Source organism: Pristis pectinata, chromosome 6 (genome assembly GCF_009764475.1).
Source record: "Pristis pectinata isolate sPriPec2 chromosome 6, sPriPec2.1.pri, whole genome shotgun sequence".
Classification (NCBI taxonomy): Eukaryota; Metazoa; Chordata; class Chondrichthyes; order Rhinopristiformes; family Pristidae; genus Pristis; species Pristis pectinata.
Window position 1 is genome coordinate 87193153 of NC_067410.1, and position 144179 is coordinate 87337331.

The 144179-nt window shown below is 38.4% G+C and overlaps 1 protein-coding gene across 5 annotated transcripts; it reads left to right on the forward strand.

The window, feature by feature from the left end:
* Positions 1–19692: 19692 nt before the first annotated feature.
* opa1 (OPA1 mitochondrial dynamin like GTPase) lies at positions 19693–101675 on the forward strand. Of its 5 annotated transcripts, none has more exons than XM_052018215.1 (31): positions 19694–19819; positions 22867–23184; positions 23656–23752; positions 24787–24891; positions 26463–26516; positions 28521–28597; positions 29869–29979; positions 32006–32059; positions 34525–34629; positions 36604–36690; positions 38175–38288; positions 40025–40105; positions 41878–41952; positions 42485–42556; positions 43202–43301; positions 44338–44468; positions 45261–45333; positions 45558–45630; positions 50181–50296; positions 52897–52961; positions 53041–53117; positions 57783–57948; positions 59692–59844; positions 61755–61863; positions 64525–64604; positions 68561–68701; positions 69926–70042; positions 73338–73431; positions 77674–77784; positions 99214–99291; positions 100897–101675. In XM_052018215.1, exons 2-30 carry the CDS (start codon positions 22909–22911, stop codon positions 99276–99278), a joined length of 2979 nt encoding a protein of 992 aa, XP_051874175.1. In that variant the 5' UTR covers positions 19694–19819; positions 22867–22908; the 3' UTR covers positions 99279–99291; positions 100897–101675. The 5 variants fall into 5 exon arrangements, with proteins under 5 accessions (XP_051874178.1, XP_051874175.1, XP_051874176.1 ...); XM_052018216.1 differs by having other exon boundaries at positions 99214–99277; XM_052018218.1 differs by lacking the exon at positions 29869–29979 and having other exon boundaries at positions 19693–19819; positions 99214–99277.
* The last annotated feature ends 42504 nt before the right edge of the window (positions 101676–144179 follow it).

The following is a 144179-nucleotide window of genomic DNA, read 5'->3' on the forward strand; positions in this document are numbered from 1 at the left end:
AACTAATGTTATATCTCATCAAGTAGACAAGTGCAACAAAATATATCTTACATACATGCACATGAGTTTTCTACCAACGTTGCAATACCATTGCTGCATCACAAGGCTAGTGCAGCCATCAGTGATCAGGAATTAAATGAAAAAAAGTCACTGAAGGGTTATTTGCCAAGTTATTTGCTGTGGTGAGTAGTACAAGTACAGGAGTGGGAAGTCTCGTTGCTGTGGTAAGTACTGCGAGAGCTAGAGCAAGAGTGGGAAGCAGTTTGAAAAGGTAGGCCCATTGTTGTTGTTCTTGTTGCTGTGGTGAGTTGATGGGCCTGTTGATTAGCTAATCAGCCAATAAAAAGAAGTTAGGGTCAAGCGGAGCAGCCATTGCTGGAGTGGACATTGTTAGAGTGGGGAGCTGAGGCTTTGGCTAAAGAGGCTTTGGCATGAAGATGCAGAGTGGGTGATTGGAGGCTTCTGGTAGGTTCTCTTTCTTTTGCTGTTATTTGTAATTTTCTTTGTATAGAACAGTGGGAATGGCAGTCAGGGCAGTAGTATGCTCCTCCTGTAGGATGTCAGAAATCAGGGAGACCTCCAGTGTCCCTGATGAATTCACCTGCAGGAAGTGCATCCAGCTGCAGCTCCTGACAGATCGTGTTAGGGAGCTGGAACTGCAGCTGGATGAACTCCGGATCATTCAAGAAGCAGAGGAGATGATAGATAGGAGTTACCAGGAGACAGTTACATTTAGATTCCGGGATCTAAATAGTTGGGTGACCGTTATGGGAGGGAAAAGGAATAGACAGTCAGTACAGGATACCACGGTGACCGCTTCCCTTGATAACAAGTATATAGTTTTGGATGCTGTTGGGGGGATGAGTCACTGGTGGAGGTCCTGAAGAGTGAGTACTGGGAGTCAGGAAGGAAGCTAAAAAGCAGGACCTCAAGGGTAGTAACCTCTGGATTGCTGCCTGTGCCACGTGCCAGGGAGGGAAAGAATAGGAAGATACAGCAGATTAATGAGTGGCTAAAGAGTTGGTGCAGGGGGCAGGGGTTCAGATTTGTGGATCATTGGGATCTCTTCTGGGGTAGGTATGACCTGTACAAAAGGGACGGGTTACACCTGAACTGGAGAGGGACCAATGTCCTTGGGGGCAGGTTTGCTCGAGCTGTTGGGGAGGGTTTAAACTAACTTGGCAGGGGGATGTGAACCAGAGTGTTAGATTAGAGGATGGATCAGTTGGTGTAGAAGTAGATGCAATGTGTACAGAGAAAGTGAGGAAGGATATGCAGGGGACGGGGCATAAATGCAATCAGTTAGGTGGGTTGAAATGTGTTTACCTTAATGCGAGAAGTGTTAAGAATAAAGGTGATGAACTTAGAGCACGGATCAGTACGTGGAATTACGATGCTGTGGCCATTACAGACACTTGGCTGTCGCAAGGGCAGGACTGGCTGCTTGAGCTTCCAAGGTTTAGATGTTTCAAAGAGGATAGGGAAAGGGTTAGAAGGGGAGGGGGGTGGCATTGCTAATCAGAGATAATATCACAGCTGTAGGAAGGGAGGACATCATAGAAGGATCGTGTATTCAGTCAGTGTGGGTGGAAGTCAGAAAAAGGAAGGGAGCAATCACTCTATTGGGAGTATTCTATAGGCCCCCAAATAACCATTGGGACACTCAGGGGCAGAGAAGTAGGCAGGTTTTGGAAAGGTGCAAAAATAATGGGGTTGTTGTCATGAGTGACTTCAACTTCCCGAATATTAATTGGCACGTCCTTAGTGCAAAAGGTTAGATGGGACAGAATTAGTTAGGGGTGCACAGGAAAGATTCCTGACACAATGTGTAGACGGGCCGACTAGAGAATAGGCCATGCTGGATCTGGTATTAGGCAATGAACCTGGTCAGGTGAAAGACCTCTCGTTGGCAAACATTTCGGGAATAGTGACCACAACTCCCTGACCTTTAACATAACCATGGACAAAGATAGGAGCAGACATTATGGGAAAGTATTTAATTGGGGGAGGGCTAATTACGATGGTATTAGGCAAAAACTTGGGAGCGTAAACTGAGAACAGATGTTCTCTGGTAAATGCACTGTAGAAATGTGGAGGTTGTTTAGGGACCACTTGCATGGGGTTTTAGATAGGTTTATGCCGCTGAGACAAAGAAAGGATGGTAGGGTGAAGAGAGGTGGTTAACAAGAGAGGTAGAAGGTTTAGTCAAGAGGAAGAAAGAAGTATATTTAAGGTTTAGGAAGCAAAAATCAGACAGGGCTCTTATGAGTTATGAGGTAGCCAGGAAGGAACTTAAGAAGGGATTTAGGAGAGCTAGAAGGGAACATGGGAAGGCCTTGGCAAGTAGGGTGAAGGAAAACCCTAAGGCATTCTACACATATGTGAGGAACATGAGGATGACTAGGGAGAAGGTAGGACCGCTCAGGGGTAAAGGGGGAAAATGTGTTTGGAGGTGAAGGAGGTAGGGGAGGTCCTAAATGAATATTTTGCTTCAGTGTTCATGAGTGAGAGGGACTTAGAAGAATGTGAGGTTAGCATAGAACAGGCAAATGTGTTGGAGCATGTCGAGGTTGAGAAGGAAGCAGTGTTGGAGCTACAAAAAGGCATTAGGATAGATAAGTCCCCGGGGTCGGATGGGATATACCCCAGGTTTCTATGAGAAGCAAGGGAAGAGATTGCTGGAGCATTAATGATGATCTTTGAGTCCTCCCTGGCCACAGGAGTGATACTGAAAGATTGGAGGATGGCAAACACTCCATTATTCAAGAAAGGTAAGAGGGATAATCCCGGGAATTATAGACCAATGAGTCTTACATCAGTGGTGGGCAAATTATTGGAGAGGATTCTTCAGGACAGGATTTATGAGCATTTGGAGAAGCATAGTCTTATTAGGGATAGTCAACATGGCTTTGTGAAGGGCAGGTCATGCCTCACGAGCTTAACAGAGTTTTCTGAGGAAGTGATAAGACAAACTGATGAAGGTAGTGTGGTGGATGTGGTATATAGGGATTTTAGCAAGGCATTTGACAAGGTTCCCTATGGTAGGCTCATTCAGAAAGTCATGAGGTATGGGATCCATGGAAAATTGGCTGTGTGGATATGCAGTTGGCTTGCCCACAGAAGGCAGAGGGTGATGTTCTGCAGTGGTCTGTTCTGGGACCCCTGCTCTTTGTGATTTTTATAAACGACTTGGATGAGAAAGTGGAAGGATGGGTTGGTAAGTTTGCAGATGACACGAAGGTTGGTGATGTAGTAGAGAGTGAAGAAGGTTGTCGTAGGTTGCAGCGGGATTTAGACAGGATGCAGAGCTGGGCAGAGAAGTGGCAGATGGAGTTCAATCCAGAGATGTGTGAAGTGATACACTTTGGAAGAACGAACTTGAAGGTAGAGTACATGGTTAATGACAGGATTCTTAGCAGTGCAGTAGTACAGAGAGATCTTGGGGTCCAAGTACATAGATCCCTCAAAGTTGCCTCACAAGTGGATAGGGCAATTAAGAAGGCAGATGGTGTGCTGGCCTTCAGTAGCCAGGGGATTGAATTCAAGAGCTGAGAGGTAATGTCACAGCTATACAAGACTCTGGTTAGACCACACTTTTAATACTGTGTTCAGTTCTGGTCACCACATTATAGGAAGGATGTGGAAGCTTTGGAGAGGGTGCAGGGGAGACTTACAAGGATGCTACCTGGGTTTGAGAGCACATCTTATGAGGAGAGGTTGAGCGAGTTAGGGCTTTTCTCTTTGGAGTGACGGAGGATGAGAGGAGACTTGATAGACGTATATAAGATTATAAGAGGCGTAGACAGAGTGGATAGCCAGCATCTTTTCCCCAGGGTGGCAATAGCCATACTAGAGGTCACCCAATTAAGATGTGTGGAGGAAAGTTCAGGGGAGACGTCAGAGGTATGTTTTTTACACAGAGAGTGGTGGGTGCCTGGAATGCACTGCCGGGGGTGGTGGTAGGGGCCAATACGATAAGGTCACTTAAGAGACTATTAGATAGGCACATGGATGAAAGAAAAATAGAGGGTTATGGGAGGTAAAGTAGAGAGGGGGATAGATTGAATGGGGATAAGGTTTATGCAGGTCGGCACAACCTTGTGGGCTGAAGGGCCTGTACTGTGCTGTACTGTTCTATGTTCAATGTTGTTTGAAGGACATGGTGATTCTACAATTTCTTATTTATAGTTGTGCATATGACAGTATTTACTCCTCTTGGGGAAATTATATTAAAGTAAAAAGGACTAGCATGATATAGGTCCTCTCAGAGACATTATAAACTTCTTCACTGACACAAATTGAATGGCAATGGCTTGTCCTGGTAGACAAAATCAGTGTTCATTCTATGTATAGTAACACACCGTAAATCCATCCTAGTGATGTTTATTTATGGAAAAACCTGCCTAAAATGGAGGGAAAATAAGGTTTTGCTCTTTGGATGATCTGTTCACTTGAAGTTTAAGGGATCTAACTGAAATTGCTTAAATATTGATCTCAAATGGTGTACGCAAATATTGTGAAAGTCCTTCCTTCACACAATTTCAAATATTTCAGCAATTAGATAATTAAATTAAACTGATAAGCATACAGCTTAATAGTAAATACAGCTTGTGTGATACTTAACAGTTGAAAGGATTTTCATACATTATGATATAAACATAGCTGTGTTTTCATTACCAAATGTGATTAGATTATTATTCAGATTTATATTAAACATTAGTAGGTGCAGTGAAGACACTAAACTTTTTGGAAAGTAAGGAACATACTGATTTAGAAAGGCATAAAATTGCAGCCCACATGATCTGAACCCACACAAATTATTACACCATAGATCCTGTCAGACTAACTATACCTTACACTGGTTTAAAGCTCATCAACACTTATGGGAATGCATGAATCTATCATTTCCCATCCATTTCTATGATCAATTTATTCATGAGCTCACTGCCTTAAAAATTCAATGGTGTCTAGGGCATGAGGCATAGAATCCTTACACACTTTGTTTGCATATTGCATCAATACTAAGCATGCAATTAAAGATTGTAGCTACCTGTAGGAGTGGGGCTGGCTGTGGGATATGATGGGAAGGGAGAGCTCAGGTTGAAGACTGGGAATGGTGATAGAAACTGTGGATTAAAGCCGGGGTCAGTATTTGGGAATATGGTTAGGACCTGAAGGAGTGATCAGGCTGTGGTTTAGGATCTGGTGGAGTGATCAGGGCCATGATTCAGGGCCTAAGGAAATCAATCAGGTAGTAGTCTGGATGGGAAATAATCAGTCTTGGTTCAGAGTCTGATGAAACGATTGAGCTTGTGGTATGGAGCTTTGGAAGTGAGCTATAATTCAGAGTCTGGAGGAAAGTTCAAGCCCATGGCTCAGGGTGTGAGGGAGTGATCAGGACCAAAGCTCTGAGCCAGTGGCGGGGAAGTTTGTTGAGAATGGTCATGGAATGGGGGGGGTAAACAGATCGATAAGTAGAGGTCATTGGGAGATTGGCTGGTGGGGAGGTCAATAGATAACTGACTGGTGGAGACAATGAGTTGTTTGTTTCTGTCATGGGCAGTTTTGGAAATTTGCCCATAGGATACTAGATAACTAATTGAAGATGTCCTGCCCAAGTCAGGTTCCCAACACAAGGCTGGATCTTGCCAGTGTCAGCCCCCATTATAGCATGCTGCTACAGAGATAGCAGTGTAATTAAATTCTGATTATTCTGAGAGTGTTCAACAGTAGGCATGCTGCAAAACAACATTGAATAATATAGGTCTGACATTGAAAGCGTGTCATCAGTGCAAGTGCAATTTGCGACATTTTAAGAATAGTGCGATTAACTGGAAATTACTGTAATTTTGTTCTACTGCGGAAAAAGTTGAATTTTACTTAGTAGCACTGGAATGCTTTATGCATATACACATCAGATTCTATATTATAAATCTTGAAATATGAGTTCTTAATTAATGTATCCATGCTGAAATACCACAAATTTGTGCACATTTTTTAATTCAGACAGTAATTTTGCTCATCACGCAAATAACCTCTGGAAAAAAACAGGCTCAGAACGGGCTGCACCTGGCTGGCAGAATTCGATCATTATCATTCTTGCTGAAAACCTCAAGGCAACACCCAAATGTCTATAGATGTGTTTTCAGTCTGTTCAGTGGCATTACAGTCTTTTATAATAGAAGACCTTATGTCAAAATTTTAAATAGGTTAAAAACCTAATCAAAAACATGCATCCATGTAGAAGAGATGGGCATTTTATTAAAAACCGTGGCATGAAGTGACTAGTAATTCAAAAGGCTGAACTAAAAGCCTGGAAATATGAGTTTAAAATCCCAAAATTGTTTGTGTATTTTATACTTGTTTTACAGGAAGTAGACCTCATTGTCAAGGCCATCCCCATCTGCCCTGAGAAAGTGCTGGTGAATTAAGAACACGAGAATGAAGGAGCAGGTGTAGGCCCCTCAGCCCTTCAAGCCTGCTCTGCCATTCAGTATGATCATGGCCGATCTACCCCAGGCCTTAACTCTTTCTCTGTTCTAGCCCTCACCACCCTAGCTTTCAAAAATTTATCTACCTCCACTTCAAGTACTTATAATGAGCTAGTCTCCACAACTCTCTTTTACTGCCTTGAACTGTTGTAGTCCTGGTGAAGGTGCCCAGTGTTGTTGGGCAAGTAATATCTGATTTTAGACCCAAAGATGATTACAGAATGGTGACTTATTTCCTGATTGATATGCTGTATGACTTGGAAGAGAATTCATTACAGTTCCTTAAACAAAGCTGATAAGTAGTTAGTGTCAGTAGAGGTGACCCTAAAACTACAGAATTGTCACTAAAAAGCCAAAAGATTTACTAATGGATGCAGGGAATCTGAGAGTTTCAGTTGTATTCCTGACATAAACATCAGGTTAGTGCTTGAAATGCAACACCGCTCCACTGCTCAATAATGTAATTTCAAAGCCTAATTTAAACATTTGAGGGTTGGATTGATATTCTGAAGGATACTACCTATGGTGCAAGGTTTTTATGCACTTTGCAACAATTCAGGAATAGAAAATCAATTACCAAAAGCAATTGGCACTTCTGTTCATGCTGTACACATGTTAAATTCTACTGACGTCCTCATACTTGGGCATGGATTCACAACTGAATACTTCTGATGTTTGTGGAATAATTTGGAGTAATATATTTTTATTGTCTGCATAATCTTTCTTCTCTCTAATTACATTTCATTGTCAGTTGTCTACTTTCACTTCATGAAGGTGACAAATATTCTCATTGTTTCTGGCGGCTAAGCAATATCTTACCCCATGGCTCTTCCTTGTATATAGTCCTAGGCTATTTATATCTGTAAGCTATGTGACTGTTGATAGGTGTCTGGCAATGTACGTCATGGAGGCCAATCCTGCCCATTCCATGAACTACAACATGAACCTTTCAAGAGGCTGCAAAAAACAAACTGCTGGAGGAACTCAGCAGGTCAGGCAGCATCTTTGGAGGGAAATAGACAGTTGACGTTTTGGGTCGAGACCCTTCAACTGGACTGAAAGAGGGGAGACAGCCAGTATAAAGAGATGAGGGGGAAGGGTGGAACGGTACCTGGCAAACAATAGGTGGATCCAGTTGAGGTGGAGCTAATTGCAGATGAATTAAGGAAAGGTGAAAATAGTGACAGAGGCTGGGAGGTGATAGGTGGAGGCAGCAACAGGCTGTTTTATACTAGCCACCTCCCCTCTACTCTCAATCTAGATGAAAGGGCTTGACCCAAAACGTCAACTGTCCATTTCCCTCCACAGATGCTGCCTGACCTGCTGAGTTGCTCCTGCAGTTTGCTTTTTCTTTGCTCCAGATATCAGCATCTGCAGTCTCCATGTTACAACTACTCTTCAAGGTATGCCCACTTTGAAAGTTTCCTCCTCTATATGGCAGGAGTTCTGTGAGACCTTTTTTCACTGCTCCCCTTCTGTGATTTCTACTGCTCTCCTGCTCTGCGACCAGCTTCTCACCCAGACTTGGTACCACAGCCATGTGCCCATCCTTGGTAGTTGTCTTCACCCCCATCCTGTCCCTTAAAGATTTCATGCTCCACCTTCCTTTCCTGTCAGATTCCATCATCTGCGGCTGTCATGTCCCCAGCCTCTGTTACTATTTCCACTCTTCATCTGCCAATCACTCAGCTGGATCCACCCATCCCTTGTTCCACCCCTCTTTATACTGACTATCTTTACACCTCTTTTCACTGACTATCTCCCCTCTACTCTTTCAATCCAGATGAAAGGTCTCAACCTGAAATGTCCATTTCCCTTCACAGATGCTGCCTGAGTTCCTCCAGCAGTTCATTTTTTGATCCAGATTCCAGTATCTGCAGTCTCTTGTGTCTCCTTTCAACAGGCTATCTGCACAGCTGTTGAGAAATGCACCTGTAATCTTTATTCCTCAACAATAGGCATGCTGTGACAACTTCTAGCATTTGCTGCTCTCTGACTCATGTCAACAAACAGTGCGGACCTACTGGACCGAGAACTCCCTGCTCTGCATGGTTTGCTACCACTGAACACAATGAGTCAATTGATTCCGTATTTTTATGGTCATTTGTAATCCTATTCCTTTTTACTTCCTGTGCCTGTCATTTTTATGTCTATGTCCAGCAAGGATAACTATTAACTGATCATGAAAATGATATTTTAGGTGTAAATTCTGCTTGTGCAACACAGCTCAAACTCTGTTTAAGTTTCTTCTGTTCTCTCAAATTTAGAAGGTCAACTTTTTTATTTATCCGTCACCCCAGGTGACGTAAAAAGCTTTTACAGCTTTAGATTCAAGTCCTAAACAAAATATTTCAGTTTCCACAGCAACCTTTAAGAGGATTATATACAGTATGCATATTCACAGCAAGATTTCTCTATCATGGAACAATCTTAACACTTACTAACAGCACATTATCAGTATATATTCCTCAGTATTAAACTCCAAACTTTTTCAAACAAAGCATTCAAAAAAAAGATACCTACCAGTTCACCCTCCTCTCCTGGATTAAGCAAAGCATGGTGACCTTTCTGAATAGCTTCACCCATTAGAAATAACTACAATCTTGTTACATATATCGACTTGCTTTCTGTCTGGCACCAAGAAGACCTCAAATAAGTATTTGCAGAATCTGAATGCATTGGAATTAATTTATTGAAGCAGCTATATTTTGACCACGCCTCCCTCATTAACATGGGCTTCGTTGCGTCTGGCTGGTTCAATTGAATGGGGCTGGCCCTTCACACAGCAAGGTTGTGACAATGCGAAGAATAAAATGTTGACAGAGCCTCAATGGTCCATATATTGCTGTAATAAATAGGGGCACAGGGGCATCAGGTCTCAGGCCCTGACACAACATCAAATTAGTGCTTTAAATGCAGCATTTCTCCACAGTTCACAGTTCACTGTTTCAAATCCAAATGTAATTTAAGGATTAGATGCATATCCTGAGGGGTAGTAAAGCACTGCAATAGTTTATCAGCAGAAGATGAATTACTAAAAGCAATCGACACCTATGTTCATGCTAGGCACACCACGTTAAATTTTGCTGAAGCCTTTCTGTGTATAGCGTGCTTACACATGAAGGTCATTGGGAACACACCTATTAAGTAATTCAGCATGCATCGTATTTGACTAGCAGCTTCAAATATGCATCCAAAATTCAAAAAATGCATTAGGATTTCAATGGATGACCAGGCCTTTAGAGGAGGGTGAAGTCCTGCTACAGCATTAGTTAAAAGGCCCATCCTCTTCTGAGCAATTTTTGGGGATTGTGGAATTCTCATCAAGGGTCCTGAAGTCTTTGATGTTACACAGTGAAGGGAATAGAGTGGAGCTCAGTCAATGCAATCCTCTCTTTTAATGCCCACTTCTGATAATACAATGTCTCTTTGTCTCTCAGGGGTACTTGGTTCTGGCTTTCCATTCTGAACCACCACTACAATCAAAATCTGGCACCAACTGGCATTCCACATCATATTAGCAAGGAAACCTTTCGTCAGCAACTCTACATAAAATTGGCAGGTGTCACTCTACACTATGCCATTCTAATCTTTTCAAGTGTGCAATACTTTCAACTCCATGTATATGGTACGATCAGCTCCAAAAAAAAGTCAGTTAATGAAGGGCCATTTCCAAAGACCTGAAAGGATAACCTACTGTATGCATGAAATACTGTAGGAATTTTCTGTTTTAATTTGTTCTTCAATGAAAATCATGTGTACATGGAGTGAAAATGATGTGCAATTAAATAACTGAAAAATGAGAAATTGAAGTCAGTAGAAACAGAGGCTGAGAGCAACCAGGAGCATAGAGACTGTGGGAAAACTAGGGTAATGGGATGAAAATATTGCTATTTTCATATATTATTTCAAAGTTGGCAGGTCTGATCATGCGAAACAAAATATTTAGATAAAACAGCTTAATTAGCCATCATTAGCTTAATTGGTTCAGCACAACATCGTGGGCTGAAGGGCCTGTTCCCATAAATATATTCATTACTTTATTCAGATAAAGCAACATTAATCATTTGTTGTTGATAGTAACATTAATTCATTTTGTGACACCTAACAGAACCTCTCCCTCTCATCAGTTTTATTTTAATTTCTTTTGCTAAAGAACAATATATTATGATCAGGTCGAGTATAATTGTAGACCTGAAGGCACTTTGAGCATCAAATCTTCATTGGGTTTGAGGAAGGCTCCAAACATTGCTATTGACGTAATATCCTGCTTGTGCTCTTTCAATTTCTGCTTTTGGTATTTTAATCTTGGAATAGTAATAATAACTTTCTAGTTGTTAATGTACTTTAAACAATAATGTGATGCAGGAGTGTAGACAGTGGCTGTCAGGAGACAGTTGACAACAAGGGACAACTGGGTTGAGCATGCATTGGTAGAGTCATGTACTGTGGTGTAAGCATCATGTATTCCCTTTTGTGTGGTCAATAAAAATTGGTATTGGTATTGGTTTATTATTGTCACTTGTACTGAGGTACAGTAAAAAGCTTGTCTTACAAACTGATCATACAGGTCAATTCATTACACAATGCAGTTACATTGAGTTAGTACAAAGTGCATTGATGTAGTACAGGTAAAAAACAATAACAATACAGAGTAAAGTGTCACAGCTACAGAGAAAGTGCAGTGCAATAATGTGCAAGGTCACAACAAGGTAGATCGTGAGGTCATAGTCCATCTCATTGTATAAGGGAACTGTTCAATAGTCTTATCACAGTGGGGTAGAAGCTGTCCTTAAGTCTGGTGGTACATGCCCACAGGCTCCTGTATCTTTCTACCCGATGGAAGAGGAGAGAAGAGAGAATGTCCCAGGTGGGTGGGGTCCTTTAATTATGCTGGCTGCTTCACCAAGACAACGAGAGGTAAAGACAGAGGTCCAAGGAGGGGAGGCTGGTGTCCGTGATGCGCTGGGCTGTGTCCACAACTCTCCGACATCTTGTTGCGGTCTTGGGCAGAGCAGTTGCCATACCAAGCCATGATACATCCAGATAGGATGCTTTCTATGGTGCATCGGTAAAAAGTTTGGTGTAGAGTCAAAGGGAGTCAAAACAAATGTATAGCTGAGTACAGAAGTTTTTTCTATACACCCTCTCTTATGGATAATTACCAACTTAATTCCAATGTTGACTCAGCATTTTGTCAAAATGGGGCAGGTTCTAAGTCCATTGTCACCATTATAATCATTGCTTTTTACCTAGGAAGTGGAAGCAAACAAAAAATATTGTCAACAAAAGTAAAACATATGGATAAATTCTTTGCAACTTTGACATGGGTGAGTTTTGAAACAAAGGCGCGCTGTGGTTGTTTAATCCTTCAGATTGCAGCTATTTACTCTTAAATATAAATTGGTTGTGTCTTTGAAATATTTTGGCTGGCTCCAAAATCCATCCTTTGAAATAAAATTGAGTTGTGCAACAGATTTATAAAGTTTTGGGATCAATCAGAGAGCAAGTGCTTTTATCTGCTTGCAATGCATTGCATCTGTCATGAATCAAAAGTCACACTCATGTGAGGAATGGGGTTTTGGAATGTGGGATTCAAAGAAATACTTGCATTTCAGTCCCAGTGATTGCTTCTGAAAAATTGAACCACCACAGTAAATAGTTGCTTCAAAGCACATGTGCATCAAAGTTCCAAATATCTGTTGAAAATATTTTATTTCCATGGACAAAGTGAGTACAACAAAAAAAGTAAATGATCTTCCTGGAGTCAGTAAAGTACTAATCTTTCTATATAAAGGCAGACTATGACCAAGTTGACCACAATCTTCAAATTGCAGCGTTGTTATAATGGATAGTGGTCCTATTTTATCAAAATCCATAATAAAAGCAGAAAGCACTGTAAATACACAAGAGAGAAGCAGAGATGATAATTATCAAAATCCATAGTTGGCAGAGGTAGCTTCCTTTCTCAATGTGACCCTGGCTAATAAGCCCTGCCTTGTAGTTTTCTAAGTCTTCCTTAGCCACTGAAGGTTGATAAATATGCATCTAGTCTGCCCAAATGCAACAAATACATGATTCTTTGCATTGAATATAAGTAGGCAGCTTTTTTACTACTTTTCATCTATTCAAGCCATGGACTTTTATATTGAATGTATAAATCTTAGTATGAAATGGTGGCATATTCTTGTTTACTTAATATCACTGCAGCAATGTTTGATCTTGCTTGAAATTGTATACACCTTCTAGATATCTGGTAGTCATAAAGTCATACAGCATAAAAACAGGCCCTTCAGCCCATCGTCTCCATGCTGACTACCAAGCACCCAATCTACAGAATCCTATTTACCAGAACTTGGTCCTTAGCCTCCTGTGCCTTGCAGATTCAAGTGCTCATCTGGATACGTCTTATATGCTGTAAGAGTCTCTGCCTCATCTAGCCAATCAGGCAGTGAATTCCAGGTTGTAACCACCCCTGCATGAAAAACTCTTCCTCATTTTTTTTTTAACCCTTATACTAAGATTATGCCCTCTACTTCCTAGATATCTCTTCTAAGGGGAAGTTTCTTATTATTTACCCTATCTATGCTCCTCTTATCAGGTCTTCCCTCAGCCTCCTCATTCCAAGATATAAAAACATAGTCTATCAGTGCCTTCTCACAAATGAAATGCTCTATTCCAGGCAACATCCCGTTGAATCTGCACCTTATCCAGTGCAATCATATTCTTCCTATAGTGTGGTGACCAGAACTGCACAAAATACTACAGCTGTAGCCTTACCAATATTTTACAAAGATGTACCATAACCTCCCTGACTACACTGTACATATTATGTACTGGCTAAGATCGCAAGAGCTTTAACCTCCTTAGTGATGGAGTTAGCTGCTTTCTGTCCATTCCAGTATTGTGCTCCCAAGCAGAACCCTGATGGCCACGTAGTTTTTCTGAACTCTTCAAAGGTTTGCTGGAGGTAAAGGTTTGGAACTCATTTGGAGCTGTTTTCTCCCTAGGAAGCAGTTTCTCAAGTAAAACATCATTTTATACACCTGACATAGCAGTGACCTTGAAAGATATCCCAGCTGTTATGTTGGTAAGTCAGGTTGCAGTCGAACTGCAGGTGGTCAAAAATGGTCTTGTCTGGTATGTCCAGGAAGGAAGGTGGTGCTCTGTACATGCTATTATTGAAATAATTGTAAGTGCATATTTAGTGCCCTAGGTATTTGATAATGGGCAGATGATGTTCCCTTTGCAAGTTGTGTGACTTGACCACCAAAGAAGAGAATTTTAAGTATGAGGCATTGCTGGATCAGGAGCCAAGAAGGTTGGAGCAAGGAGTTTGGTGCAAATTGGTCCAACTCAATATGTAGACAGTGCAACTTTGGATGACCTTGTTTATGTTGGAAGGTGGGAAGCTGTCCAGAAAAGCATTGGAATAGTTGGATAGGGAAGTAGTAAGAACGAGAGTGAAAGTGATCAGCCGATGAGTTCAAGCACAGGCAGAGTTGGGCGATATTGTATAGATGGAAATTGGCAGGTGTGAGTGAGAGAGTAGATCGAGAGATGCAAGCTAAATTGGATGTCGAGATACTGAACAGGTGATTCAGTCAGAGATGAAGATGAAAACAAAGGCTGGAGAACAGTTTCTGAGGGGCTAAAGACACCAATTTCAGATTTCCCAATGATTAGTCGGAGGAAATTTCCACTTATCCACTTTTGGAGGTGAGACAGTTCAAATGTAATGGATCTTATTCCAAACCATAAAAGGGAACAGGAACATTTGGGGAAAAAACAGGTCCTTTCTGCTCACTTTGTTTTATTCATGTCCAAATAAAGCATCAGGAAATATTTAATTGGTGTTTTGTTAATATTAAAATGCATTAAATAATAATCCGTTATCAAGATATATGCTTTATTTGTAACAGCAAAAGTCCGTCCTCACAGTCAATATCCACTGCACTAACCCAAATGTCAAAATGTTAAAAATAGGTGAAAGCTACCTTCTAAAGGTATTATTTGCAAAGGCGGCAAATAAATCCAGGAATAAATGAGGAAGCAAGTAACTTGGTTTTCCAGTCAGCTTCATATTTGGTACGTGGAAACACATCATTATGCACCAAACTAATCTTCTGAAAAATTCACATACAAGTTTCTGTTTTCCTTAAATAGACTGTACAGTCTTCCCCTGTGTTTGGTATGGACTTAGCTTTAGGCCATTATTTATTTAAATGACAAAGCCACAGCTGATGATAACAACCCTAAACAGAAAATTCATACACTCAATAATGCCACAGTGCTGAAAATAGTAATGTACAGTTTGTACAAAGTACTCTTTGTCCCTCTGTTTCTATGTTGAAATGTCTGGAATCAAGCATAGTTGGGTTGAGTGCACAGTAAACATGACTTTAAACAATAAAGAACTATCTGTCTTAAGGTAGATTTAGAACAAAGCTAAATAAAGATCCTTAGGTAAGTTTGATTCCTGGTTTGCACTAAGTTACATGAAATGAACTGGGGGAGTTTGGGAGCAGTAGCAGATTCCCAAACTCCTGCCAAGATACAGTGGGGATAAAAATGATTCAACTACTGCAGTTGCTGTTGTTTGGGATCTGATGGCCATTATAAGGAAGTTATGTTAAGTCACTGGCTGTCTGTATTCACATATGCAGTAATACCCCAGTATTATCAAACATAACTGTAGACAACTGGCAAAATATCTTTATGTGCCTCAAACTAAGTCGATACCTTCAGGAATCCTCTGCCCCAATGAGTATCTTACCTTAATGGGAGTTCCTAAACACTACCCTATAATCAATTATAGGAAAACATAACTCAAGGATTTAGCAAGAGCCTCAGATTGACATTTGAACTGGACTTTAATGTCTCATATATGCTTCCTCAATCCATCCAAAAGTGGACTAGATTGCCAAAGGCAACATACTGCAGATGTTGAAAATCTGGGAATACACAACAGTCAGTCAGCAACTGTGGGGAGAAAAAGAGTAAATGATTTGGATCAATGAGCTGTGTTTGAATGTCAGCTTTATCAGTGAGATACCAGTATAAAGCAGTTATGGATGATCAGCTCAAACTGCTCTGGATGTCCACATTTGCTTCAAGAAGTTTCCATCCAATTTTTCCATTATACTGCTGGTTCTTGATAGGCTTACAAACTATTATTGTAAAATTTTGGGCAATAATCCCAATGCATCCAAATCTTTAGCCTAGGGAAAAACAGTATCCCAGTAGTATTCCACCTTTATTGCAGCATTTTGTTACCCTGGTCCTTGTGCAGTACCTGATTTCCAAAGTCCAAATTTCCTTTTTTTTTTGATGCATTCTGAATTCTTTAAAAACTGTGTGTACCAAAGTCTACCTCTCTCATAGAATCAACAAAATAAAGGCTTTTTAACACAATAGTGAGAGATTATGCAGCCAAACTATCAAACTGATATTTGGGAGAGGCAACCATTAATTATTACATGAATCATACTTTATACAGAATGATCTTTCAAAAAGTGAGAAAACGTTTTTTTCCAAGCATATCTTCCTTCCTTGATATTACTCTGATATAGGCTGTTTCCAAAAGGGACATTGCCAAAATGACAAACAGAAAGTCAATCAATTTCAAAATAATAACAGTAAATGCTAGAAGTATGCAGCTGGTCAGTCGGCATCTGGGGGGAAAAAGCAGGAAAAAGAGGGGGATTTAATTATTTGAAATACCCACTTGAACATGGTTCACCTTTAAGTTGATCTTATCTCAGTTCACCAAACTTCCATTGGTTCTTGGCAGAAGTTGAAATGTCAAACCAGCAGCTGGTTAAAGAGTTTAATGATCCACAATCCCATGAAGGTCCCAGACCCAAGCAACTTTTTATCTTGAAAAATCTAATTTTATAGTTTATGAGCTTCATTTTCCATAAATTCATAAATCTGTGAATGCATTCCTAAAGGATTGTAAAGATCAACTCAGCATTGACTCGAGTGAAATCCTGCTGACCATCTCCGGAAAAAAGTAAAACATCTGGTATATCAGAATCTTCTATGCCTTGTTCAATTTACTTTGATGGTTTTTGTTCTGCCCAACCCTTCACCTCAAGAGCACTATTAATTGGCAACACTTCCAGAATCTGAAATAAAAACAGAAAATTCCAGAAATGTTCTGCTTGTCAGAATCAGAATCAGGTTTATTATCACTGACATATGTCGTGAAATTTATTGTTTTGCAGCAGCAGTACAGTGCAAGACGTAAAAATTACTACTACAAGTTACAAAAATAGAGGAGAAACAAATTAGTTTAAAGTTACAGAGAGGGTGGGGGAGAAATGGATAGGACAAAGGGAATATTTCCAATAGGGTGAGGCGATGGCTGCTATGGGGATAAACTGGGATGTGGAGCAGTTAGCGTAACGCTATCACAGACCAGAGACCCAGGTTCAATTCTGGCCGCTGTCTGTAAGGAGTTTGTACTTTTTCCCCGTGTCTGCATGGGTTTCCTCCGGGGGCTCCGGTTTCCTCCCACATTCCAAAGACGTATGGCCTTAGGAAGTTGTGGGCATGTTATGTTGGCACTGGAAACGTGGCGACACTTGCCAGCTGCCCCCTGGAACACTCTACACAAAAGGGCATTCACTGTGTGTTTTCGATGTACATGTGACTAATAAGATATTTCATCTTATCTTATTTGAGAAATGGGGACAGTAGAGAGAGATAACATGAATAAGGGAATGTAAAAGTATGCTAGTAGAGAGAGGGAGAGAGAAAACTGAGCCAATGTTACAGATGGATGACCTATGGCAGAACTGATCAGTTCTGATACAAACAGAAAGCGAGCTACCCGAGACACAAGAGACTGCATGTGCTGGGAATTTGGAGCAACAAATAATCTGCTGGAGGATCTACCTGATATCTGATTCCCCTGGTGTCCAAACATCTATCGATCGCAACTTGAGCTTTCATGGCCCTCTGACTTAGAGAATTCCACATAGAGAATTCCCTCTGAGCTCCTCAGCTCAGTCCTAAATAATCAGTCTCTTATCTTGAGACTTGACATCTTGTTCCAGATTCCCCAGCCTGAGGAAAACCTCTCAGCATCTACACTGTCAATTTCTGCCAAAAGCCTGCACATCTTAGTGAGATCTCCTTTATGCTTCTAAACGCTAGTAAGTAGAGGCAAATTTTTCTCAATTTCTCTTCATGGGACAAGTACTTCCTTATAGAAATTAGTCAGGTGAATTTATGTTGCTATAACCACAAGCAAGAAAATCCTTTTCCAAGCACAGAGAGGAAAAACTGCACAGTAACAAGATTCATTCCACCAAAAGCCTTGTACAATTTCTGCAAGACTTCCTTATTTCCAAATTCCAACACTTGCACCAAAGCCTATTATTTGCCTTCCTAATTGTTTGTTGTACCCTGCATGTTTACTTATTGCATTTCATGAACAGCACACCAAGATCCCTCTTTAGACTAATATTTACTGATTTCTCCTGATTTAAAACAATAGCTCCTCAAGTCTTCCCACCAAAGAGAATAACCCAATATGTTCCCAATTATCCTCCATCCACTATCCAGCTGCCCATTCATTTAATCTATCAGTATTCCATTGAAGACTCCTTTTCTGTCCTCAGAGTTCATTCTCCCATTTGTCTTTGAACCATCAGCAAACTGTGATCCGTAACTCTTGATCTTTTCATCATTAATAGAAACTGTGAATAGCTGAGTTTCCATTGCAACAGTCTGCCAGCCTGAAGGCCATATACTATACTGTCTTCTGTCCTTTAATGAATCCTCTTTCTGTATATTACCTCCTTCCCCATGAGCTCTGATTATTTGTGACAATTTTTTGTGAGGTACCCTGTCAAATGCCTTTTGAAAGTCCATGCAAATATACCCACCAATTCCCCAGCTAGCTTCATCCTTAAAAGGACTCACATCAGATTATCAAACAATATCCCTTTAATGAAGCCATGTTTGATTTGCCTAATCATGTTATTATTTTCCTAAGCAGTTTATCCTCCAAAATGGATTTCACCCTTTTCTTGGTATGCTAAGTTTGGTTCCTCACAAAAAAATGTTATGGTGGCCAAATACAAGTTTGAAACAGCAAGAAACAAGCAAAAATGGGACCTGTGTAGTTCCCAGTGGAACTGTACACCAATTCAGCATAGCTGCTGGCACTTTGCTCCACAACAGTGAGCTTCATGGCAGGTAACAGCTGTCACAGAGGGAATGCTAAGTAGTCAGCTCAGGTGATAAAATTAAAAGCTGACCTGAACCCAAGGCCTAATAGTTTCCCTAACACCTCACCTGAACCTCAGTTGTACTGCTTTGGATTCTGATCACATTGCCAGGACTCTATTAGAATGGTCTTACAGCAGTTGTGTATTTTTTGCCGCCGCCGAGATTACAAAAACAAATAAAACGAGTATCTTCTATCACATATTGCAACCATGAGTATGGATGAATGGTCTTACCTTAGAGAGATGGGACAAGATTTTAAAAAATAGTGTTCCACATATACGATAAAGCTATACCTGGTTTCAGGTAAGTTATACGTGATATGACCACAGCTAGCAGCATCTGTGCCAAAGATTCATCCTTTACAATTAATTCCAACATTTTGGCAAAGGCTGAAGATAAATGATCTATAGTTCCATCGGGTTATGTATAGGAGGCAACAAAGAACCAGGCCGTGTTAGTGTTTATGCTCCACTTAAACATAAGATTCCCTCTGCCTCACAAACAAAATTGCTGCTCGCAGCTGTAAATGAAATCAAGGTTCTGTTCAAAATCATTAGTCAGTGTCTTAAAGAGAGGACTGGAGAGGGCTCAGGTAGAAGGTATTGCTTCTGAAAATTCTGTTGAATTTCACTAAAATCAATAAATTAAGGCACAGAACTAGTGGCGGGAACAGGAGGGAAACTGAAGTCAAAAATGTTTCTTCTACTGAATTTTCTGGGCGAAATGCAATTACTTATATTTACAGCTATCAACTTCACAAACTTGATAGCCGTTAATATAAGTAATTGCATTTCTAAACATCTCTCTCTCTTGCATTACGCAACTTACACACTCATTTAGAAATAATTCTTTAGCTTTTTGTGGCATGACTGAAAGTCGCACCAAAGTCTTCCTGCTTTGATCAAGGAGCAGGACCCCCCTCCCTCCTCAGTTAGAGATTGCTCTCTGCAGACAGAGCGTTTCAGGTGGGACCAGCTGCTTGGGTCGAGGTTTGCCAGCCGGAGTTTGCACCGTTGCGGAAGCGCCCGCTTGGTCCTTGTGAATGAGGCTCCGGGTGGATTGTCAGCGGCTCGGTGGCCGTGCGGGTAAGAAGCGGCGGGTGAGGGAGTGGCAGGGGCTGAATCTCGATCCTACCCCCGCCCCCCCCCAACACCAAGGGATGGTGCTTTATGTTGAACCATCAAATGGAGAGAGCTGGGCCGATCGGCGGAGGACAGGACCGGCCTGGGCCTTAGTTGGGTCGCTGCCGCCGTCTGCCCCCTTCCCCCCGGCCCAATGTGACCCATCCACGGAAATGTCACCGGCATCGGATGCTGCCGGGACCACGGCTTCTCTCCCCCGCCCCCGCCATTTGTTTCTCCTTGTGCCGCGCCAGGGGCGTCAGCACCGGCCCTGCCCTTGCTTAACGCCCGCGGCTGTCACTGGCTGGCGGCAGGGCCCGGCCGGCTGACTGTCCTTCCAACCTCCTGCCTTTGCCCGCCCCCCCAATAAGACACGAAGCATCTGGGGTCGGCTTGGAATGACCATTAGGACTTAATAGATTTTAGCCACACATGCTCTTGATGTGATGTGCGCCGTGGTTTGGGTGTCAGGGCCACAGTTGGGGACACACAACCATTGGTGATTTAGAGTTCCGTATGCTTACTTCTCTACCCACTCATCCTGTCCATTGATACCTTCATACGGCTTAGAAATTCATTCTGCACCATCAAGTACGCTGCCAAATTTGGTATCATCATTAAGTTCTGAACTGTAGCTTAGTGCTTTTGTCCCAATGCAGGGACGTCAAGAGGCCTCAGTGCTCTGCAGAGCCCCAAAGGAGAGAGCATTTCACTCACAAAAATTCCTATTAACTTTTAATCTTGGCTTTCTGTTGCTGAATAAGTTGAGAAACCATCTTGTTACTCTCCCTTGGATCGAAGAGGTTTTACTTTCTTAATCAAACAGCCATGTGGAATTTTGTCAACTGCATTGCTAAACTCCATGCATTCGATATTGCTCTACCTTCATTGACATTCCTTGTTAATGGTTCATTCTGTACTTGGGTTCAAATTTCTAAATCTAAAGCTGCACTCATTTTGTAAATTATTGGTTATTCAATCATGTTAACTTACTAGAGACCACGTCTGTGCAGCATTGATATTCTACTTTATGATGTAACAGAATTCTGTACTTTGAAGACTTGCATCACAAAGTGTGACCTCTAAATCATCAAGATGGCTGTATTAATTTGGGCAACCAGACTTTAATATCTTTGAATATAAATCCACTGTTCCTTATAGGAACTATAACTGTTTAAAATGCTACAAGAGCACAATTTGCACTTAGGCTGCACTTTCAAGTAAAATTGAAAATGCTGTCATGTGCCCTAGATCTGGTTAAAAACCACCGTTACTGCTCTAGTTACTGGGAAGGTGAGTGTTTAACAGTGGTTTAAGAGTGACTCTCTTATTCATTACTGCATTTCTGCTGATGGAAGGGTTTATGTATTTTTGTCATTAGAGTATGTGAATTTGCTTGTCTTAAATTAATGAAAAAGAAGATGTTATTCTAGTTTATTATTGCACATTTTGAAGAAATGATGACTATAAAAGGGCAACCACTTTTTCTTGCTTTTGCATTCATTTTAGCATGTGGGAAGCATCAGTGTCCTGATAAGAGTTGATATTTGGGAATAGCAGATCAATTACATAAAAATGCAATATTTCAGTAAATTACAGGACATGCAGTTTGGAGCAAACTGTTCAAAATCACCATTTTGCTTTAATATTCATTCAGATAACATGTACAAATTGGTGACTGATTTCTAAATTGTAGACTTCAAAAGAAACTATTGCTGGGAAGTAAGATGACTGCCTTCATTTATTTTGTTCCCAGTTGCTGATTTTAGGGATGTTACAACATCTGCCTTTGCTGGACTTGTACTGTTAAAGTTGTGGCATGGTGAACTGGGCAACTGAGTATACCCGCTCATCTCCCTTTAACAATTTGATTGAAAAATTGAAAAATAAAATGCTGGAGCTGAATAGGAAGTTTGATTTAGGGTGGATGAATTTACTATCAAATAAGTGATAGAAAGGGAAACAGAAATAAAATCACTGGATTGACGAGGGGAAAAAGACAGGAAAAGTTAAAACAAATTTAAATTAACATTCTAGGCAATTTCCAGTGCTTAATAATTGAAGTAATGGCATTTTACACATATGTATTTGTCAACTTTCAATTGGCAGTAATAATTATCTTCAAAAGAGTGTTTACATGTTAAGTGTGAAATTTGTTTCCTATGATGAGTTTGATCACATCTACTATGCAAGTAAAGCAGCTTGCCACCAGTCACTGCTTTGAATTCTGTAATAGTTACCTGGAGGCTTTTTTTAAATTGGTCAGATCAGATAGCAACTATGAGCTATTCACATTTAACTAAGCATGAAGACACTGTTGAATCTGTAGCAGGCACTATTATTTCTTGTTATTTTGACAGCCATTTTTGCCATGTATACAGGTGTTAAATTCTAGTCTCTATGCAACTTCAAATTACATTCCATTACTCCAGCCAACTGATTATCCACATCCATTTAAAAGTACTTTCTGTAAAAAAAAAGGATGTTGCAGAAATCAAAATAGTGTTTTGTTCTTTGTTCCTAATGAAATCCAGGGTATTATTTTAAGGTAAAGTCATCCCTGAGGTCCTTTCTTCCTGCAGGCGATTGTTGTTAGAAAATAATAGAGAAGCAAAAATAAAAGATTTTAAAATTTATCTCTCAATTCAAATTCTTCCTTTAAGATTGGGCTAGGATAATTATTATTTTTTTTCTTTGATTTTCACTCAAAAATAAAATGAATTTGCAATGAAAAGCATTGCTGCGATAAATATTTCAATCCCACTGAGTTGCAGAATGAATCTTTGTGGGTTCTTGTCATAACCTGAGCTTGATATTCTCCTCAAGTGCTTCAGTTTGTTTGGGTTTTTTTTGGAGCATCTTTTTCATTCACTCTCTCTTGCCAATATCCTCTCCTGTCTCTTAGACTCGACCAATTAATCTGGTGAAGTCCTTAATTTTTTCACGTGATAACCTCAACGTAGGACTCAACATATTTACATGGTACTAGTACTTATTTTTCTCTCTTCCAGGCTTTGCTTGCTGGCACGCACTGAAGCAATATTGGTTTTAAAATGAAGTTTCCTGTACGGAAACTGTGCTTACTGTCCAGAGCTGTTCGGCACCTGAATACACCTCAAGTTCATTTGCGCAGGCTACACTGGAACTCTAAAGTTCAGTCATATTCCACTTTTGACAGACTTTCCCTAAAGGGATCAAAGCCATTTCCTTTGAAAATTGGATACTATCCCTATCGAAATTTCATTCTTGCCAGACTAGCAACACGACTACTAAAAATTCGCTACCTTGTGTTGGGATCAGCAGTTGGAGGTGGTTACACGGCAAAGAAGGTGCGTCAGAAGCATTTTAATTTTTGCTTTTTGCATGGTATATTCAGTTAAAATCGAAATGGACTGGTGGGAAGGTTGATGTTTTTAATTCAGTAATCAGGAGGAGATTTTGAGACTAGTGGCTATCACTTAAGAGTTCTGAAGATATGACAGAACATCAAAATTAAAGTAAAATTTCCTCCAACTGTTTGCATGAGGACATATAAGTTCTTTGAATCATTATTGCTATGAAGACTGTTTTTAAAGACGTTAACATTTTGGTCTTAGATCAGGTCTACTTCAGTAATTATAATTTTTGTAAAAGTTGCATTCTGCAAGTTATTTTGAGCATTGTAATTTAATAATCAAGGCTGAAAACACCAATTACAGAGCTCTCAAAAATTTTGAAGCATGAAATAATATAACTGGCTTGTTGGACATAAGTTCTTACAATCCATACCAAATACTTCAAAATTTGTTTGTTTTTCTTAGACATATGATCAATGGAAGGAAATGATGCCAGATCTAACAGAGTACAAGTGGATAATTCCAGACTTTATCTGGAAACTTGATGAAAATATTGATCTTGGTGAGCTGTTTTTGGTTGCAATTTTGAATTCAGAAGTACCAGAACCATGATGTTACTATTCAAAATATTATTAATACAATGGTATAGTAATTCCAATTATTGTATCATAATTACTAATATCACCATTTTTCTTCTTTACCCTTTGTGGATAAAATTACATAATTTGATAGTAACAACAGCACACTACCTAAATATTCCTTATTAAGCAGAAGGCTGACAATAGCTTTGGATTTTTCAGTGTTATTTCTCGTGGTCAATGCAATTACTTTGCCACATTAATATTTTCTGGGTTTTGCTCATGAGAAAATCAAGAGATCCAAGTTTCATATACTGAAAGCATAGAACTTTTTATTCAGTATTGAGGCCTTTGACAGACTACACAAACTAAATCAATTCAGTTAACGTGTTAGAATTTAAAAAGCAAACATTTTATTTTCAGAAGGGTTATGTAAAAACCAAAGTCTTCAGCAAAAATTAAGCACTTATTCAATGTGGTTTTAGAGTGTCACTAAATGGCTGCTTTCCATGGTTGGAAAGAGTAGAATTGGGGATCACAACCTTGGGATAAGGGGTTGGTCATTTAGATTGAAATGAGCAATTTATTCACAGATGAAGAAGCAAAGAAAAACAGTAGCATTTGGCCCTTTGAGTCTGCTCCACTGTTTAGTATAATCATGACAGATCCTCTACCTCAATACCATATTCCTGCTCTCTCACCATAACTCCTTATGCCTCTTGTGTCCTGAAAACTATCTATCTCCTTCTTAAATATATTCACTGACTTGGTCTCCACAGTTTCTAGTAGAGGATTCCTCAGGTTCACTATTTCTGATCAAAGAAATTTCTCTTCATCTTGTTCTTCAATGCTTTACCATGTATCCTGAAACTGAGATCCCTGGTTCTAGACTTCCCAGCCAAGGCTTTAGGGGATGTATGGTCTGTTCCTCTGATTTCTTAATTGATAAATGTACTCATGGAAAAATGAATATAAATTTAAAATATTGACATCAATGTATTTTGAACTTTTTTTTTAGAAAAGATTAGGAAAATCTTTGATGATGTAGAACTTGCCAAGCTGTTACCAGATTTTGATAAAGTTGGAGAAAGTCTGGATCATCTGAAAAGTCTCCTTACGCCAGGTTTGTATATGTATCAGTTGTGAACTGTGAGCTACATGTAGAAATATTGAAAATATTTCAATATTGTGATGTCTAGTCTGGTATTTTTGCATATTACTATAATTTTTTGCCTTGAACCCATTTGTGCAGAGACCTGATGCAAGTCTCCAGGTTGAAACTGCTGACTGATTCCTCCATCATTAACGGGCATTCTTCTGATTATATATTTTCCTCAGATGCAATTCCTTTGGTTCTTTTAAAGGTGTCAACCTAAACACGAGAAGGCACAGTTGACTGGCACTGTCTATATTTCATGGTTTCTCATCTACCATAACTGAATTCCTTTTGCTACTAAAGGCACCAACCATAATACTAAGTCATTGTCTCAATGCTGTCTCTGCAACCTCTTCACTTTCAACCTGAATGTATGCATGCTTTAGTTTCTCATATCATCACTGGAGATGGGTATCCTATTATCAACTGTCTTTTCAAAAGCCTCTGAGATTACATAGTATGATCTTGAATTGTAGGTCCTTAGTGAGCAATGTTCTGTAATTGGGTTTTCTCACAACTTCAATTGCTCTCCATGCTTTGGGCTTTACTGATTCTGACTGCATGTCCCAGCAGTGTGTTTCCATTGCACTTTTGTGCTCTGTTAGTTGTTCTTCAGTCTTAAAGTCTACATGACCAAACTTCCTGTTGGTTAATAATCTGACGGCCATAACAATTAGTTTTCATTAAGAAATTAGTTCGGAAGCCTCTAACCTTTTTCCTTATTTCCTACAAATAAAGAAAAAGGTATGACTCCGGTTCTCACCTTCTGGACTGAGTCACTTTGTCCCACTTCAGTCTCTGTTTTCCTGAGTGTTTGTCAAATGAGCCCTTTTGATTCTGGTTTCCGTTCTTTGAAGTACCTTTTAATGGAATCTTCAGGACTTTTACCTAGTCCTTGCACAACAGGCTGGATCTAATGATATAGTTTGCAATAAAAATTGTGATTAGTTATTGTAACATCATGAAACTGTCTGGTGAATCTATTTCTACATAAGACATCACTAAAACATTCTCCCATTTGTAGTGTGGATCTGCCAAGTTATGTAACAGAAACACTTGTTGTACGAGTATCTTTTAATTCTTGAGCAGTCCCCTGATAGAACTTTGCACTGACCTTAAGCTTTTCCTTAAACCTGCATGAATGTAGATGCACCTGTTTTTGAGTACCCCTAAGTTGCCGTCTGTATTTTCACCTCTTAAACTATACATCATTGTCTAGGATATTTTTTGAAGACTGCTGTTAAAAACAATGCAGATATATTTTTATGAAGAAGTCAGTATTACCACATGGAGAAAAATAGAATTGAGAGAAGAATTTTACAAAAATGACTGGAAAATTTTGTTGCATGCCAATGGCATAAAGTAACTGAAAAGTAGTCTCTAAAATGTAGCAGTTAAGATTTTGATGATTAAGTTGTATTATTATAAAATCTAGGAGTACTACTTTTAAGTGTGTTTTCAATCAAGGTGTGCATTGGGGCAGACAAGTTTAAAATCTTGATTTATGTTTGTGTTTACATTTTGCTGACTTTTTACAGGTGAAAGTTTGTATAATGAAGTCAAAGGAGTCTCTCATCCACTTCTGTTGTTAGGTGTGTAAATCCCTTTTGTTGTCATTTAACCTGTCAACTTACAGTTTACAAAATAACCCTGATACTGTTTGCCTTAATTGCAGTAACATGCATTGAAGGCTATTTTTGTTTTATCAGCCACTAAAATTGATTACTAAATTCCATTTGTTAATACCACACTTGAAAAAGTTTCTCTTTGGGTAATTATAAGTCATAGTTTGACGAGTATCACTTCCCATTAAAAATCAGTTTTGGAGCTTTATACATTGGTTTATGAAATTTAGCCTTTATCTTCTCCATATAGCACCATCAGAAAACAGAGCAGAAAGCAAATCTGTAAAATTCTATTCATTAATTAGGTTTTGTTGCGATTACCAGATTATTTCTGTGTTTCCTTCCTATAAAACATGCATTTTTCAGACAGAAGTGTACACTATAAAACCTTGGCATTAAAATATTTCTAAATTGGCTGAAAGGTTAATGACTTAGTTACCTCCTTTGACTTCAATGAAAATTGAATGGAATGTTTTATTTAACATTAACATCGTGATGTATTTATATTAAGCCCATTTGTGATCTTTTTTCAGTGTAAAAATATTTTCACCTTGTTTTAGTGCAGGCATGTAGGTTTGTTGCAGAAAGATAAATTAGACTGTAAATAGACCAGAGAGAGTTTAACCATGTGAATTTGAGTATTGCCAAGTAATATATTGTCAGGACGGTACCTGTGCACGAACCTTGTCTCAAAACTCTGCAGCAAAGACTCCAAATTATTAGCTCAAAAACAGGTTAATGCATTTTGTTGTGGAAAATTGCCTGCCAATGCCATCCACAGATTCAATGTGGGTAACTGCCCCATTAGCAATTTTTTGCATCAGTAAGTCAACTGAAATGACCATGGACTGTTTGATCAAATGCACATAGCAGTCATTTGATCACAAAAGCTCAATTTGGGTTCCATTGATCTCCAGGCATCACTACAGCCTAGGTCTAGTCATGGACAGAAAAGCTGAATTACAGAGGTGAGGCATCAAGGCAGAATGTGGGATCAAGGGACCCCAGGTAAATTACAATCAAGTGGGAATCGGGGTGAAACTAGCCATTCCTTGTACGTAGAAAAATAATTGTAGTTGCTGAAAGCCAGTTATCCCAGCTTCAGGAAGCATTTTTTTCAGGCCATTGTCCCATGCCCAGACATTTTAAGTTGCTTCATCAATGACCTTCATCACAAGTCCAGGCGTATGGATATTTGCAACGCTTAGTTGTATTTCCAAATCTGTAGCAGTAAGGGGATGTCTGCAAAAAGACGTGGACAATCTTCAGGCTTCAGCTAGTAAATGACAAGTAATATTCGTGCCACTTAAATAACACATCGCACAGGAACTAGTGACTGTTTCCACTAGAGAGTCTAATCATTTTCCTTTGACATTCATTGACATTATCATAACCAAATCCCCCATCAGCAATGTTCAGGAGAACAGCAATGGCCTATAATTTAATTGAATCAGCCATTCGAGTACTGTGGCAGCAAGAGTTAGTCAGCAGCTGGGTATTCTGTGACTCTTGGCCCATCTCCATGTGTCAAGAAGCTTTAACACCTTCTATAAGGTTCAAGTTAGGACTGTAATAGAAGATGTTCCACTTGCCTGGTTGAGTGTAGCTACATCAACATAAAAGGAGTCTGCTTGATTGGTACCCAACTAACTATCTTAAACATTCACATACTCCACCACCAGTGCACAGTGGGCCACAGTGCACACCACCTAGAAGAAGCACAGAAGCCTCTCACTCACACTTCTTCAACATCACCTCCAAAACCACCAAAATGTCAAGGGAAACAAACATATAAGAACACCAAAACTTGGGAATTCCGTCAAAGCCACTAACTTCCCAGATTTGGAAACATTATTGTTTCTCTGGTAATGTTGGGTCTTGCATCACATAAATGAAGTGTATTAAGTATTCAGTATTCTAATAGGTTTATTGGCAACTAAAAATTAGTTCATTCTTTTCTGGCTGTTGCAGATTCTACGGAAAATTCTGCTACTATGAAAGCATCTGATACTCAGGGGTTCGACAGTAATGGGAAGCAGTATAAGAAGGCAAGTTTGGAATAAATTAGTTCATTAAGCTATTTACTTCAATGTAGGTAACTGAAGCTTGTGTTTGGATTATATTAAAAATTGTTGAAATGATTGAAGCATATTGAAATCATCACTGCTCCAAATTGCCAAATTTTTAATTTTATTATAATTGTAAAGGACATGTTGGTGATAAAGCACTTACTCACCCTGAATTGCTTTATCTATTTTGGTGAAGCATTTCTGTGTTAAGAAAATGTGGAGTTTTACTGGACAGAGAGCATCCTTTCACCTACTTAGCACACAGTATGAAGAAATAGTGTAAATTGATTTTACTACTTTTGCTACTTAAAAACCAGCTCACACAACAAAGTCTGTCCTGTTTTCAGAAATAAATTGCTAACTATTTAGATAGTAAATTGAAATGCATACCTCACTGGGATGTGGATACTTGTATACAATAATTGAGGGGTACTTGTGTTAAACCACATTTTCCTGTGAATGTGCTAAATGTGTATCGTCATCTGTTTTTGATGACAAATGATAAAACTAAGCTGAAGTCCACTTCAAAGGCAACAGGATGCTCAGCAATGTCCAAATTCATGCTAGGAAAAGCCTATTAAGAGTATTGGAAATTACTTGGATGGGGAAATTGTAAGAATAATATTGAAAACAGAATGAGTATGGTACTGAGGTGTGAGAAGATTCAGAGCTACAGGAACTGAATGTGCACAGTGAGGGGACACCTCTGGAGACGAAAGCTGTTAAATGTATGGTATGATGTAATGGTTAATTCTTGTTTGGAGGTTTTGTATTTATTTCCAGAATTCTTGATTAATTATGTGTGTTTATTTGAAGGAGAATTTTGTAAGCTGTTTTTAAAGAAAACAATGTAGCTGCTGATTTTTTTTCCTGTTTGTTTGCCACAATTATATTTGTTCTGCAATCATAGTAACATCTGTGCAAGTGATGGTGTTATCCAAGATCACTGGAGTTTTTATTATAGAGATATTATTTAAATTATGCTTGATTTAAGGACTGTAATACTGTGGATGATACAATTTTCAATGACTTATTCTGTTTGAACTCATGTGCCCCTATATTACAAACAGGTTTTGCTGAACTCCTATGCTCCTTACTAATGGGCACCAAATGCAGCAGTCCTCTATTCATTAAGCAGTGCATACTTTCCCAGTCCTTCCATGTGTTCATTTGTCTTTTAAGTTGTGTTTTATGTTTTTTTTATTTTCCTCCCTAATTCCTTCCTTTTACCCATTGAAAACCCATGGCAGGGTGTGCTTGGGGAACTGATTCTAATCCAGCAGCAAATCCAGGAGCATGAAGAAGCAGCACGCAGGGTCGCCGAACAATTAAGCTCTGGCTCCTCCCAACAGAAACGAAAGGTGATAGATTGAACCATCCTTTGAGATAACCCAAACTTGGTTGCTTGGCATTGGTTTTGTTCGAGGGTGTTGTGTATATTTGAATTGCTCATTATATTGCACATAAAAGGAAATACTATTGGAAAATTCATTGAGAAATGGTTACCTGTGATTGACTGCTTATTCAAAGCTGAGACTTTTCTATACAGTGAAAATGAGCTTTGAATATATGCAAACAATTCTAACTCTTTGGACATTCATGGATTGTATGCACGAAATTTATGATCTATATCGCAGATTATCTGTACTCGCTTATTCTTTTCATTTAAACTCCTTTTTGATTGACACTTGTACATGATGTTGAATGTGTGGATGCAGCTCAAGCTCATCCATCAGCTTTGAAATAGCCCAGAAGTTGCAACTGATATCAAAAATGAAGTATTAACGATCTTAATGTTGTAATGCCAAATGTAGAAGCTATTTTCCTTTGGGGCGATGTTGGGAGAGTCAATTATTTACAGCCGTAGTTTAGGTTTGTTTAACTAGCAGCTTGTTGTCCTTTCTATAGGCTGTCTATCTGGTAAATCAGTTGGCGTTCACATATTCTAAAATAAATAGAAGAGAATGCCAATAAGAATAAAAGCTATGGAGTAGGTGAAGAGTGTAGCACGTTAATGTCTACCTTGACCAGCTGACCAAATAGCCTTTTTCTGAGCTGCAGACTATCAGAAATTCTACTACCGTAAAAAAAACAAATACCATTATATAATAGTTACCTTGTGTGTGGATTTATGGATGACTGCATAATTAAGTACTGAAATTTTATCTTGTAATATGGAAATATTGGCTACAACAGTAATGGGTCCCATGATATCATTGTAGTTTTGAGTGATCTTTTAATATTTGTTAGTTTGTGCAGAGTGATGGATCAAGGAGATTAATATATTTTTCTACCTCCTGTAGTTGCAGACTTCTTTAAAAACAGTTTAGAGCTCCTGAAATAACATTACAGTCTTAAGTTGGTTGGTAGGGAGATGAAAATAATTTCTAGTTCTGCATGGCCTTCTTTAAAGGTATATTGTGTTGGTCAGTACTGTATTGCCCACAGACTTATAAAGTCTTACCAAGATTCTGGTCCTCTCCTAATCTACAGCTTTAAAGAGAATTAATGTAAAAGCGCATTTGTTGTGCCAATAATTTATAAACAATTACTATCAATACATTCCCAGCAGACTGTCAATTGTTACTTTTGCACTTCTGACAATTTCAACCTCTTGTATTTTATCATTTCCATTTTTTTGTCATTTTCTAACATTCCGTGTTATATAGGATAATGTGTGTGTTATGTGCTAATACTATTCAAGCTTAATAGTATTTAAGGACACGAGTAGATTTTCAGTTTGCCCCCCGGTGTGAAGATAATGTAGCAAATCAGATTCCTGTTATAAAATCTTCTGTCTTTATTACCATTAAAATCAATCAATTAATATTAGATGGGTCCTGTACCTGACAGCTGATCCATAATGCTAGTTTTATACTCAGATGGCAGCTTGAATATCTAGCTGTTTGTTATTTCCTAACTAATTATATGCTAATAATTAAATATTCAATAAAATTTTCCAATATCTGAATAATTCATTATTGCAAACAAACTTCATTATAACCAACTAGAAGTACATAATATCCTCAACATCTGCCTTGGATCTGAGTGAAATCCAGGGAAGAGTTTTGGTCTGAAAAAATAAATCCCTGATAAGTTGTCAGAGAAGTTTTATTTCTACTGAAGCATTTTACAAAAGAAATAAATGAGTTTGTAATATGAAGTGGTTGTAATAAAGTTTGGCTTTAATTATAATGTCATTTAAGTGAAATTTTAGTAGGTTTGTGATGTGACGTAATGGAATCTGAATCTTGAACGTTACATGAAAGAGTGATGTCACTTGTCAGTTAAAATGTTATTTCCGAGCTGTCAAAATGTTGATGCTTCATTTTACCTGAAAGTAATCTCCTCTTTTTCAGTATTTTATTTCCTTCACTATTTATTCAGGTATCAGACAAGGACAAAGCTGAACAACTGCAAGAAGAGCTTTTACGTACACAGGTCAGGAAAATGGGTGCTTGGTAGATTTCATCTGTGGTGTGGGCTTTTGGATTTCGGACAATGTGTAGTAAACCCAAAAATGTGTATTTTGCCTGATGTGATACAAATGACTTGCCTCCATTTATCAGAAAGCATTGATATTGCAGTGGTGCCACCAACAGGGTATAGTGTCCTAACTTGCCAAGGCATTTTCAACAGCACCTCCCAAATCTGCGGCCTATGTCATCTTGAAAAATGAGGCAGTAGGTGCAAGGGAACACCACCACCAAGTAACAAGTATATTAACTTTGAAATGTATTGCCTTTCGTTCATTATCCTAGAATTCTACTGAATGACACTGCACAAGTGCTTTTATCACAGACTACAGCAGGTAAAGAAGACATTCCACCATTGTCTTCTCAAGGACAATAACACTAATGTCCCCATTAATGAATTAGAACAAAATACTAAAATATGAAGAGCTGTCACTTAAGCTTCGCTGTATACAGTTTTAAATTGAATCCACAGACCTTTAAAAAGAAAGAAAGAATTCCCAGTTCTTTGACAAATACCTTGTCCAGAAGGCAGTTGCTGGTTTGACCATCTATTGCTGTAAGACTATCAGGACTTCAAGCTTCTTTTAAAAATGGTAGCTCATCTTCCCTTGCTCTCTTGAGAATGCATAAGATTAACTGTGATTATCCTGAATGCTGCAGTAACTTCTCACTTTCCCACTTCTCCACAAGTACCTGTGCTGGATCTGGAATGGTGATTTTTTTTTCCCAAATGACTCTGAGTAGTGGCAGGGTCTCGATCTTTATTTAAAAAATGACATGGGTTGGCCAGAACAAGACCTGCACAGAAAACTTCTTTGGGATCCTTTTACAGTTTGTGAAGCCCTGCCCAGCTTTGATAGCTTTCAGAGGTTTTCTCGTTATTGTTTGTAAATATTTCTGACATTTAGAAGCATTTAAAGATCACTAAATAGGTAATACTTTTGCTTTTCAAAATAAGATCAACTAGAACATTGTAATTGTGTTCTGTTTAATGCTTTTAATTATTATTAATTTAATTTTTTAAAATAATGTTTCATTATTTAATTATTTTATTGCTCTAATTATTAAAAATTACCTTATTTTTGCTCACAATTATGCAATACTCATTAAAATGAATGTACTTGTTGGCCGAATTTCGATGCCTAACTTGACAAAAATTCCAAGTGCAAGTGCCCCTCATAAATACTGAGCAACCAGTGTAAGGTTGTGGGATGCCTAGTGGTGGTGTGCAGCCAGGAAATTGCCAGTGAAGCTCCACCAATAAATTTGGGACTTGGGCAAGAGCCCTGAAACTTACCAGACTAACACTCAGAAAAGCCAGCTAGTTAGTGTGGAATTGTTGGCATTTACCAACAAAAATCCAGGCCTCTACTTTAAAAAAAAATTAACATTAGAGGGCAAATAACGTCACAGCACACACAAAATGCTGGAGGAACTCAGCAGGTCAGGCAGGATCTATGGAGGGAAATAAACAGTGATGAAGGGTCTCGACCCAAAACATCAACTGTTTATTTCCCTCCATAGATGCTGCCTGACCTGCTGAGTTCCTCCAGCATTTTGTGTGTGTTGTTCCAGATTCCAGCATCTGCAGAATCTCTTGTGTCTTCAAATAATGCCACAAAGCTTGATGCTGCTGTTTTAGTGATGTGGAAGCTAGGAAGGAGAACTCGGAGAGAATTTTACTATTATTGAGAAAGCCATTTCAATGTACCAGTTTTGTATTTACAATTCTTAAGACTCTCAGGAGCAGTATAACTTGCAGCAGCAGTATATTTCCATGGAGTGTCTAACTGCCTCCCTTGACGTTTACTGGCATTACCTCTGCACTATCAAAATCTTGGGGGTCACCATTGACTATTACCAGTCACATAATCATAGTCTACAGACATTCAGACAAATGGGGCAGCACGGTAGCGTAGCAGTTAGCATGACGCTATTACAGCGCCAGCAATCGGGTTTCGATTCCCGTCGCTGTCTGTAAGGAGTTTGTACATTCTCCCGTGTCTGCGTGTGTTTCCTCCGGGTGCTCCGGTTTCCTCCCACATTCCAAAGACATGGGTAGGTTAATTTGGGTTTGGAATGGGCGGCGCGGACTCGTTGGGCTGGAAGGGCCTGTTACCACGCTGTAAATAAAATTTTTTAAAAAATAGATTAAATTGTACGTGTTTGCTTTTTGTGAATGAGTAGTGAGGCCACTTGTTCTTTGAAGATGGCTATTGCTCATTATTTATCAAAAATGGATTCTCTGTGTGGCTTTGGGACAGCACAGGTATAATTGAAGATTGAAGCATAAACTGTATTGTGCATCTTATGCCATTACTTAGTAACTTGCAATAGTACCGTTTCAAAAAAGTTAATCTGCTTTGAAATGAAACTTGACTTTATAAAGAAAAGCAATTGCTTTTTCTCTTGCTATTTGTTTTTACATAGCTAAAATACCAACGGATCCTTGAACGTCTAGAGAAAGAAAATAAAGAGCTACGGAAACAAGTTCTTCAGAAAGATGATAAAGGCATTCATCATCGAAAAATGAAGGTGAAGATGTTTTTTAGTCTGGGAATAAAGTATTCAGAACATACAGAAACTTTAAGCACTTCCACAAATCTGGGTCTCATATAGTTCAGTGGCTTATGATTAAAATATCTGTAATTTTAATCAGCTGCTATTAGAAATAGGAATATTATATTGAAAGAAAGACTTGTGCTCTGGTAGTTCCTTTCACAACCTCAGGATGTGCCAAAGCATTTTGCAACTAGTTATTTTTGAAGTCGTGTAGGATATGATGCAACCAATTTATAGTTGGAAACTCTCCCTGCTGGGCCTATGCAGATCAGTCACAATGTTTCAGAATTCTCTTTTGCTGTTTGCTATTTTGAATGTTGTTTTCAGATTCCAAGTAAATATAACTAATTTGTTAATGTTTGGGAGAATGACAAACTGTATCTGAAAATCTAGCTGCTGTGAGGGCTACTGTTACATAATGGAAGTTTGCCCTTCCAAGCCTCTAGGTAGGGTTCTAGGGCAGTGTTGGAATTTTTAAGAATTTTTCAGTTTTTCTTTCCCTTGGTTAATAACTTTTCAGATGTTGGGATCTTGAGGAATAAAGGGAAGCTTTGATTCTGCACTAATTTTTATTTTGGAATCCCTCCAGTCAGATATCAATGGGTTTTTGGAGGGTCTGTTTAAAAAGAGTGCGAGAAGATGCACAATGCACTCCGATTGGACAAGAAAACTAATGTGGCAGATATTCCACTGCTCTGACATTGCTGGTTACCTGCACCCTGAGCTATACTGTATCTTCCAGAATGGTACAGGGTGCAGTCTTCCACTGAGACTAGGTCCCAGCACATTGGCATGGCCCAGGGAAGTGCAGTGTCTCCCCCAGTGTTGAGCGCTTGTTATTCTATTACAACAATTTTGACAGCTGGTGAGGCCCTACCCCGGAGTTCATTGGCTATCAAAGCTGCTATTTAAATTCAACATTAGTGAATATCTTTGACATTCATAAATATTCAAAATCATTTGGGACATTTTTTAAAAAATAAATTGACTTTTAAATATCATTTTAATTTTAAAAGACTAAGAGCACATAAAATCAATTTAATACATTTAAACCAACATAATTAAATCAAATAAACTGCTTTACTTGCCTTTCTCCTGAGAGCCATTTTCTCTTATTGATTTCAAAACACTTTTGTACTGGGCCCATGTTAATAGTACAGGTTCAGCAAGTGGAGTTCTCCAGCCTTGGAGCTGGGAAGTCTCCCCTTCAATGGAATTTCTGAGTGCAATTCAATGGTCCTGCAACCAGTGGTCTGCTGAACATAGGCTGTCCTGCAGCCTCTGCTCAGGAACAGCCCAGTTACCAGCTTATTTGCTGGCACATCTATGTGGATTTCAGTTGAAGATTGGCCCCATAGTAGAGTAAAAGAACTAAGGAGCTAAAACCCATTCTCATTTGGTTCTGTCAGAATCCTCACTTTTACCACATCTCAGCCTTAGTTGCTGCTCTTTATGTACCACAATCACAATTTCCATAGTCAATGTCAAAACACATAATCTTTGATACTTCTAGACATCTCAATCAGAAAAATGTTGGTTGGAAGTGACTGCCAGTAGTTCTTGTGACTTGTAACTGATACAGGTGAAGTGTAAAGGCACATCATGCTCAGTAGAAAGGGGAAATAATGCCAGATCTTAAATGTTTCATTTTGGATATTTTACTACTTTTACTAGCAAGTTCAAAGACCTCTAAACCATCTTTCACTAATTAGTTCAATTCTTCTCATCCGTGGTTGTTAGATCAGTAAGCTTTTCTCTAATTAGTCTTAATTCAGATGAAAACATCAGTTTCTTTTAAGGTACTTGCCAATGTTTATTAACTCATTGTTAAAGGGTTAAATGTTTAGGAAGTACTTGGTTCAAAATTATTCAGGTACCTCTGAATTCTGTTACACACTGTGATGTACAATGTTATTATGTACCTCAATAGAAGAATTCTTTTTCTAGAAGTCTTTGATCGATTTGTATTCTGAAGTATTGGATATTCTATCGGACTATGATTCCAACTACAACACCCAGGATCATCTGCCTAGGGTGAGCAGCGAATTGTCATTGTGTTTCATTGTTTGAATAACATTCTAGGACAAGATTAGACATATGAGAGTTGGTGGTACAGCCCATCTAATATTGGCATTGTTTTTCTTTGTTTGAGTAATGTTCTGTGATAACGTTAGACAAATGAACATAGAACATTACAGCACAGTACAGGCCCTTCGGCCCATGATGTTGTGCCGACATTTTGTCCTGCTCTAAGATCTATCTAAGCCTTCCCTCCCACATATCCCAGTTTTTGTATCATTTTATGTGCCTATCTAAGAGTCTCTTAAATGTCCCTAATGTATCTGTCTCCACCACCTCTGCTGGCAGTGCATTCCATGCACCCACCACTCTATGCGTGAAAAAAAACCTACCTCTTACATCCCCCCTATACCTTCCTCCAATCATGCCCCCTCATGTTAGCCATTTTCGGTCTGGGAAAAAGTCTCTGACTGTCCACTCGTCATCTCGTACACCTTTATCAAGTCACTTCTCATCATCCTCCGCTCCAAAGAGAAGAGCCCTAGCTCACTCAACCTATCCTTATACGACATGCTCTCCAATCCAGGCAGCATCCTGGTAAATCTACTCTGCACCCTCTGTAAAGCTTCCACATCCTTCCTATAATGAGGCGACCAGAACTGAGCACAATACTGCAAGTGTGGTCTAACCGGAGTTCTACAGAGCTGCCACATTACCTCATGGCTCTTGAACTCAATAGCCCAACTAATGAAGGCCAACACACCGTTCTTAACAAACCTATCAACCTGCGTGGCAACCTTGAGGGATCTATGGACATGGACCCCAAGATCCCTATGTTCCTCTACACTGCTGAGTCCTGCTATTAACCTTGTCTTTTGCCTTCAAATTAGATCTTCCAAAGTGTATCACTTCACACTTTTCTGGGTTGGACTCCACCTGCCACTCCTCAGCCCAACTCTACATCCTATCAATGTCCTGTTGTAACCTACAGCAACCTTCTATGCTATCCACAACACCACCAACCTTCATGTCATCTGCAAACTTACTAACCCACCTTCCACACCCTCATCTAAGTCATTTATAAAAATTAGAAAGAGCAGGGGGTCCCAGAACAGATCCCTGCAGAACACCACTGGTCACCGACCTCCAGTCAGAATACACTCCATCTACAACCACCCTTTGTCTTCTATAGACGAGCCAATTCTGAATCCGCACAGCCAAGATCCCATGCTTCCTGACTTTCTGAATGAGCCTTCCATGAGGAACCTTATCATACGCCTTACTAAAATCCATGTACACCACATCCACCGCTCTACCTTCATCAATGTGCTTTGTTACGTCCTCAAAGAATTAAATCAGGCTAGTGAGGCATGATCTGCCCCTGAGTTAGTAAATGAGTTAGTAGTATAATCTTTCTGCCACTGATCCATGTTTACATATGATTTTTATGTATACTTATAATGCTTTACTTTTAAATAGCAGAAGTTATTTACTTCTAGGTTGTTGTAGTTGGAGATCAGAGTGCTGGAAAGACCAGTGTGCTGGAAATGATAGCACAAGCTAGAATATTTCCTCGAGGATCTGGTGAAATGATGACTCGTGCACCTGTCAAGGTGAGTTTTCAGGATTTAAGAGAGATCTATACTGTGTGACTGTAAAACACTCAAAACAAAATAAGGAAGTAACCATGGATAAATATTTGTTTTGTGTTGCTTAAAATATTCATTTTAATTTGCATGTTCATTTATGGAGACTTGATTTGAATTACTTGAAATTGACATTGGTGTCACATTATTATTTTGTGTATACTTTTGAGAAAAGTAATATACTCAGAATTTATTAATGATGAATTATTAATTCTGTATACTCTGAGAATTTATTATTCAGAAGCTATGGTTATTTGCAACACCTGTTTGAGTTATAGTACTTTCTATTTTTAATGCACAGTAAATTTTACATTAAATTGACACACCTTTTAATTTATATCAATTCCTACGTCAAAGAGAAGGAATAGTAAGACTGAGAACCTTTTTTTAAAGCAGGAAATTAATTTAAAAAATGTATATATCATTACTTAATTAAGTGAACTCAGATAGTTGCTGAATCCTACAAAACCAAATGGATGAAAATTTGGACCTGTTCAGTGCAGTGTTACCTAATCTCAATCCAAATAGCAGCTCAGATTCTACAGTTAACTACAATGTCTAAGTCAAGCAAAGGGAAAATTGACCAATGTTTGCATCTTGATCATTATCCACAATCTCTGCTAAATATTAGATATTGATTGATGGTGAGGTTGGAGTCAGCTGAGATAGCTTGCCAAGCAATTAGGCCAATTGGTGCATACTTCTCAGTTCACACAGGAAGACTGAGCAGTTGGCATGGTGCCTTTTATGATTAGCACTACATACCACCAAGAAATCTACATCTGTCCCATGACATTACTGAATTTGAATCAAATATAACACTGTTCTCCGCAGACTTGCCAGGTTGTGGTGATGGGAGAATAACTTCACAGATACATTAAAATGATTTAGAGAGTTATTACTAAGAGACTAAATCTGAAACATAAGTTTTTTTTGTTTCTTCCTGAAGAGAGATGAAAAAAAATGTTTCTCTTTTGTGCCACAATTACTTCAATAATTTGGGGGTATTATAGGGTGAAGAAGCTCTTTTACTTTCCAGTGCAGTTTTTGCAAGTTCAAGAAAATTAGAAAAATATCAAACTAATTTCTGTTTTCTAAATATTTCTGGAATAATTCTTTTGTCATAATGATGGTTAATAAATATTCAAATGCAGAACTGTTATTCAGAACTATATGTGAGATAAAAATCTGAGCATTGACTAGTTTACCTGAAAGACCTTTAAAATCTGTGTACACTTAAGTTACGTTATGGTAATATTATTAGTGGAATTCCTGTCATTTACATTACTCAGTTTTTCTGTTTATTTTTTGATTCCTATATAAATGCTTGATTTATATTTAAAAGAAATGTTATATTTTTGTTACAATTAGAACATAAATTGTATTAAAATATCGAATTTCAAAGGTGAAAGTGTTATTTATTAACTGTCTCAAGCTGCATTTGTCAAATGAGCAATCCCATATTTATGGTATCCCAAGCTATTTATTCTGAAGTTGGAGCTAAGTTAATTTTTCACCATCTGCTATATTAATCAAAATAGTTAAAAAATATATTTTGATTATAACACAAGCACAACAATAATAAAGCACAAACAAGAAGGAAGAAATTAAAGCCTGTGTATTTATTTAATCTCTGTTCATGAACTTCTATGGATACTGCCCTTTATTCATGAATTAATTTTTGTGGATTTGATTTGATTCAGGTAACATTGAGTGAAGGACCTCATCATGTGGCTATATTTAAAGACAGCTCACGAGAATTTGACCTGACCAAAGAGGAAGATGTGAGTTCTGATAGGATTTTTTGTACCTGATCAGCATCATTTAGAATCTTAAAAAGGTTTTATAATCTACATTAAAACTTAGTTCTGAAATAGCTGAGCAAAATTATCACACCTATAATACTTCCCACATAGTAAAAATAATCATTTGATTAAATTAATTTTCTTAATGTCATGTAGGCTGGAATTTTTATATTGCTTCAGGGTAAATTAATTTTAATTGGACTTTCTCTGTGTGTTTAGTGAGCATACCAAACAAAATTTCTCAGAGATGTCCTCGTCTAGGCATTACCTGGATTAACTTCACAACCACCAAGTTTCCCAGTAGGTTCATATACAATATGTGTAATATACCTGATTACAGGTTTTGAATACATGGTTTGGAAGTATTCCATTCGTTTCGACAAACCAAAACTTGGAATTTTGGGGTCATAATTGACGAAAGTTGACCGAACAATGGAATTGAATATAAAATGGTCAGATTGCAAGTGCCATCTTGTTTCTCTGTAGCTATGCCTAGAGATAGTAGACATTACTTTAGTGGAAGAAATTATATTTGTGTCTTTTTAAAATGATTATTAATTGTTTTCCAGTTTGATGAATAATAAATGGTGACTGTGTTTATAACCAGTCCCAGTCCAAAGTTTTCACGTGTGTAACAGAAGTATGTAGCGTGGGATAGCTTACTGAAATAACCTACCAGACTCGCACCTGGAGCAATAATAGCTGGAACCATGACTTCTCATTACAGCTTTTATCTTGAGGCAGTGATAGCTGACTATACCATGATACTAAAACATCCATTATCAAGTCAAGAGTAAAGTTTTTTGTGATTATGAATGTGATAAATATCTGCATCCTTCAACATATTGGCCACACTATCCTCCATTACCTCTGCTTCATCCAGGCAGATTGAACTACATTTAATTAGTTCCGTTCTTATCTGTCAAGTCATAATCTGGAATCTTTGAAGGTTCTATCCAAACTACAGGGTCCTTCTGGAATTACCTCCCTGAATATTGTGGCCAATCTACCTCTTTCTGCTCTTTTAACAAGCTCCATAAAACTGGTCCTTTCACTAAACTTTTGATTATTTTGATATCACCTTGTGTGGCTCAGAGTCCCAAAGGTCATTATTAATGTTGCTCATGATGGCCTTGTAGCATTTTGCAGTATTAAATGTTACTTTCAAATGTGTATCATTGTAGTTCTTGTCATCACATGTAACATTGACAGCACTTGACTGTGTCTAAGGCTCTCCCTCTTGATGCCGCTTCATCTTCTATAAACTTCGAGTGGTCTAAAATTCTCATTGTGTCAATCATATGATAACTGACTAGCTTGTCTCTGGTTCTCTAACGTGTTTATTTAAAAGTTTGTGCCATTGTCTTTATTTTTGTCACAGCACTTGATTAACCTCATCTCTCAATATTTCCTCCAATTCTACAAACCCTCTTCTTTAAGCCCCCCTTTATACTCATTCTGATCTAATCCACATCGTCCTCCTTCATCTGACTGTTGCCGATTGCACGAGCTTTCTGAACTGCTTTCTTAGAACTACCTTCCATAAACCCCTTTGTCAATTTATTTCCCCCTTTTTTTGAAATGCAGTTCCGTGATCAAGTTTAGACCATTCATTGTAACATTTAGCTTTTGTGTTAATCATATCTCCCAATGGTGTAGAATAATTTTCTATGTTAAAGGAGCTATACAGGTCTTGCATGCTTCTTAGATATAGCTTCATTGCTGATCTATTTCTGCTTTTATTTATGTAGCTAGCAGCATTGCGCAATGAAATAGAAATAAGAATGAGGAATAGTGTAAAGGAAGGACAAACTGTCAGTCCTGAGGTAAGGTGATACAATGTACGCCAATGCAATTTGTGCACTAGTGTGTTTGAATAATAAAATTAGGTTTGGGAGAATTCAAAGTTTATTTTTCAAAACACTAATTTTTGATGTTTGGATTTTCATGTTTGCTCAAATCGATTTGGAGAAATGACATTATAAAACCGTACATTATTAATAGAGCTTGAAATTTTTTTGTCATAATTAATCTAAATCTTATAGGAGAAAATCTGAATGTGTTTTAAACCCATAAAAGCTATTTTACAAAAATTGAAGCTTTCAAAGTGGAAGAGTGAATTGTACACCAGATTTTATTAAAAATTATTTGGCATCATAAGTGTTCTGTCAGTAATGAACCAAAATGAATTTTTTGTATTGTTTAATCTTTAAATTAAATTTCACATCAATAAATTATATGAGCTTGCCACTTATGGACACTTCTAAGCATCTATTTCTATGGGTTAATTTGATATATATTTAAATGTGTTATTAATTTAAGATTATTGTTTGCATTCATATTTTGTGTAATTCGTAGACCATCTCACTAAGTGTGAAGGGTCCAGGTCTACAGCGAATGGTACTAGTAGATCTTCCTGGCGTTATCAGTGTGAGTATCAGAAAGTATTTTCTTTCTAAAATAAAGGAAATCTGATGCATCTGCAGCTTTTATACTTCATAGGACTAGGGTTATAAGTCAAAAGTCTGATTAATGGAACTGTATTAACAAAATGCTCATTTTAGTCAATGATTCTACTTTAAAACCCGATACAAAGAATTAGCTTTCCCTGTGTGGTAACCTGCTGCTGTGAATGTGTTACTGAGCACAGAACTAAATGGAAGAAACACTGGAGGCTACTCAGAGTGTGATAGATTGGGGGAAATTAGCAATTGAGGTTTTTTAAGGCATTATGCATCCTGGTTTTGAACTTGTATTTTTTAATGGTGCAATTGTTTGGAAATGCTGCCCATAGCCATTGAAGAAGTTGGAAAACAAAGTTTTAGGTGTTTTTTTTGTTGTTGACATTGGTTCTCCATACCATTAACCAATATGCTTCAAGTTCATTTATGGATTATTTATTGCATTGTAAACCTATCATTTGAGTTTACATTTGAAAATGTAATAGTCTGTAAATGGTCTTAATAAGTAGATCTTTTATGTTATGCAAAGCTTGAACCTTTCTTTTACAGGATGGTGGCAGAAATATGTTCTGTTACCTTACTGAACTTTATGGCTTTTTTTCCTATGTTGAAGACGGTGACTTCAGGAATGGCTGCTGACACCAAGGATATCATTTTTAGCATAAGCAAGGCATACATGCAGAACCCTAATGCCATCATCCTTTGTATCCAAGGTAAGGATTCAAATATATTTACCAAAAAACATTGTTGGTGAGGAAATATTCCACTTTCATTTATTCATTTTACAGGATGTGAGGGCAAGGCCACCATTTATTACTCAATTCTAATTGCCATTTAGATGATGTTGGTGAGCCGACACCTTGAACTGCTACAGTCCAACTGTTTACACTTTAGGTGTTTTGTTGCTTTAAGTTCACATAACATATCAAAGTGACTAACCTGATATCCTGTATTAATTTTAATACATGTAATTAATGTTTTGTGTGTAATATCTGATTACATTAGATAATGTAAACTTGTTTTTTTTTCTGTATGACAAACATGATAATACAACAAATATTCTCCGCAAGCAAAAAGCAATGCTTTTTTAATCTGTGTTCTGATCCCATTGGGAGAACTTGGTGCTCTAAATATGCCCAGTGATCCTCTAAATAAATGCATTTGCTTTGCTTTTTCATCCGATCTTTGCTAATCATTTTTTTGCACTTAAATGTGAGCATAGGTTGCATACTCATATCTTTGTGTTGGGCACAAACTCACAGTATTTGAGCCTTCCATAAAGAGTTCTAATTGAATGAAATTGCCAAGTCCAGATTGATGCAATTAAGGTACTTTTTCAAAGCCCTGTGACCTGAAATGTGTGTATTTTTACTTTTGCCATGAAACTAACTTATCCCAACTCCAGCTTGAAATAAGTTGCTAACAAGAATTTAATAATAAGTTCCACAATATTTCTTGTATCTTACATGATGCAAAATATTATACCATATTTATAAATCTACAATCTGAAACTTATTAATTTTAAGACTTAGATCGTAGAAGTAATCAGTATGGGTGATTAATAAACAACTTTATAAGTTTTACTGAGGGATAGTGAAGAGCTCCTTTAATTGATGCAGCTTGATGTTTGCATTGTGACTGCTTGGGAGGAATCAATCTTTAAATATTAAGTGTAAGGTATTTATTTATTACATTATCTTTCAGAAGTTACCTTGGTAATGCTGGATCTTGTACTGTCTTGTCTTTCAGATGGATCTGTAGATGCCGAACGCAGCATTGTAACTGATTTAGTCAGCCAAATGGATCCACAAGGCAGACGGACCATTTTCGTATTGACAAAAGTGGATCTAGCAGAAAAAAACCTAGCTAGTCCCAGTCGAGTAAGAGTCTTTTTATGTTTGATAATGTTAAAAGAATATTTGAAATAAATATGTGTGGTCCCTTCAAAATTGAACTCTTAACTTTAATGTGCAGCAAATAAAGTTGTTATTGTGCACGAATACTATTCATTCGTTGTTTTATGCATTGTGAAATATTTATAGTCATTTTGGTTTTCCCAGCCTTTTTCTATTTTGATTTTACAACAATTGTGATTAATGATTCAATAAAATATATTGGGCAAAACTAACATGCATAAAGTAAGCTTGCTAGAAAGTATGTAAATTCTCATTTGATATAATCTGCTGTGTGCAGTTCCCACTGTAGTATGCTCTCTCACCTCCAAGTAAATTAGCTGTAGTGTCAAGTTGATAATTTCCTTCCCACTTGTTAACCTCACTTATACTGTGGAGGTAGCTAGGTTTCAGATTACATGACCTGTAAATTCCGTATTTCAGGATTATTGTTATGGGTGAATAAAGATGTATTGCAGCTAAAATAAATCTAGGCAGCATTAAAAATCCTCGCAGAATGAAGCATTCTTCAAAAATTAGTTGGTCTTGAACAAGGTAGGTAGGGTAAGCATAGAGCTGAATCTTTTAATAACCCACACTCAAGGCTTGATATACAAATGTAAAACCATCCTGCAAAGTTGCCAATAGCTATCTTAGTGACTGTCGGGAAGCACACAATTTCAGTTGATCATTCATTTATGCTTGTATCTAATATTTCTGCAAAATTGTTATTTTAAAACTAAGCATGATATTTAGTTTCTGTTATTTGTACATCTGCAGATTCAGCAGATTGTGGAAGGCAAGCTGTTCCCAATGAAAGCTTTGGGTTACTTTGCAGTTGTTACTGGCAGAGGTAAGGCTTCATTGCACCTTTTTTTAAAGATCTCAAATTTCACACAATATTAGTTTCAGTGGCAAAGGAATCTTTTGCCAGAAAACTATACTTCTAAAGGCTTTTTGAAATTAGGATCAGTACAAGCATATTTTTGTCAAGGAAAAATATTTTCAAAAATTACTATATTTTCAATGTATTAAAATGCTTGTGTAAACTTTTGTGCTTTTTTTTAAATAAAACAGGCAACACCAATGAAGGTATTGATGCCATAAAGGACTATGAAGGAGAATTTTTTCAGAATTCAAAACTATTGAAGTAAGATTTTCAGTTCTTAACATCTTTCTTGATAATTTTGATTGCCGGAGGGTGAAAGAAAGAATTTGAGAGGCAAGTCATTTGCTGCTTCCAAGAGCATATTCAGAGATGGACACATTCCATTCCATGCACCTCCAAGATAAACCCAGGCCCTCTTTCCAAGTCTGCTTCCATGTTAATGGATGACAAGAGGGTTTCTCCCTACTTGATACACACAATGTGAATCCAGTTAACAGTGAATTATGTGGGTACAGTTAAACTATATTACTTCAGTTTAATAAATTTAATTCTTTTGAAGATTCACAAGAACACAAGAAAATAGGCCCTTAATTCCCTGTTCTTTTAAAAATTTATCTGTCTCCATTTTAAATACTGTGATGTTCAAGCCTTCACAACCCTCTGGTGCAGCCAAATTTAGAGGTCCGCCACCCTCTGTGAAAAGAAATTTCTACACACATCCATTTTACATGACCCATCCTTCATTCAAGACTCTCCCAATGGTGAAAATACCTCAACATCTACCCTGTTGAGCCCCTTCAGCAACTCTTATGGTCATCAGTCATTTTTCTAAATTCCAAGGAATAATCAGAATCAGGTTTATTATCACCGATATATGTCGTGAGATTTGTTGTTTTGTGGCAACAGTACAGTGCAAGACGCAAAATTTACCATAAGTTACAAAAATAAATAACTAGTGCAAAAGAGGAATAATGAGGACCATTCAGAAATCTGATGATGGAGGGGAAGAAGCTGTTCCTAAAATGTTGAGAGTGGGTCTTCAGGCTCCTGTACCAATGGTAGTAATGAGAATAGGGCATGTCTCTGATTCATGGGCTGAAATACATACACATTTGCAGTTTCTCTGCATTTAGATGATAATCCATCTTTTGATTCCTCCTACCAAAGTGCATGACCTCCTTTTCCCACATTTTTTTTATTAACTTGGCAAATGGAGTTTAATTCTACCTTAAGTCAGAGGTTAGTAGTTTTATTTAGAGCATATTGAAAGGTGACCACTTTTAAGGTGGAAAACATATTAAAATTACAGCCAGTTATCTGGAGTCACTGAGAGTTCTATGTGTGCTTGTTTAAAAAAATACTAGAAAAATGGTTAAGAAGACAAAGCCACTGAGACAGATTTTCCAGTGTTCTGCCAAAGATCAGGTGAACCTTATGGAAATCCAGGATCTATGCTTCTGCTTTACTTATTGGGTTCAGCCTGGAGCTCCTTCCCTCACCCACCAGATGCGGATGGCAGATAAGTGTCACCTTCTCCCCACCCTTCCATGTCCAGGAGGCAACATAGCGAGGACTTATCAGGGTGAAGGTCTTGGAAGGCAGATAGCTGAGGCCCACTTCTGGAATTCCCGGATAGTCTTTGTTAGATGGCATGGCTAAGGATGGAAAATCACTTTCTGTCAAAGCTGGAGGTATTTTAACAGTTTTTAACTTTCTCTAGTATTCAAATACATTTTAAAATCAAGATTCCTGTAAATTTAAAAAAAAGTAATACCATTAATTTAAAAAAAACACTCTAGATGATTAAAAGCACTAAAACAAAATGTTTTTTAAATTATAACTTGCCTATACTCTTCTAATTTCCATGTTGGGAATCTCCATTTGAGTAAGTGGAGATTCTTGTCTTCCTGTCTTTAGTTACCTAGAAACAGCTAAACAAGCACTAGCTACAGCCAGCATGATGTGATCTTTTACATTTTTAAATATTAAATAAAGCAGTCAGGATTGTTTTTAAAGAGAGTAGCAGCAAACTATAACTTAGATTATATTAAACTATTGCTAATATGATTATAACTTTATTGTTAACATGAGGACCAAAATCTGATTTGCATTCTAAAATAATCATTTGATTAGTTCCATAAATTCAAGGTTGCTGTTCCACTAAAACTGGAATAGATGTCGTAACATGTTTGATAAAAGTTGTTATCAGACTTTTATTATTGATTTTTATCTTCATTCTCAGCCAATTTAAATGTTATTACTGTTAAACGTACATCTTATAGACTCCGTCTATACCTCTCGTTGCCTTAGTGAAGCAGCCAACATAATCAAAGACCCCACCCACCTGGGTCAGTCTCTCTTTTCTCCTCTCCCATCAGGAGGATACAGGAGCCTGAAGTTCAAGGACAGCTTCTATCCCACTGTGATAAGACTAATTGAATGGTTCCCTTATACCTTGAGATGGACTCTTGACCTCACAATCTACCTCGTTATGACTTTGCACCTTATTGTCTACCTGCACTGCACTTCCCTGTAGCTGTGACACTTTACTCTGTATTCTGTTATTGTTTTTACCCTGTACTACCTCAATGCACTGTGTAATATATTAATCTATATGAACGGTATGCAAGACAAGTTTTTCACTGTACCTCGGTACAAATGACAATAATAAACCAATACCAATCTTGTATACCATTTGATTAACTCTCTGGGGGGTTCAATTTTTTATTGGATGCATCAGAATTGCAGACTTTCAGTCCAATTTCATTGTTCATACTAATGTGCCTTTTTTTTTCCTCATCAAATGATCTTGCATATTTTTTTGTGTGTACATCTGATGTGTATAGAAAGCAGTTCACTCTGACCTTGTTATCCATGAGGGATAGGGATACAGACTTCCTATGGATGACAGAAAAGTGTGGTCATCATTTAAGGCCTTCTCCAATGTATCCAAAAAAACTCCCAGTTCAAAAAAAACATGCCCTATAATATTCTAACAGCATTAATATGCACTAATACACATATTAAAACATTTAAATATTTTTGTGGTTGCAGAGCCTAGAGCCGTAGACATAATAAGTCTTTATTCAATTACTAATGCAGACAAATGGGATTAGTGTAGATGGGCAAAATGTCGATATGGACGTAGTGGGCGAGGGGCCCATTTCTGTGCTGTTCAGCTCCGTGATTCTACTCTCAGTGGCACCAAACACCTTAACTATAAAGTGCCTGGTGGTTCTAGTGCATGACCTGTTTGTGTATTTGTTTCTCTGTGTCGAGGGCTTTTCTCAGCCATCTGCTACATTTCATATCCCTCCATAGTATATTGCCTCGATAAATTTGATAATCAGTTTCCACGCCAGTTTTTTCAAGTGGCTGCCTGTGGTTTTTGTTTATGCAGTGCACTCTGTGATTTCAAAGCCAATCACTACTTGTAAGTATCGATACATTCTCTGGAATTAATTTGAAGGTTGGTTTTTGCTCATATCAGTGGTTCCTACATTAACTATAAAACCTCTGAAAATATGTGAGCTGGTGTCTGGAGCTGACCTTACTACTACATGGGAAAGCAGAGCGACAAATGGTGAGGGCTTGGTGTAATGGAAAACTCTAGTCAAGCAGATTGTCTGCTGTCCAATGTTATGTGAACCCTCTTTCCACAGAGGGACACATTTGTCTGAATTCACACGGGTCCAAATTTGTGGGTTTTTTTTAATGGAGTTTAACTGCTGAAAATTCACTGTGTATCCCAATGGGGCATCGATATGGTTCTTGTTTGACCAGAATCACACTATCCATTAGGCTTGCCAGATTCTTGGACCAGAATGAGAACAATCCCTGTCTTGCAGTAAATGTTGTAACTATCAGCCAAATAAGTTGATCATCAGCAGTGTCCTGGAGTACTGTTTATATGTCTCACTCAAGTACTCATTTAGCAACATTGCTCCATGGTGGGCTTGTTCTGCCAAAATGACCCCACTTACCTCTCTCCAGGAAGATGATCTGCACTTACTATATATTTGCATAAATTAGCCACATGTAAATCCTGGAGTCTGTGTCCACCAAAACTAGAGATACCATTACCGGAAGGACTGTTGCAGTTAAAGAAAATGGCTCAACACTACCTTCTCAAGGCAGATAAGGATGGGCAATAAATGCCAGCCTTGCCAGCGTAACAAACATCATATCAATGAATATGTGAAGAAAAAATGTTGATTTTTGTTGTATAAAATGATATACTCAGAATGGGTCAATGGCTCAGTCAGAGTAGCAATAGTGTCAATTTCCTTTGTGCTTTGATTGTTGGAACTCGTGGCTAATGTTGGTCATGCAATTCCGGTTGCTAGTGTTTTGTGAAAGTAGTAGTGTAAAACTTTCTGTCTTTAGCTTTTTATGTCTTCTGTAACAGATTTCTTGAAGTTGACGTTGTTTCTTTGTAATTTGTTGTTGCTGACCTCGTGTAGAGGGAGAAGTGGTTGACTTGGCTGGGTACTTCTCATAACAGCTGCAGTTTAGTGGTTGGTTAACAGGAGAGCAGGAGTTGCCATGTTTGTTTTCATACCAGTTAGTCCACTTGGTATCTAATTGAACTCAGCCAGCAAACAAAAACGTTAGAACTAAATAGAAATGGTACTCATGATCGCAACAAATTAACCTCTGATATATATAAAACATCGACCAGTAGCAACCAACAGGCTACTCATTGATAATCAATAAAAGCTTATCTAATGTATCATTAAACTTAATTATGATGCCCACTAAAGCTGTATGATGGTATATGAGAACAGCTTTTGATTTCTTTTCCATTATAGGACAGGAATGCTGAAAGCACACCAAGTGACAACTAAGAACCTGAGCCTAGCAGTATCAGATTGTTTCTGGAAAATGGTGCGAGAGTCTGTGGAACAGCAAGCTGATGCATTTAAAGGTAATCATAAATAAGCACTGACTAATGCATTTATCAAATATGACTAGATTACAATTTGAGCTGTTCTGTTTAATAACATTAGAATTAGGCATCTTTGTAGATGAGAAATGCAGGAAAGACTAACTGTTTTAAACTTCTGAGAACACAAGATTGACTATTGAAAGAGAAATTGATGAGCTGCCTTTTTTTTGCATATTTTAGGGAGAAAAATTTGAAAGAGTCAAAAATTACTGTTTCTGGGTTTATGAGACATAGCCTGAATTTTGCAAGAAGTACTTGACAGTTCCCCATGTAACCATTCACAGAGGTTCTAAGTTTTATTCAGATGTTCAGCGTAGCTTTACTGATTGCACTCTGCACTCTGATTGTAGACTCCTTATGGAGTTAAGTGAAGTTGCCCAGAACTGCACAACACCCCATCAGCTAAGTTAGGGAATTGGCTCAAATCGAGCATTGAGATATTGAATGGGCATGCATGAAGATAAACATTAATGTTTGTATATTTTGTTTTAAATTGTTTATTTGATTATTTTGTGCTTTTTTTCTCTTAATATTTTAATTTTTCAACTTTACAAGTTTGGATAGTTAAATGTTTTGGATATCTTCTGGATGGTTTTGCATTGTGGGAGGCCCTGTTAATGTGCCAAAATCTGGCCCAGTGATACCTTTTGCAATATTTTTTAAAACAACTAATGGGCAGTCAGATTTATTCATGACATTTTCCTCCAGTACAAATTATTGAGAATAATGTTTAACTCAAATAGCGAATTTTCAGAATAAGTACTTAAAGGGGGAGTTCTTTTTATTTTTAGTATTGCATAATGTAAACTTTATTTACCAACGTAGATGGACTTCATTGAGTCTCCAGGGATCAAAATCAATGATAGAAATACTAATTAATCATTGTAGGTAAAACAGATGAGTGTTGGGGAATTGCTGCTCCAATAGTATTCCATACAGTATATATTACATACAAGATTACTATATGCATAAAGGCACTCTGCAACTTCATGAATTTTACATGATCAATGTAACAGTGACCAAACAAAAGAGAATTTTTTTTTAAGACAGGAGCTAAAATCCTTTTTTTTTAAAAAAAAGCGAGAGTTTATGTTTTGGAATCAGGAAGGACTGATTTAATATGTGCAAGACTCCACCACCTTGGCGGCCACTGCTGTATTTTGTGAAAAAGCAAGTAGGGTTAGAAACTGAGTAAGGGAATTAAAATTAAAAAAGGTATTAGTTAATGTTGAAGGTGGTGCTTCTGTTAAACTGAAGCTCCAATCCTTTCTGCTGTACAGGCTATGCTGAGGTTTTGCATTCCAGTGAAGGAAATAGAATCCTGGCATAGCCCAGTTGTCATTGTGATTTCAGTTCCATTGCAAATGCAAGAGTGATGGGCACTGGTGAAAACAAAAATGCTGCTGAGGTGGTGGCAAGATGGTGGAAGTTGAATCATGGATGGAGTGGGGCTTGCAGATCTACTATAGATCCCATTTAGGAAAAACTGAACTTTAATGTACGGAGTGCATAATTAAGGCTTGTGGAGGAGGACTGACTATCAGAGCCATGTTATTTTCACCAAGGGTGAGAAATTAATTGAATTTTATTTAAACTATTTTCCTTATTCTAAGGGTTGCATTCTTTTGTTTTTTATAGGACTGAGAATGTCCTTTCTGATACATACATGGCAGAGATAAAAAACTGGATGCAATGGAAATTATACATTTTAAAGGAATATCTATATTGACATAATAAATGTACATGATATGGCAGTGACAACTGAGTGAGGCAGAAGGATAGATAATTTTAATTTAGCTGCTTAAACTTTAAAAATGGTGGAATGTGGGCAAAATTACTGTAGTTCAGACTGATAGAAATATCAGAGGCAAATATCAGTCCTGCTTAATGAAGAACAAGTTAGTAAAATGGATCAGCACCTTTTGACTGTGTAAAGTATATTTGTTGGGCATTGTCAATAGTTTTGGAGTCATAATCAAACTTAAGTCAAATTCAGCAGGGTGCATGAGTATCGGGGCAATTACACACAATGCAGGATGAAAAATGAAACCTTGTTCAATTCAATAACTTTTGATCTAACAGGATCCCAGTGAGAGTTATGTTTCAATGGTCAATACTTTTTGTTGAGATGTTGTTTTGTAGTAACTTCTGTAATACAGTCTGCAAAAGTATACAATCTAACAAGTTCAATTAAGTGGTGGACTGGCTGTCAGTTTAAGATCATGTTGTTTTCAGTTGTGTAAAAATGTTTTTATCAAACAGTTTTGGCAAATAATACTGAGATCAAAATAAAAGTTAGAATGTGGAGTTAAATGTTGAATGGGGAGCATACAAAGCATTTGGTTTAGAAAAGCTCTAGTGGTCTAGACTTGGCCCACAGATTTTTAGAAGTGTATGATTCATTAGTTACATCTTTTGTCAGCAAATTGCATACAAGTCAATGAGGGTTAGCTTTGGTTCATGGGTAAAGAAATTATGTCATGTTTTAGACTGGAACTATTTGTAGAGAGATTCCTTCACTCTCAAGATAATTTCAGCATTTCATGTAATTAACTAAAGTGTATTTTGTTTTATTATAGCTACTCGATTCAACCTTGAGACTGAATGGAAGAACAATTATCCTCAGTTGAGAGAACTAGACAGGGTAACATTCAATTCTTGTTTAATTGTTTTGGTATTTGTAATTTAGTAGTTCTTTCTAATTTTACTTTTTCTTTTATTAGAACGAGCTATATGAAAAAGCCAAAAATGAGATTCTGGATGAAGTGATCAGCTTAAGCCAGGTTACTCCGAAGCATTGGTAATGTTTATTTTACTTTGGAACAATACATTGAATTTTTTTAATTAAAGAACTAGAATCCAATTGAAATATTAATATTTTAAATAAATGTAAATAATTTCAGATTACTGGAATCAGTGTAAAATCTGGGGCTCAGTCTCTAGTTATATCGCTGAATCTGCTGATGGTGAATTGCTTTGGATTGCAGTGTATTCAGCAACAATAAAGCTCAAAGACTCAAGTGCCTAACATTGAATGTTGGGATAGCATAAGCAGCGCATTCCAATAATACTTGAACTTCAGAAGTAAACCTTCACAAGTTCCCATACCTTGCAGATGGAGGTTTTGTAAAATGAGGGAAGAGTCATTCTATTCTCATAAGTACAATTTAATCAAACGTAACCCTCTCCCTGGCGTCTTGCACCTCCTGCACAAGATACCCAAACCCTAATGCACTCCTCATCAACACTGAATGCCAACCCTGAGGTTCCCCCACCCCAAGATAACCCTTACAGCTTTAACAGTCCCTGCCCTCAACTAACCCCTACTCAAACCATCACAAACAAAGAACACACCACAATACCCAAAGTACACAGCCTTAAAAAAAGGAAGTACAAAAAGCAAACTCGCACGCAGAATCTTTAAGGCAAAATATTCTTGAGCCATTAGTGGGGGCATAACATACCCCAGCCTCCTAAACCAGCAGCCCCTGTTCATTAAGCTTGATTGCTCCTTCAACAACATCTTTTTTAAGAATCTGGATATTTACCTGAACCCTTGACTATAACCCAAGTCTGGGATGGATAAAGGCATGTGAAATTGGAATGAGGGAATAGGCCAGGACAAAATAGTAGTTACCAGTGAGGTTAATAGTTTGATGAGAATGACAAACACGAGGGATAATTGCCCTGCGCCTGCAAACTGACACCATAATTTGTGGTGCAGTATGATTTTTTTTCCCTTCGTCTGTAAAATTACCGGGACATCTAAAATTACTATCCTTTACAACTTTCAAACACTGAAAAAAGATGCGAAATGTACTTTCCCCGTGTGTTACCAAAGGGTAATTTGCATCAGCATGTACTTTTTGAGTCACTTTGTCCTTTCGCACATCACAAGACAACTTGGATAAGTCTGTCCCTCCTCTTTCCCTTAACTCTAAATCCATGTTTGCATTTAATATGCTATCTCAATTTTTTTTTTTACTGAAGCAGCTTCAGCAGCATCACATAGGCAGCTCTTATTATAATTTAAGCAAAGCAACTGCAAGTAAATGGGAGAATTTATTTTTCTTAAAATCTTGCTGTAATATTTTGAATCTGCATCTGGAATCTAATTTAACTTGAACAGTTAGTCCAAAATTAGATTCAGATTCCAATTAGTCATATGCACAGGGTGCAATGCACTTCCTTGCTCGTGTAGAACTCAGAGTAAACAGTGTACATGGCAATAATAAAAATAAATACAGCGGCGAGCACAGAACAACAGAATGGTGCAAAGTATAGTAGTGCAAAAAGAAATGTTAAAGTGTCAAATACTAGAGGAGATGTATTTAAGGTGAAGGGGGGAAATTTAAAGGAGATGTGTGGGGCAAGTTTTTTTTACACAGTGTGGTAAGTGCCTGGAATGGGCTGCTGGAGGTAGTGGTGGAAGCAGATATGACAGTGGCGTTTAAGGGGCCGTTAGATATGTGAATATGCAGGGAATGGAGGGATATGGATCATATCCAGGCAGAAGAGATTTAGTTTAATTCAGCATCGTGTTCAGTGCAGACATTGTGGGCTGAAGGGCCTCATCTTGTGCTATACTGTTCTATGACAATAACGGAAGAGCTAGAGTTAAGGGCTATGGCTGTGCGTTAATGATGGCTAGAAACTGTACTGATAATATCTCTTAATTGAATCCAGAATCCCTATTTAAAGGGAAATATTTTTTTCAGATAAACCTTCTTAATCATATACACAGAATGTATGCAATAAATTAGTATGGCAAGTTTGATCTCTAAAGTAAGTGTAGTTTATATAAGTACAGATTACTCTTGAAAATTCAGTATATTTCATACTTGAGTATGAATTATTTGGTAATTTATGAAGGAACATTAAAATGCAACAGAGTGGAAATGTACCATGATAAAGAGATGAATTGTTTTGCCGTGAGCAACCTGGAATAAAGAGTAGATGTTAGACCATGAGAAATGGGAACCTCATGATAATCTACTGTTCCTATTTCTTATGTAACATCTGCTATTCAATAAAATCATGGCTGATGCATCTTTCTTCAAGACCACTTTCCTGTCCTTTCCCCATAATCCTTGATGTTTATTCCCTTATTGATCAAATATCTATCCATCTCTGCTTCAAATATATTTTGTCTCAATTTTGCATGTTCCATTTAATTGTATTTTAATGTAAGATAATGTTTTGGTCCACATTCATTGGACTGTGCCTGAAGTGTTTTTGATAATTACTTATGCAGTACACCAGGAAATGATGACTATGGGGAAAAAAATGTTTTATATTTGTGCTAGCTCAAAAAGCCAAATCTGTGACTAGTCACTCTTCTGAAATACACTACAAATAGATCCTGTACTTGCACCATGTCTGGTTAGTATTCAAGCAGAATACAAAGGTTACAGTTATTTATCCAGTGATTTATTCTCTTATTCTGTGAAAGATTACCACATTTCATTGTTTCTTTGTCATTCTTTCTTATTTGTATTTCCTTCTGTAATTTTTCAATGGTCAGATCAAAGGTTGATATAATTTGATATTTTTTCCTATACTGTTAATTCCAGCATACACGTGGTCAAAAAAAAGTCCATCAACACAGTTAATCTTTACTTCTGTAAATATAGTATAAAATACAATATCATTTAAGAGTTGAAGGGTTAAAGACCAGTTTATTTCCTAATAGTCCTATTGATTAGAGTGAAATATTTTAGTTGGCTAGTAAAGGACTTAAATCTGTTCCCTAAAGGAAGTACTTGGTTGTTCTGGGAATCCATGATAGATTAATAACTCTCAGAAACTGAGAAGGAGATAGATCAAAGTTACTGAATCAATTTGATGATGAATTGTTCAGTGCTTTCTATTGTGTTTGGTATCTTATTAGTATAAGCACTAGGTGGGCATAGTTTCTGAAACTGGTTTGTGTTGGTATGAATTGAACACAATGATATTTTACTTATTGGTCTGAAAATATTTTTAAAAATGGGGTTACGATGAAACTGAAATGCAGCAGCTGGCAGGTATCAGTTTTTAATACTTGTGGATAGTTCAAAAAAGTGGGAATCAATTGCATGCACTGTGTAGTATGCATTGATGAAAGGGAAATGCTGAAAAGTATGTTGTAAAGATTTTTTTCCATGTAGCAGTGATTTTTACATTGATGTTCCAAATTAATACAAAACTTCAGGGTACTTGAATTAACACATGACTGACCCGTTCACTGAATCAAGTTCTCATGAAAGCTGGCTTAATTTGTTCAGCTTGTGCTCAGATAATCTTTGCTTATCAAGGCCAAATGTTGGATTTAAGCAAGTTTTGCTTGCTATTCAACACAAAAGCATTTAGGAGAGGATAAAAAAAAGTTAGGCTGACCAAGGTGGGGAAAAAAGGTAGCTTAGCATGAATTAATTTGTAATATGCAAAGCTTTGCAACTTAAAAATGCTTCTAAAGGTTTAACTGAAGTGTGGAGGTGTATGCATTTCAATTTTTTACATTTGCTGTTCAAGAAAATACTCTGCCCAGGATTCTGCATTAGAGACAGCCTGAGACTGTCAATCCTACAAAGAGTTGCACTGCCCAACTAAAACACAGAATTCATCATAGCACAAGTTATCCACTATCTGGTCATGAACCTCCTCTTATCTCTCATTTGTTGTTTTGTTTTTGCAGAACCTCATGTTAGTCAAAATCTTAGACATGGCAATGACCTGTTTGATCTGAAAATGGTTTGTTTTTCAGTACAAATTCTGGATGGAGAATCTTTCCATCTCAAAGAAAGTGCCATGAATCACTAGCTGATGCCTCTTACTCGATGGCTCCAGAGAGAATCCACTTTTCATTCAATATGAAATTTATAGTGAAAATTTGTATTTTGAAGTCCTGTTATTAAATTTACATTGGAAGTGATGCATTTTGAATTGATTTCTGAGATGTGTGCATGTTAGTATTTGAGAATGAAGATTAAAGCTCTTGCCTCAGATTACCTCTGTTCTGGTAATCTACTTTGAGGATCCACAGCTAAAAGAAAGACTTGTTTGGCAGTTATAAGCAGTTTCAGTTTTACAATGATTATTTTCTATTTTTTGAGGCTTTTGTTTGTACCATTTTGAATACCATTATTACTTTTCAGTTGGGTGAAATTTGTGTGAATTACAAGTAAATTCTCTGGCCTTTTCCCACAGTCAGTTGATTATTTTATGTGTTTACTCAAGAAAACAGAGTTTGGAAAAAGACTTCAGAGCTTGTTCAACAGGGTCACCCACTACAATATTTAAACAATTAATGCTTTAATTATATATTAACAAGAATATGTTCAGATGTTGGTACAGCAGGAAGCAAGATTTGTGCACAAGGTGTGTGTGTATGTATAAATATGTTCCTTGGATTCACCTTGCCTTCAACAAAAAATAAAATGTGTGAAAAAAATTTGGCTTATTGGAATTCTAAATTTGCTTCTAGGGAAGAAATTCTGCAGCGGAAGCTATGGGAAAGAGTCTCCACTCATGTGATGGAGAACATTTACCTTCCTGCTGCTCAGTCTGCGAATTCGGGCACATTCAATACCACAGTGGACATCAAGCTCAAGCAGTGGACAGATAAACAACTGCCTCGCAAAGCAGTAGAGGTTTGAATCAGCTTGCATATTTGCTCTCATTCTTGCATCATTTGCTGACATTTTAAATTGAGTGAGTGATTGTTCAGCTTGAGTTTTTCCTTAAAACAATTCATATAAAGAGAGCTGAAAGGAATACATTTATAAATAACTACTTTCACTTGCATAGTCTATCTTTGAGAGAGTGACTTGTATTTGTGTAACTTTTGTCATCACTAGTAAATCTGTCAAAGCATGTACAGTATCCTGGTCCTGATGAAGGGTCTCAACCCGAAACATCGACTGTTTATTTCCCTACATAGATGCCGCCTGACCTGCTGAGTTCCTCCAGCATTTTGTATGTGTTGCTCCAGATTCCAGCATCTGCAGAATCTCCTGTGTGTCTGTACAGTATCTACTTGGACTCTTTTATTCTGTCTCGCTGTTCTATCTTCTCACTTCTGCATTCTCTCTTGCTTTGCATTCTTTCATCCTGTTTTTGTGCTACTCATTCTCCTCTACTTGCCCTACCTTCCCTGCCAATCCTGGTATCGGGAGTGCTAAGGCCCTAGCATGTGACAAAGCAATTAGCTTTCATGTGAAAATTATTGCATTTATTGTCCATCTCAGACAAGCTCACCCTATCCTTCCCCCATTGCTCATATGTGTCCTTATAGAGATTGGGACCCTGTACTTGCCCAGTAGGCTTTATCTTAAGACTGCTCACTTGAAATATAACACAGATGGAAGTTTGAAAAACACGATGGTGCTGGAGGAACTCAGCAGGCCAGGCAGCATCCATGGAGAACAGCAGGCGGTCAATGTTTTGGGTCAGGACCCTTCTTCAGAACTGAAAATAGGAAAAGGGGAAGCCCAATATATAGGAGGGAAAAGCAGAGCAGTGATAGGTGGACAAAAGAGGGGAGGCAGGATAGGCACAGGGTGGTGATAGGTAGACGCAGGTAAGAAATACTTTAGGTAATCCCACCCTCCTTCCCCACAAACCCCCTCCCCCACCATACTTCTTCTCTTCTTCCCTTTCCTAGCCTCTTTCTTTTCCTCTCTTTTCTTACCTTTTACCCATCCCCCGGTGGATCTGCTCTCCCCTCCGCCCCTTTTCCTATCTTCAGTTCTGAAGAAGGATCCTGACCCGAAACATTGACCGCCTGCTTTTCTCTATGGATGCTGCCTGGCCTGCTGAGTTCCTCCAGCATCATCGTGTTTTTCATCTAGATTCCATCTACAGATGGAAGTTTTATGCTTTGTATAACTTGGTATCTCAGTGCAATATGTTCGGCCACAATGTTGGAACCTGAAGGATTTCTTGTTCAGCATCTGATGTTCTGTAATGTGCACAATTTCTCCATTTTCCCATCAAAACAGCCATTTGCTCCGTAGGCCACTGACTGAGACCAGTGGTGGCCAGCATGCTTAAAGGTCATTAAAAACTGGAATTTGTAAAGTTAATAATTGAATTCAATGTGAGTTAAATTAGATCATTCCAGTCAACAATTCTATGTTTTTAAATTGTAGTTTCAATACTTTTGCCAATATTTATCATACATTTATTTTAAACATTTATTTAAGAGCAGTGCTAAAAATAAATGTTTCTCACTGAGGAATTTAATGTAGTATAAAGTGTGCAAGTGATGTTAGGGACAGGTTATATAAATGAAAGTTATTGGAGTAATTATTCCTAGTTAAGTGATTTCACTAAATATTTAGGACTAAACACTTCAAGCAATTTCATTCACAGGAGTACATTCTTGTTTTCAGGTTGCTTGGGAAACATTGGAGGATGAGTTTGCCCGCTTTATGTCTGAGCACAAAGGGAAGGACCATGATGACATATTTGACAAACTAAAACAGGCTGTCAAAGATGAAAGTATAAAGCGTCACAAATGGAATGAACAAGCTGAAGACAGTCTGGTACAAAATCAGTTGATCTGTATAAACTCTTCTGAATTAAATTGATGTAATTAAGGAGTTCCTGAATATATTAAAAGTTTAGTTTAGTAGTTTGTATAGTTAGCAGTATGTGAGGTTGTTACACAAGATGAGCTGTACTTTATTTGTATAGACTGAGGATTGCTTACCAGAAGAAAAGAGGAGGGATAAACAGGTCTTTTCAGAATGCCAGGGCATATTAGAGGTGCAGCGAAAGGCTCAGTGTTGGGCCTCAGCTGATTGCAATCTATATCAGTGATTTAGCTGTGGAGATTGATTATAATGTATTTAAGTTTGATGATATAAAGCTAGTGAAGAAATAAGCTATAATAAGGTTGCAAACTCTACAAAAAGATATAAATTGGCTAAAGAATTGAACTAAAAGGTGACAGACTGAGTATAATGAGGAGGGGGATAAATTATCCACCTTGGTAGGAAGAATGGAAAAGTCAAATTGTTTTTAAAATGTTACAAAACTACAGCCATTCCTCTATCGACAAAAGGGATGAATTCCTGGAAAACATTTTGTTCAGTGAAATTTTAGAAATCATAAACGCTGGGCAAAATATGTAATGGGTATTTCAGTATAGTGTATTTCAATGCACGCAGGGTGGAACTCTGCACATTTAAAGAAAAATGCTTCCTCCAATCGAACATGTACTCAGAGTCAATAACAATATGGCACAAATTTATAAATCAAACATTTATAAATTGAGGAATTACCACTAATCCAGATTGGGAATCCTTGTTTACAAATTGCAGAAACCTAGAAACAGACCAAGCAAGAAAAAAGCAAATGATATTCTTTTACCTTTGTTGCAAGTAGGTTGCAGTGTAAAAGTGCGGAAATCTATTTGAAGAATGGTGTACAGCTTTGGTTTCCTTTATTCCTCAGGAACTGAGTAAAATGGGAGTATATTCTCTAGGGTTTAGTAAAACAAGAGATGATCTGGTTAAAATATATGCCTTCTGACAAGTCTATTAATCTTCGTCATGGAGCAAGAAGATCAAAGAATACAGGAAAAGGGCAGGAAAGAGAGGAGTTAAAATAGTTCAGGCAGGATCCTGTTGAATCGTGGAGCAGGGTTGGTCTTTTTGCTCATCTTTAGGTTCTAGAGTAAAACATGTTATTTTATTTATGTTTTATTTGAAATTAATTTAGATCAAAGGACTTTAATGCAATTTTAATATTTACCATCACTTCTGTAATTTAATATATATTCAAAGTGATGGTATCCAAATTATGTTTAGTTGAGACAATTAAAGCTCTTCACACCACATTATCTAAGTGGAAGGTTGTTCTCTGTACTAAGTAATAACGTTTTTAATTACAGCTTTGAGGAACATTTATGTATGCCTACGATTGATGAGTTCATTTTTATGCTTGGGTGTGTTGTTTGCTACTACTGTTCATGTTTTTAAGAGTATAGTTATTAGCAGGATTGAGATCCTAGCCAGGAAAAACACATTTTAATGAGTAGAGAGTAGTATTATCAACTGGAGAATGATTGGAATATGTCCTCTCAGCTGGAGTAAATTGGAGAAAAGAAATAGAAAACAGTTTGTGAAATTGTTTTCATTTGCCAAAAAGCTAAATGTGGCAAAAATGTAAAAATCCAAGCTAATCCTGAACTGACACTGTTTAAGATTCTTTGCTTATGGTTAATGTTTAATTTAATTTAATTTGAAGATATCAAGATTTTGTCTGCACAATGAAATAGGCATTGCATTCCTTTTTTTAATTAAACTTTAGAGGTATAGCATATCTTGTTACAATGCCAATTCTTTCAATAGTATTAAATCCCAGATTATAAAGTGCAAGCATGCTGAAAATAGGATTTGATACTTTTCTTCAGTACATTCATATTTAATTATTGCTCTTGTTTTTTTAGCGAGTAATCCAGCACAATGCTTTAGAAGATCGTTCTATATCTGACAAACAGCAATGGGATGCAGCAATCCATTTCCTGGAGGAAACACTGCAGTCCCGTCTTCGAGACAGTAAGTTTACAAACATTTAATTAAATTCCTAATCTCAGCAGTGACTTCATAGGTTAGGTTTCAAACTTGTTCCCTCTTTTTAATAAAAACAGAAAATGCTAGGGACATGCAGCAAGTCAGGCAGCATCTGTGGAAAGGGAAACCAAGTTAACATTTCAGATCAAAACCCTTCATCAGAATTGGAAAGTGAGAAAACAAGTTAATTTCATGTTGCTTAGGGGGTGGCCAAGGGACACATAGGACAAAGGGAGATGCTGGATCACAATCCCACCCTGTCTGATTTATCTGTGGCCTCGTACACTTCCAATGAGGTGCAGCAGAGGCTTAAGGAACAGCAAGACATCATCCATCTGAGCATGTAGTAGCTTTTGGACAACATATCGAATTCAACAGTTTCAGTTAAACTGCTTTTTTCTGTTTGTATCAGAAATAGCTAGTTCTAATGTAAGGTTTTCCATCTATAATATTAACTATTCAGTTTTTCTCACTCCACAGATATTGCCCAATCTGTTAAGCATTTCCAGCATTCTTCTTTTGGTTTCAAGTTTCCTCTCAAACTCTTGACCTGCATGGCTTTAACACATCCCTTTAATTTTTCTCTCTAACTTGCTTCATTAATCTACCAACCAGATGGATTTGCTTACAGTAGGATCACCTTTGCAACCCGGGCCTCAACCTATCTGAGGTATTCCTCAATCTATCAGAGTCTCTTTGTCCAATCCAACCCCCTTCATCCTCTCTGCAATTTAAAATTATCTCTTTTTCTCAGTGATGATGAAGAGTCTTTAGTCTGATATATTACTCTGTTTCTCTTTTCACAGGTGCTGCCTGACCCACTGAGTATTTCCAATATGTTTTGTTTTTATTTCAGATTTCCAGTACCTGCAGTTTTGTGATTTTCATTTGTCCTTCTGGATGTGCCTTATCTGTCAAAGTATTGAGGGGAACAGACTCTTTCAAGTTTTGTAAATAATGTGGGATTGATGACTCACTATTCCAATGTGCATACTAAAGTCAGAGTGCATTTGGTAGTTTTTCTGGTTTTCCATGTATTCAACTTTGCACAAAGTAGCCATTTAAAACCAGTTTGAACAAGTACAAAAATGTAAAAAAAGAGGATTACAATGTGTCCAATTGTTGTTCTTGACTCATGATATTTGGCTCCTGTCTGCAGGACTCCATTTTTACTTCATCTCCATAGGTGGCTTGCATTGAACACCACAAATTATACCGTCTGGCTTCCTGTTTGTTAACACTAGACGCATAGATTCTGTCAATGCAAATCTCTTGAACATCTTTGCATTCTAGTACCGTGATAGGCTAACTGCCCTAAGGTGGTACAGGCCAGATCATTAGATATATTTAAGGTGGAGTTAGGTGAATATTTGAAAGATTGGCGGTTAGGGGGAACTGGCAGAGAAGATGAGCTGAGGCCAGCATAACTTGGCCATGATCATATTGAATGGCGAGGCAGGTTTGAGGGGGCTGGTGGCATCCTCTTGCTCCTATTTTCTTGTGTTGTTGTGTGTATTGTGCCCCTGTACTACTATGAAATTTTAACAACTATTCTCTATCCCCTTTTTCATGTTTATTTTTTGTTGTGACTTCTTGTAAGCTGTTTTTTTTTCCCACTTTCCCTGTGGACTTCTTATTTCAGCAAAGCCTCCTGTTTGATTTCCAATTGCTTGATTAGTTTTGCTCAAATCTGACATATCCCACCTTCCCCTTCCCCCACCCCACCCTCTTTCCACCAATGCAATATCCGTTTAAATTCTCCCAGCATTATTTATCCTTTTGGAAAAACTTGATGTGTTTCAGTTCAGGAAATGGCTGTTCCCTTGTCTTACCCTTTTCCTCCTTCCACAAAATCCCAGGAAGTGAATATTTTCCTCCTTCAATGGCCTGATTTTCTGTTTTCTTGTGGGATGGACTCGAGTCCAAACATCATAGCTGTTTTTCTGTGCTGGTGAAAAGCCAGTGCTCCATTTTGTCCCAGCTAATGTCGCTTCTAAAACAAGAAAACTGTTGAGATTACAAAAAATTCAACATTGAAAATTAAGAAAATAAAGTTCCATGAAATCTATCTGATAGCATAGCTGTTGAGTTTTGTTGAGATGGGAAAAGATAAGTGTTAACTGAAATAAAATTACCTAGGTCACATGCTTGGAAAGGAAGAAGATCAACTTGGTCGCACATTTCTGTCTTTCTGTTAAACAAATGAGAATGCTGCTCCATGTTTTGGTACAAAATACAAGAGCAGTGTCATCCACATGAATGTCCTACTGTAGAGACCTCAGCACCAAATCCATACTGACACTGATGCACAACTGAGGGAGAGCTGCATTTTCAGAAGTGCCACCCTCTAGATGGGATGTTAAACTAAAACACTGTCTTGACTACTCAAAGAAGAGCAGGAGACTTTTCCTTAGTGCCCTGGGTAATATTTACCCCTCAATTAACATGGCTAAAACTGATTATGTAGTCATTGTCACATTGCTCTTAATGGCAGTTTGAGGCCAAATTGGCTGTTTACTTGAAAAGTGACTACATTGTCAAAGGTGCTTAATTGGCTCAGCTGCGGTTTGAAAAGCATTATATAAATACATATCTTTTCCTTTTTACAAGACCAGAATTCTCATGTATGCCTCGTTATTTTAATAGCTGAATCTGTAATTCACGATATGGTGGGACCAGATTGGCAAGAAAGATGGTTATACTGGAAATCACGATCTCCAGAGCAGGTAAGATAAAGACATCTGTAATACACACTGTATATTTCCAGTTCTTAATGCCACTAAAACTCCATTTAAAGAAAGGAAAGTGAATAAGTGTTAAACATTGATGGAAGTAAGAGAAAAGTAACATGAACACTACCTCGATATTCTTATTTTGCACCATTTATTTATTTTTGTAACTTATAGTAATTTTTATCTCTTTATGTCTTGCACTATACTGCTGCCGCAAAACAACAAATTTCATGACACGTCAGTGATAATAAATCTGATTCTGAACCAATTGATCTTGAGATTACTACCATCTGCTGGACAATTTAGGAATGGGCAAGTTAGGCAAGTGAATGCATTATTTTTGATGTCTAAGTCGAGTTTATTTTCATATGCACGAGTACGTATATGCACAGGTGCAATGAAAAACTTACTTGCAGCAGCATCACAGGCACATAGCATCATATAAGCAGCATTCACAAGAAAAACATAAATCATATGCAATTTTTACAAAAAAGGACATAATTAAAACAAAAAAATACAGAGTCCATTTTAGTGCAAAGTGATCAAAGTGGTCATAGTGTTGCTAATCTGTAGTGATTAGAGTTTTGCAAATGGATCAGGAACCGAATGGTTAAAGGGAAATAGCTGTTCTTGAACCTGATGGTGTGGGACTTCAGGCTTTTGTATCTCCTGCCCAGTGGTAGCTGTGAAAAGATGGCATAGCCCGGACGGTGGGGATCTTTGATAGATATTGCTTTCTTGTGACAGTGCCTCCTGTAGATACTACTGATGTTGGGAAAAGATGTACCCTTGATGTATTGGGCTGAGTCCACAACTCTCTGAAGCTTCTTGCATTCCTATGCATTCGAATTGCTGTACCAGACCACGATGCAACCAGTCAGGATACTTTCAACAGTACATCTGTAGAAGTTTGTTAAGAAGATTTCGCTTGTCAGCGAAGACTTTAACTTCCTAAGAAAGTAGAGATGCTGGCACACTTTCCTTACGATTGCAACTATGTGCAAGGCCCAGGACAGGTCACCTAATGTGTTTACACCCAGGAATTTAAAGCTGCTGACCCTCTCCAGTGCTGATCTCCCCAGTGTGGACTGGTGCATGTTCTCCCTCCTTCCCCTGCCTGAAGTCACCAATCAGCTCCTTAGTTTTACTGACGCTGAGTGAGAGGTTGTTGTTATGGCACCACTCAACCAGGTGTCCTAACTGACCCTGGTAAGTTGACTCATCACCACCTGTGATTTGTCCAAAAACAGTAGTGTCATCGACGATTTGAAGATGGCATTGGAGCTGTGCTTAGCTACACAGTCGTGTGTATAGAGAGTAGAGCAGGGGGGTTAAGCATACAGTTCTATGTTCATTTGTCTGTGCTAAGCATGTGCCTGTGTTGATGGTCAGTGACAAGGAGATGTTGTTACTAATCCTCACTGATTGAGGTCTGCCAATGAGGAAGTTGAGTATCCGGTTGCAGAGGGAGGTACAAAGGCCCAGGTCTTGAAGCTAGATGATGAGTTTGGACAGGATGACAGTGTTGAACACCGAGCTGTAGTCACAAGATCACAAGACAAAGGAGCAGAAGTAGGCTATTCGGCCCATCGAGTCTGCTCCGCTACCTCGCCATGAGCTAAACTATTCTCCCATCTAGCCCCAATTCCCGGCTTTTTCCCATATCCCTTGATACCTTGACTAATTAAATACCTATCAATCTCCTCCTTAAACACCCCCAATGATTGGGCCTCCACAGCTGTATGTGGCAGCGAATTCCATAAATCCACTACCCTCTGGCTAAAGAAATTTCTCCTCATTTCTGTTCTAAATGGGTACCCTCTAATTCTAAGACTCTGCCCTCTTGTCCTGGACTCACCCACCAAGGGAGACAACTTAGCCACATCTACTCTGTCCAGTCCTTTCAACATTTGAAATATTTCTATGAGGTCTTCTCTCATTCTTCTGTACTCCAGTGAGTACAGTCCAAGAGCTGACAAACGCTCCTCGTATGTAAGCCCTTTCATTCTGGGAATCATCCTCATAAATCCTAGTCGATGAACAGCAGCCTGACGTATGGTTCCTCTTGTCCAGATGGTCCAGAGCAGAGTAAAGAGCCAGAGAAATCACATCTGCTGTTGACCTGTTGTGGCGGTAGGCAAATGTGGATGCATAGTTTCTGCTTGGTGATGAAGGAATGGCTTTTGCTGTTCATAACACTTGCATTCACTCAAAAGTTCTGTAGGCTTTTACGGTTATCAATTAAAGCATGGGCACTTTCTAGAAGGGAATGTGGAACTAAGCAGACTGAAGAATCTTTACTGAGGCGTGTAGTGTCCAATGTAGCAAGTAAAAGTATTGGTACGTACTGCAGTGTAAATTCATGTTCAAGTTAAGCTCCGGTGCAAGTGCATAGTCCACTGAAAGTGGAGTCACAAGTAGAAAGGATGGTGAAGAAGGTGTTAGGCACACTGGCCTTCATCAGTCAGAGCATTGGGTATAGGAATTGGGAAGATGTGTTGCAGTTATACAAGACGTTGCTGAGGTTGCACTTGGAGTATTGTGTACAGTTTTGGTTACCCTGTTATAGGAAAGATGTTATTAAAATAGAGTGGAGAAAAGATTTATCAGGATGTTCCCTGGACTTTGGGGACCTGAGTTACAAGGAGAGGTTGTGTAAACTAGGACTTTATTCCCTGGAACGTAGGAGATTGAGGGGTGATCTGATAGAGGTATATAAGATCAGGAGGGGCATAGACAGGGTGAAAGCACAGTCTTTTTCCCAGGAAGAGGGTGCTAAAAACAAGAAGGCATAGGTTTGGGATCAGAGGGGAGAGATTTAAAAGGGACTTCAGGGGCAGCTTCTTCACACAAAGGGTGCTGCATATTTGGAATGAGCTGCCAGAAATAGTGGTTGAGGTGGGCATGTGAGGAACATTTAAAAGCCATCTAAATAAGTACCTGGATAGGAGAGGTTTGGAGGGCTATGGGCCAAATGTGGGCAGATGGAACTAGCTCGCTGGACAACACAGTCATCATGGAGGAGTTGGGCCAAAAGGCCTGTTTCCATGCCGTATGACTCTATGATGCTAAACAGATGGAAAAAAAGATAACCGTAAGAAATTGGAAGAGGACTAGGCCATGTGTCTCTTGAGCCTGCTCTCTCATTCAGTAAGATCATCACTGATCCATCTTTCCTCAATTTTAATTTACCACCCTTTCCCCAGAACCCTTGATTCCATTACTGATTAAAAATCTATCCATATTCGCTTTTAATATCGTGAAGATTCATCATCCACATCTTCCAAGGGCAAAGAATTTCAAAGACTTGGACCCTTTGGATCACAGAGTTATAGAGTTGTACAACAAAATAACAGCAAGCTATATGTCCTCATTGGGTTACTTTTTTGTTGAATATTTAAGTCATGAAATCGGATATATAACTCAAAGCTTACACATATTAGGTCTCTATATACAGTAGATCATTATATTTCTGTAAAGTTTATTTGGGGAATATGTTAATTCATTCTGTTTCTGACATCACCAAGACGGGTTATGAAGAATAGAAGTGATTAATTTGCAACACACAGAGTCGAGACTTCTTGACTCCCTAACTGAATGTGAAGCAACAATCTGATCACTAATTGTGTTATTGTTGGATTGATTGGCAAGGTATAATCCCTAGAACTACCAGGGTCAAATTTATAAGCCATTTGGCTTTATTTCTGATGTCTTGAGAGTCTTTGAGTATTTGGTACAAAATTAGTTTGTTAAAGATGTATGATTTGGCAATTTGATTATACCAAATAAATATAGCATTCTATAATACGCTGAAACTTGTATTGTCCACTTGCATGGATCAATGAAGACCTATAATCTGCTTCAGGCTCAAATTGCTAACTAGTATTTTCCCATTCTTGTACTTCAATGTTACTTGCTTGACACCTAAGAGATCATCTTTTTCACTCCAGCACATTCGAAGTGAAACAAAAGCTGAATTGGAGCGTCTGTTAAGAATTAATGAGGAGCACACAGCTTATCTTGCCAATGATGAAGTTACAACAGTTCGTAAAAACCTGGAGGCTAAAAGTGTAACTGTGGACCCCATTCTGGTAAGTAAAATTCACCAAATTTATTTGTACAAATGTTTTACTTTATTTCCAAATCCAGCAAAATGTTATGTCTAATTTCACGTGTACATGCTGATATGCTTTAATATTTGTTTCATTAACTAGCACTTTATGGCTGTTACCCATTTTGAGGTACCTTTTATGAATTGACTTTGACACTTTGGGGGAAAAAATAAACATAACTCACTCTTCATTTCTGAAGGATACTGAATAAATGTATTATTTTTCATATTAAAATTAACCATGCAAGCATATCTTCCCCTCCCCACCCCTTTCTATCTTTCGCAGGGACCGCTCGCTCCGCGACTCCCTCATTTACTCCTCCACACTCCCCCTTCCCCCCCCACACCCATCCCGCTTCACCCCAGGAACTTTCCACTGCCCCTGCCATAGATGCAACACCTACCCCTACACCACCTCTATCCAGGGACCCAAACAGTCCTTTCAGGTGAGACAGAGATTCACCTGCACCTCCCTTAATATCATCCACTGCTTTCGGTGCTCCAAGTGTGGCCTTCTTCACATTGGTGAGACCAAACGCAGACTAGGTGACCTTTCGCATAACTGCAACCTGCATCTTCCCATTGCTAGACACTTCAACTCCTCCTCCCACACTATCACTGATATGACAGACTGCAGTCTCCTCCACTGCCAGGAGAATTCCAAGTGCAAACTGGAGGAACTGCACTTCATCTTCTGTCTTGGAACCTTGCAGCCTAATGGCATAAATATTGAATTCTCCCACTTCAGGTAATCCCCACCCCCGCCACACCATGCTCCTTCTCTTCTTCCCTTTCCTAGCCTCTTTCCCTCTCTCTGCGTACCTTTGACCTGTCTCCCGGTGGATCTGCTCTCCCCTCCTTTCCCCGCACCTGCCTATCACTATCTCTTAGCTGCATCTACCTATCACCACCCTGCCTCCCCTCTTTCGTCCACCTATCACTGCTCTGCTTTTCCCTCCTATATTATTGGGCTTCCCCTTTTCCTATCTTCAGTCCTGAAGAAGGGACCTGACCTGAAACGTTGACCGCCTGCTTTTCTCCACGGATGCTGCCTAGCCTGCTGAGTTCCTTAGCATCATCATGTTTTTTTATGCAGAAGTATGACAGTTTAAAGCAATTTCTGCAGTCCTCTTAAACCGGAGTAATGAAGTTTTTGAAATGCATTATTAAGTTTATTTCATCTTTAAGTGTATTCTGACTCTAGATTAAAGATACTTGGCATCAAATTTACCGAAGACACTTCTTGAAGAAATCACTGAACCACTGTAATCTTTGTAGAAGAGGTTTCCACTATTATCAAAGGCACTTCATAGATTCTGAGGTATGGATACATAAAATAGAAAGAAAATGCCTAATGTCCTTAAAGCCTACTTTATATTTTGTTTTGTAAAGTGTCACTGTCTTCAGTTGCATGTTGCCTCTCTCATGGGTGTGTCAAAATAGCTGATGACAGATTCATCTCAAACAGTTTGACACAAGCAGTAGTAGAAGACACAAAAGCAAAACTTTAAGCTTGGCAATGTGATTTTAGAATAGGTTGAAACAATGTTACTTACTGCAGTCTGTGGCTATTGATTTCAGCTATAATAGTTCCAAATGGGAATATTTGATGATTCCCTCGGGATCTGTGCAAACGTTTGCCCCTCTCCAGCGCCTTTTTGAATCAACCGCTGCTGCAAAACAACAAATTTCACATCTTTTAAGCCAGTGATAATACATCTTCTGAGAATAGATAGCCACATTACGTGTTACAGAGCTATTCAGTTTCTCCGAGTTTCTCAATACCTTGCTAGTAAAAAATTTTCAGGACAAATTGTTATACAAGACATTTAAAATGAAAGTAACATTTCTAACTGAATTCTTAGAACAATTCACCTTTCTATAACAGAAACACAATCCCAATTCTGCATTCTCCATAAAAGTTGTCTATGTTGCAGACCATCATTGCATCTGATTATCTGCAATGCAACAATAAAAAACAATGTCGCTCTGCAATGATTGCAACAAGGAAGGGGGAAGATTTTCAGTGGAGGAAACGCAGATGGCTTTGGAGGACCACTTGGAGTATCTTTGGTTTATAAAGCCCAGCTTTGGACTTCATTTCTGCATGAGTTTTATCACTCTGGACCTTTTCTTTGTCATTTGTTCATGTTTGTGAACGTAGTTGGCGACGTTGCATTGATTGCGCGTCCCTGGCAGCCCATGAATTGAGGAGAATGTTAAGAGTCAATCACATGGGTGGGCCACTGGCATATAGAGACCATTACTTTCTCTGATGGACTTGCCAGCAGCCTTGGTGGGGAACTTATGTTTCTGGATCATGGTCCAGAGCTGGTCCTGTAACTGTACCTCCATGTCAGCACATCAAATAGCTGGCAGATAACAGCAAGGGCTCAGTCGCAGTGATTAAATCATCGTAAGAGAGGACAGCAAATGCCACTCACCCAGGGCTTTGGAGTGCTTCAGCAACTCTAGTGATTTGTTGCAGATTGTTAGGATGTTCTACTACCCTGTAAGCTCCTATGAAAACTGAAGTTCCAAACTATGATGATCTCATCTTGAAGTTGCATGGCAGAAACTTTAACTTACTCTGCATCGCTCATACGTTGGGTGGTTCTACTAGTGCTGCAATCAGGTATGATTGGCCATCAGCTACAGTATTGTGGTTGGGTGCAAAGGTGTGCTAATGGAATTGCCCATCAGTTTCATGCTAGAAAGGCTGGGCTCCAAGCCCTGCTCCAAGACTGGTATGAGATTGATAGTGGAGGACTCCACATTTTTTGATAAGGCATGTAGGTTTTCTGCCAGATATACCAGTACACAAACATTTCCTCGCAATACCCATATTTCACTCCTGCAGCTGTCCTGTTAAATCCTCACCTGAGTCTTCTGGAGCAGAACTCTTGTGTTTTCTCCACTGAGGAGATGACACCTGTACTATTCTTTTCTCCTCCCCTGGCAACCAGTCTCTCCTGCCTTTTAACTCGCCACCTGTATATCCTGCCTCGTCGTTCACCTCCGTGTGGAGCATCAGCATCTGACTTAGGGCTGTATGTATCAAATCAATTGAGGATGTAACTTTGTTTTCAATTTTTCTTTTTCTACCACCATCTGACACAAAGGTAGAAGAAAAGGATTGTGGTAAAGTGAATGTGCAAAGTTAAATATTGCTTGCTTGTGCCACCTGTAGTCTGTAAATCAGAAGACCCTGTTGGATGAAAAGAAGACCCTGTTGGATGAAAAGAAGTAGGATTTGAGAAGTAGCTTCATATGGCGATTTTGCCATTTACAAAGATTCCTTCCTCCTGCCCCCACCCTTGTCTGCCTTGCTCATAATAATGGCTGCGACAATTATGCTGAGGTTTGTCTCCTCCATTGGGGTAATGTAATGCAACTACGCCTTCCCCTGAAAGTGAGCTGGTGAATGTGCTTATGTGCTACCTTGCCCTGCATGAAAACATGAAGTGCGTAAGTATTACAGAACGTGTTGGTTCACTGTCTGACCATGTGCAACCTGTGAAATGTGCGTCAGTGGTAAATTGAGGTGCATAAATGTTGAATATGAGTACTGGTGAACATAATTGTTAACTGAGTGATGAGGTTGTGGTGAATGAGAAGTGTTTAATGTCAGGGATGGAATTTGATATGGAATTTAACGTGCATTAATTTGACCGTGTCAGCATGAAAAATCATTGAACAATTTACAGTACTGTGTCCAAGTCTCTGGGACTTGATTTCTAGCACTGACTGACATAGCAACTTTTCCTACCACCTTTACAATATGTGTGATGGGAGCATCCTAACCTCTACAGATTAAAATATCACTTGTGCTTTGGTGCTTTGGAACTCTTCCATCATGGTCTTCAATTTAGCTCCAACCACCGCCGCCCCCCCCCCCAACCCCTAAATCTTCTGTTTTGCACTATTCTTCAATATTTTCCCAAGTCAGGAGGATACCCAGGAAAAACTGCCTTTAAGAGGTGCAGGGAGAATTGAAATAATGTAGGTTTGCTTTGAATAGCCATTGGCACTCATGACTTTGGGCCCTTGCTGGTACATGCAATCAGAGGAGAGCGCAGTTATCACAAAATTAGCAGTGGCCTACAATGCAGTCGACTGCCATAAATTAATCAAGCATCACAATCACCAGCTGGTTTTCAGGGACTATCCAATAAAGCATCCATTTCGGGTCTGCCTACCAGACCAAACAACAGTGGAATTTGACTATATATGTCAGGTTTATGTTTTACTGAAACACTCGATTTTGGATTGGGCCATGAAAGCCTGGCTGTATGCCACTACAATATACAATCCCATGGCCCTTATCCTTTCTTTATGGTCAAAATAGGGGATTAACCCAAGTTTATTGAAAAATGCAGAAGGACATATTGGTATGTGTAAAAATTAGGTATTTGGTATTGAATTTGAACATGCTTGTCATTAGTGGTGGCAAATCTAATTTCCTTGATACTGGGACTGACTGTCAGCCAAAGAAAATTGTTTCATTTTCAACACTCATATCTCAATCAGTGATCCCTCTAGTTCTAAGAAAAATTGCTTGAAATAAGATTCTCTAAATATTATCTCTTTCTTCTTGCCCTCCCCCACCCTAACAGCTGGATTGTAATAATGTTATCCTGTTCTGGCGTATTCAAAGAATGTTGAGTATTACAGCGAACACACTCCGGCAACAGCTAACAAATACAGAAGGTGGGTCAATGTCCAGTTGCCTTGAAACTTTTTTTTATATAAGATATCTTTATTAGTCACATGTACATCAAAACACACAGTGAAATACATCTTTTGTGTAAAGTGTTCTGGGGGCAGCCCACAAGTGTCGCCACACTTCCGGCACCAACATAGTATGCCCACAACTTCCTAACCTGTACATCTTTGGAATGTGAGAGAAAACCAAAGCACCTGGAGGAAACCCAAACAATCATGGGGAGAACGTACAAGCTCCTTACAGACAGCAGCCGGAATTGAACCCAGGTCGCTGGTGCTATAATAGCATTGCACTAACCGCAACGCTACCATGCTTTAAGTGTTTTATTGAAGCTTGCTATCTATTTATGTAAAGCTGATTGCATCAATTTTCTAATGTAGAATGTTTGGAGCTCTCAATGGTGATTGTGTATAGATACTTCATCTTCAAGACCTATCTTTTAAATTTTTTCTGAGCAATCTCAGATACATAAATCACTAATTTCTTGAGGTGTTGTACTTGAAAACGAGGGAAGTTATATTAAGCTCATACACAACTTTGGTTAGAGAATGTTTAGCGTACTTTATAATAAAAAGTATATTGAAGAATGAAGGAAGATGTAAACTCAGCAGTTTATAAGTAGCTTCTAAACCTGGCTTCATCTATTTTGAGCAGATACATTAACAGTTCATTAAAATTTTGCCCCAGAGCTAAGCAGTCTCTTAACGACTCTATTTGATTTTCAAGTGAAAATGAATAGACATTATTTTGCATCCTCTCATAACTTTAAATTTAAAAAAAGTAATTAATTAATGCCATTTATGTATTGGCAGAGGTTATACTTGCAAAATGATGCTTATTGAGCCTTATTTCATTTGAAAATTAAATTGGAACTTGTTTAATTTTCAAATTAACACATGGAAAATGCTGGCAGAACTCAGCAGGTCAGGCAGCATCTATGGAGGGAAATAAACAGTTGACGTTTCGGGTCGAGGTCCTTCATCAGGGTCTTGATGTCCTTGAAGTCCTGATGAGCGGCCTTGATCTGGAACATCAACTGTTTATAGATGGTGCCTGACCTGCTGAGTTCCTCCAGCATTTTGTGTGTGTTGGTCTAGATTCCACCATCTGCAGAATCTCTTGTTTCTCTAATTTTCATATTAGGTAGCTGTTGTGTGCATCTGAGTAGCATCGATTTATTATCGTGATTAGACTTCATTTAGATTGTATATAATTTCTAAATATTTTGCACACTCTGAAAAGGAGTTGAAGGAAGCCAACTGCTGTTGTATTCAGTCCTACTTCAGAAATGGGATCCAACTTAATGCACAGATATGTTGATAATTGCATAAAGTCATCTTTTTGACGCTGCCGAAAGAAAATCTATGTTACTGGTGATCAAACCATTATCTCCAGGAGATTTTGTCAGAGACATCCACAACATTCAAACTATTTACAGCTGGTGAGTTTGTTGATGCCCTGCCATGTGATTTTAGTTATTGCCAGAAGGCCATGTGCTGTGAAATGTTTTGCCAACCAGTCAGGAATCAGTTTTGTGGGTGACATTACTCTTGAAGATTGCCTAAAGGTGGACCTAGCCAATCCCAGGAAATCCTAGGCTACTGTATTTCCATCTAATTATTAATGGATACAGGCCCTTTGGCTCAACCAGTCTATGCTAACCACGGTACCCACCCAGCTAGTCTCAATTTCCTGTGTTCAGCCCATATCCTTCTAAACCCCGCCCCTCCATGTACTTATCCAAGTGCTTCTTAAATGATACCGTTGTACCTGCCTCAACCACTTCCTCTGGCAGCTCATTCCATATACTCACCACCCTCTGCGTGAAAAAGTTGCCCCTCAAGTCCCTTTTAAATCTTTTCTCCCTCACCCTAAACCTATGCTCCCTGGTTTTGGACTCCCTTACCCTGGGGGAAAAGACTGTTACCATCCACCTTATCTATGTCTCTCATAATTTTAAATACGTCTAATAAGCTCTCCCCTCATTCTCCTTTGTTCCAAGGAATAAAGACCTAGCCCCTGGCCATCCCCTCCCTATAATTCAGGCCCTCTGGTCCTGGCTACATCCTCGTAATCTATTCTGCGCCCTTTTCAGTATAACAGGGTGACCAAAACTGTATACAGTACTACAAGTATGGCCTTACCATCGACTTGTACAACTGCAATATAATGTCCCAACTCCTATACTCAATGCCCTGGCTGATAAAGGCCAGCGTGCTAAATGCCTTTTTCACCACCCTGTCTACCTGTGATGCCACTTTCAATGAACTATGCACTTGTACTCCTAGGTCCCTCTGTTCGATTACACTCCCTAGTGCCCTACCATTCATTAGTATAAGTCCTATACTGGTTTCACTTTCCAGAATGCATCACTTCACACTTATCTGTATTGAAATCCATTTGCCACTCCTCGACCCAGTTCCCTAACTGATCAAAATCCCCCTGTAATCTACGATAATCTTCACTCTCAACAACACTTCCTAATTTCGTGCCATCTGCAAATTTATTAATCAAGCCTTGTGCATTCGCATCCAAATCATTTATATAAATAATGAATAGTAAGGGTTCCAACACCGACCCCTGTGGAACACCACCAGTCACTGGCCTCCATTCCGAGAAACAACCTTCAACCACCACCCTCTGCTTCCTACCTCCAAGACAATTTTGAATCCACCTAACTAGCTCTCCTTGGATTCCATGGGACTTAACCTTCCAGACTAGCCTACCATGCGGGACCTTGTCAAAGGCCTTGCTAAAGTCCAAATAGACAATCATATATTATGGATCATAGACATCATATATCCCCTACAAATACCATGTTAAGATTTAGGGAGATGGCCAGAAAGTTAACTGTTTTTTTAATATTAATAAAACTGAAGAATGTTGGCAAGTCTTTTGTTCATAGATCCAATATATTAAATCATGTTACTTCTACAAGGTTACTTATCAACATTTGAAGGGAAAGGTTTTGTTTACAAAGTATAAAAAAAACTTGTTGCCAGAGGAGGTGGTGGAGTCAGGTATAGTCACTATGTTTAGGAGACAGTTATACGGGTGTGTAAGTAGGCAAGGCATAGAAGGATATCATCCCATTGCAAGCAAATAGTATTTGTGTCAATAGGCAAAAGGGTAGGTATGGATGTGGTTCCTGTGCTGTACAACTCTATGACTGTATCTATGCAACGTGCTGGTTCCCATTTCCTATAGAATACACACACCAGTTGTCTTTCTCCTACTCCTTTTCAATATTTCCTAAACATTTAGAAATACACACAATTTAAATGAGGTGTAATCCTGAGAGCAATTTGACCCCACTCAGATGGAGACAATTAGTATCTAATTTGTACATTAATTTACAGTTCAGTTTTCAACTATGTTATGAATATAATGGATAAGTCCAACATTATGAATTTTTCTTTGAAATTTTCATTCTGTCGGTTGCATAGCTCCTCCATAATGTTCACATATTTCAAGTGGTAAAATGAGGAAACCTACAGCTTGTGATAGAAGAGGCCAAGACATTCCCAGCATAGAAAAATGCATATAAATAAAAGATCACACCATGCTTGTATCACTTAGCCCATCTGCTCTTTAAGTTGGCGGCTAGATGAAGTCTTAATTGGTATCATGTAAACTCACTTACATTGTTTAAAAAAAATCCAACAGAAGGATTCATTTGGGTTTGCTCTTGTTCAAATAATAAACAATGACTTTTTGACAGATCACCTTCTTCTTCTTCTGTAGGTTGATGGTATCTGAACGAGAACTAAAAGGGAATTCTTTAAAAGTATTTTCAATGGTGTTTACTGTAGGTCCTAATCTTGACCAATTTTTTTTTGCACATGTGAAATCTAGTGCTTCCTAAAACCATACAGGGAAAAATCTAAAGCAAGGTGAAGGGTATGAAAATTTGTTTTCCTTTGAATGACCTTTATAATGTGTGTAATAGATATCCCATAAACTGTTTATCTTGCCATAAAAGCTGAGTAAGTAATCATTTCTTTCTTCTACATATGACATAGTTTATGGTAATTACTTGTTTATCACCAAGCTAGTTGCAGAGGTCAGCTTGTTCCAAAGTTGATTCAAAATAATTCCACTGCATTAGTAACATCAGTACCTTTTAATGACAGCAAAGTTATGTCTATTTCTTTAGGTTATAAATTAATGGAGAAAATATATTCTTTTGCCTCTGACTCTAAGCGGTTGTTTTCTGTCAATATCAGTGAGACGCCTTGAAAAGAATGTGAAGGAGGTATTGGAGGACTTTGCAGAAGACAATGGTAAAAAAATTCAGCTCTTGACAGGAAGGAGAGTTCAGCTGGCAGAGGACCTCAGTGAGTGATATTTGTGTACTATCTGACTGTATTGGATTAACTCAACTTATTCTCTTAATTGGAGTATTTTCACTAACCTGTCTTGCATCTGATTAATATAGTAAATAAACATGCCTATAGATATAGTGTCATACAGTCATATAGCACGGAAACAGGCCCTTCAGTCCAACTCATCCATGTTGACCGAGGTGGATTCCTGAGCTAATCCCATTTGCCTGCATTTGGCCCATATTCCCCTAAAACTTTGCTATCCATCTACCTGTCCAAATGTCTTTTAAACATTGTAATTGTACCTGCCTCTTACCACTTCCTCAGGCAGTTCTTCCCATATACCCACCACCCTCTGTATTGGAAAAACTTCTCCCTCAGGTACAACATCCCTCGGGTGTCCTTTAAATCTTTCCCCTCTCACCCTAAACCTCTGCCTTCTAGTTTTAGACTCCCCTACTTTGGGGAAAAATGACTGTGACAATCCATCTTATTTGTGCCTCTCAAAAATCGCTCACTTCCTTTGCTCCAGGGATAACAGTCCCAGCATATCTAGTCTCTCCTTATAACTGGAGTCCGCCAGTCCCAACAACATCCTTGTGAATCATTTCTGCACCCTCTCTATCTTAATCACATCACTCCTATAGTATGACGACTCAAACTGCGCACAGTATTTCAGGTGTGGTCTCACCAACATGTAACATGATGTCCCAACTCTTGTACTTAATGCCCTGTCTGATGAAAGCAAGCATGCCTCACACCTTCTTCACCACCTTGTTAACCAGTGTTGCCACTTTCAGGGAACTATGTACTTGTACCCCTTGGTCTCTCTGTTCTACAACACTCCCCAGGGCCCTGTCATTCATTGCGTGTGTCCTGCCCTGGTTTAATGACCCAAAATGCATGACCTAGCACATGTCTGAGTTAAATTCCTCCTGCCATTCCTTGGCCCATTTTTCCAAATGATCTAGATCCTGTTGTGGCCTTAGACAATATTGTTTACTGTCCACCACGTAACCATTTTTTGGTGACATGCTCAAACTCACTAATCATGCCTCCTGTGTTCTCATCCAAATCATTACTGTTTTGATTCTTTCTGGTCACTGCGTGGATTTGAAGTATTTGAGTTCTTCAGATCAGTGGCAGCAAGTTTGCATTTGAATAAGTAGTACCTGGTAAGCATACTGTATTGATGTCAGCTGCAGATTTATAGTTTTCAACTTTCAAGTAAACGGTGATCGGGTCAGGTATTTTGGCTTGGAGAAAGCTTCAAAAGAGATAAGATGAACCTGTATTTTCAATTTTATTATAAATTTAATTGTAGCTGTCAACCATCATTTGATTATAAATTTTACAAAATGTTGTTTGGATTAATCATTAAACAACTTTTATGTTTAGTTCAACAGATGTATTTGAGTGTATAGCTAACATTTCATTTTTAATTATCATGGTCCTAGTTCTACATATTTAGAAAATGTTATATTCACTTAATGCTGTCAGTATCTTTCTATTAAGTCAATTAACATGTTCTGGCAGGGGGAATGACTGGTGGCTGCTTTAGTTTGTCTGTGCTCCTTTAGTCAACAATATTGTGCTGGAAGTCGGTGAAAGTGGAGCATGGCATAAGGCTAGGGGTGACATTTTCTTTTCCACCTGAAGTGGCGCAGAATTCACTCCAATAACTTAGGAGTATGAACCCAATCTAGAGGAGTCCAGGTATTAGTTGGAGTTTCTGTCTTTCAGTTGAATTATTAAAAACCAGGGCCTTGTCTCTCAAGTGGACATAAAGAATCCTACTGTACTATTTTCAAAAAGGAAAAAAAGGAATTCTTCCCCCATTGTCCAAGGAATATTTATTCCTCAGTGAACGACACCAAAACAGGTTATCTGGTCATTTTCTCATTACTGATTGTGGGAACTTGCTGTTTGCAAATTGGCTGTTGGATTTTTTGCAACAGTGGCTATACCTCAGAAATTTTTCACTTTCTGTAAACCACCATGGACATCCTGAAATACAAGTATTCCTGTTCTTTCATCTATTCTTGTCTGAAGTTTTGTCAGAAAAAGCAAGAAGCACAATTAGCCTCTGCATTACTTTTAATAAAAATTATTGGCCATTGTTTTCAGCTTAAATACAAGTTTCTGATTTAAGTCATGTTTGGAACCTCATGAAAATGATATTCTTAATTGGTTTGATTGATCTGCAAACACCATTAATATATAGTGAGTAGCGACAGAGTGGTAATCAATATTTGGAATCTTCATAACTAACCTTTACAATGTAATGAGTGATGAAAGTAATCTGCAGTTCTATCTCTGATCAGTAAGTGGCAGCATTTACTGAACGTAAAATGATACAGTCACTCATGCTTTGGTTGTATCGCTAAAACATTTGATAATTTCTTGGTTAGTTACAATTAGGAGCCATAAAATCAGTTATAGCTCTCCAGTATGCTATTTTGTGTTTTGTTATTGTTATTGAAGTAGCTGAATCATGTAATGGATAAGGGATTATTTATGCTATTTAAATCATTTGTCTCCTGTGTTATCCTGGATAGTTTCTACTAGTTAGAACATTAGTAATGTTTATGCTGTTAGTGGTGTACAATTTTAGTCAGAATGGTCCACCCCTGGGCTTTTCCATACTATTTAATGCATCACTCCACTAAGTTTCCCTCAGTTGCTTAAATCTCATCAATTGATTTTATTACTAACATCGATCATTAGATAGACAGAGAACAACCAAAGTCTTGTTAATCATATCTTCGTGCCAGAATCTTGTATTGCATGCATAACATGTCTGATGGATTTGATACTGTTCTGAGACAATACATAATATTGATGTAATAGAAAATGACAAATTTTCTCAAAATCGGCATGCTTCATTATTTTAGTTTGCTGTTAATTGGATGACTGTAATATTTCCTGTAAGTAATGTGGCTATTTGGAGTGGAATTTTTCAGATTTCTACAGAGCATGTTAGGGTTTATTACAATTGGTTGTCTAGAACAATATCTACTTCATCTTTAAAAATAATTAGTGGATGTTCCATTGAACTGTATGGAATTGAAATCTGGAACCTATGATTAAAACATTTTGTTTTGTAAACTTATTCATGAAAATATTCATGATGAAAACTAAAACTGAACATTTATGGATTAGTTACATTCAGAGCTCTGAGCTTCAATTTTTAAAAATTGCACTGTAGAAACTCTTAATACTGAATATTGTTAATCATGTGTTAACCAACAACTGGTATTTTTCCTAAAATGATTTGTAGTTTTTTTTTCCCATATTTGTCTTCAAAGTCTTTTGTAAAAGAAAGAAAAAAGCTTTCATCCCAAGCACCTTTCAAAACTTCAGTACATTTTGAAGCTCCTTATAACTAACAACATATTTTTAACATGATGTACAGGAATTTAACTGGCAGTTTAAACACAGCAAGTTTGGATACAATGAAATGTTGATACAGCACCAAATAATCTTTAATAATACTGGCTGATAGATTTTGTCCAGCACTTCCCTGCTTGGAATAGTGCCATAGGGTCTTTTACATGCACCTGAAACAATTGATACAGCCTTTGGATTAACTTTCCATCTTAAAATCTACCTTTGACGATGGAGCACTCCCCCAGTACAATTTTGAATGTTAGCCTGGTCTCTGTGCTCACGTCCCTCTAGTCAAGACCAAAATTTCAGACCTGAACCTGACACTAAATTTACAGCAATATTGCACATGGTTAAGATTTATTAAACATTTAATACAAATCAAAACAAGATTTAGCTGTGCATGTACTAATGAACATGAATATTTTCTTTGCAATTTTCTTTGTCTTTCATCAAGTTTAATATTAGAATGGAGGGATTTTTTTTCTGGTCTATTTCATTACATTATTCAAAAAGTGCCAATTACATTTTACTAAAAAATATTAACAATATTGAATGGCTTTGTTTATAAAGATTATATTAAGAAGTTTTCTAACCCCTTACCATCCCATCCAAACCTAAATACTTAAGTTCCATATCTGAAGTGAGACCAATTTTTTCTTAATCCTCAATGCCACCCATCAAATCTTACAATTTGCAAGACTTACACAAAATAATGTGGAGACCCACACAACCTTTTCTGCATGGGAGAGGAAAATGAGACAAAACCTGCCACCATTGCCACGGCAGAATTGTTCAATCCTAGTTTTTGGAGGAGTTGATCCTACCTAATTTCCGTTAAGGCTGTTCAGAGTCATGTAGGTTTGCTTTTTGCGCTGCATGAAGTTTATCAAATTATACTTTATATTTCAAATTTTAATTGGCAATGGGATAAAATATTCTGTTCAAACTGTTCTAAGCAGAAAATCTTGGTCAAAACAGCACTGAGGGAGGAGTTCTCTGCTTACGTGCCATTTCTTGGATGAAGTGTTTAAATTTGTTTGTTCAGGTTAACATTAAAATTCAGCGTAATTATTTGCAAAAACATCAAGTCTTGGCATATTTGTCAAAGTTTTCCCCTCAGCAACAACACCTAATATTACTCAATAATTGTCATCCCATTTCAAAACAGTTAATTGTAAGTTAAGCACCTTACATATTTGAGAGATGCAATAATATGCTGCACTTCACTATATTTATTCCAGAGTAGATGCCTTAGCAATAATTCAGTTCTGTTCACTTATTCAATGTACCAAGCAGTACTACAGCAGAAGGGATCTGAAAATGGATTGCCTGTTCTTTCAAGGAATGGTATGTAAAAATGAAGGAATGGTATTCGGTATAGAAGGAATGGCATGCAGTGCAAAGCGAGCTAGTGTAAGCAAGACATGGTTAAAGAAGTTGGTTCAGGGAGCAACTGAAAATCAATCTCCCATTCCATAACAGAACTCAAGTTGTAGAACTTCTTTACTTTAAGAAATTTTAACAAGCTTGCTTACATGCCTAGGCTTGTTCTTTTGTGCATGTGTAGTTCTTGCACTGATAATGTTGCTGCATCCTAGCAACTTTGCTGCAGGAAGTCTTATTCACTGAAGCTGTAAAAAAAATCTAAAAGAAAATAAATTAAGGGCTCCATGTTACTAATTGAGGTCTAGGTAATGATTTTGAAAGGAGAATACAAGCCATTTTTTCTTTAATGTCAGCTGTGTCTATTTTGATCTTATCAGCATAGATGAATAATGTTTATGCACCATTGTATGTGCCATTATGCTTACAATAACTGTCTTTTTTGGTTGTTGATAGTGTTGACATGTCTGGACTTGGTGATGGTTGAAGTTGCATAACTAGAGAGTGGTTGCCACCCACATAAAATATACAGGACACATCATATCACATAAAAGGAACATTAAGCTTGAGAGAGCATTTTTTTTATGTGCACTTGATAATGAATCTAGTGGTGACCACGACATTGCTGCTTTGAATATATCAAAGTAAGAGTTTTCATGGACACTTCATAATTATTATTCTTGTTTAAACAAACAAAATTACCTTTTATCATGTCAAGTTTTAGAAATTGCTGTTGTAAGATAAAGCTTCCAATTTTATAACGCGTCAACACATCTAAAGCACTTTACAGCCATTTAAGTACATTCACAGTATAGTTATTATCACCGTGTAGTATGGTTGCAGTAATGGAAATTGAAATAAATATAACCTGTGCTTATGTAGTTAAATAACTTGCCCTGAGTTTGTATCTTAATGTCTTATTTAATTCTAGACTCTTTGATTTGCAGTACATTGTGTTGCAATTTATTTTAATGACCTTTTTTGTTGCAGCTTTGCTGCAGCAACTGTTTAGGGAATATGGATTTCTTGCTCAAGGTACCCACTAAATTTTCCCCGTCCTTTAATCTTTGATCAGAGAGGTGGAGAACAGCATGTCAGGCCTCCTGCTTTTGTTTACTGTTTATTGCATTGCACCACACACGCAGGCAATAATTGCTTCTGTCTCTTTTGTGTCCCTTGTTGTGTGCTCCCTAACTTGGTTGTTAAAAGGCAAGCCCAAGCTTGTTCTTTCTCTTTCTGTTTGGGTTGCATTTCTGTTATAAGTATTAGAAATAGTTAGGTTTTAAGAACACTTGACAACAGCTTTTGTTGATGCTTTTAAGTGTATACTTATTTATGAGAGACTGTTCATGCACCTTTTCAGAGTATTGAATTTCCTTTTTGCCTTAAGTATGCACACATCCCACTACAAACCAAGCTGCAAGTTCTGCTAAATGTTAACACAGTGAAAATACAAGTAATTTTTCATTAATATGAATGTTATTGTTCCATGCACATTTGGAACAGGAATAGGCCACTTGGACCCTTTCTTCCTCAGCCATTTAATAAGATCAAGGCTCATTTGATTGTAACCTCAATTTCACATTTTTGTCAACCTTGTATAACTTTTCACCCTCTTGCTTACCAAGTGTCTACACCTTAAAAATATCCAAAGACTGCTGCCACTGCCCCTTGCAGAGAGAGAGTTCCAAAGATTTGCGCCTTCTGAGAGACAAAAATATCACCTCTTCTCTGTCTTAACAGCTATGGAGTCATACAGCATGGAAACTTGTCCCAAGCCATATCTGTGCCAGCCTTTGAGTACCTATTATGCTAAACCCATTTTCCAGCATTCAGTCTATAGCCTTCTATGCCTTGTGTTTCAAGTGTTCATCTAAATACTTAAATCGTTTGAGAGTACCATCCCAACAGTTCATGTGTTCCAGATTTCAATCACTGTCTGGGTGAAAATATGTTTCCTCACATTGCCTCTAAATCACCTAACCACTGCAAGTAAAACAAACCAAGCTACCAGTCTCTCCTGTGGCTGAAAGTGCTCCATCCCTCCAACATCCTGCTGAATCTCCTCTGCATTCTCCCTAGTGCAATCACATCTTTTCTATAGTGTAATGACCAGAACTACACACAATACTCCAGCTGTGACCCAACTAACATTTCATAATGATCTCTGTTAAATAGGCAGCTGTTTTTTTTTAGAACAGCAATCATTTGTTCTGGATTCTCCCACAAGAGGAAATGTTCTCTCCGCATCCACTCTGTCAAGACCCTGAGGATCTTAAATAATTCAAACAAGTCCACTCGCAATTTTTAAACTCAAATGAATACAAGCCTAGCCTGTCCATCCTCTTCACAATTTTCTCTCTTTGTCATAAGCAACTTTAGCAAATATACCTTTGGTGCTTTCATCCATGTCATTTATATAGATTGTAAAATATTGAGGCCCCAGCACCAATCCTTGAAGTACACCATTTGTAACATCATGCCAACCAGAAAAAGACCCATTTATGCTGATTCTCTGTTTCCTATTAGCCAGCCGGTCTTCTGTTTACACTAATATGTTTTCTTCTACACTTCTTTGGAATAATCTTTGATACAATACTTTATCAAATACCTTCTGGAAATCTAAGTAGTGTACGTCCACAAGTTCCCTGATAGTTGAGTGAAATTTCACTTGCAGGTACATTAAAGCCTGAGATATTAATGAACTAATATGGGATGGTGAATTTTTAACAATCTTGAATATTAAAACATTGTCGGAAAAACTCTGGAAATTTGCTATGGGGAAATTGATGTGGAATTTACCTTATTTTTGCTCACATATCTTTGACTTTTCACCATATATTTTCATGAGTAGAAAATGTAGCCTGGTGAATACAGAATTGGGATGCACTGACCAATGTCAGCAAATGGACAAGAATAAGTGGGTAAAATATAATTGGTTTAGTACAGGAGTCAGTTTGATTTCATGAAATCGAATTGAAACACCACTGTAACTGTAAAAAGTAAACTTAATCACTGGGTAAAAAGCATATTTTAAAATCATACATCCTAGCTTTGTCAAAACTAAATGATTTGTCAATTGAGTCAAAGGGCACAATTTGTAGCAGAGCTTGGTAATAACCACTTGGCCCTTTTCAGTCCAGTAGCCAATACTAATTTAATATGTGCATTGTTCATCTACCTGCTAAACAGTTGGGGGGGGGGGGGTGGATGTTGAATGGCCTGTTGAACCTGTACCCCTGCCCCCCTCCACATGCGCGTGCACACACACACACACCTGCAATTTTATGCACATGTTTGGACCTGATCATGACAGAATAGGGATAGCCTATCCTACTACCCTGTTGGATAGGCATTTGGAAAAATGCCAAATTCAAAACTAGGCCAGTTTAAGAAAGATCTTCAGCCATCCCAATTGTCCCACTGCTGCATTTACCACATGCAAAGAGTGATTCAGCCACGAAATTTGGATCACCCCAGATGTGGCCCTTGGCCTGAATAGTAAAACTCTGAGATTGTCAGAGCTAGAATGGCATGTTGATTTATCAGCACAAAACAATATTTTGATTCCTTATTTATTGAGGAATGCAGTCAACTCCTGGAATTTAAATTTAACTAAGGCCTGTAGCAACAATCTACTTTCTAATATTTCCTCAAAAGTTCACAGTAGTTCAAGAAATTAAATCTCGCAAGCTGTGCTAGCAGCTTGGATAGAGCTCTAACTTGTGCTGAAAGAGGATCTGGATATGGCACCTTTCTGTTTATTCTGGAGTAACAATAATTTGAAAACTTATCATAACTGGGATCAAAACCTGATGTGTTATTACTAGCAAAGGCAGCAATTATTTATTACTGTGATTAATATTGGCTACAAACTCCATATCTCTTGAACCTCATCTATTTTGCCTAATCATAAAAGTATTTCTGTATTCTACTGTACACTAAATCCCAGCTTTTTCCATCTCAAACCTTGTCTCCATACCTTCAAAATTCTCCACAAGCATATCTCCACGTTAAGATTTCTAATCATGAGGAGTTCGAAAGAAATGTAAAAAATAGTCTGGGTTCACTGGCTTATTATTGAGAAACTGTATTAATGCACTTTTGAATTGTAGCCCCTGTTATAATTTAGAGAAAAAAATGTGATTGTGTTGCATTTTTGAAAGAAGCCGTGTGTGTGTGTGTATTATTTATTTATATATATATATATATATATATATATATATATATATATCTCATATATAAAATAAATTTGTTTTGTGAAGTACTTCATGGGGACTGAAGTCTTGAAAATGCTAAGCTTCCCTGGCAGACAGTGGTTTACTCAGCTAAAGTCGGTGAAGATGAAGGATTTTATGCCAAAGCCTTGAGATAATTGATGAGGAGTCTAACGAGGAAATTGCAGGCAAGAAACAGAACATACACAGCCAGGCTCAGTCTTTAGAACCCAGTCACATCATTTAAAGTCATGGGTGGAGAGAAATGATGAATTGTTACATGACTAACAGCCTATTTACTAACCATTAATCTGAACCTGGATTGCTGGCTTCCAAAGCTTTGATGCTTTTGGCACCATGCAGTACTTGTAACTTTTTAAAAGATGCATTGGATTCCAGTGTCGAGATCAAGTGACCTGACTTGATGTAAACTAAAAAGCTGAACTTTATGATAAAGTTAGATCTTTTAACAGCAGGTTAACTTACACTGGTGCATAAGTTCAGTTTAGAATCAGAAAGGGAAATTAGTGGACAGAAAGGAAACCAGATCCAATAATTAAAATGAATGAAGCACTTACGATTTTGTAGTATCTTATCACATTAAATAAAGGACACCATGCAGTTCATTTTCAGAGTGCAGCAGGTGTTTAATTATCTATTTTGCAGCTATTCCTTTCTTCAGATGTGCTGTTATCAGTATAAAACATTAAAACTTATAGATGATTCAGTGTCTCATCAGAGCTCTGCAAAAAGTTTTGACACTTTTTTTTGAGACAGATCACTTAATGCTTTGTTTCAAATTGTATGCTGCATGAAAAGTTGTATAAGAATGTAAATATTTTGAATAGATCTCTCATTTACCATTGAACATTAATTGAGAGGAAGTTAACAGTATAATTGTCTTCACTTTATTTTCTAAATTGTCCAGTTTAAGAAAAACTCGTACTGTATTCTTAACCATTCCTCTTATAGATTGTTTTAATGCTATGTTGTTGGAAAAAGATGTTTATGCTTTTTCTTAAACTGATCTGAGCTATCATTTGTAACTCAAATCTTAGGCTCTGTGCTATCAGCTTTGGCCTTTTTAAAATTATGTTTTACTTTAATTAAATCTCTACAGCATCTTTGGTTCCCTAGGATTGAAGACCTTCACCTTTTTCATGCAGCTGGAATTTTACTTTTATTTTGTCAACTCAATTTTGTTTTGTTAAATGGTTGCTTCTTTATAATTCACTTCTGTAGTCATCTTCTCTGCATTCATTTGCTCTTCTCTCCTGCTTCCTCGAAAAGAGCTGTTTGTTGGTAAGGCTGTGCAGTGTAAACAGTAAAATAGTGGAATGGTCCAGGATATTAGAGCTCGGTCTGATAAACAATGCCACAGTTTGTTTGGTTCCCTCCAAAGAGTGGTTGTTACTTTTGATTTATTATAGTCTCACCAACGCATTTCTTTGAGTTGCGCTTCCAGTCAAGATTTGACAAATGGAGATTTATGCTATTTGACAGCAGGATGGGAACCACGTTCTCTTTTGTAACAGCCAAGAAAAAAAAGGGCTTTTCCAGCTTCCAGCAATGTGTTTGTAGTCTTGACCCCTTTCATATGCTGGGAATGTACAGCCAGGAGATAAATAGCACCTCCCTTGTGTTTTCTTGACCTGCTGACTGTCCATTCACTTCCCATCTGTTTTGCAGCCCACAAGGAATGGGTTGATATAAATCTTTCTTCTCGGGAGATAGATGATGTTCTGGATCTTAAAGGGCAGCACATTGGGTGGCTTCTCTTTTTAAAAGCTCGCCAGTTTTCCTCTGGGCCACATCTACTTGAAAACTCTACCTTATGAACTAGGTGTTAGAAGCACAGAGAAAACAGTCGGTTCCTCTGAGGTTGTGCATAAACTTTTACTTTTGTAAAGGACCCTTTGTCAACACTAATTAATCATAGCCTTGTTCACTTTGCAATCCAACTATTAAATACATTGAAGGGGAAAATTGTTGAGTAATAAGTAAACATTTTATTTTCAGCATTAAGGTACATTACTGCTCAACCTTACCCTTCGTACTTGATTGTTTAAAATTTAGAAAAGAACTTCTGATCTTAATGTTTTTCAAATAAAATATGTATAAAACATTCAAATGTGATTAAAAATTGTAATGCTCCTGCTTTTACATTCTCTTCACAAAAATTAACCAGCAATATCTGTTTAACTTTATAAGTAAAGAAACCACTTTTTGCATGAAAAAAATCATCTTAGCTCCAAAGGATGTTAAATACCCTACAAACATGAGGAGAAATTATTTGGTTTTGATCTGTATTCGGAATCCTATAACATTATTATCTTAGAGAAATGGCTTCAATAATTTATGTTTTAAGATGTTATTTTGTACATTAGACTTGCTCCTTTCCCTTTAGAAATGATTTAATTTGTACAAATTTGCATCATGTGTGGGAGCACATCCCAGGTTGTCTGTTTTTGTCTTTGTTAATTGATGCACGCAGAAAGTGAAGGTCAAATGTGGTTTTCAGGTGAAACTGTATGAGGGACCAGGATGTAACTTGAGCAGGATATACGTATGGACATGACATAGTTATGTTCTAGCTTCATTTGTAGTAGACTAGAACTTCAAAAAAGAAATTTAAAAAAAAATAGGGCATTTAGATAAACTTAATTCAAGGAAAGTAAATTGCGTTATATCTGTACTTCTCACTTGCAGTCGGATGCAAGTGGCATCTTGGCATAGATTCATGAGGGTGATTCACCAACCTAGGTCCCAGGAGACTACATTTTTTTTTCCCTTCATTGCTCTTGCGTTAGATTACTAGGCTGAGTCCAATGTTGGAAAGTAGCTGATAAATCATTGGTGAAGTTAAGCCATTAAACTCAAAACTTCTGTATCTGCATTCAACTCCTGAGCTTTCTGACACTGACTAGTACAAATGCCAAGAATTCAGCATGAAACCATTCACATTTCTCAGGATATTCTCACCAATTATAATTTGATTTTACATTAATAGTGATATTTGCAGCTTTTTGAGAAGTAGTATAGTAGTTTTGATTGGAGCAGAAAAGTAACTCCGCAGTCTTAAGTTGAGGAGGAGCGAGAGACAAAATTATTGTGTTTGTGGATTTTCTCACTATCCTATGCTTTGTTGGGTCATTTTCATCTTTACTTTCGGATGAGAGATAATTGTTGTCATGGTAGTGTAAGGAAACTTTGATCACTATGAGCTGTCTTTGGGATAGTGATGGCAGAGAAAATATAACCCTTAGTAACTCATTTCTGTCCCACTATACCATCCAAATCTACCTTGTTAATTTCACTATGTCCTCTTCTCTTTCCCTTCCTGTCCTCACATTTTCGTCACTTGCATTTCTTCACCTCCCCTTTGTTCTGCTTCAGTCTTAACCCTGCCAGCTTGCAGCTCCACACAACACCCACTCATTACTACCACCCAGTCTAGCTGCCATGGCGGCTGGGAGGAAAATATAGGATTCAGATTTCTTTCTATTACCAGCCCTTCATATCTGCTTCACCCAAAGGCTTTGAATTTGGTCAAAATTCAGTTTAAGTTTCTTATTTTTAAACAAAAATGAAATTAAGAGGAGAAACTTCTTCATCTTATGGATGTAAATAATAACCATTTATTCACCTTTTAGGTGACATAATTGATCAAAATTTAGCAAATTATCAAAAGTTAACAATTTTTCTTCTCTATTCACCAACTACACTATGCCTTCTGAACTTCAGCAAGCATTCAGATTTAATATTTAAAAAAAACAGATTTAATCTTAGTTTTTTTTAAAGTTATCCTCCAGCATTTTACAGTTTAAAAAAAAAATCAGGGACACAAACCATAAAAACAGGTTATAGGAGGGGAAGGCTAAAAGGAGATTTAAACAGGAACTACCATATGTTCTGAGTGTTTATTAAAATGCAGATGCCTTTACAGTAAGGCCAGATGATTTTCCACAAAATGAGGTTTTAGAATGCTTAAGTTAGTGAATTGTCTACAAGAAATTATATCCAGTCAACTATCGATATTTGTTACACACACTGAAACTATTTCATTCATAATTTATTAGTCTATAGTATCCATCTTAATTTATTGAAAAACCTAATATAGTGTCAAGGACATCATGTGGGACACCAAGGGTGGTTCACTGTGTCCTTTATGGAGGGAAATCTATCAACCTTGCCCAATTTGGCCTACATGTGACTACAGACCCACAGTAATGTGGCTGACTCTTAGCTGCCTTCTGACTTAGTAAACCACAGTTCTGAAGTAATTGGGGATGAGCAATAAACACTGGGTTTGCATCCTATGAGTAAATAGCATAAGTAATTCTCTCCAAAAGTGAGTAATGTGTAGAGTAAATAATCGTTAATTTGTAACTGGATGGTACAGAGAGGACAAATAATTGTTGCATAATGGAGACACAAGAGACTGCAAATGCTGGTATTGTATAATAATGTTATTTAACAATAATAGATACCAGAACTGTTACTGGACATAAAACCAATGTATGGTATTAATATCTTTTTAAACTTCCTGTTTTCATCATCAATGACAAAGGATTACAAATAGCTCAGTGGTTATTGCTGCATTTTGTTTGAATAGTGGATCTTTGTGAGGGAGAAGTGTCAGATAATATCATGATTTGGGTCCCATTTCATTCAGAATGAAGTGCCATCCTTAATGAATAATCTGAATAATTCTGACACAGATTCCACCAAGGTATTTCTCATTTGATTCAAGGTGGCCATTTGGGAAGATTTGGTGATTTTTCTGGTCCATCAGCCCAAATCGTATGGGTTTGAGAGGAATGTCATGGCCATTCCCAGACAGAATTAATTCCTAAAATGTTCATGAAAGAACAAATGGATATCTTGTTCTAGTTTGCAATGTTTATGTGTCAAAATCTTAGATTAATACAGCGAAATCCATTTTCTGAGGGCTAATCATTTTTGTGTCTTAAAAAAATGTTGCAGGAATCTTTCTTCTCGAAAATATTGGACAGTTGCAGATAAAATTAAGAGACTCATTAAATCACATGCTCATTTGCAACCTGATGTAGCAGCACAGTGCAATTGACTATTCTCTTCAAGTTTGCACTGAGCTCTCTAAGCTGCTTTTGCAAATGTTGGAACATCTGTAATGTCTGCATTACTCCGCAGCAGCTTCAAATTAGAGGATCCTTAGTATCTACAAATAAAAGTAGGTTAGCAGAGGTCAGCACTTGAGAATTAGGCTAATCTGCTAGTCCCAAAAAGCTAATGAAGTTTTGTGGTTATTTAAATTTTCTAGTGGCACTCCCACTGTGCAATCAAATATGATTGAGTATTCTAAGTAACACCTAACTTTAGCAAAACTACAGCATCTTAGAGAAAAATTACAATATGTTATTAATTTGTTTAAAGGATGTTAAATTGTGACAGATTTAAATGTGCTCTCTAATTCCTTGTCCACTAGTTCAGAAATGTTTTGTATGATAGTTGAAAAAATGCTGAACTTCTGTTGAAAGTACAAAGTCCAAAATATATCCTTACTGCTCATGAAGTTTACATTGAACTTGTTTGTTGTTGTAAGCAAGGTCAATAACAAAGATATTGGCATGAGAATTGAATTGTTCCTAAATATAATGTGGGTGGATATCTGTAATCATGTTTAGTTATCGGAGATTTGATGCATTGAGACAGGGTCAGGAGGAATTATAATGGGGAGCAAGGAAATGGCAGAGCAATTAAACAAACACTTTGTCTATCTTCATGGAAAAAGACATACAAGAGGAATGAAGGAAAGTAGTATTAGCACAAAAAGGAACGCTAAAGAAGTTGGTGAGACTGAAAACCAGTAAGTCCAAAGAACCCCAGTGATTTAAATCTCCAAGTTTTGAAAGTAGTGGCTATAGAGTTGGTGGATATAGTGGTTACTATCTTTCTAAATTTGATAGATTCTTGAATAGATGGAGGGTATCAAATGTGACTCCACTATTTAAGTAAAGGTGGAGAGGGATAACAAACACCAATAATAGGGAAATGCTGGAATCTGTGACAAAGAATATTTTAACAGAACACCTAGAAAAGAATAAAAGGATTGAGCAGAGTTTGCATGAATTTATGGAATGGAAATAGAGTTTGATGAGTCTACTGGGAGTTCTTTGAGGATGTGACCAACAATGTGGATAAGGGGAATAAGTAAATGTGATATATTTAGATTTTCAAAAGGCTTTTGATAAGATCTCACACAGGTGGTTGAACAAGTTTAAGGCATGTGGAATGGGAGTAATATAACTGTTAAGAGTTGGTTAATAAACAGAAAGCAAGGAGTTGGAATAAGGTCTTTCTCAGGTTGGCAATCTGTGATTAGTGTTACCACAGATATGTGTGTGACCAAACGTCATATTTACAGGTTTTCTGATGATACAAAGTCACTAGATGGGATTGAGTAGGGAGCAGGATGTCAGGAGGCTTCAAAGGGATATAGATAAGTTAAGCGAATAGGTAAAAATATGACAGATGGAATATACTGAGGAAAAATGTAAGGCAATTTTGGTGCATAAAACAAAAAGGCAAAGTATTTGTTGCAAATTGGGAAATGTTGATTTTTCAGGGGTACCAAGATACTCTTGTGCACACATCACTAACTTGCAGATATAGTAAATGATTAGGAAGCCAAATGTCATGCTGGCTTTTACTAAGAGAGGATTTGAATAAAATTATCATACTGTACTGTTACAAGGACTTGGTGAGACCACACCTAGAGTATTATGTGCCGTTTTTGTCTTCTTACATAAATAACATACTTGCCATAGAGGGAGTGTAGTGAAAATTCACTAGACTGGTCCCTAGGGTGGTGGGTTTGCCATATGAGGAGAGATTGAGTAGACCAGGCATGTATTTTCTGGAGTTTAGTCGATTGAGGTGATTTCCTTGAAACATACAAAATTCTTTTGGGATTTCAAGGACGGATGCAGGGAGGATGTTTTCCACGAGGAGTCTAGAACCAGAGATGGTGGTCTCAGAATGAGGAGTAGGCCATTTTGACTGGAATGAGAATGAATTTCCTCACTCAGAGGATGGTAAAGTTTTGGAATTCAGAGCGCATTGGAGGCTCAGGTTCATTCAAAACAGAGATGAGTAGATTTCTGAATATTAAGGAATTCAAGGGATATGAAGGAAAACCAGGGTGAAGCAGAAGATCAGCCATGGTCTTAGTGAAAGACTGAATGGTGTACACCTGCTCGTAATTCTTGTGTTGTTGTAACTTGCTGTTTTACAACCACTTTGAGGGGGAGAAAAGCACCAGTACCTGCATCCAGAAAAATCTGGATTAAATTTACTAATTAGGTAATAAACATAACAATGTTTGCTGAATTGTCCTGGTGGATAGAAAGGAATAAGGACAGGAATTGTGGCTTTGTGAGGAACAGGTCATATCTTACAAAATTGATTGAGTTTTTTGAGGAGGTGACAAAAGTGCTTGATGAGGGTGAAGCAGTGGACATTATCTACATGGACTTTAGTAAGGCATTTGACAAGGTCACTTTTGGTAGATTGATTTGGAAGATAGAAAGATGCATGGGATCCAGAGTAAATTGCAAATTTGGATTCAGACCTGGCTTGCCCATAGAAAACAGAGTAGGAGCAAGTTTTTTTTTATGCAAAGAGTGGTAGGTGCCTGGAATTGGTTACCAGGGTTAGTAGTGGAAGCAGTCAGTTTGGTGGAGTTTAAGAGGCTCATGAATATGAAGGGAATGGAGGGATATGGATGATAAACAGGATGAGGGCATTTAGTATAAATTGGCGTCAAGATCTGCACAACATCGTGGATCGAATGGCCTGTCCAGTGCTGTACTGTTCTATGAGTTAGCATTAGTAAATATGTACTATCATGGTTGTCAATTTCACATTTTTATGGCATCACTATTTAAAGTTTTATTTGCCTGGCCATGAATGGCATTAAAATATCTGATAAAGTTAGTATCTAGTAAAATCACTATGCATAAGTGCAGTTTCCCCCTTTCTCACTTCATTTTAAGGATGGATATCAACATCTTTTATCTACTCAGGTTTTGTGCTGTTGATACTTCACAACTACACTAAACCTTACACCAGAAGATTACGATTGAGAAAATTAAATGGCAGTGGTATTATGGGGAGATGAGGAGAACTGCACTGAAACAATATTTGAAAGCATTCACGTTCACATAACGTGCTGGAAAAAGATTCCAGTATCTTAGTTAAGGGATTATAAGAATATTCACATCCAGATCAGAAAGGCAATGAATTAAGGCATGCAATAACTCATCTCTTAAGTAAATACTCTTCAAAAGACTGATGGAACAGTATTAAGGAAGGGTCAAAGGTCAGTTAAAGGCTTGTATGGGTCATAGTTTAATGTTCGCACATGTGACGGTTGGTACGAACTTTTAGCTTAGGATTTTCCCCCCTTCTGCTACAAAGTTTCCTCAGTCAGATTTCTTGCAACTTTTCAACACTTTGACCTTCTCAGAAATTGTATTTCCAACAACATTATTAAATCTAAGTTCATTGTTAATGATCTTGCAAATAAAGCCAGGATTGTATTTTGTGGACAGATGTAAACATGTATTGTTTTATGAATTTTATAACTTTTAAGATGATATTAATGGTTATACAAGTCGACGAGATCAACCTCACATTGTATTAAACAAAAAAAGTGGTAATCAATCATGTTTTTAAAACTGTGCCCATGCTGAATTTTGTCACTGACATAAATTATCATGAGCCAATTCGTGATTTGTGGCCACACACTTGCTGCAGAACTGCAGGATGGGCTGTGCTAGAGGCCTTCACTGCACAGCTCCTCTGTGATGCAAAGTAGATTGACGGTGATAACCTGGCCACTGGCATTGCTGATATTTATTATGCATTTCTAATCACTCCCTATCAGAAGTAGCATGGTATAATCTGTGGTATTGCATTCAATTCTGGTTGCCCCATCATAGGAAGGATGTGGAGGCTTTGGAGAGGGTGCAGAAGAAGTTTACCAGGATGCTGTATGGATTAGAGGGCATGTGCTACAAGGCGAGGTTGGACAAACTTGGGTTGTTTTCTCTGGAGTGGCAGAGGCTGAGGGAAATGATTGAAGTTTATAAAATTATGAGAGGCATAGATAGAGTAGACAGCCAGTATCATTGTCCCAGGGTCGAAATGTCTAATACTAGAAGGCATGCATTTAAGAGGGGTGTAAACTCAAAGGAGATGTGTGGGGCAAGTTTCTTACACAGAGTGGTGGGTGCCTGGAATGTGCTGCCGGGGTGGTGGTGGAGGCAAAAATGATAGAGGCGTTTAAGAGGCTCTTGGATAGGCACATGAATATACAGAGAATGGAGAGATATAGGCCATGTGTAGGCAGAAGGGATTAGTTTAGTTAGGCATTTAATTACTAGTTTCATTAGTTTGGCACTGTTCCTATGCCTGTTCCTGTACTGTACTGTTCTATGTTCTATCTGAGTAGGTAGATAAAAGTCTCCTGCCCTGGTGTGCCTGGAGTCACAAATAATCAAATCAGGTAATGACAGCATACTTACTTCCCTGACAAAACATCAGTAAACCAGCTGTCTTTTCTTGCAACAATCTGGTAGCTTCATGGTGTATAGTTATCATTAAAATAAAAATAGTAAGATGAATGAAAAAAAACAAAAAGCCGGTACATTTAACTTTAAAACAAAGGTAGGCAGGGTCTTGTGCACCAGCCCCTCAGCTCAATATGTTCTATTGCTGCTGCTGAACTCAGTGAGCTGGTGGAGCAAGAGTTCCAATGCATTGTATATTTCCACTTTGCAAAAGTGGAAGGTGAGAATACAGTGGAGGATAGATGGTGGTTCAGTACCACAACAACCCATGAACCAGCCCATGAGGTATGTCTGCAAGCTCTCTGTTATCAGAGAATAGTTCATTGATTCTGAACAAAAAGCAAAAGAACGGCAAGTGAAATAGAAAATGCTAGCAGTGCTCCACAGGCCAGGCAGCACCTGGAGAGAGAGAAACAAGGTCGGTGCTCCGGGTCGATGACATTCTGTTAAAAGGTCATTGATCTAGCGCACTGACTGTTTCTCTCTCCACAAAAGCTTCTTGGCTGCTGGCATTTCTGGATTTACTATTGATTGTGGTTTGATTGTGCAATAAGTCATTTCAAGTTTGGAAATTATACATCAAGTTTACTTCACTGAAATAAGAAGTAGAATTAAGGCATTTTCAGTTAAAATGCTAATGTTTAAGATATTCAATTAAAATTAGTTTGAAACCGGGCCAGTACAAACTTTCATAATGCATACGAAGAGAATTTTAATTTGTGATTCTGTGAAGAAGCCAGATGGCATTGCTATTTTAGAATAGATGTAGCAAGTGCCAACAACAGCATGTGCAGTGAATGAGTTAATGCTTGACGTATAGAAGATGCATCCAGGATCTGATCAAAAATGATGCAGCTTGTTAAAGAACTTTGGGTGGAATGTAATTAACCTTTTCAGCCCACACAGACTAAAATCTTTCCTTCTGATCTATATGATGTCCTTAAAAAGTACTTGTGTAATTAAACGGAGCTATGCAATATCATAATTATAAGCATCGGTCATTGACAATGATCATTATTTAAAGGATCTTTTTCGCTCAATGTATTTGTTCTTTTTAGATAATTGTACAAAAATAAGAAGCGAAGTTTAATTTGTGTAACAAGCTTATAGAATTATTATTTATAAGTGTATCAAGCCATTATTCTGATTAGTTTTTAGTTCCTGTTATAAATAAAGCCATATTTTAAATCACCTGAATTTATATTATTTTAATGACATTTGAGCAGCTCCAAAGATATTAGTACCAGCAGGAAGTTATGTTACAACAGATTTCTGGTATTACTGCAGTCGGCAATATCTTCCTACGGTTTTACTATATAAATGATTTTATAAGTATTGAGGAATGAAAATTGGTCGAATGAAGGAAAGCTAGGAATTATTCATGCAATAATTTAACTACAATATTTGCATTTGCTACTATGATAAATTCTTCACCTGTGCAAGTTTCTTTCAAGACCTAGTGATAAGCATTTTCATGTATCAATGCATTTATTCAGATTTTGCCATCTGAAGGAAAGGTAAAAGGACAAACAAGTGGATATAATTAAGTAGCACATGGCCTAGCTCAGTTAAGTAATATGCTCAATTCGAAGTATATCCAATTTGCTGAAGGATCTTCTCAATATAAGGCATTTATCAATTCTGCGAATATGTAAGCTATAGTACCACAGAATGTATGTAAGAAAGAAGTAGATCCTACTCTAGCTAATTATTTCCCAAAACAAGAAAATGCCATCGGTATTGTCTAGGGTCGGACAAGCTGTTGCAAGTGGTAGTTCACATTTGGCGTAGTTTATTAAACTACTAAAGCACAGTGTTCAGAAGACTCTATTGCTGATAGATATTTTTGATCCATTATTCACCAACACTAAGTATTTTGCAGTTTATCATTTAGAATTTCCACATAAAATGTAAAGAAACATTGGAGGTTGTCTTGATGTGCCCAGATTTCAGTATGGAAGGAATTGGGATTGTCGTGTTACTTGGCAGCATCCCAAAACATTCTCTCTCACAACATCTGAGAAAAAAATGTTGTGCTTGATTCAGGGGTGCCTCATCTCCATTTGAGATTTGAAGACGCAATTTGTCTTTTGTGGTTTTTGAAACAATTGCAGTGCAGCTATCTGGCTGACAAAGTTCTAAATCACCATGATACTTATACAAGGCATGATAACCTTTGAAGGCAATTTTACTGATAATGCAACAATTATTAAAACTGAGAAAAGCGGGGAGAAAATTTAATGGATAGATCAGGACTTTTGTAAGGTTGGAATAAGTTGAATGTAAGGAGATTTTGATATAATCAAGTGAGCTTTGACAGGCAGTCAACTGCAACAAACATTATATTAATATATGTCAAGCAACGTTTTGAATCTGACTTAAGTGGGGTAATAATGTATCTAATAAAAATTAGTTGCAGATGTGATTAGACAAAAATCTTCCACAATTGATTCATGTACTTCCAGATTAATTGGATACAGGCGACCCCCGCATTATTGCCGTTCGAGTTACGGGAATTCGCCCTGAAAGAACTCTTAAATCATTGCCCAAAAACTTGAGATAGGGAGTAAAATTTGCTCTCATGGAATTTGTGTGTGTGCGTGTGTGTTGTGGGAGTGGGGGGGAAGAAAAAGGAAACAAATCAACACAAAATTTGCTTCTTTTCAACTCTAGTTTCTTGATGCATGCACAGATGATATGGCTTCACGTTACAAGAAAATCACATTACGGTCCATTTCCTAGGAACACAACCCCCGACCCTCATAACACTGAGGTCACCTGTTTTGAATTAATGTGCATTGAGATTGTAATAATTGTCAAACTTTTCTATATTTCAGAGAGAGTTCGTGAGATTCAGGAGAAGTTAGAAGTATTCATTGAAGCTCTTCTTCAAGAAAAATAGTAAGATTTCTAATGTATGTATCAGTTCTCAGAAACTAACATCCATTTGTTTTGTTTAAATTTATCAAAAGGTTTGTATTTTAGGAGATCTATTCATGGCTTAAAATTTACCGAATAAATGGTTGAAATATACTACACTACCCAAAGTTGTATCCCTATAGGAAACATAAAACATTACAATTATTTTCAGATTTCAAAAATGATAAAATATTGACCAGAGATTCTATGCCTAATTGCTGTCTAGCAGACATTGCCGGCAGTGCACTCAAATAGTTGCTGTTGGAGGGAGGCATTGGCATCAAGCTTCATTGTGATCCCCGCTTTCCCCACTGAGGACAGCTTCCATTAGTTGTCAGAATGCTCACATAAATAATGGCCAGTTGGCTAAAGGCACTGAAAAGCAGCTGGCATCTGTATACATCCACTTAGCAACCTAATATTCCCAGGAAAGGAAGAATAGTGAGAAAACTGGCTTACACAATTAACAAGAAGGAGATAATAATGATTGGGAATAATAATATAAATCTGCTGAATTTATAGTCATTAAAGTTGTTCTATTGAAGCCAGTCCAGTAATGATAAACAACTTGTAACTTCACAAATCTTTTACCGATGGGGGCTGACGTTCATCATTAACAATTTTTGAATATATACGATCCAACTCAACACATTTGAATTTACATGTTATATTAAGCAAGGATTTGGTTTAACCATAATTATTTAATTGTAGCCATTTATTCTTACGAGTGGAGTTAAACATTAGTGCACTTTTCGCCATCCCTTACAAATTTTAGACCAACTGCCTGTGCATGAAATACTGCATTGACTTGTTGTTAGTATATGGTTCCGTAAACCTCTGAACAAAGTACCATTCTCCTTGTGCAAGACTAAACAGTGTATGCTTGCAGACTAGTTCATTGGAAGAGGAACAATTAAGGTGTTTCTATACTTTCTCAGTATTTTATACTTTGGGTCATTGAATATTGACCACAAATATGCATCTAGCTATTATTCCAGATCCCTGAAACAGGATTTCTCAGCTTAATCGTAGTATCACTATGAATTCAGTCAATTCAGAATGGACTGGGGATCAAATCTCTTTGCTGATTTCAACAACTAAGTTACTGGGTAAAGCTAAAGATATCATTTCATTTGTTTCTGGAATGTAATTAGGTGTTATTCCCAAGTAATAATTGATAATAGTGCTGACAGGGATCTCTGATCTCAATGGCATTCATGACGCAGACCTCACTATCAACATTTCCATAAAGCAGTCCATAGTATTACGGAGCACATGATATTTGTACTGAACATTGAAAATGTTTAAAAAAAACGTTCACATTCCTTAGATGAAATCTTGATGCATATTACTTGTTTTTATTGCTCAGACCTTGAATATTTAATTTATGAAATGTAATTTTTATACTTAAGTGTGAACATTAGCAATTGTTTTCTATTGCTTAACTGTGAATGAATAAGTTTAAAATATTATCAGAAAGATCTGTTCAATGCGAGTTAATATATATTTTTTTGGTTTGAAAAAATATTCCAACACTGTTGGAACCATTTACTATTGTGCTAAATTATTGTTTTTTTTCCCCTTATGCTAATTCATTAAAGACACATCCCTTGATCTGGAGCTTTGTGACATGTGGTGTTGCTTGAATCGGTAACCATTGGATGAAGTGCTGCAGGGAGTTAAAGCATTGGCTTAAACACACCTCAGAAGATATTACTTCATAAATTGTGTACATTGAAATTAAAATCATTTAAATTCTCCTTGCATTCTAATCTCTGAGCTGAGAATTCGTGAGCAATGTTTTCCTTGCATTTTTATAATCTTGACATTTTCAGCACAAAGCTTCAGCTAATCACCTTTTTCTATCAATCTCCTGAAACATGTTAATATGTTGAATGTCTCAAGTATACAAAACAAGACAGAGCGTCACTGTATAAGTGAAGGCTGATGAACTGTTCTGTCAACTGTGTAAAATTTTTGGTGCAAACACTCAGATTTAGAGGAATAAAGAACAACTGTCTGAAACTACATTTGTTGGGAATTACGTTGTCCACTTGTCTCATCCAAGTACACTCAGTAGCACTTGTTGATTCACATGCAAAGATTCCCTGAAGAAAATAAATCAAAATTAAAATGTTCACAAGACAAATTATTGCCTGGACTAAAATGAAAGTAATATTTGGTATGTATCCTTTTGGATCTTGCAATGTTGTACCAGAGTCTCCAGAATTTGTGTAGATGCAAATATGAATGGACAAAAAAATCATAGTTTGTGATTTTTTTCTTTTGAATTGTCTAGGCCATGCATGATGTAATTATTGAGGAGTCATGTATTTATTGAATACAGTTGTATTTAAATAAAACGGAGTAAAATTTTGGAAATGAAAATGCTTTCTTGTGAAATGTTTCCCATGCATGAAACTCCTAAATATGGTTCGCTGATGTCTCAAGCTCTGCAATCTATGAGGTACAGAAGTCCATTATCAAAAAGGTTAAAGCTCTAAGCACATGGTCACTAATTAATATGGATCATATTAAATATACTTGCAGAATCATGGAATGGTTGCACTGCTGACAGATTATTCTCCCTGTTAAGTCCAAGTTGGCCCTATGTAAGAGCAAACTAACTAATCCAAATTCCTGCAACTGCTACATTTCCCTGCAAGTTTCCATTTGAATGCTACAATTATGACTGTCTCCTATATTACCTTGACAGTACATTCCACACTCTTAAACAATTGCAATGAAAACAAAATTCCTCACATCACTTTTGGTTCATTTGGCATCCCTCCATTCCTTGTGCTCTATTTCTTAACCCCTCTCCAATGAGAACAATTTCTCTCCATCTGCTCTATCTGTACACTTCATGACTTTAAATACCTTATCAGATCCTATCACGACCTCCTGTTCCAACCCCAGCACCACCCTTGTCACCATCTTGTCCCTGATTATTTTTTCTGGAACTTTCTGGACCACTGAGGTTAATCTGAACAATCTGAGGATACTTTATTTATCACTGCATCCTTTTGAACAAGAAACATCAAGTCTTAATGTTATTTTCTGTTAAATATCATCCATACGATACAGGAAGTAACCTGTTTAGTATAACAATCTGTCTTGATTCTGGTAATTTGCAAAATTACCCAATTAGACAAAATAGTTGTTTTATAGTTTTATTTGTGCTCAGAGTGTGTGTGATAGCAACAAGACCACATTTATTGCCCATTCCAAGTCGGCTTGAGAAATACAGTGGTACCATTTTCCACATGTGGTGATAGTGTTTGCACAATGATTCTAAATTGTGAATTCTGTAAGGATGATTTGCCATAACCTGAACAACTGTAACATGGGGGTCGCCGGTATTGACCTATCAACAATGAAAGTAGAGTGTTCAAGTCAGAGCGGTGAATGATCTGCAGGTACGGTGTTGCTGCTCACTTTCTCAGTAATAATGATTGCTGGGGTGGGAGGAGGAGGCGTTGCCATGTTGGCAATTTGTAGACTTTGTCTGATGTAACCATAGAGCACTGGTGCATGGTACATGTGGAGATGGGGCGTTGGTGGATGAAGATTGAGTGTAGGAGGAAATTAAATGTAGTGGTAAGGATAGCAATTAAGCTAACTTCTGTACTGTATGATGTTGAGCTTCTTTAATATGGTGCTTGCACTTATCAAGGCAAGAATATTACATCACTGTCAAAATGCTAAATGGTGGAGAGGCAATAAATGATGCCATTTCAATAGTTGATGCAGGTCATCTGTATATTCATGATCCTTTGGTTATTTGCAAACTTCATTTGCTTGAAGTGTTTTTGGGTTGTGTCCTGCATTTATCTCGAAAAGCAGTCATTCTGACTTTTGCAAGTAGTACTTATGCAATTCATTTTCAATTAAAAAATCTAGCATATCGGTACCTAGCTCTTAAATAATGCCATGTTTAGTTAAATATATACTTAATTAACTTATCCTGAACATGAATAATAACCATAAAATGCTCCATAGCTGAACTATAATTACACCATGATGTGTTACATAAATGCAAATTACTTCACTTGCATTTATTGCTTGTATCAATAAAGGCTATAGAATGTAAGGATATTTCTAACCTCTCCAAAAACGTCTAAGCATGTATGTCTCTAGAAGCTCTTCTATAGAATCTATTTAATAAGGTTTGGTATTTGGTATGTTGAGTTTCAGGTACTAACAGTAGAACATTCTTTTAAAAAAAATACATTTTTAAATCAGTGGAGATGAGTATTTGTGACACATCAAACCTTTGGGACGAGGGAGTAAATAATAATTGCTTAAGTAGTTTTAATTACTGCCATTATTATCTGAATTTGCCTTAGTATTGCTATTTGCATCTAAGTACATTCAATTTATAGGTTGTTCAATGTTAGGTACTGGTTACAACTGTTTTGATAAGTATCTCTCTGGTGGAATACAGGAAACAAACATTTTGGTGTCTAATTGTAACCCTTATTATTGCCATTTAAGACAGTTAAATACATTCCTTTGTATTTTTGTATAATTGAAGTTTCTAGGATCTGCCTTTCAATTATCCAGCCATAGACTAAATCCACATGGTATTCCTTCATACAATACAAAATCTAAAGTAGAATAGTGAATTTAAGAGTAGTTATTATTTATCATCCTTTTAATTCAAGCTTATCATTAAACTACCTTATTCTTGGTGCATATATATAGACTGGTTCAACAAATGTGAGACAAACTAGAGATGATTTGGTTTAAGATTGGTCTTTTTAAGCTGAACTTTTACCCAGTGACTCTTTGGGAAATGAAGTGCCCATTCTTTGAATCTTATCAGCTGACAGCATTCAGTAGCTGGGCAGGATGCAACACAACATTAGCATTTCCAAAGATTCACAGTGACTAATAGTATGACTACAAAACTGTTGCTCACTTGTGTACTCCTATTATGTTGAAGACACAAAGAAGCTGAAGACTGGTAAAGACCTGTCACATCTTGCAGTCTTGTAGACAGCCCAGAAGCTTCATCCCTTTTTTGGAAGGCCTGTTCCTTGTCCCTCCCCATCCCTCAAAGGCCATGAATGATCTCTGAGGTAGGTAAATTTATTCAGTGATACAGAGCGGATGATTCTATTCTGACTTCATGCCTGTACCATTTGTTTCCCAGCTTGTTATAGGGATGTGGTAGTTTTCAGAGTTTTGTTTCTAATGATATCCTCACTGGATTGGAGTTAATGGAGACCTTGTCTGAACTCATCAGAGCTGAAATTCTTGTGCTACAAGCACTGACATCGCTGACTGTCTCGGAAGTTTATACAAGTGGGGTGGGAGGGGAGGATTTTCAGCAAAGTGAAGAGATGACATTTCCCTGAGATGAAAGTTAAATTTGAGCAATGTCATACAAGTATCAGTTTTGCAGTAAATTCATCAATGAGCAGACCTTGGTAGCCATCAGAAAGTTCATCTTAGTATAACCTGTTTTAGCAATCCTGTTTTGACGTTTTTCTCTGTTAGTGACTCTTAAACAATGGGTCATTTACCAGGAACAACCTCTCCGATCCCTGGTGCAGACCATTAGCTGTAGACAAACCTTCAGATATTTGTCTGCTCAGATTATGCACTAAAATGCACAACAGTATTAATATTGAAAAAAGTAAATTCAAAACTAGTTGCATGATGTTAGCTGTTAGGGCAATTTTACAAATATTTGATGTGGTCCTTTGATGTTTAAGCATTATTTTGGATGTCTTGAAAAGAGAAGGCAAATAGGTTTTCAGGAAATATCAGAATCAGATTTATTATCACTGACATATGTCATGAAATTTGTTGTTTTGTGGCAGCAGTACAGTGCAAGACTTAAAAATTACAATAAGTTACAAAAATAAATAAATAGTGCAAAAGAGCAATAACGAGATAGTGTTCATGGACCGTTCAGAAATCTGATGGTGGTAGGATAAAAGCTGTTCCTGAAATGTTGAGTGTGGATCTTCAGGCTCCTGTACCACCATCTCAATGGTAGTAACGTGAAAAGGGCATGTCCTGGGTGGTGAGGGTCCTTAATGATGGATACCGCCTTCTTGAGGCACCACCTCTTGAAGATGATCTTGATGGTGGGGAGGGTTGTGCCCGTGATGGAGCTGGCTGAGACTACAACCCTCTGCAGCCTCTTTTGATCCTGCACATTGGAGCCTCCATACCAGGCGGTGCTGCAACCAGTCAGAATGCTCTCCACAGTACACCTGTAGAAATTTGCAAGAATCTTTGGTGGCATACTAAATCTCCTCAAACTCCTAATGAAGTAGAGCCGCTGGTGTGCCTTCTACGTGATTGCATCAATGTGTTGGGCCCAGGATAGTTCCTCTGAGATATTGATGCCCAGGAACTTGAAGCTGCTCATCCTTTCCACCACTGACCCCTCAATGAAGACTGGAGTGTGTTGTCCTGACTTCCCCTTCCTAAAGTCCACAATCAATTCCTTGGTCTTGCTGACGTTGAGTGCGAGGTAGTTGTTGCAACACCACTCAACCAGCCAATCTACCTCACTCCTGTACACCTCCTGATCACCATCTGAGATCCTACAAACGGTCCTGTCTTCCCACTTTAATGGCCTCCAATTCCCATGTCAATTAACTCTGAATGAATTTGCAGTAATAGCACCTGACAGATTTGTGTTAATTCTACTAAATCAAGTTGGAAGAAAAATTAACAAGGTTAGGCTAGCATTATTTAAAGCATTTAGCGTGAAAGTCAATGTCATTTGGAGCAGATAATCTCAATAACAAAAAGATAAATCAAAATACCCCAAAAGACTGTAAAGTTACAGATCATCTTAGATTACATTTCTGGAACAAACCCAAAGAAAGTTATGAAGAAAGCTGCAAATTGCCATTATATTAGTTTTTTTTTGTAGTATGGCCAACATGATCTTTTGAAGGTCTCAGACATGTTTATTTCAATATAATAATGGCTCATTGCTACAAAAGAAAAATACGTCAGTTGAACAACAAAAATGATCGCATATAGTGTCAACTATTGGACTGTGGGCTGTGATTGAATTTGCCCTTTTCCTTGAATGATTGGTTTATCTAAAAACATAATGATAGATGATTGTGCCTATCATTATTCCAAAAGCTTGTTATTAAAGCTCAGCTGAACCCTGCTTAAGACAGGTTGTTGAAAGGTTCAGGCATTTGACTCCCACCTCTTAACTCGTACTCATCCTTTATTGAAAAATTGTGACCCCACACCTAACTCCATTGGGTTGGAATGAGTTAAACTTGGACCTAATTGAAGCTCAGATGTGAGATGAAATGAAATATCTTTAGTCACATGTACATCGAAACTCACACAGTGAAATGCATCTTTTGCGTAGTGTTCTGGGGGCAGCCCGCAAGTGTCGCCACGCTTCCAGCGCCAACATAGCATGACCACAACTTCCTAACCTGTACATTTTTGGAATATGGGAGGAAACCCATGTAGACACGGGGAGAACGTACAAACTCCTCACAGACAGTGGTTGGAATTGAACCCAATTCGCTGGTGCTGTAACAACGTTATGCTAACCGCCACGCTACCGTGCCTATCACAATCTTGAAGCAAAAGCACAATGTTGTTTTTACCAAAATTCTTCTGCAGAGTCAACAGTCTTTGCTTTGTTACCACCTCTCCCACCCACCCTTCCCTTGGTATCACTGTTGTAAGGGGTGGGTGGAATTACAACAAAATTATACCACAGACCATTCACTTTAGAACACAATAGCATCCAACTCTTGCCACAATCCTCTCTTCCAGCATAAATTCATCATAGTATTCCCAATCATGAGAGATGATGTAAGATATTAAAGTGTGCCTATGTTCTGTTCCTTCACATGCTCCAGGCACTCACGCACCAACCCCACCCTGAATTAAAACTGAGCTCTGTATTCTTTCTCTTGGAATTGGAATTGTCTTATTATTGTCACTCTACCGAGGTACAGTGGAAAAACTTGTCTTGCATACGGTTCATACAGATCAATTCATTACACAGTGCATTGAGGTAGTACAGGGTAAAACAATACAGAATGCAGAATAATGCATCACAGCTACAGAGGAAGTACAGTGCAGGTAGACAATAAGGTCCAAGGTCATAAAGAGGTAGATTGTGAGGTTAAGAGTCCATTTTATCATACTAGGGAACTATTCAATAGTCTTAAACAGCAGGATAGAAGCTGTCCTTGAAGCTGGTGGTACGTGCTTTCAGGCTTTTGTATCTTCTGCCCGATGGGAGAGGGGAGAAGAAAGAATGACCAGGGTGGGTGGTGTCTTTGATTATGCTGGCTGCTTTACCGAGGCAGCGAGAAGTGTAGAAAGAGTCTATGGAGGGGAGGCTGGATTCCGTGATGTGCTGAGCTGTGTCCACAACTCTCTGCAGTCCCGAGGTGAGAACTTGCCATACCAAATTGTGGTGCATCCAGATAGGAACTTGAAGCTCTCAACCCTCTCGACCTCAGCACTGTTGACGTAGACAGGAGCATGTGCACCATCCCCTTTCTGTAGTCAATGACCAGCTCTTTTGTTTTACTAACATTGAGCAAAAAGTTGTTGTCACAACATCATGTCACTAAGCTCTCTATCTCCTTCCTGTACTCTGACTCATTGTTATTTGAGATATGGCCCACTGCGGTGGTATCATCTACAAACTTGTAGATGGAGTTAGAGAAGCATCTGGCCATGCAGTCATGCGTTTATTAGGAGTAGAGTTGGGGGCTGAGAACACAGTCTTGTGGGGCCTCAGTGTTGAGAGTAATCATGGCGGAGGTGTTGCTGCCTATCCTCACTGATTGCGGTCTGTTGGTCAGGAAGTCGAGGATCCAGTTGCAAAGGGAGGTGGTGAGTCCCAGGTCTCAGAGTTTGAAGATGAGTTTGCTTGGAATTATGGTATTGAAGGCGGAGCTGTAGTCAATAAACAATAGTCTAACGTAGGTGTCTTTACTGTCCAGATGCTCCAGGGATGAGTGTAGGGCCAGGGAGATGGCATCCGCCATAGATCTGTTTCGGCAGTAGGCAAATTGCAGTGGGTCAAGGTTGTCTGGGAGGCTGTAGTTAATGCGTGCCATGACCAGCCTCTTGAAGCACTTCATGGTGGTGGATGTCAGAGCCACCGGGCGGTAGTAATTAAGGCACATTACCTTGTTTATCTTAGGTACCGGGATGATAGCGGTCTTCTTTAGGCAGGTGGGAACCTCAGATTGAAGCATGGAGAAGTTAAAAATGTCTGCAAGTACCCTCACCAGCTGAGCTGCGTAGGATCTAAGGACACGGCCGGGGACACCATCTGGCCCAGATGCTTTCCGTGGGTTCAATCTTCGGAAGACTGATCTTACGTCCTCAACAGTGACTATGGGTTCGGGTGCATTGGAGGCTGTTAGGATGGGTGGTGACATTCCAATCTCTTTCTGTTCAAAACGTGCATAGAATGCATTAAGCTCATCAGGAAGGGATGCGCTGTTGTTGGTGACTTGGTTTTGTAGCCCGTTATAGCATGTAAGCCCTGCCACAACTGACGGCTGGTCTGGGGCTCGATTTTCGAATGGTATTGTCTCTAGGCATCTTGATTGCTTTACAGAGGTTGTATCTTGATTTCTTGTGAAGGTCAGGGTCACCTGATTTCAATGCTGCAGTCCTAGACTTCAGTAGGGAGTGGATCTCCTGGTTCATCCATGGTTTCCGGTTTGGGAACACCCGTATTGTCCTCTTTGGTACACAGTCCTCAACACACTTGCTGATAAAGTTCATGATGGTGGTGACATACTCATCAAGGTTGGCAGCTGAGTCTTTGAACATGGACCAGTCTACCGACTCAAAGCAGTCGCATAAGAAGCCCATCTATTTCCTCAGACCAGCACTGTACAACTTTCTGTACTGGATCCTCATGTTTCAGCTTCTGTTTGTATGCAGGGAGAAGCATAACAGTCTGGTGGTCTGATTTACCAAAGTATGGGTGGGGGGTGTGGCTCAGAAAGCATCTTTGATGGTTGTAGAGCAATGGTCAAAGGTGTCTGGGACCCTGGTGGGACAAGACACGTGTTGGTAATATTTTGGGAACACACTCTTGAAGTTGGCCTGGTTGAAGACACCCGCAATGATCCTGTCTCAAGGCTTTTGATCATGGAATATGGTTTATTGAGTGCAAGCTTCATATCCACCTGGCACAGAATGAATGCAACCTGATGCTTCTTTGGCAATGACTAATGACATTGTGATAACCTTAGCATCGTTGCACACTAGTTCTCCATCCACTGAATAGAGTTCCTTCCAGATGTTGTGTATTACAGAGATTACACGTAACCCAGTCAAAGAGGCATGAGTGCAGTAAATAGTGTCTTACTCCATTGAAAAGTCTGTAATCCAAACAAAGCTGCTTATTCCAGCAGTTGATTGCTCTCTCCCAAAGCAGATTGAGATGAATTCCACTCACCTGGAGTGGAATGGATCATCCCTTCCTTAATAGAGCAGTTTGCTGCAAACTACAGATGTTGCACATGTCACTGATGTAGAGAGCAGGAGCGTGGTGACTCTTTGCAAGCTGCTCTCAGCTGATCTACTTATCACCAATACCAATACCAGGGTATCCCGTTTCAAGGCTAAACAACTGGCGAGTCATCTCCATCTGGCCCACTTAAGTGCACAGCAAATTGCCTGTGCTCATTGTTCCCCTAACTGCACTTGACTGAAGCAAGGTCCCAAAGGTGACCTGATCAACAATGACCTGCCCAAAGCAGGTTTCTCAATGCAAATGGAAAGCCCTGCTCTGATGCTCACATGCATTGAAATATGTTTAAAATCTACTAAAACATGAATAATATTGGAAGAAAAATTAAACTTGAAGATCTATAAACTTGAAGAATTAAATACATTACTGAATTAAATCTATTGCTCAATAAAATTGAAGACCATAAAGTCCTTGAAAGTTTACCCTTTACCTGCACAGGCTTTCCTCTCTATTAAAATCTGTGGCGTTGATGAACCTAATGAAATCATTTCATCTATTCCTTTGTTTCTCTAGTTGAACCTAACCTGATGCAGATCCAGCAGATGGATTTCCCAATGTAACTGACAGGAAGGAAATTAGCACTCCACTCCTGGGTACCAGGAGGAGTTCATCGTCAGAGCACACTCAGAAGGAAGGTGATGAGGTCCTCTCAAAGAATTCTCAAGTTCCAGATTTAAATGAGTGGTCCTCAAATTTGTTTCCAAGCTCTTCCTGTAAAAGGTTGTGCATCTGTCTTAAATCAACAATAAAGGTTTGTAGAAGTGGCAATAATGGCAGATTTCAAAGTTTCTTCATGCCTGACTGCTCACAATGGAGTTGAATTTTCATACACAATAGAAATATACAACAAGTGGGAATTCTATTCATAAATTGGGATAAACAAATGAAATAAGGTAGGCCTTAACATGTCCTCAAAGAGGAAATGTTCTTGCTTCTTTCCACCAGATCTTTGCCATTCAGCTGCCTAATAACTATTAATGATGTTCTGCTTTGATAAATGTATGGATTCCTGTGTTTCTATTTTTGTCTTGACTCTTAGTTGTTCACTTTTATTTATTAAATCTTTGCTTTACATCCTAACAGGGAATGCTGAAAATGACTGACAGATCATTAAGTATTTGTAGAGAAGAAAACTCAGTTAATAGACTGGATCATGCTCGATTCAGCCAACATCTCATGCTCAGCAATACCACCCCCAGCACATCTGACTTCCACATTTCAGTGTGTACAGTAGCAACAAACAACAGTTATCTGGTGGTTCTTTCTATAACTGCCAGCTGCAAATCAGCACAATATAGACCAGAGTTTCAGTCACTGGGCTTTTCCTCAGAATTTCACAAGCATATTACTATATTGAGTGTTTAGTACAAAATAATATAATTGTAGCTACCTCTTTCTCCAAAATGTTTGGGCTCTTTTTTGCAAGAGCTTTTCACAATTTGGGCCTTGTGATGCTGCTTTCCATTTCTGCAGAGGTTTGGTCATTTACATTAGGTGTGAGAATACTGTGCAAGATGCCTGTTACTTAGTTTTCTGGGTTCTTATATGTAGCAGATGTTAGAAATTCTAACAAGTGGATAATTTTGGTGATCTGTCCATCAAAAGAATTATTCATACAAGCTAGTTAAATTGGTGATTGAACTAATAGGAATCAAATAAGTTACAAGGGGAGTAGCATTATTGGTTTCACTAAGCTTACCATGATCTGTTCATTTGTGTCCAAAAATTGAATGCAGTGTGATAATATAGAATTTGCTGCTAACCAGAATATCAATTAAAACAATTCAGCTATGATTTGTCACAAAAAGCACAGTTAATTTGCTGTATAATTGCTGAATTATTAAATGAAAATGAATAGTTCTGTTCAGCAAAATAGAACATGCATACATTGTTTTTACATTATACATTGACTTTATATATGACTATACTGAGAATGCTTAGAGATGATTTAGTAAACTAAAATATGTTTTCAGTTTAACCAAGATTGAAGTACCACTTAAAGAACTTTTGTGTTATTTTCATATCGCAATTTAATGAGATTTTTAACGTGCTGTTAATAAATAAAGTAAAAGAACGGTGGTTCTAACTTCATCTGCTTTCTTCTCAGCATCAGGCCTCTTTACATACATGGCAGTAGCCTTAACTTTACTTAACGACAGAAAGAGATAGTGGGAATTTTATTGGACCTGTAATCCACATTTGAAGAAAAAAAATGTCAATAGATTAGAAGTGAAGAAGAAGGGAATGCTTGTGTTTGGGGCTTCTCTTCATGTGGAGATGAGGAATACTATGGATGAATGGGACTTGAACAACTCTTCAATGAAGCAGCTTCTTGATAAAAGAGTTTATGGTTACAAACTCTGAGGATTATGAGAATATTCATGACTCTTTGGGGTTAGCAGGTGAGTTTGGCCTCAACAGATCATCCTTTGGGTAAACAGTGCACAAAGACCTTGGTTACCAGGATGAAAGTGTAGCAACAAAGTTCCTGATCTACTTAAACAGGGCATATGACAGATTCCTGCTCATTCTAAGCTGAGGAATAGACAAAAGGTTTTATGTTTCAAGGGTTGCAAATAACCAAATCGTAAGAAGTCTTGTGATATTACTCAGAGGAGGACCTTTTTATTCTTGGCTCAGACATGATGGCCAATGTCCTTGTGCACAGTGTTTCAGCTAAAATATCTCTATGATGCTTTGTGGATTAAACATTGATTTAGAAAAAAATCTGTGTTTATAATGCATATGTAAATAGGCAACATAAATGTGATTTCCTGATAAAAATAATTTCCAGACCTTCAATGAAAAATAAAGCAAATTATTGAAAATTTTTTCAAAAGTGTAAATTTTATGTCATGAAGCACAAAAATATTGCTGTGCATCAATGTGTAACAATATTAAAGACAGTTTACTCGTTGCCAGTAAAATGTACTGTGAGGATTTTGTGTAGCCTAACCAAGAATGGACTGAAATTCTTCTAACTATATCTTTTGACCATAGTACGAAATAGCTTCTGACCAATTGTTCCTCAACTTTTGTTCTGAAGATGAAAATGCAGTATTACACTTCAGAGCTAATTTTGTTGCATTGTGAATCATTAGTAGATTGTGTATGATCTTGCACATAAGTAGGTACTAATCCACCTTGCTGAAATCAAGGCATTATTTTTGCATCAAAATAAAAAAAGGCAAGATCACATTGTCAGCTTATTCACAATCTTAGAATGGCCTGAATAAACAATTCTATAGACCTTGAGACCACCCAGAAATCTTGCTCTTCCGGGATTTGTCTTAAAATAATTACTGAGAATTTAAAATATTAAAAGGTAAATCTGATGCAAGAACCAAATAAAAGCACCACAATTTATTTTTACAAGATGTTTTTTAACAAAAATTAATGCATTTACCGAAAGGATAAGTGTGAGAATGGTTTTAGTTGTTCACATTTAAGGGTTGAGTTACATTCTATTGTTTTTTGTTTTATTGACTTGCAATAATTAGCATTATAAATGTACATATTTTGCCTGTTTTAGAGATTGTTAGATGCATTGTGTTTTTAAGGCCTTTTTTGTACATTGAATTCATTGAATATTCTAATGAATATAACAACAGTCCAGGGAAAAAAAATGTTTATCTTGCTATTTTAGATGGAATTTTTGTCCCTGGATTTTTTTCCCGAAGCACTTCTCAAGAAACATTTGGCAGGTGTTGATACTGTTGGGTTAATGCTCAAGTTTCACTGGATTGGCAAATATTGAACTAACGTCTCTAGCAGCACAACAGGCCGAGATTGTTGACAGCAAGCTGAAATCATCATTGTCTTCTTTGTCCTGATGGAGTGCATCCTAGTCTGGGTTGTGGTAAGGACAGCAAATTCTATGTCAATACACATGGGCTTTGCTGTTTTCTGTGGAGAAAGTAGAACTTGGAATGTTTGCTCAGAGAATTTCCAGTTGTTATACCATGTCCTAACAACTATCATGTGAAGTGTTATCTTACTTGGCTAAGATTGTTTTAACAGCTAATGCAGTTTGAATTCAATCAATTAATTAATGACATTGACTATTATTTTCATCTATCTTCACATTGACATTAATTTGCCTTTTGATAGTATATAAATTAAAGTACAATTTCAGTTGGAAGAGCAGTTTGAGACATGTCATTGGATTGAAGAAAATGGCAACAATTATGTAAAAGTGGTAGAGAACTCTATGTCTGCAATTCCTAATGGTCATTAATAAGGATGTTGATCAATTACATATGAAAGACTTGTTTTATGTAAATCATTGTGATGTGAACTTTTCATGTTTCCAACAGTAAGTTTAAATTAAAGTTATAACAATGGTTTTACCAAACTCTACAATGAGCAAATGGGATGCAAGTATTAACTCAGAATGTCTTGACTGCTTCTGTTATGATAGGTTGGCTTGGGAGGAGATAGGTACAGGTTTCCTATTATTCAAGTGACTGGCATTCAAACATCCAAACTATCCTTGATAAGGAAGTTCGGAGACTTGGCCACACTTTTAAAACAAAACTTTTTATCTATGTGACATTAAAGCAGGCAAAGCAGGTGTAATTTTCAGCTTTGCAAACTTGTAGTTAAGCTTGGTGAAAGGATTGGGTTACCCATCCATTGTAAAATCCACCTGATTTACTTGTAAATGATATTTCCACAAAAAAAAATCTGATATCAGTGGCAGGACATGATATAAAAGATAGAACAAATGACTAAAGGATTAATAAAGAAAGAAATTTTCAAGTACTAGATACGGCTAGTAAGAAATATAAAAAAAGTTTCTACAGATGCTTTTAAAAAGTTAACAACTACTTTTTATATTTATTATAAAAATTATTAATAATTGTAATTTGAAGGACAATCATCCAAGTTTCTCATTTACTCTATTTTTGAATGCTTAGCATTAAACATCTATCCATTTCAGTTTTTAAGTTCAAAAAGGTTTTCAGAAATTTTCTATAACTACTGTATATTACCTCTGTGAAGTTAATTTTTGTCTGCTGAAAGATCATGGACCTGAAACATTAACACTTTCTATTTCTACAGGTGCTACCTGATGTGAGTGTTTCTGCATTGTTTTTATTTCAGATTTCCAGCACCTCCAATTTTTCTAATTTTTACTTTTATAAAATACTCAAGGTGAACAGGGAAACAGAACAATGTCCATTTTACACTCAGTGATAATACACTGAGTAGCTGCTATGCAAAATTAAGCTACCTGAAATCAGAGGCTAATTTTCACCTTCACAAAAAGTGTAGTGGCACATATTGTCTGCCTGTATTATAAATTGCCTTATCTTATTTTTTAATTGGAATTAGTGCTCAATCTGCTTTGCCTGTCTATCTTCCAAGCAGTGAGAATGAAAAATAATCTTAACCTTAAAAGAAAATCGTCCTCTTTTACACAGGCATGGCTGTGTTTCATTTCCCAAGCCCTTTCTCGTTATCTGCTCTTATATACCTGTATCACTTCGAGATACAGTACTACAATATCCCCAGACTTCTAGCGATGTGGAAATTATGGCAATGGCTCCACAATGCTGGGAAAATGGAGAATAAGTATGCAAGCACCATTCACAATTCCACTTAAGTTGATGTGTTTGGCAACGATGCATCAACATGTACACAACGAGGGTAATTGTGTCAGGATTCACTTCACAAGCGTCTGTTGCAAAAAAAGTGTCCATGACAACCTCAGATATAGAAATAATTCCTGCCTTCAATCTTTTTTGGATTAAAACTCATATCCCAGGAATGTAAAGATATTACTGATGGAGGTGTCTGACTCTCCAGTATGTTTGATTTTTAGTAACATGTAACTAAAATATATTATTTCAGGGCATTCAATTTGGGATACACACTATTTTTCAACAAAGACATTTTTCCAAAGAATAATAACAGCCAAATTTATGTAATCTAGGTCAATTTACTTAATCTAGATTCTAAGGATTCTTCAACTGTTATTTGATGCAACCTATCTAAGTGTTGGTTTCTGACAACACCTACTTTAAAGAAGGAATTTACTTTGCATTCATGGGAAAATACTGGCTGCTCGAGATGGACGATGGAAGAACAATGGTGGGGGATCTACCTGTTTCATGTCTGCTGTCCCCTGACACCTGGCACAGGCCTAGTGCTGAGTTACAGCACTCAAGTGCATTCAGCTGAAACCACAGCCCCTATACAGGAGCAGCAGGCAACAAGCTCCCACTAAGTAACTCAACTCAGCTTGCCAAACAAACCTGCAGGGAAGGAAGAAAGAAATATATGCAACATTGAGCAAATACATACGGGTATATGGGAACCGGTAGACTTGGGATATACATTTGAAAGAACCTATTCAGGTTAAGCTATGCTGGTCCACGTGGCTCAAGGCAACAAAGGAAAGTATTTTCTAAAGCTTGCTTTAGAGATTGTCACTGTCAATTTTGCAGTGACCAAACTTGATTAATACATTTTTGACTTGTTACAACATTATTATTACCATATCTGTTTAATTATTCTGTAGAATTCATTTCTCTATGCTTAAAATTTTAACACATTTATTTTAAGAATCCTAAACATAGAAGTATTAGTGAGACAGTGACTTTCCAAAAATTTTATTAAGATTTGATAAACTAGGGTATCCTGGTGGCTCTTTGGAGCACACCTTCACCAAATGAGATACCAAAATAGAAACATTCATCAGGCTGAAGATTCCAGTCTGTACAAAAAAAATGTCTAAATTTGGGAGAAAATCCGATTATTGGTGCTTAGAACTGAAATACACATTTAAAGGGAAAGGTATAATTTTCATTTGTCATGGATTAAATTGTCTGCTCTGGCTGATTTGTAGTAATGCTTGCATAAAACAATGTTTTGAAATTGCCTATCAACACTATTGCATACTTTGCTGCAATTTACACGTTCATGTCATTGGAATGCCTTCATGTGAGAGTCTGCCAATTTCTACAAATGAAATTAGTCTTCCATGATCTCTCAATTACTCCTTTTGGTCATGAAATGCTGTTTACTGTGTCTATCCTTTTGTCTTTAATCTTTTTCAACTATCAAATTGAATTGAAAATCTTTGAATTTGGTGATCATGTTGGACAATGTGATGGGCTATTGTGAAGATACTTAGTACTTCATTTGCTGTTGAACAAGTTAATTATGTGATTACTACCAGTTTTGATACCTTGCTGGATAACTCAGCAGAAATGCAGAATTTCCTTGCACTGTGAAGTAAGTTGCTTCTGTGCCTTTAGTTTTTAATATTAATTTCTCATAATGGCTTTGTAATTCATTTAGGAAGTATATCGGATGACAACATTTTAGAAAGTAAAGGGAGCAAGGTGCATAAATCTTTAAAAGGGAAGAGAAGCTGATAGAACCTGCTTATTATAAAGAAAATCTTACATTTTATGAATGGGACATAGGTTATGAAACAAAGTCAGTAGAATCTTGTGGTCATTTTATTCACTTTAGGAATCTGATGACGAATTTTAAGATACTAATGGAGTTACAGATTTGCTGAGACCAGATTTACAAAAAGGGAAATTTGGTGGAGTTCTGATAAGACTGAAGAACATTTTTAACATGTAGAGTTAACTGTCCCTAGACTTGCAAAAAAAATACAAAGATTTACACAAGTGTAATATATTGGACCTCCTAACCAACCCTAATCCTGTTTTCAGTCACTTTTCACACAAGCACATCCAAGCAGCAGGCATGTACATATTACAAGCATGAACCCTGGATAGTTTATCCTTCATCAGCCCACAGCTGCCTGGCTGACATTGTTGTTCTCAGTACATGACCTCCTTGATCTATTTGGCTCAGAGATGGAGTCTGGTTGACTGGATACCCTTGTCACAAGAAATTTAAAATTGTGAATTAAATTTGACAGACAGGAGAGAAGCCCATCCTCTTAGAAATTTGTCAAATTAAATTGTGAATTGTCTAGTCTTTGCCATTTGTGAAAAAGCTGCCAGAAGTTTAAATGGAGTTCTTGACAGAGGCTGATAATAATAGGTAGTCAGCATTCAAATTTTGCAATTTAGTTTGAATATTACAATAGTTATTAGTTTTAGCCAATGATCATGTATCTTTTGAGATTTATATATTATTCCTACCTAGACTTTTGGACATTGGGTGTTTAAATTGAAACCCACCTTATCTTGGGAGATTGAGGATTTCTTCAGTAAAAGCATTGGTTCAATTACCCTTTAATTGAGAAGGAGCTTTCTTGCAAGATTTGTAGCTTTTCCTGGCATTATTTAGTTAACCAACTCCTATTTATAAAAGAAAGTCAGATAGTTAAAGTGCAGATAACATTTCTGTCATTGATCAGTCATTTTAGGAACAGTTGCTTTATCTATTATTACACTGATGTGCAGCTAATAGCAGTACAAGTCTCCTGACTAGGCATCGAGCACATTAGGATGCAGATCAGTGTGCATAATATGTTTGTGTTTAACAAGCTCCTCCAAAAGCTGGCAAATTTAAATTCCTGTGCAGGCCCCTGGTAACATCTGCCCCTAACTGAATTTGTTAGAGTTAGGAATTGACAGTTTGGTTTGTCCAAAAAACGATAATTCTGAATAAACTAAAGGTAGAATAATGCAGAACGTTACAGTGTGTCTGCAGACTACATGATTATTTATTTGCAGACTGTCACTGGAATGAAGCCATGGTCAGGGAATGAAATCCTACAGCAAATCTCAGAGTACGAACAGATTCAAAAAGGACTTTTTCAAAGGAATATCTCATTTCTGGAATGCTTTAAAGTTTCATTCTTCCATTAAAGCAGGTGGGCTATAAAAGCAGGTAGTGGAAATCACGGTCATTTCCATTCTGTGTGTCTGATCAGGTACATTGAGCTTTATTCTTTAGCATGTGCAAACAATGACTGGTTTTAAGTCAACCTTTAGTCCTTGGTGGTCTGTGACCTTGTCTTTATTAGTTTACGGTCTCCACCATCCTTCATAGAAAAGCCTGAAAAGATCTAAGGAATCTGTATGGTTCTATTCTAATCTTCCAGTACAGTCCAGGTCCCCTGATAAAGGTATTCATTTCAGCCCTTTTATTTTTCAGTCCTCGGGGATTGAACTGAGGCTGTTTAGAAGCAGGCCATCATTTTTACTTGTGCTTGTCTAGCCTTGCCGAGTAAATTGATGGCCTGACTTGGGCTCTGGCTGGAATAAATTGTCTCTTTAGGGAAGGACCAAATCTTCAATAGGATTAAACAAGGATCAGGTAGGTTCTGCTTCCCTTACTGTTGCATATGGAAACAAATAAACACTTTATGCTTTAATCGCTGTTGAATGATAAGTGCAATCAAGTTGGCAAACACTTTTCTCCATAGTTCAATATGCTGTAAATATTTTTCATATTTGAAACAGTAATTTGCTTTCTGGAAACATTACTGTCACCATACTGAGGAAATATGTTTCAGAATCAGAATATGTCACGAAATTTGTCCTTTACTGAACAGAATTAAATGTGACAGTTCTGCTTCTACTGGGTAACAGAGACAAATTATTAGATTACAGACAAAATTTGCATTTCTATATTATTATTCATTCAAAATAACATATGGGTTGTTTATGTAACACAGAGTGTTAACTTATTTTAAGCAATCAATATCTGGCAGCATATGGAGGATGTATTAGTGCTCTTCGTACATCGATATATTTAAAGCATTGTGATCAGAGTGCGATTTCTCTCCAGTAATGTATCAATAGTTTGCTTCTGTGTTCACCGGTAACCCATTATTATTCACCTCACCAAAACTGGAGAAGAATTGATGACTTTCAGAATGTTGGTTGACAACTGGATTTTAGCCTAGTCTTGGCCGGTTCATGTAAAGGAGAAGAGGAAAAGGCATTCATGAAAGCAGTCCCACGCCTACAGACCTCAATGGTCACAGCAGGTTGTATTTATATCAGTAAACGACACTGAACTTAAAAAGATATTTTAAAGTTTACAGTAATTCCTCAATATACAAAAGGGATGTCTTCCCGGAAAATGTTTTGTTAAGTGAAATTTTGCAAAAAGTCAATGGCAAATTTGCAAAAAAAAATAGTAAATTGAGGAAGTGCTGTTAGGACATCCCTGCAAGCATTGTTCAAAAGACTTAAAAGTGATTTCACAATGCTGGGCAAAAATCTGGGCTTGCTGTACATGCAAACAAACTTCAGCAATTGGTGCAGGGAAGCTCAAAGGATGAAGCCAATTAATGTAATTTACATGTCCTTGTTCTTATAAATATTACATCTGTGGGTGCTTGAGGATCATTCTGTATTCTGGTAGTGACAAGCATCATCTCTGCACAGGCAGTTAGGTGCGTGAACCAGCCCTGATTGTTTGTTGAGAGTGCTATGCAAGGTATGATACAGGTCAGAAGGTAAGACAATGGGTGGATTTTTGTCTTCAACACTGAGAAGGAGGCAGGTGGTAAGCAGAGTGGACATTTGCTTTACATCTACTTAATTTTCATTTCCCTGGAAATGAATAGACAAGAAAGTCAGGTGGGAAGCATAAAGGGTGGCCAACCTGCTCCCATCCAGTTTCTTCTGTGGTGAAAGTTAGTTTATTGCAAATTTTCTAGCTTCTGACTATTATTAATTGGGGTTCAAGGTTGTTTATAAGTTTGAGATGTATGACATTCTAACTTATGTCAATTGGGTAATTTTACTGCTGTTTTTTGTTAACAATGTGAACAACAGCCTATAGGTTGTTAATAACCCCCCACATGAATCATTGAACTGTAAGAAACTTGTACAGAACAAATGAATCTGTCACTTAAAGTGACAGCAAACAGTGATGAAGCAATCTATGGCAATGAGAAAGTACATTGAGATTTGATGTCTTTAATTTCTCTTTTTTCCCCAAAAGGCTTAAAGAAAAAGGATGAGCTCTGTGCCAAGTCTGAGGTCTTGATCTTCAAGTATCATTTTACACATTCAGCCAAATGCTGTGCTTGTGCATGGAAGACAGTGGGAATCATGGATGTCTGGCTTCACAAACAGGTGGCTCCCAAGATACGGGAAGTGGTGCAAGTTTTGCAGGGTCTCACCATGAACCTATATTGCTGGAGTGTAGTGTGGTGCAGCAGGGGCAGGTTATTTGACAACCTCACAGATGTTCAGTATTAGGCCCATTCTGTCATTTGCTTCCATGAAACCATCAGCAATGGCTTGCATCTCGACTGTTGAGGTTTGGGTAACCTTGGATCTAGAATGTAGTCATTGTAGGTTGAACAGCTTCCCATTGGTTCTGAAGAAAAAGACTTAGGTAAGTAGAATCACGAGATGTGGGGTTAGCACAGGAAAGTGACACTAAGGTAAAATATTAACTACAATCTCACTGAATAGCAGAGCAGGTGTAAGGGTTTTAAGTGGTCTACTCCTGTTTCTCTTTATGTTCTTATGATGCAAATGGCATACAACTTGTCTCATGGAAGTAGATGAATTATTTGGGATGTTTTTCACAACATAATGACCAGAAAGCAAGTATGATGCATGAAGTGTGCACCCTGTGCAAGATTCTTTGTGAAGTTAAACTCTAATCAACAATCCACTGACGGGTCGACATTTGCACGATGCAGTTACCAGTTATAATAATGGGAAAGCAAACTACACCAGAAGTGGGATATCTGAAATACAAACCAAAAGTTGCTGAAGTGAGACAGCAACTGTACACCAGAACTGATTATAGCTCATTGACCTTGCCTGTCTATCTTACTCCTCATTTGCTGCCAGACCTACTGACTTTGTTCCATTTTCTGTTGTTATTTCAGTGATAATGGCAGGGTTGAATCAACTGATCTTGGACAGGAAAATTTCACAGATGTGTAAAGCAGCCAATAGTTGTCATGAAGTTACTTTTGAAGATCATGTTTTGGTAATGTCATTGTCAAATACCAAGTAAAATCAGAAGGCACCAGAAACCTGGTGGAAAAAAAGACCCTGCCCAAAGTTTGCAGTGTTTCATCCCCATCACAACCGATTTCTGCCTTCAAGGCTCTGCAGTCTTTAAGTTCAAATCCTTATTATATTTTTCTTTAAAATAAAACAATTCAATTGAGTTATTTAAATACAGAATACTGATGGGAATACAATCCAGGTGTTGTCAATAACATCTTACCGATGGGGGAAAGAAATCAAAGGCAAAAGATCTGAAGGTGTATTTGCAAGTTGTGCACATAATGTCTGGCACTAGTCATTGTGTTGCTGATTCAGTTTCTTACTGCTGTTTATTATAGATTTTGTGCATTATTCAAAGCTTCGGCTATTTTGAGTGGAATGTCCTGACTTGTGAAAACCACAGCTCAAAGTACTCAGAATATCAGCTTTAATGTGATGACAGTTGTGGTTCCATTGGATATTTCCTTGTTCAAGAACAAGAAATATAATAAATAAACTCATATGGTGTGAATCTGTTTTAAGTTTATGCTGTGCCTGGTCATTATTCTACCTGCTTTTCCATTTCATCACATACTCTGAAACTTATCATATGCATGTTAATACAACCAGAAAGTATTTTGTACATTATATTTGTTCAATATAAATTGATTTAAAATCATAGTGGTTACTGCACAGACTGAGGCCATTTGACATGTTGCATTCACATCAACATTCTGCCAGAGGATCTCACTGGTTCCATCCCCAAACCCTTCTCCATAGCCTTGCAAATTTTTCCTCACCATATTTTTACCCCAATTTCCTCTTGAAGGCCACAGTAGAACCTAGATAAACTGCCTCCGCTGGCAGTGTATTTCAGATTCTAATCACATGCAAATTTTTTTTCCTTATATCTCTATTAATTCTCTTCCCCATTATCTTGTACCCATGATCTTTATAGTCCTGAAACCTTCTAGCAACAGGAACAGCCCCTTCCTCTGTTCAGAACTTCATCATCTAAATCTCCCTCATACTTCTGTTCTCTGTATTTAAAAGAAAGTCCTAGCCTTTCCAACTATCCTTGCACTATAGTCCCTCATCCCAAGGACCTTTCTCATAAATCTCCCCTGGACTCTCTCAAATCCCTTTACATCCTTCCTGAAATGTGGTGACCAGAATTGAATAAAACATTCTGGTTGAGGCCTGACCAGTAGTTTATAAAGGTCTACTATTAATTTCCCTTAATTGCAATACCATATTAATCACTTTCTCATCCTCCCCTACAATTTCAATGCTTACCTTAATTAGTTCATTTTCCTCCCAGTGACTATCCTGTCCTGGATCAATATTTTTAAAAACTTTCCCACCACAGAGGTTAAACTGACTGGCCTGCTTTAAGGCTTATCCTGACTCCAATGTTTGAACTCATTGCCCTATTTCTGCAGCTTGCCTCCAACAAACTTCCTTCTGCTGTGGAGCCAATTTATAGGAATGAATGGGAAATGGTTCAACCGAAGTCACCTCCCTCCAGAACCAAGCTCACACCAACTTCAGTGGGAGGTCAAGCTCCAAGGCATTGTCAACTCATTTTCCTGAATCAAAAGAGAATGAGCCTTGCACTCAGCAACCCAAAACTAAGTCCATTACCAGCTTGCCTCTGTTGTACAATAATGGCCTCCAATAATGAAATTCCATGATGAAACCCTGGAAAACATGGACCATCTGCCATTTGTCAGGAGCCACCCCTCAATGAAAGTAAACATTGATGATAAAATTCACGATAATATTCAATGCACTAGCAGAAACTTTGGCTATCTGAGGAAATGTGTGTTTGAAGTGAAGATCTCAAACCAGACTCAAAGCTTGAGGTCTACTAGGCAGCAGTGATCCCTGCTCTCTTTTATGCTGAGACTTGGACTACTGACGACACACACCTCAAAATCAATGGAGAGATACCAATGCTGCCTCTGCAAAAATCCCCCAAGTCCATTGGCAGGCAGTGAACCAATGTTAATGTCATCTTTCAATCTAATAGCTTAAGCCCACACGGTCTAGCGGTGAGGATTCCTGGTTTTCACCCAGGCAGCCCAGGTTCAACTCCCAGTGTGAGAATTTTTATGGGCAGGCACGGTAGTGTAGCAGTTAGTGTACCACTATTACAGCGCCAGCGACCCGGGTTCTATCCTGGCTGCTGTCTGTAAGGAGTTTGTATGTTCTCCCCATGTCTGTGTGGGTTTCCTCCGGGTGCTCCGGTCTCCTCCCACATTCCAAAGACATACAAGCTAGGAAGTTGTAGACATGCTGTGTTGGCGCTGGAAGTGTGGCGACAGTTGCAGGCTGCCCCCAGGATACTCTATGCAAAAGATGTATTTCACTGTGTGTTTCGATGTACACATGACTAATAAAGATATCTCATCTTAGTTACACTCAATTAGAATCGTACAGCATAGAAACAGACCCTTGGGCCCACCACATCTATTCCAACTGCTTTGTCTGTCTACAATATTCCCATTTGCCTACATTAGATCTGTATCCCCCTATGCCTTGCCTTTTCAAGTGCTTGTCTAAATACCTCATAAATGTAGTGATTGTATCTGTTTCCACTGACAGCTTGTTCCAGATAACAACCATTCTCTGTGTGAAAAATTTTCCCCTCAGATCCTCTTTAAAACTCTTCCCTCTCACACCTTAAAACTATGCCCTCTGTTTCAGATGGCTAAGCCATGTATTTCATTCCAACACCAGACTCCCAAAATAGATGCTCCATTGCAAACTACATAATGGCCAGGGATTACAGTACACAGAGGAAAAAACTCAAGGATGTTCGCCGAGCCCCCTTCTAGAAAGGACATTTGGTTTAACACCAAGAACCTTGAATCCATGCATCGGGAACACAAAGGAACTCAGCACAAATGACCTCACAAAATACTCAGCTCTTTGTCCGAAAGTCAAAGACAAAGTTGAGTTTATTGTTGTATGCTTGAGTACATGTATGCACAGGTACAATCAGAAACTTGCTTGCTGCAGCATCGTAGGCATATAGCATCAGATACACAACATTTACAAGAAATACTTAAATTAAAAACATAAATTATACAAGAAAGAACACAATTAGAAAAAAAAAGTCCATTGTAGTGAAAAGTGGTCATAGTGTTGCTGTACTGAGGTAGTGATTAGGGTTGTGCAGATTAGTTCAAGAATCAAATGGTTGAAGGGAAGTAGCTGTTCTTGAACCTGGCTGTGTGGGTCTTCAAGCTTCTCTACCTCCCACAGCTACCATCGGGCAGAAGGTACAGAAGCCTGAAGTCCCACACCACCTTCTACTACAATTATGGATGAACCTGAGGGTCCCATATTGATCTCCTCAGCCATCTCAGAACTCAAGTGGAAGCAAGTTATCCTTAACCCCAAGGGACTCTGTAAATAACAGAAGAAATAGAAGAGAAATAGGTGGACAGTACTTAGTTTCAATGTTCAGCTATGCTTTTTATCCCATTCCCTTTTGATCCCTCCCCAACCCCTGCTTTAGAAAGGGTCACACTTCTTTGGTTCATCTAATGTACCAGAACTGAATGATGGACCATTTCTCACTGCCATCATTATTTATCTTTTAAGTCAGACACTTTCTCCTAGTTTCAAGGGTGACCTTTTTTAAAGAGATCCTGATTCAGCATTATTATACATTATAAGAGAACATTGTCTGGGCCTGCTTCCTTTGTACTTATTTTTTTTTAAGATGTTTATTCAAATAAGGGGGAGAAGTTGCCTCAAAATGCAAATTTTCAGGACTCCCTCACATTAACACACCTGTTCAATGGCACTACCTTGATCTTGCTTCCCTCCCGAAATGTAGACTTCGAACTCAGTTTTGACTTTAGACTCAGGTACAAATTAGACCAGAAATTAAGATTTATTCTGTTGGATTTTCAGTCAGATTCAAATTCAGATGCAATTTGAATGTTCTGGATTGAATCCATAGACATAGAGAATGCTGAAGTTATATTTATTCTTCATATCCTCATTAAATTAAACAATGCATTTCAATTGACTGGAAAAGGCATTATTGGAAATGTTGTGCAAAGGCATTTGTCACAAATTGATTGCTAATACTTTGTGTGGTTTCAATGCATGTTACATTACATGACTGCTAAAGAGGGATTCAGAGTTTAAAGTCCTACCACATGGCTCTGGTCTTTCCCTACTTGCACTTTGAGGAACTGAGAGTTCTATATCCATGCTTGTTGCTTTACGTGCTCTCTCTCAGTATATGTTTGTGCAAACCAAGTGCCATTTTTCAGCTGATGTTTATAATAGGAAAAGGAATGAATGGCTCTCAGGAGGTTCCAGCTGTTCAGCATTATTATCCTGAGCCTGGCAGTTCTATAGGCTTACACTGGACCATGTATCATTTTTGGGGATGACCAGTTAATTACCAAAGAGAAGCTCCTGAAACAGTGTGCCTTTCATGCTGAATTGCTGCAGATTAATGACCAGCAGCATGTTTCACTCTTACCAGCAATTCATCATCAAACACAACCAGGCCCTTAATGATTAAACTGTCGAGCTTGTGGAGCCCCTCTCTTTTAATTGCTCTTCTTAGTCTGTGACCTGAAAAACCAAAGTGACAGATTCCATCAGTGAGTCTAGCTTCACTTTACTTTTCACTCTTGTAAGGTTCATTGAAATTGCTGCTGTTATCTTCATTAAGAAGATATATAGAGGTCAGGTGCACTCTTCCATGTATAGCTACCATGTGGTTAATTTGCACAAACAGGTTGAAGAAACTTTTGCTTTTCACTAAGCTGTTGGGTAGCTCAGCCACAGGACAGACTTCTGCACCAAACTGGAATCTCATTTTTAACCGACTACATCCCAGTGTCCTGAATCTCCACACTTGTGCATATTACCTTAGGAATGATTAATTTTGTGACTGCGGGCGGGGGGGGAAAGAGTCAATTTATCATTGCTGATCATTTACTTTTTGGATTAGTTCCAAAGGATTAAGAGGATGCCCCATCTCCCCGTAGTCATTCTTCAAAGTAATATTTTCCTTGTTATTCCGAAATCTGAGCATTATCTCAGACAACAGCAGAGAGGACAGACAGGATGCGGAAAGCTGTATTACTGGAAATTGCAGAGCAAAGAAGTGAAATGGAAATGTCCCAAGAGAGCACAAATTCTCAAAGCTTTTAGAAAGGTCCAAAAGAGCCTCTGACTGCAACAATGGTCCACTAAAGTACAGTGTGTGCAAGTTCAAGAGCATTTTGCCTCTAGCACTGAATGCTGCCATGGTGGTCACCCTTCATGAAGTGGTTATGAGGAAGAGGATGTTCTCTGTATCTGAGTGACCAAAACATGAGTGTCTTTTACAGTTTAAGTATATCTCTCAGAGATTCAGGTCAAACACTGGCATCGTAACTTTGACATTCATCAGAAAGGCAATGACATTCAGTGCACAGTTCCCTCCAACTTCAGCAGATGTGTTATGGTGTGGGTTTGGGGAACTGCAACTTACAGCACACAGTGCCTCCAGTGTAAGCAGACTAACCCTAACTCAAGCTGTATGTAGCATCATACAACTATGATCCATTGAGATGAATACACATGGTGTGCATGCAATCGCCCTGAAGAATATTTCTGCAGAACAAGGCCCGAACATTGCTCTGGTCTAAAATTCTTTAATATTTTTGGAAGCCATCTTCATGATGTGTCTATTTTGTATGAACACTCAAAGATTAAATCTTCAGCATTTAATAATTCAGATTGAATTTTCTCCTCTGTTAAACCACAAACTTGTCCTGCACTACTTACTAATCGTATTAGTGGTCCTACATTAACTTTGTAGAAGACAATTGCATTGAATTGCAAAACAAAAAATGCAGGTATCAAGAAGAAACCAGAAGCTTTAAGCCAGGATGGCTCCACTATAAAAAATAATAAACCACTGCTCACTCACTGCAAAGTATGCAGCTAGAAACAAATGAATCGTGACAAATTTTATCAAAATAGCTTCCTGGATTAGAATTAAGAAAAACAATAAAATCAAATTAAAAGTAAGTCTAAACAGATTCATTTCAACCCAGCACCTTCAGAGGCAATTACAAATTCAGAAGCAGAAACCAAAGGTCAGTTGAAACCATTGCCGATTTTACAATGGTGTCTTGACACAGTAATTATGGCATTTCCTTACATCAAGCTGTGCAGGACAAGTTTGTGGTTTAATAGAGGAGAAAATTCAATCTTTTTTTTATTAATTCAAGGGATGTGGCCTTCACAAGCTGAGCCAGTATTTAATTGCTCATCCCTCATTGCCTTTGAGAAGGTTACTGGTGAGCTGCCTACTGGGACTCTGCTACAGTCCTCGAGGTGAGGGTATACCCACAATACTGTTAGGGAAGTAGTTCCCAGATTTTGACCCAGCCACGGTGAAGGAACAGTGATGTATTTCCAAGTCAGGAAGGATTGTGGCTTGGGGGGGGGGGGGGGGGGGGGGTGGGGGTGGTAACTTCCAGGTGATGGTGTTCCCATGCATTTGGTGCCCTCGTCCTTCCAGATACAAGTTATGGGTTTGGAAGATGTTGTCGAAGGAGTCTTGATAAGTTGCTGCAGTCCATCTGTAAATGGTACAAAGTGTTGCTACTGCACGTTGGCAGTGGAGTGAATGGGGTGCCTATCAAGTGGGCTGCTCTGTCCTATATGGTGTCAAGCTTCTTGAGTGTTGTTGAAGTTGCACTCATCCAGGCAAGTGGAGAGTGATCTAAATTATCAAATGCTCAAGATTTAATGTTTGAATGTGCATGCAAATTGCCCATATCATGAAGAGAGCTTCTAAAAATGCTAACGAATTGTGGCCAGTACAAAACACTGTCACATGGGCAAACTGCAGCAGCAAAGGTGGGCATTCCAAAACTAGGCCCAAGCCATGTAAATGAGTTTGGTGTGAAGGGCAGAATCATGAGGTGGCGGCTATGTTGCAAAGGAGATCATTCTTCACAAGTGTGTTAGTTCAGAACAGTGGGACACTCCAGGTGCAAGAAAAGAAAAGAAATGTAGTGCAGGAGTGCTATCCGGATTAATGACAGCCTAATAGGTCGTTGGTATAAGACCAGCACTTCTTACAGAAAGCTACAAAGGAGAGGAAGTTGATAAGCAGTGTAAAGAGCAAAGTAGTAGTACATATGCCGATGGTGACAATAATCAAAGATGCAGTAATTTGAAAATTAACGTAAAAGTTATCAGTATGTAGAATAGAACTTGGCTGTTGATAGATGAATAATGAGCAATGTAATGTATATCAGTACATAAAAAGCATGCTGCATCTGAAGACATTCTGACACATTGAAAGTCCAAGGTCATGGGCTGATCATGATCATGAACCTGCTTATGAAAGCAGGTTGAGGGAGCTCGGCCTTTCCTCCTTGGAGCGACGGAGGATGAGGGGGGAGCCTGATAGAGGTATACAAGATGAGAGGCATTGATTGAGTAGATAGTCAGAGGCTTTTCCCCAGGGCTGAAATGGTGGCCACAAGAGGACATAGGTTTAAGGTGCTGGGGAGTAGGTATAGAGGAGATGTCAGGGGTAAGTTTTTTTTACTCAGAGAGTGGTGAGTGCGTGGAATGGGCTGCCAGCAACGGTGGTGGAGGCAGATACGATAGGGTCTCTTAAGAGGCTGTTGGATAGATACATGGAGCTGAAAAAAAAGAGGTCTATGGGTAAGCCTAGTAATTTCTAGGGTAGGGACATGCTCGGCACAGCTTTGTGGGCCGAAGGGCCTGAATTGTGCTGCAGGTTTTCTATGTTTCTATGATCAGATGCAATTTATAGTTTCTCAAGTGGTCAAACTGAAGTCAGCAATCAGTAACTGATTACACAAATGGACCAAATCTATCAGGAAAAATCTGGCTTAAAGAATTCAAAAAGATTGAAAGATTGTATTTACTGTGAGCGTTTCACAACCACATCTCAATAAGCTTCTAGATCCAGGCTGCACAAGAGCACATGGGGGTCTTTAAGGCCACATGTACTGCTCTCGACCCAGTATATACCATCCTGCAGTGCACGAGACCTGGTCTGACCACTTACAATGCTAGCTGCAGTGGTCCCCACATCCTGGGAATCCTCACAACAATCCAAACTAGTTATATACTGTTTTTCTCAATGTTTATCAATGGTTTAGATGAGGGAACGAAATACAACATATTCAGGTTTGCAGGCAACACAAAGCTAGAGTGGGGATGGGAATACGAGCTGCGAGGAGGAGGATGTAAAGAGGTTCCAATGTGATTTAGGCAAGTTGGATGGGTGGGCAAATGCAGTTAAATGTGGATAAAGGTGAGGTTATCCTCTTTGATTCTTTGTGTCTTTACTTTATTATCTAAAGGGTGATTGACTGGAAAAGGGGAAGGTGCAACAATACCTGGATGTCTTTGTACACCAGTCCCCAAAACCATTGTTCAGGTGTAGCAAGATTTTAGGAAGATAAATGGTACTCTAAACCCAGTATATCAGTTCAACTTGTTAGTTTTTTTCTTTAAAAAATTTTTGTTAAACTGTTAGGGAAGGTAGTGCAGTGTGTGTAATAAACATGATGTTACTGCATGGTGTATTTCATGAAAATATCATCGAACACATGCTCAAACACTGTTGCATACTTCCCAAGATGTTTAATTGGATTGGACACACTAATTACAGCTGTTTTCCATGCATCACTTTGCAACTTTCTGCACTATAGATCAGGAACCCACAGGGACACATACATTCTGTAGAATCTTTTGTCAGCTCTGTTATAAATTGCCTTAGTTAGCAGCTACAATTTCCAAATAGTCAGAAAAGACAAATCAAGGTCCAAATCATTCTCAACATGCATGTCACTATCTTATAGTCCAAGCCAATCCAGGTATGAAGTTGATCTTTAATGCTTCCATCTTCACAGCGAGTTGCATCGGGAAGGCTAACAATATCGTCAAGGATGCCTGCCACTCTGGCCATTCTTTTTCTCTCTTCTACCTTCTAGGAGAAGATTCAGGAGCTGTAAGGCCCAGACTACCAGACTTAAAAACAGCTTCTTCCCCGCTGCTATCTGAACCAATCAACTTTCACACCCCTTCTCAGTGATGCTGTTACATTCTCAAACCCTTAATCCTACCTCTTCTGTTATTGTCACTTCAGCATTTCTTTTTGCACTACTATACTTTGCACCATTCCATTGTTTTTGTGCTCATCATTGTATTATTACCATGTATACTGTTTATTCTGTGAGCTTCACATGAGCAAGGAATTTCATTGCACCCTGCTGTAAATGACAATAAACTAATCTGAATTTGAATCTAACGCTAATCATTAACTTTGGCTGGTTTCCAGTAATGAAAGTCCCTGGTGCGAGGCTTGTCCTCAAACAGCCTGGAAAAAGGGAAAGGATCTGCCTAAGTGATCGTACCAGAAGAAATAATGGGAATCATCTTCTGTATTGAAAGTGAGTAACCAATCCTGCTTCTGGATAATTAGCAGGATGCAGTAATAAACCGACCAGATGAACTGCTGTGCCAGCCAATGCATTGCATGGGAAAGTTTTTAAACAATAAAGGCAGCATAAAAATAGGGCAAATTAGGACTTGGTGACTGTCCAAAACAATGGAATACAGCACCTTAACATGTGGTGCTTTTGTTCTGTTTCAGCACATGGGAACTGTATTCATTCAGCAATAGCTACAGACCAAAAAAGGCTAAACAAGCTTAGATAGCAGAATTTTCTTTGAACACATTATACATTGACAGGGTAGGTTGCTGCTCCCAGAGCACAATATGTTCAGTGTGACTATTGAATTGTTTGGATGAAGTTGTAGTTTTGTCAATTTTGCAGAAGTGTCTGCTGTATAGAACTATCATAAACTTTCCCATCAGAAGCACCCCAATTAGTTAAACAAAAATCAATACTAATCAAAACTCCAAAATCAATCTGCTGATGATTTTTTCATTTTTCTGGTTTAAGGAACATTAATGAAGATGGATAGGGGAAGTGGAGAGTAGGAATGGTAAAAATACAAATGTGAAAACACTGTTAGGAAATACAAGAGTGAATTTTAAACTTCATGCTTTACACAGTGACCCTTTATGAAACAGAGTTAATTTCTAGTGCAGGGATCACCGAGCTGCCCTGCCAAATGTAGGAAGTGGAAGCCTAGCCCATTGTTAACTAACTTTCTATACCTAGCTATTGGATTTCAGCTGTTTCTGGTGTGTTCAAATATCATTGGGTTTAACAATGCCAAATCGAGTGGCTGCAAAACAAATATCATGAAATTGGTCAAAATAAGTGTGTGACAACATTAGGTTGCTTAACGTCCAGAAATTTCTAAAGTATAGCCTACACAATTCCCACCAATACCAGCTGCCAACACATTGCCATGCAAGAGAGAGAGATGTCAGTCCTAAAAAGACACAGACCCCATGGTTGCAGAGTAGTGAGGGCTTCCAGAGACAAACAAAAGGAAATCCTGGTGAATGAAACACATGATAGTTGTAGATCCTATGCCCGAGGGGTCCAGGAAACCCATCTATGCCACCATAAAGCATGGAGGGAGGTGACCACGGTGATCTCCTCCAGAAGTGACAATCTCTGCACAATGTCACAAGTAATTTCATGATAAAGATACACCGTGTTGCAGACCTCTTAAAATATTGCTCACACATTCACTCCATCCACACACCCACCTTCTCTTGCACCATCTCTCACTCTCTCCCCACCCTTGAACTTCTACCTCATCCACCCCTCAGACAGAGATCAAGCCTCCAGGGACAGAATAATGTCCTCCTGCATTTTATCTAAGATTCTGGAATAGGAGAGAAGTTAGTCAGATGAGAGAGTGAGCCCTCCCAAGAGCAGCTCACCACTAGGAGACACATCTTCTACTCATGGGGGCGGGGGGGCGGCAGCGGGAGGGAGGATAGCAGGGAAAAAAGCCACAAACCACCTCTTAATCAGAGGCTATATGGAATCAGACTGCAGTGCTCATTAACAGTTCCATTGTAATTATAAGATATCTTTATTAGTCACATGTACATCAAAACACAATGAAATGCATTTTTTTTGCGTAGAGTGTTCTGGGGGCGGGGTGGGGCAGCCCGCAAGCGTCACCACGCTTCCAGCGTCAACATAGCACGCCCACAACTTACTAACCCATGTGTCTCTGGAATGTGGGAGGAAACCGGAGCACCCAGAGGAAATCCATGCAGTTACGGGGAGAACGTTCAAACTCCTTACAGACAGCAGCCAGAATTGAACCCGGGATTGCTGGCACTGTAAAGTGTTACGCTAACCACTACACTACCATGCCTTTGAATTCCCTTTGAATTGATCTACAGTGGATAACTTAATTACCAAAAGGCTTGCAAAACCAATGTTTCTTGGACATGTCTTCTGTTGTTTTTGCAAGGTTTGAGGTAAATTAATCTTCACTTCACTGGGATACAGAACAGGAGATGCAGGACAAGGGAGAGGAGCAGGATGGAGAGGACAACAATGAAGATGACGAAATGCATCAAGGTATCTGGCGCCCCAAAACACCAGCTCAGAAACTGGCATCATCAGAGATGAGAGAAAGAAGTTAGAGGGACACATGTCACAAAGAAATAGGCAGCAGGCAAAGGCCTTTTAAATGTTGTAATTGTATCTGGCTTGACTACCTCCTCTGGCAGCTCATTCTAGATAACCACCACCCTATTTGTGAAAAACTTACCAGTTAGGTCTCCCCGGTCACCATAAACTTTTGCCCTCTAGTTCTAGACTCCCCTGCCTTGGGAAAAAGATTCTGATTATCTATGTCCCTCATAATTTTGTAAGCCTCTAATAAGGTCGCCCCTCAGCATCCTATGTTCCAGTGAGAATAGCCCCAACCTGTCCAATCTCTCCTTATAACTACAACCCTCAATTCCAGGCAACATCATGGTGAACCTCCACTGCACTCTCTATTGCTACCACTTCCTTCCTGTCGTGCAGCAACCAGAACTGTACACAGTACACTAAATGCAGTCTAACCAATGTTTTGTACAACTGCAACATGAGATCTTATGCTCAATGCCTCAGCCTATGAACACAAGCGTACAAAATGACATTTTCACTACCCCATCCACCTGTGTCACCACTTTCAGGGAGCTATGGACTTGTATTTCAAGGTCTCTCTATACATCAGTGCCCTGAAGGTCCCTGATAAGGACCATAATTGGGATGCATTCATGCCAAGAATGATGCAAATATACACAAGATAGATAACAGGATGTCAGGCCGGCTGCTGGAGATGAAAAGGAGCAATGTCATAGTCCGTCTCTGAGCTCTCACAGGAGGATGTGTGGAACCCAAGGACAAAGAATTCCACTCTGGAGGTTATGGAAGGAAACGAATGCTTAATTTGGTGTTTGGAATCCCAGCTCACTTGGTCTGAATGGTATTGAGCTTATTAATTGCCGAAGTTACACTCATTCAGGCAAATTCAGAAAAGTATTCCACCACATTTCTGACTCTTGTTCCTGTACACACACTGCAACAAAACCCGGCTTCAGTGATGATTTGACCCTGATCAACACAACCATCATAGTCTGTTCTGGATATGAAAGGAGGTATAGTTTGTCCCAAGTTTTATTTGGGATCCTTGGCACCACACTTGGTTTGTGTTGTCTTGGTGGCAGGGTTGCTACCCTCTATTTGAACGGGAAATAATGAATTCCAAAGGCAAGTTTGAACTATGTGTCCCTGGTGTGACTCAAAATGGGCATTAATGAGCAGGTGGGGAAAAAAAAAAATCAGAAAAAGCTGCAGATGCTGGAAATTCCAAAAAAAACATTTCCAACATTTTCTGTATTTACATTAATGTGCAGGTTTTTGGTAAGTACTAGTTGATAGCTCAGAACATAGAACAGTACAGCACAGGAACAGGCCCTTCGGCCCACAATGTTGTGCTGAACCAATTATATCAGTAATAAAATGCCCAACTAAACTAATCCTTTCTGCCTACACAATGACCATATCCTGCCATTTCCCTCACATTTGGGTGCTTGTTTAAGAGCTTCTTGAACACCCCTATCGTATCTGCCTCCACCACCACCCTAGGCAGCGCATTCCAGGCACCCACCACTGTGTGCAAAAAAAAAACCTGCCAGCACATCTTCTTTGAACTTACATCCGTCAGCTTAAATGCATACCCTCTGGTAGTAGACATTTCAACCCTGTGGAAAAGATACAGGCTGTATACACTATCTATGCCTTTCAATCTTATAAACCACTATCAGATCTCCCCTCAGCCTCCACCGCTCCAGAGAGAACAACCCAAGTTTGTCCAACCTATCCTCGTAGCACATGCCCTCTAATTCAGGCAGCAATTTGGTAAGATGCAGCCTAACTAAAGTTTTATAAAGCTACAGCACAACTTCCTCACTCTTGAACTTGACTAATGAAGGCAAGCATGCCATATGCCTTCTTTACCACCCTATCAACCTGTGTAGCCATTTTCATGGAGCTTTGAACTTGGATCCCAAGATCCCTCTGCTCATCAACACTGTTAAGGGCCTTGCCATTAACAGTGTACTGTTTCTTTACATTTGATCTCCCAAGGCGCAACATTTCACATTTGGTCAGGTTGAACTTCATCTGCCATTTCTCCGCCCATATCTGCAACTGATCTATATCACGCTGTATCTTTTGCCAGTCTTCTACACTATCCACAACACCAATTTTTGTATTATCTGCAAAGTTACTAACCCACCCATGTACATTTTCATCCAGATCATTTATATACATCACAAACAGCAGAGGATCCCTGAGGAACACCACTAGTCACAAACCTCCAGATAGAACAAGTCCCATTGACTACTATCCTCTGTTTTCTACAGCCAATTCACAGTGGATCCCATGCATCTTAATCTTTTGGGTGAGCCTCCCATGAGGGATCTTGTCAAACACCTTAATAAAGTCCATGTAGACACCATCTTCTGCTCTACCTTCATCAATCACCCTCGTCACAAAACTCAATCAAGTTAGTCATGACTTGCCCTGCACAAAGCCATGCTGACTGTCCCTAATTAGGCTGTGGTTTTTCCAATGCTCATAAATTGGTATCCCTAAGTATCCTCTTCAGTAACTTCCCTAACACTGACGCGAGACTCACTGGTCTATAGTTACAAGGATTATCCCCGTTTTCCTTCTTGAATAATGGAACAACATTAGCTACTCGCCAGTCCTCTGGGACCTCACCTGTGGCTAGAGAGGACAAGATATTGGTCAAGGTCCCAGCAATCTCACCTCTTGCCTCTCTCTATAACCTGGAATGTATCCCACCAGGCCCTGGGGACTTATCCACCTTAATGCTCTTTGAGACCCAACACTACCTCCACCTTTACTGCAAAAATGCCCTAGCATATTAGCATGCTCCACACTGATCTCCCTATCCTTCATGTCCTTGTCAAATACTGATGCAAAGTACTCATTAAGGACCTCACCCATATCCTCCGCTTCCAAGCACGTTCCCTCCTTTATCATTGAGTGGTCCTACCCTCTCCCTAGTTATCCTCTTGTTCTTGATGTATGTATAGAATGCCTTGGGATTCTCTAATCCTACTTGCCAAGGACTTGCCAAAGCTCCTCCTGGCTTTCCAAATTCCCTTCTTGAGTTCCCTTCTGGCTTCTTTATAATCCTCAAGTGCTCTGTTTGATCCGAGCTTACCAAGCTTTACATACTTTTCCTTCTTGACTGAATTCACCACCCCTCTCGACATTCAAGGGTCCCTTACCTTGTCATCCTCGTCCTTCCTTCTTATTGAAACATACTTGTCCTGTACTCTGTGCAGTTGGTCTTTAAACACCCTCCACATGTCAGATGTGGACTTGCCCAAAAACATTCGTTCCCAGTTAATTCTCCCTAGTTCCTGCCTAATGCTCTCATAATTTGCCCTGCTCCAATTTAACACTCTCCTCATCTTAATGCCATCTTAAAACTTAAGGAGTTATGCTCACTGTTCCCTAGCTGTTCTCCCACTGAAAGGTTAGTCACCTGACCAGGCTCATTACCCAACACCAGGTCCAATACGGCCCCTCTTCTCGTTGGACTACCTACATATTGATTTAAGAAACCCTCCTAGATGCACCTAGCAAATCTTCCCTATCGAAACCACTTACACTAAGGAGGTCCCAGTTTATATTAGGGAAGTTGAAGTCCCCCATAACAAGAACCCTATTAATTTTACACCTTTCCCTAATCTGCCTGCATATCTATTCCTCGATGTCCCAATGGCTATTGAGGGGTCTGTAGTATAATCCCATCTGAATGATTGCACCTTCCTTATTTTTGAGTTCTACCCATATAGACCTAGTGGACAAGCCCTTCATTATGCCCCCTCTGAGTGCAGCTGTGATATTGTCCCTGATTAGTAGTGCAATTCCCTCCCCCCCCCCCTTTACCTCTAGTTCTATCTTTTCTAAAGAAATCAAAACCCTGGAACATTAAGGACCCATTCCTGTCCCTCTCTCAACCAAGTCTCTCATGGCCACAACATCATAGATCCATGTACTAATCCATGCTCTAAGTTCATCACCCTTACCCATAATACTCCTTGCATCAATATACATACACTTCAAACTGTTCATCCCATCATGTCTATTACTTTGCTTCTGCCTGTTTTACTGGCCCTGACATCTACCTTCCTCTCAATCCCTCCACTCTCTGTCCCGGTGCTCTGGTTCCCATCCCCCTGCCAAACTAGTTTAAACCCTCCTGAGTGGCATTAGCGAACCTCCCGGCCAGGATATTTGTTCCCCTTCAGTTGAGGTGCAACCCATCCTTCTTGTAACAGGTCACCCCTACCCCAGAAGTTCCAATGATCCAAGAACCTGAAACCCTGCACCAGTTCCTCAGCCACTCATTCATCTATTCTATCATCCTATTCCTGCCCAGACTAGCATGTGGCACTGGGAGTAATCCAGAGATTACTACCTTGGACATCTTTCTCTTCAGCCTCTTTCCTAACTCCCTATACTCACTGCGCAGGACCTCTTCCCCCTTTCTACCTATGTCATTGGTGCCAATGTGCACCATGACCTCTGGCTACTCATCCTCCCCCTTGAGAATATTCTGCAGCCGCTCTGAGACATCCTCGACCTTAGCACCTGGGAGGCTACACACCATCCTGGTGTCTTTTTTGCATCCACAGAATCTCCTGTCTGTCCCCTTAACTATTGAGTCTCCTATCACTTTTGCTCTGCCTGACTTCACCCTTCCCTGCTGAGCCGCAGCGCCAGCCACAGTGCCAGTGACCTGGCTACTGCTGCTGTGTCCAGATAGGTCATCCCCCCAGCAGTATCTAAAGGGGTATACTTGTTGCTGAGGGATATGGCCACAGGGAAACCCTGCACTGACTGCTTACTCCCCTTACTTCTCTTGGTGGTCTCCCATCTATCTGAAGCCTGTACTGGGTGTGACCACCTCAGTAAAAGTCTCATCTATGAGGCTTTCAGCTTCCTGGATGGTCCTGAGCACATCAAACTCCAACTCCATTTCCTTGACCTGGTCAGTCAGGAACTGCAGCTGAATGCACTTCCTGCAGATGTAGTCATCAGGAAGACTATGAGGTTCCCTGACATCCCACGTCTTACAGGAAGAGCATTCAACTGCCCTAACTACCATCCTGCCTACACTGAATCAAGGACTCAGAATTTACAGACAACAAAATAAAGACCTTACCTGTGCCTTCTTACTGAAACCTTTTATTTTTCAAGAGCTGCTCACATTCCTCTCACCAAGGTCAAGTACTCAGCCTCTTCTTGCTGACGCCTCAAGCCAAAGCCTCAGTCCCCCACTCTAACCCTGAACCGCTCCAAAATGCCCACTCCATTTAACCCTAGCTTCTTCTTATTGGCTGCTGCCAATCAGCTAATTAGCCAATTATTACTAACAATATGCGTATGTGCCTCTTTAAGGGTCCTGCTCACCGAACAAGAACACCAAGCACAGAGAAGCACCCCTTTTGAAAACTCCCGCCTCTCGTTCCAAGTCCTGGCTCCCACTCACTGAAAATGAAACAGCTCAGTCAACAACATTTTCCATCACCCTGATAATGATTAAAACAAGACTAATGATGTTGCAAGTGGATGGACTGGACTTCTCTTCCTTTATGGCTATATTTCCACTTTGGTTGGATGCCAGGGTTGTAGCTGCCTGGGACCTTGACCAGACTCATTGCTGACCTGGGAGCACTGGTCCTCGGCACTACTGCTGGGATGATCTCTCTACTTGATCCAACACGTAGTTGAAGTGACTGATGACTGGGTGATGGTGGTGGCCTCAGCAAGAGAGCAAAATGATGAAGATGATTGCTAACGTTTTACTCGTGTCTTTTGAACTTACATGTTGTATTCACTGCTGTGTAGGAAGGATATGGTTGTAGAACATATTCCTCATTAATTGTTTATCACCATTCATGCTTGCTGTGGCAGAACTACAGAACTTTAATCTGTTCTATTGGTTGTCTATATCAATGCTACCTCTCCTGTTTTGCAAGCATTCAATGATACATTGTAGTTTTAGAGGATTGGCACCTTATTTTTATGTTTCTCTAGTGTTGCTGCTGCGTGCTTCAACTTAATTTCCAGAAAATTCTGGATGAACTGCAAGTCTGGGACCTAACATCTTCCATCATGGCTCAGCAGCAACAGGTAGAGAGGTTCTGCAAGGCGGTGAGTGGCAGATGGTGGAATTTCCCAATCCCACCAGACACCGCTCCGAGGACATCAAAATACAAGAGGCAGAAGAAAGCTCCGTCCTGCTATCCCATTCCCGAGTAATGATACCCCCAACATATGAATGAGCTCCCATAATATTAAATTCAAAAGTCCGAAGTCCAACATAAGTGCATACGTTTGTTCCTGCAATTGGTACAACTAGTTTCCTCCCTCTCTTCACTTTTAGTAATTGTGCTTTCTTATCAATCTATGTCCTTTTTGATGCCATTCCTTACAAGACTGTGGAGGTATGGTTACCATAATGAGTGTTTCTGTATTTTCTGACTCACGGACAAAATCAACATATAGATGTCTGTTAAAATGGAACCCGTTCATTACCTGGGGACAGCCTGTAATTGGAAATTATGGAAAAAGAGTGTCAGTGCTTTAGACAGAGTTTTTAAAAAAATAGGTTATATGTTTTAAGTCTCAGTCAAACTTCAGCAAAGATTATATTTAAAACAAAATAATATGAACCGAACACATCCAAAGCTCCAATAAAATCAAGAGAATGCTGGTAATGCTCAGGTCAAGAAATATCAGCAAAGGAAAAGAAATTGACATTTAGGACAAGAACCTTTATTTTTTCACTTATTCAGTTATGATGAAGGATGCTTCAGAGCAGAAAAGGGACAGGGTGGAGAGAAGAGAAGAAATGTCTGTGATGGGGTGCAGACCAAAGTTGTCAAGGTAGCAATTACTTTAAAAACCTGCAATTGGTGACAGGAAAGAAAAAAGCAAATTGAAACAGAAGAACAGCCACAAAAAGTCCTGTTCTTGTGTCCACTTGTCTTCATCAACTTCAAATAGTATCTTGGTTTTAAAATTCTCACCCTTCTTTCCAAATTACAACATCTCCTTCTCCATCTCCGTAATATCCAGTCCCACTAACTCAGATCTACGCATTAACTGGCTTCTTGCTCAGCCTGACTTTCTCTGGGTCACCATTAGCTGTGATATCAACTGAGTAGGAACATAGTTCTGGAATTTCCTCCTCTCTGCCTTCCTATCTATTTCTTCTCCTCTAAGACCCCTTTAAAAATTTCTCCAATCCTAATATTCCCTTATAGGGCTCCATGTCATATTCTACTTGACAATGTCCATACATGGCCATGTGAAGGATCTTGGGGAATGCACCTATGTTAGAATCACAGCATAAATGCAGGTAGTAGATATTTCTTTTCCATGAATTTGAAATCTTTTCCTTCTTTAACAGCAGTAATTCCAACTTCAATCAAAATTAAAACTCACTAGTTTTTAATCTTTACCAGTTCAACTAAGTTACTCCTAACCCATAAAGGATTTTAGAAAGACTTTACCAAGCAGAAGCAAGAACAGCAGCACAACCAATTTTGTTCACATTAAAACCTTTTAGCAAGTTTGCTCTTTTTCAGTAAATGTCTATTTGTGGAGGAAAATACAGTATATCCTGAAAATGTTTTTTAACTAAAAATTTCATAAAGATTGGTTATCTGAAAGTTATGCTATTAAATCATCACTTATCAAGCATTTTCATATCACATTAAAGAGGATTCAAAACTAGGTAAACTTCTTTAGGAGTAGAATTATTCAGGGTAACAACCTTTTGCTCGAACACAATAAAAATCAAACCCCAGCCGTTCTATGCTCAAGTAGTTGAGTGATTACTCTGGCAGAAAACCATTTTTGCAGATGTTTTATGATTGTAACCACCTGTGTCTTAAAAGTTAGAAAGGATATTCAATTCATATGTAATTTTTTAAAAGTTTTCTACTATTTAAATGCAAATTACACAGAACATTTTGATTGTCATAAACAAAATTTAGTGTTTTAGATTTTATGATAAAAAGATGTAATAAGCACTATACAACTTCACCATATCGCCTGTTCTTGCAGGCCACCTTATTTCCCATTGCCCCAGTTCATGAATTCAAAATCTTTGTCCTTGTTTATAGATCTCTCTGCAACTTTACCTTGCTTTTCACTACAACCTTCTGTACCCCATTTCATGCCATTCTGATCCATTGATGATCTTTCATCCACACTGATAGCAGAACTTTCAACTATCTTGATCCTACTGTCTGGAGCTTCCTTCCATAGAACCATAGAAAAATACAACACAATACAGGCCCTTCGGCCCGCCATGTTGTGCCGACCTTCTAACCACACCTAAGACTATCTAACCCCTTCCTCCCACATATCCCTCCATTTTAAATTCCTCCAAATGCTTATCTAACAATCTCTTGAACTTGACCAACGTATCAGCCTCCACCACCACCCCAGGCAGCGCATTCCATGCACCAACCACTCTCTGGGTGAAAAACCTCCCTCTGACATCTCCCTTGAACTTCCCACCCATTACCTTAAAGCTATGCCCTCTTGTATTGGGCATTGGTGCCCTGGGAAAGAGGCGCTGGCTGTCCACTCTATCTATTCCTCTTAATATTTTGTATACCTCTATCAGGTCTCCTCTCATCCTCCTTCTCTCCAATGAGTAAAGCCCTAGCTCCTTTAGTCTCTCCTCATAATCCATACTCTCTAATCCAGGCAGCATCCTGGTAAATCTCCTCTGCACCCTCTCCAATGCCTCCACATCCTTCCTATAATGAGGCGACCAGAATTGGACACAGTACTCTAAGTGTGGTCTAACCAGAGTTTTGTAAAGCTGCATCATTACTTTGCAGCTCTTAAACTCAATCCCACCATTTATGAATGCTAACATCCCATAAGCTTTCTTAACTACCCTATCCAGCTGTGAGGCAACTTTCAGTTATCTGTGGATATGAACCCCCAGATCCCTCTGCTCCTCCACACTGCCCAAAATCCTGCCATTAACCTTGTACTCCACCTTGCCCATTTAAAAAAAAATCTTCTTATAGGTCCTTCCCAATTTATGAACACCCAACTTGTATACAGTCTGTACGTATGGACAAGGGATGGATTTGCTGGCTGTTGCTGGGCTGCAGGCATTTTCTGGCATGTTGGAATTGGTTCATTGTAATATCTGAATGGTTGAGTTAAATGCCCTGGTTTAACTACAAGTTGCCCTTGGTTAGCCCATATTTTTATTTAAATGCTTTTCTGGATTGCTGCATTTCTGACTTGTGAACTGTTCAGGTTACTAACAGTTTTCAGGAACAGAATGCTGTTGTAACTTGGGGAGCACCCATACTTTGTTCCTTACCTTTAAAAGCTTCCCTTGTATTTCAGAATGTCAGCCATCTCACCTGAATCCTGTATCAGTGACTGTTCTCCATTTCTCCACTCTAAAGTTCATGGTACATCAATGTTTAAATTTAAAAAGTTTTGTACTAGATTTTTACATCCATTGAGGGAAAGAAAATATATAAAGCAAATTCCTGTTTATAGTTGGAGAAGGACAAGGATTTGGATTTCAAAGCATGTTTAAATAACAAAATGCCAGAAGTACATCCTACAATATCCAGTAACTGAGAGAGTAAGGATCCGAGATTAAAATGTTACACCTGTTCTTCAGGTGTCCAATGGGTGCAAAGTATGCCTGATTGATAGGGGAACAGACTTTACCCAATCAGCATAGTCATTCACCACACTGCCAAATTCATAGAGTACTGCAGCACATGGGGCTTGTTATTTTTAATTGTCCTGACTGCCACTGACTACAGAATTAAGGTCCTTGGATGCTTAATTAAGGACTTAAAGCCTTTTGAAGGCCCTGAGCAAAATTAGATATTGATGAGTAGGACAAGCACTGGGCCTCTCACTGAAGATTTCTTTGCTGCCCTCGGGCAATTATGTTCATCACCATCCTGCCTCTGCCTCTATCAGACTCCTTGCTTCCTCCAAAACCTCTTCCCTCTTCAGGATTTAACTGAGGGCCATTGAAAAGGAGGCATGCAGTCTCAAAAAGACTGCTCTGTGGTATGAGCTGCCTGTAGAAGTTGACAGCCAGTAGCAGCTTGATCCCTATTGATCTTTAGACATTGGACGTGGGGATGTTCTGCCTTCAGCTTGTTGAATGAGAGCCTAAAGTGGGAAGGGAACCTGCATCCTCTATCCAGACTGGCCTAGCAGGACTCTAGCCTCTTTCTTAATGCCCTCAGTACAACAGAAAAAGCAATAAACCTGACTTTTGTTTACACATATGGGCAACAGAATTAACATAGAAAAAATAAGAACTTCTCTAAATTAAGGCATTCACATTCAAAGGCCTCAACATTACCGGTTCATTGCATGTTGCTCTTTGCTGCCACAGAATCATTTTCTTTGATGAAAATTCACATCAAGTTTATATAGCTCATGACTTGCTTCTTATAGTTCAGACAAAAATGTTCTTGGGAAAACAATAAATTAATTGGGCAAAAGATGAAAGCCCTAAACAGTGTAAAGGGGACTTCAACTATTCTTTTTATTTTCCTTTTGTCCACTTGTGTACTTTTGTCTACTCTCAAATACTGATCAGTTCTTTAATCTGGGCATCGATGAGGGATTTCATTTATTTCAGGAAGTGATTGAGATATAATGGTTAAGTTATTTTCATTAACTTCTATTACAGATATTTGCTATTGCAGACTGTAATTTCACTAAATGTCAGCAAACCTTGTTGAAACTTGGCACTATACCAACTGCATGTAGTGTATTCTCTAAATTAAAAATAATTCTACACAGAGAACTAATCTGATGTTTTATGTTGTGAATTCAGACATTCACTGTTGATAGTTATGATTATGGTGCCTGGA

What these genes read in the sequence shown, in the direction of transcription:
- opa1 (XM_052018215.1), top strand. Translation starts at nt 22,909, where the DNA reads ATGAAGTTTCCTGTACGGAAACTGTGCTTACTGTCCAGAGCTGTTCGG. An exon ending in CCTCCCAACAGAAACGAAAG is followed by an intron (nt 29,980 to 32,005) that starts GTGATAGATTGA and finishes CTATTTATTCAG; the next exon opens with GTATCAGACAAGGACAAAGC. An exon ending in GGCACTTCATAGATTCTGAG is followed by an intron (nt 70,043 to 73,337) that starts GTATGGATACAT and finishes CCACCCTAACAG; the next exon opens with CTGGATTGTAATAATGTTAT.